This window comes from Enhydra lutris, unplaced genomic scaffold (genome assembly GCF_002288905.1).
Source record: "Enhydra lutris kenyoni isolate GAN:26980312 unplaced genomic scaffold, ASM228890v2 scaffoldscaffold19, whole genome shotgun sequence".
NCBI lineage: Eukaryota > Metazoa > Chordata > Mammalia > Carnivora > Mustelidae > Enhydra > Enhydra lutris.
Window position 1 is genome coordinate 25,346,523 of NW_019154103.1, and position 125,962 is coordinate 25,472,484.

Genomic DNA, 125,962 nt, shown 5'->3' on the forward strand with positions numbered 1-125,962 from the left:
AAAAAAAAAAAAAAAAGAATGTAACATTTGACCTTAACTTTATACGCACAAGAATAGTTATCCCAAACTATGATTAAGCTAACTTTAAATTGAATAGCAAAAGCTAGAAGTATTTGTATGAATGGAAAAGCGTGTAACTTACTGTCCTATCAAAATATCAAATATCTCTGAATGAAACAATGAAAGATCTATAAGACCTCTACAAATAAGTTACAAATCATCACTGAGTAGAATTAGAACACAAATAAATGGAGAGATAGAACACTTTTGATACTGTGAATACATTATGTCTCTGTTAATTGATTTGTAGATTTGGTGGCACACCAATCCAAATCCAAGCAGTTCTTTTCATGGACATTGACAGGCCGATTCTCAGATTTCTATAAAAAGGCAGAGAGGCGTGGACATGTAAGACAACATTGAAGAACATATACTTGTAGGACTGTAGTAATTAAGACCATGTGGTACGGTGCAATTAGGGCAATAGGAAAGAGTATGGCATCCAGAAAGAGAACCACATAGAGATAGAACGTGATTTATGACAAAGTTTGCTTGGAAAAAAAAAAAAAAGACACATTTCTACTAAGTTTTCCTGACTTTATTAGATATGCGTGAAGAAAAAATGGGTTGCTCACTATCTTACAACTTACACATGCCTTCCCACACAAATCATACTGTTCTCTAATTCATCTTGGTGGTTATTTCATGAGGTTCATTTTGGAAAAAAAGAATCACCAGACTTTACACTCATGATTTATCCACTTTTCTCCATGTGTGTTATACTTCATGTTATACTAAAAAGTATATTCAAAAAAAATGCTTATAAAATTCTTCTGTAAGTTAGCGACATTAATAGCCTCCCTGTGTCCATATATTTGCTCTGAAATTTTGTAGATCTCATATTATTCTGCTACGGGTGGTTTTAATAACCGAAGTTTATCTCTCACAATTCTGGAGGCTGGAAGTCCATGATCAAGGTGTTGGCAAATTTGGTTTCTCCTGAGTACTCTTTCCAGAGTGTACACTAGAACTCAAACTGAAACTTTTTAACTCACTGTGTCCTGAAAAGGCTTTTTCTCTGTGCATGTTCATCTCTGGTGTTTCTTTCTCTTCTTGTAAGAGCACTGGTCATATTGGATTAGGGCCCCACCCTTATGACCTCATTTATCCGTAATTAACTCCATAAAGGCCCTGTCTTCAGATACAGTCCCATTGGGGATAAAGGCTTCAACATCTGAATTTTGAGGGGACACAATTAAGTCTGCAATATTACCCATTTTGATTTTGGGGCCCAGATGTGTGACTTGCTTTGCCAAACTGGATGTGAAAAATACAATGCAGGGCCATGAGCCCAGATTCAGGATAAGCATGCAACAGTGAGGAAGTAGCCAGCCATAAACACACATTTCCAAGAATATAATAAGAAGTCTTAATGACTCAATAAAAACAAAACAGGAAAGAAGGAAAGAAAGAAGGAAGAAAGGGAGGGAAAGAAAGAAAGAGAAAAAAAAGAAAAAAAGGGAAGGAGGAAGGAAAAGCCACAAAATATGACCTTACAAACAACAACAAAAATGAGATGGAAGGAGAAAGGACAGATAGTGACCTATACTTATAGACTGTGACTTATGCCCTCCTCAAGACTTTGGCCCAGGGGACAGTATACTGGATAGTTTGAAAGGAATGTTAAGGACAGATGGGTTTAAAAAAAAAAAAATCAGTTTGTAGGCTGACCCACATGATCTTCTGGCAGCTATATTAAGGCAAGGTGAACTACATCAAGTCAGTATATATGAATTAAGCACCACCATTTGCTTAGATCTGTGCTAAATATTTTTTTAAAGTATATGGAAAATTTAAAAAGAAATATGTAGAAGATAAAATATTCTCCCTGCTTTCAAGGAGTACACAATCATTTTGGAGAAAGAAGACAATACCATCAGTCCTACAAATAATGTGCACAAGTTGTCAGATGTAGGAATTGTATAATCAACTATAGGGAAACAGCTTTTGCTAGAGTGCTGCGATGCATACCTAGTTGTAAAATTAAGATTGGTATTTAAAGGAACACCCTGCCCAAAATCTTACTGCAATATGTTTCAAAATACATTTATACATAAATATTTCATTGTCAGGGGCGCCTGGGTGGCTCAGTGGGTTGGGCCCCTGCCTTTGGCTCAGGTCATGATCTCAGAGTCCCAGATCAAGTCCCTGGGATCCAGAGCATCAGGCTCTCTGCTCAGCAGGGAGCCTGCTTCCCCCTCCTTCTCTGCTGCCTCTCTGCCTACTTTTGATCTCTCTCTCTCTCTCTCTCTGTCAAATAAACAAACAAACAAATAATCTTAAAAAAAATGTCATTGTCAGTATGTCAATAAAGCCAAATGCCACACGGATTCCCAGTCTCCCTTCTATAAGGCCGCACATTTTTAGTTAAAGAAACTGAGCTCGTATTAACCTCTAAATAAGTGTGTATTGACTAGCTTCTTGAGAAACCCATTGACAGGTGGAAATGAAGTCAATTAAGAGATGCCTGATCTCAACCCCTTTGGATGGCTTTGTTGATTTTATACTCGTTTTAAATTTGAGATAAATAACTGGTTTATATGTTGTTGTGTTTCTACATGGCCTTAGGCAAAGAATTAGAATCTGCAGACCCTCTTTTGTGTGTAGTTTTAAAGCCAAGAGTACAAAATACACTTGGTATTTGCTTTTCACAATGCAGAGAAGTATGGCCTGTGCTGAAGGGGTCAAGTTCAGAGTACATTTTCACTACACATTATAAAACACTTATAGGATAATAACCATTTTCAATTATATCCAGTCAGTCAGCAATACTCAAAGATTATTTTAGTAAAATCTCATTCCCATTCTTTCAAATAAGCAAGTCTTTCCATCCAAAGCCATGCTTTTTAAAGTGGAGTCAAAACTTTCCACGAACATATAAGCTTTTGCCAACGCACAGAACTCTGAGGCAGTTCTGTATCCTCAATTTATCCACGATTTGTATTTTTTCTGTCCTCCTCACGTCTTTCATTGCTCCCACAGAGATCTTTATTGCTTTGCTGTTTTTCAGTTTCTCCTCTCTTCTTTTATTGGTGTTGCCTTACTATCTTTTCTCCCTGACTTCCTTCTTGTCCTCCTCTCTGCTTCCCTCTCTCCTTAACACATACCCACAAGCATTGTTTTCTTCCCCTCTCTTTAAACTGTAGCACATAAAGAAACCAGAGCCAGATTTCAGTGTGATACGGTGTGACCTTCGAGGCAAAAGGAAGCTACTCATGAACAGATAATGATACTTCGGCAGCAAAAACTGTTCTTATTATCCAGATAATTTGTGGCAAACAGATATGGGCCTATATGCACACAGTGGGGGCCAATAAGAACACCTCACTCTGCAGTCCAAACAGAGCCCAGTGTTGGGCAAGGTGTGCAGACCAGGCTATATGGAATCCTTCCCTGGTGAATTTTCTGTTACTATTGATGGAAAAGGCCTTCTACCTCTCAGGATGTTCACTAAATGGACAAAACTTCCGGGATGCTCAGGACCATGCAGTCTTGAGGCTCTTAGTGTCTTCAACTGATTGGATGAGGCTCACCTACATGATGGAGGGTGTTCTGCTTTACTTAACGCCAATCGACTATAAATACTAATCATATGTAAAAAATACTTTCCCAACAACATCTGGACTATGGTTTGACCGTAAAACTGGGCACCATAGCATAGTCGGGTTGACGAATACTATTAACCATTGGTGAAAGTATGTGAACGACTAATTGTGTACAGATGATTTTAGGTAAGACATTGATAAACTTTTTGAAATAGCTACATGTGATATCTGTTTTCATGTGATTTGAAAAAGCATAATTAAAATACTCAAGCTATGATATGAAGCAGATTATTGCAAAGAATAATTCCCCAACTATTTAAGATCAAGTAAATGTATTAATTAATAGTACAAGGTGTATGTGTCAAAAATTTGAATGTAGGACTAAAATGACTAAAGTTTGGAAAATCCTAGCCTAAGACCTGTACCATTACAGATGAAAATTTCCTTCAATGTTAATAAAACTAGTAGATATTTTCCAAGGAGTAGATTTTGATGAACGGAAGCCATATGCTAAGGATAGCATAGGATATACATTCTTTGTAGTTAGAAATGACCAATGAGGTAAAGGCAGAGATTGGGGAGGGCTTTGGGAAATACTTTGTCCTTTGCCCTTCCTCTTTCCTACAGCTTAGGAAGAGGTTCTAACTTCACAGCCATACTGGACCACAAGGCAAGCTTAGGTTGAAAGCCACATGCTACGGGTGGCAGAATAGAAAGACAGAAGTAGCTGGTGGCCCTGTTGTTCATGACACCAATATACTATTCCTTGGCTGCCCACCTCTAATTTCTTCTACATGAAGAAAGAAATAAACCATTCCTTTATTAAAGCCACATGAAGTAGATTGCAGCTTCTGGTAGCTGAATGCCATCCTGGATGCTACGGGATGGAAATTTAAGAAGGACAAACATTTCACTGGCTGGAAAGTTAGGAGGAGATGTTAGAGACAGGACATGAAAACAAACTGCTAAAATCAATTCTAAAACAGACAATAACCCCAGTAAGAAACTGACGATTTTTGAAATATTTAAGACTAGTGAATAATGTTATCATAGTATTTTTTTCCATTTTAACATTTAATCCTTCTTGAGTCTTGTTTCTGTTGAAATGGGATATAGAAATGTGAGTATACTCAATAAGCTTTGACCTTGCACAGTTCAGGGTAGGGACAAGCCAAGACTGGAAAGTTGTAAAAGGAAATATGAGAGGGTCTATATGAGCTAAAGGATTAAAAATGCAAAGTATGAGGACACACGCACACACCTAAAGAAAAAGATCACTAAAGAAAAATTAATACTATTCTTCCATTTTATGGTTAATTTAATGATTGTTAGCTTTTCATGGTCTCTACCACTACATTAAATTCAGAATAATAAAATCTGAATTTACCAAATAGGCTTATTTATATTTTTCTAGTGACTTCCTCACTTTCTGTAAGAAATTATTATGATTACTTAAATAGTGAAATTTTCTTATGTGTGAAATGATATCAAGTAACATATCAACATAAAATGAAACAATTTTTAAATAAGTACTCACTGGACAGTTGAAGAGTACAGTACTTTACTACGCAGAGAATGATTATAAGTAGTTTCTTAATTCAGAATAAGATATGAGGTTAAGATAATGACTATTTGTACACATGGTACATAACCATGAGGACAAGCTATTTCAATAATGCAATTTCCTCCTTTTTAGTTCTTAAAGCAAAATATGTCTTCATTTTTTTAAGATTTTATTTATTTATTTAAGAGAGAGAGAGAGAGAGCACAAACAGTGGGGAGGTGCAGAGGGAGAGGGAGAAGCAGACTCCTTTCTGGACGGGGAGCCTGATGCAGGGCTCCATCCTAGGACCCTGGGATTGTAAACTGAGGTTAAGGCAGATGCTTAACTGACGGTGGCACCCAAGTGCCCCTGTCCTTATTTGTTATAATATTTAAGATACTATATTGTTACCTGGGATTCAGTTCTTATCATACACTTTGTTTCTTAGTTTTACTTCTTTCTTGTCTGCTTGCTTCCCATGTTCTAATCTAAGGATTTGAAGGAAAAATACATGAAAAGCAAAGGAGTTTTAAATGAGATGTATTATTAAAAATTATAGGAAGAAAGAAAGTCAGAGTTCTTAGCTCCGCTCTCAAATAGGACTATATACCTGGAAGAAACCGAGAATAGTCGAGACATTTTGAGAAGCTTACTTTCATGGATTTCTTCACCAGTGCCTGCGGCCAAACATTAGAATGATTCACCCCAGTGATACAAAACCTCATCACAGATCTAGAAAAAAAGAACTTTGTATTGTCTACTATCCTAATTTGTTTGCAGTGGAGAAACAGATCATTTAGGATGAACGGGAATGTGTGAAAGTACAAGCAAGTGAGTACATTGGGTCAGAATCATTATTGCCATCAGAGGGAGCCTGGTACATCAGAGCTTTCATGAAATGCAGACATCACATCCTGCCTGTAATTGGGTGAAGAATGAGTCCTTATCGTGAGAAAGTTATCCTAGAGAAGTAGACATTTATTAATTAAATATATGTGTTGATTGCTCACACTTCATATACACTTTAAAGTGATGTCCCACTTTTGCATCTTGTCATATTTAAGTACAGAGACTTGCTTTCTTAAATGTAATGTAAACAAAGTAATATTTTCCCCCTTAAACCTATAAGTTAAATCACTTGGAACACTGAAAATTCTCATGGAATAGGGTTTTTGTCTTAAATCCTACCAGGCAGAATTAATTGACGTTTTTGTGGCATATTAACTGAATTTGGCTGAAGCTACTGCAGTGCCCAGGTGAAAGGCTATGTGGCTTGGGCCAGTGTGGCCGCAGTGGAAGGAGAATTAAGAATTAATCCAGTTCAGGGTATCATTTTGAAGACTGAGATGATTTCATTGCTCATGGTTTGGTCATGGTTTGGTTGTGAAATGGAAAGTATCACTGATGGAGACTGAGGGACTCTCGGGTTTGTCGGGTGGAGGAGGAAGGTTTGGATAATGAAGTTTAATAAAGAAATCTATTACACATTCAAGTATGAAAGTCAAGCAAGCATTTATAGTTACTGAAATCTGAGTTCAGGAACACAATTAGGGCTTGAGATATGAAGTGGGGAATTACAGGTATTGAAGATGGTATTTGAAGCTTTGAGATTAGATCAGATCCCAGATGTGAGTCTAAATAGAAAAAAAAAGAAAGTTGCACAGATACACAGATAAGAGCCAGGTTTCTCAAGATTTAGTGATTCAAAGAGAAGAAAGTGTAGGTAGTATGCCACACGATGGGTAAGTCTTTCCGAACACCACAAGGGTCTCTGGCCCGATGAGTGGAGCTTGACAGTAATTCCTGCTACAAGTAAAGGGAAAAAAAAAATAAATAAATACAATGAGAAGAAACCAGAGAAGGAGTCTGAAAAGGAGTCGCCAGTGAAGTAGGAGGAAAAGTGTCCAGTGTTCTGAAGAGTGTTGTAGCCCAGAGGTCAAGTAAAGAAAGCATTTCAGAAAGGTAAGATAAATCAATGGTGTTAAGGGGCACCTGGGTGACTCAGTGGGTTAAAGCCTCTGCCTTTGGCTCAGGTCATGATCCCAGGGTCCTGGGATCGAGCCCCGTGTCGGGCTCTCTGCTCAGCAGGAAGCCTGCTTCCCCCCCTCTCTCTGTCTGCCTCTCTGCCTACTTGTCATCTCTGTCTGTCAAATAAATAAATAAAATCTTAAAAAAAAATCAATGATGTTAAACATTAAGAGCTCCAGCAAGCATATTCTGTGGATTACCCAGGAGATAGAGATCACAAAGCCCTTATGCAAGAGTAATTTCAGTGAAGTGGTAGAAATGAAACTGTTTAGAGTGGATTGGAGAGAGAATAGGAAGTGAGTAAACAGAGAGAATGACTATAAAAAATAGTTCTAGACCTAATATCTGTAGATACCGATTTTGATCCTCACTACAGCATAAAATTCTAAATTATAGTGAAAAGTAAGTACATTGGGGTGCCTGGGTGGCTCACTCAGTTAAAAGCCTGTCTTCGGCTCAGGTCATGACCTCAGGGTCCTGGGATCAAGCCTCACATCAGGCTCTCTGCTCAGCGGGGAACCTGCTTCTCCCTCTCTCTCTGCCTGCCTCCCTGCCTGCTTGTGATCTCTGTCAAATAAATAAATAAAATAAAATAAAATAAAATAAAAAGCAAGTACATATTGTGGCTACTAGGAAAACCTCATTCAGATCTTTCCTAAATGTTCTGAGTCACAAACAGGCATGAATAAAGATATTTACTATCCTCTCAGCACTGAAGTCTGTTATAGTATTCTATATAAATCACCCGAGATGTAATTGAATGTCTATTCCCAAATTGTGTGGTACTATACAATTTAGAGTTGAGAGAGAGAAATAGAGATAGAATAGATATATTTCCAAAAGTGTGAAGAATGGTAAGAAAGGAGCTGAAGGAACTCCATGTGTGGCAGAAGCAAGGTTTGAGCACTCCTTATGGTTGCTCATATCACGGTATCATTCATAGTGTCTCTTATTTTTCACTTACCTAGATCATTCGGACTCAGGATGTTTCACTTAATTTATCTGAGCAAAAGAGAAAGAATAACTACGTGAATATTTTAACATTACTAGAAAACACAAAGTGACAATCTGCTCTTTCAAGTGCCTTATAGGAAAATAAAAATAGGGAAATAAAAGCAGGCCATGTGTAATGAGTACTATATTTGGGGGCACCTGGGTGGCTCAGTGGGTTAAAGCCTCTGCCTTCGGCTCGGGTCATGATCCCACTGGGATCGAGCCCCGCATCGGACTCTCTGCTCAGCGGGGAGACTGCTTCCTCCTCTCTCTCTGCCTGCCTCTCTGCCTACTTGTGATTTCTGTCTGTCAAATAAATTAAAAAAAAAAAATAAGTACTATATTTGTTGAGTATCTCCTGATTTATAGTCTTCTCTTCATAAGCTTCTTTCTCCTCCCAACCCCCACCTACCACCTCAAGAAAGGAAATAGGGTAAATATCATTACAGAAAGGAAACACTGATTTAAGGGAAATCATGGCAGAAGGCATTTTGGCAAACAGCTGGGAATGATAATAAAAAATAAATTAATAAGATGTTGAATCATTCCAAAAAAGAATACATTACCAGGTTATAAAAATAAAAATTGTTTGAATTGTTGAATTTGAATGAGTTTACTGTATTATAAATTAATATAGTGAGGTGGGCGTGGGAGGACATGAGAACTATTGTAGTCTACAAGGTCAAGGCATCATAAGAAAAATCAAACAAATTATAGGAAGTAAAGAAATACCTTCATTTGAATACATAAATATCAAAAAATATTCAACCCTCAAACATGATTTCATGTAGTGGATTTCTTATTCCTAGAACATTTATTTTATGAAGAAAGGATGCCAGTCCAATGCCTACCCTCACAATTCTTCACCCTTTCTACACATTATGGTGGGGGTGGGGGGAATGCAACTTTTCAGCTTTAAAACAAAGGTTGACACAAGGCTTTGACTCCAACAGGAAGAGAAAAGGTGAACAAATTATGCAGTCCTGCAGAATAAGATGAAAGTAGCCAAATAGCCAGAATTTACTTCACTTTCGCAAGATATTAGCTTCTCTACTTGCAAATTTCAAACAATAAGATGCAAATTTGGGAATACCAGGAATGAGCAAAAGGTTCTTTTTAAGCACATGACTTCAATTAAAGCTAGGTGGTATGTTATGCTGAGAGAGAAAATTTGATTTGGTGGGAACATCTTCTCCACCCCCAGTAGGCTTGTCCCTGGTTTTAGAACACTCACATATTGCCTGTTGCACTAAGAAGGTACTTTGCCCTAGTTTTTAGATGACTTGCAACTTGTCCATGCTCCTGATGGCTCTCCCATGTCACCTTGGCACTGTGGCGAGATTATAGCAGAAAACACACGGCTGAGCCATATTATTTTGAAGCTGTCTTTTTCTAACTAGTCACTTGTGGGCCAGTCTCTAAGATATTATCACTAAGAATGAAAATTAAGCTCCATTTTTCCAGATGACTCTCATAAAATATCAATGACAGAGACAAACAGCAAGAATCTGGAAGTAGGGCAGTACTCTACAACTAGAAATCTGTTTTTCAGTTAATTCCAAAGCTTTCCTATTATGAAGTTCCCTTAGAGGTTGAATCAATGATGTCAAGAACTTTCCAGAAACCCCGTGTTCTGTTATTTTGTGATTATAAGAAAACTTTTGCAAAGATCCTGCTATTTATTTACTTATTTGTTTTGCTACACAAAGAAAATCTCATTCCTGAAAGCAGAGATGCTGACTTGATTTCTCTAAGCTTAAAGATTTAGAATATTGTGAAAAATGGGAAGAAAGGATCCCTGGATCCCCAGTTACAGTTAATTAACAGTGTATGAAAGGACAGGGACAAATAGTCAAAACAAAGAATGAATACCATATTATTATGGTAGTTATCATTACAAAGAAAGTAGCATATTATTATGATAATTATTAATACCATGTTTAATTACATAAATCCATTTTTTCTCATAATTTCATTCTAATTGACGGAAAGACAAGTGGTATACAAGCATCCAGGTTCTGATCTACTGATGCTCTTTTTTAAAAGATTTTATTTATTTGAGAGAGAGAGAGAGAGAGAGACAAGTAAAGCAAGAGAGAGCATGAGCAAGGAATAGAGGGAGAAGCAGGCTCTCCGCTGAGTAGGGAGCCTGATGTGGAATCCCATCCCAGGACCCTGGGATAGTGACCTAAGCCAAAGGCAGACACTTAACCTACTGAGCCACCCAGGCATCCCAAGATCTACGGATACTCTTAACAAATCCTTTAAATCTCACCATTAAATAAATAATAATAACTGCATTTAAGAGTTCCTTTTATTTATGGATATAGTTAATTAAAAATAAAAGAGTACCCTTAATTGAGAACTCCATTTCCTAATATCTATTCCTTTGAACTACCTAATTCCACTGAGCAAAATATGTCTAATCATGAGGGAAAAAAGACAAATCAGCAAAACTTTCTTCCTCAGTTCGAATTTCACACTTTCAAATAACTTTGTTCACAGGCATAAGGAAACACAGGTGAGAATATTTGTGTTGTCTATAGTTTACCCTTTTCCAATTTCAAGACTTTAACGAGGTCTTTAGTATTTCCTTGATAAAAGAGTTTTGCAGGGTAAACAAAATCTTCTTGAAGCCAGTCTTTGCTCTGTCCTTTGAAAAATGTTAGTCTAGGGGCGCCTGGGTGGCTCAGTGGGTTAAAGCCTCTGCCTTCAGCTCAGGCCATGATCCCAGGGTCCTGGGATTGAGCCCCATATCAGGCTCTCTGCTCCACAGGGAGCCTGCTTCCTCCTCTCTCTGCCTGTCTCTCTGCCTACTTGTGATCTCTGTCTGTCAAATAAATAAATAAATCTTTAATAATAAATAATAATATTTATTTATTTATTTAATATTTATTTCATATTATTTAATAATATTTATTTAAAAATAAATAAAAATAAAATCTTTAAAAAAAAAAGAAAGAAAAATGTTAGTCTAATGAAAAGATTATTTTAAGTGTGATGGGGGTTGAGGGGAGAGGAAGAGCCAAATCTTCCAGAAGGTTAAGACCCCTCATATCAGGAAATAAACCAAAGAAAAAAAGAGTCAAATTAATGCAATATTCTTCCCTCTGAGAGGGCAGCAATCCTGAAGAGTATTTTAAGCATTTTTCAACATTTCCCACCTCGTCATATTCACCAGCAGTGATAAAAGCCAAGAGAATGGATTGAGAGATGGTAAAAAGGTCAATTGGAGATTAGAGGAAGATGAAGAGGTATCTAGGGGGGAAAGTAGCATTTCTATTTCCATTCTAAATTCCCTGATAGGGGCAACACTGGCTTACTAATCTTTGATGTGCTATAACTTCATCTCTGATTTATTTTGTGAAGAGAAGTAAAAGTTATAAAAGGTAAATAGTGATTACACTTGATTTATTTATACTTCTGTTTCTTTCATTTTATTTATCAGGGAAAAAGTCAAATGTCAAACAGTCTAGATGATTGCCTAGGGTCCTCTACTTACCCAGGGTTTCTGTTAGTATTCAGGAAATCTTACAATGTTTGCTATTATTTCTAAGTATTGAAACTCATTTCCTGGACTATGTTTACTTATAGGCTGGTCAGAAGGATTATTTACTTAATCCAAGTCTGCCTCATAAACATATTTTAAATGTGTGCTGTGTACAAGGAATAGAGTGAGGTTTCATGTTACTGTGTCTAAAGTGTCTCCTTTCATCATTTTATAGTGGTTAATTTGAATAACTGTCATTTAACCTTCTCAACTATCCATCTATTAAACCTACCTGAAAAGGTTGTGTGGTCTCAAGAGTTTAACATATGTGATGACATTTGGACTGGTTTTAGGAACATAGAAGTTTCTGACTATATCTGAAGTGTCTTGATTTCATTAAGTGCCAAGTAGGAGATAAATGATTTGCATGCATGTAATGACATATATGGCCTGTCCTGTACTCTAAATTTCTGAGCCACATTCATGCTTAGGTCAGTAGCAGACCGATAAAGCACAACCAATAAAGTTTTTGCATATTAGCATTCTGTCCCTGACAATGATTTAGGAGAGGTCCCTTATGTTCTTTCTGTCTGGGCCATCGGGAGCCTTTCTACCAGGAGCGTAGAGTTATTTCAGCACTGATTGGTCAGCAACACCAGCACTGGTGACAATATAGGAAGAACTCAAGGTTCACTGGGTTAGACGTCTGTGTAGACAACAGTGGATCAGTTTCCCCCTGCTCTCCTCTCCCCAGTTGTGGTACCTCATCCTCATTTAGTTGTGACCTTGCTTTATTGCTTAGGGAGAAATTAGCAACATGTCATAGATAGGCCACTTAGACAATAGCAAGCTCATAATAAATACACCATGGGAAAAAAATGACTGGCAGATAATGCCTTGCTGTGAGAACCAGGTGGATAGGGGACACATTCACTAGATTTGTGTGACAAGGAATGTAATTTTTATGATTTGTTTAAGGCAGAGATTTCCACATCTTCCTTAAAAGAATAGGCAAAATGATAAAAGAAATGTACGTTTTATGCTAGCACTATGAGGACACTTTGACATTTCTTTCCATTTTCTGACAGCTGTTTTTGCAAGGTTCTCTGTAACATTTCCATAAATCAGTAGTTGAGTATATAAAATTATGCAGTTTCTGTAAAATCACAGAAGACCTTTAAGTGACTAACTTCAATATTTTCAAAGTCTTTGTTTTCTGTATTACAAATGTTAGTTTAGAATATCGGTTTACAGGGCACCTGGCTGGCTCAGTGGGTTAAAGCCTCTGCCTTCGGCTCAAGTCATGATCCCAGAGTCCTGGGATCGAGCCCCGCGTCGGGCTCTCTGCTCAGTGGGGAGCCTGCTTCCTCCTCTCTCTCTCTGCCCGCCTCTCTGCCTACTTGTGATCTGTCTGTCAAATAAATAAATAAAAATCTTAAAAAAAAATAAAATAAAATAAAGAATATCGGTTTACATTATAAGCAGTCAACTTCCTGGTACTTTTGGCCTACTCCCTACATGGGTCAAACCTGCTCCCATGACCCCATCCCTGAGGATGCCAGGAAGTAGGACAAAGATCTGCAAATCAGCTCCTTAGAATGTGCTGAGGGAATGTGGCTGGGCATTGAAGTAGCTTGGTACAGTAAGAAGTGCTCGCATCCAAAAGATTTAAGAGGATTTGAATCCGTGTGATTTAGAGTCAAAGAACAGAGTAAGTTTAGTCAGCAAGAAGAGCAATGTGTAGACTCTAAATCCAGTTTTGCCAGCACTGAGTATGTGATTTTAACAGGAAAATCAGAAATGCATGCCTGGGACTTGAGAACTGATTCAGGCAACTCATATACAACATAAGCAAGAGGACAAGTTGGGAACAGGAAAAAAAGCGATATGCATGAGGCAAGAAGAAAAGCCAAAAAAAAAAAAAAAAAAAAGAATAAGCTTAAAGTTTGAACAAGAACCAGATGTTTAATGAAATGTTGTATTTATTGGCATTAAACAACAGTATTGGGATGCCTGGGTGGCTCAGTTGGTTAAGCGTCTGCTCAGCTCATGATCCTGAGGTCCTAGGACCAAGTCCTACATCTGGCTCCCTGCTCAGTAAAGAGTCTGCTTCTCCCTCTAATTCTGCCTCTGACCCCTGCTTGTGCTCTCTTTCTCAAATAAATAAAAATATTTAAAAACTTGATGTTAGCATGATGTAAGTTTTACAATATTAGAATTTTTTATCCAAGGCAATTTGCTTCTCACATTAATTTGGAGATGTACCAAAAGCTAATGGAATATTTGGTTTTCCAATAGTAAGTTTCATCCATGACTGATTTAGGGATGGCCAAATGAAGAAATGTACATGTTAATATTTGCAAAAATAGATATACTTTCCCAAGACCTTAGTTTTCAAATATTGCTGAATAAATTCTTTGAACTTACAGGAACAACACCCTCAGGAAAACCTGAGAACAAATATCAAAAAACTTACATTAAAACTAGGCTTTATTTTGGCTAATTCCTAGTGATTGAAAGCAAGATATTTCATTGAAAAATAGTTCGTAACCTTTGTTATTTGTATCCACCATCCTATACCCCACTCTAGTCACTGGGTCCAAATGACTTTCCTTGCCTTTGTTCAATAGAAATGCTATTTCAATATTCAGAATATTAATTCAGAAATATCCTGAAATCATACTGCCACTGAAAAGTTAGCCATTGATGGGATTGCAGGTGTTGCTCTTCTAAATAGTGTCATACTTAAGGTCTGGGAGTCTCACATTTGTGACTAGAGAAAATATGACGCAGTAGAAGCCTGTCAGAAATGTCCTAGCAGGAGGAAAGGGAAAAAAGACTGGAAGGTCCTTTTGGGGAGATTCTTCAGGCTTGTTAACTCTCATAGTGAACTGTTTTTCTTTTATTAGTTTAATGTTAAAGCTTCTGAAATCTAGATGTTAAATGAATTCAGTAGATGGTTTCTCATTTTCTCAATCTTAAAGCTTAAGACTTAATAAAGTGAAGGAGAGTTTCAGCTTTTAATGTTTGTGAGCCCTGTGTATGGGGTCTCAGAGAAACCATACTTCTACATTTACCAGAGTCAGCGAAACCTCAAAGCATGGCTCAGTTTCTGGCCAGAGTACACATTGTACATTTGCTTCATTAACAAATAACCTACAAAGAAACATTCCAAACACAAAGATAAGAGCCAAACCTCCTTAGTTCCTCTAAGATTGGAATCAAGCAGTCCTACACATACTACAAGCTTTAAGATAAGGTCTGTAACTTTCTGCAAGGTCTTCGGTCATGACGATTTGTAACTCTTCATGTAAAAACCGCGTATAACCCTGTACTAAGTGGTCGTTCCCCATAGCACTCTTCTTTGTGAAGACTGTGTGTCCTGGGGAGCTCTCCTAATGTGGGCGTGAATAAAACTCTTTTCCTTCTTCTTTAAAAAATTTTAAAGACGTGTGCTCATTTGCATTGAGAGACTACTTATCAGTAATGGAGAAAGAAATATTACTTTGATTTTCAGAGCTTTACTATTACTTACACTCATTTTTTAATTCAAAGAGCTATGTGGAGCATGTAACTTTTAAGGCACACATTGACATAAAATTTATTCCATGGGAGCAAATCACAGAGTCTGCCTTTCTGACCAACTCCTGATCATTTTCATGCCATAAAACTGGCAGAACACTTCATTACTTGGTCAAAAAACTTCTTAAAACTCAAGATTTGATTTCTTTTATGAGAAAAAAAAAAAGAATATGCATGTGTGTGCACCCACACAAAAACTAGGAGTTATATCTAACCATTCCATAGCAAATGTATCTAAAACACTTCCTTATAAATGCTAGAAGGCACTGAGTTTGTATCTATACAAGACTGAGAAACTTGGCAATGAATCAAAAGACTTTTCATTGCCTTGACTGACTGCATTCTTCACTTTTTAGCTAATTATTCAGGCATCATGAGCAGACATAGAGTCAGTATATACTCCATATTTATGGGCAAATCCCAAATCTCAGAAATCAGGACTTCGAACAATGTCTTCAAACAATGTGCTTCCCCCTGAGATATATAAATTCCCAGGCAACTTTTTCATAAGTACATGGGTGGAGTAGAGTGAAACAGAGTATGCTATAAACTAAATTTTAGCTAAATTAAAAGTAAAGGAAATTTTTAAGCATTGAACTAAAACACCCACAAAACCCTTTGTAAGTCAATGTTTTTTTTCCCTTGGGAAAAAAAGAAAGTTTCCCTGCATAAGTAAAGAGGCTTTTTAACTTTAATCTAATCTATATATAAGTAATATATACATAAAGTTTGAAATGTGAAATAGTTCCAAGAGCTTAATAAAAACATGAGTTTCTGCTAACACAGACATCTTTCCTCTACTCCTCGGACCCATGTACCAAGCTACTGACCAGAGGTAACTATTCCAAGTCTGTTTTCTATACCTTCTTATTTATTTACTTCTTTGTTACTAAATAATATTATTCGTTGTTAATTTGGTGTCAATTTTTGATGGTATCCATTAATTTCTTATTTAGACAGGTAAAAATATTTTTAATTGAGGTAACATTGAAACACAATGTTACATTAGTTTCAGGTGTACAACATAGTGATTCAACAAGTCTGTTTGTTACACCATGCTCATCACAAGTGTGGCTACCATCTGTCACCATACAACACTATTCCAACACCATTGGCTATATTCTCTATGCTGTGCCTTTCATCCTCATGACTTAATTATTCCATAACTGGAAGCCTGTCCCTCCCACTCCCCTTCACCCATCCCCCACCCAAACATATTATATTTCTTAAAATGTATCTTGCCTTCCACTTATTACCCACTATAATAACTTTTCAGCCTCTATTCAGTCATTCATTGTTTGTATTAGCACATGCTTCTAAATCAAATATTGTAATTGTGTTTCTATTCTGTCAATATTGGTGGTGGTGATGCTTTCCTGGCAGTTCTTTCCTCTTTACTTTCCTTTCCCTTCCTTTTTATTTGTATATTGCTTATTTTTTAAAAAGATTTTATTTATTTATTTGACACAGAGAGAGATCACAAGTAGGCAGAGAGGCAGGCAGAGATAGAGGGGTAAGCAGGCTCCCCGCCGAGAAGAGAGCCTGATGCGGGGCTCGATCCCAGGACTCTGGGATCATGACCTGAGCTGAAGGCAGAGGCTTTAACCTACTGAGCCACCCAGGTGCCCCTGTATATTGCTTATTTTTTAATCTTAGGCTGTTTTATCATCACCGTGTCCATCAGGGTCTAAAACACATTATTAGATTATATTTTCTGGACTTATGTTTTCAGTCCCAGTCTCACAAGTAACTATGCTGAATTTTGTTATGTCTGTTTCTTATTTTCAGCTCAGTTCCTCATCTCCGTACTCCTTTTTGACCAGTTAGGATCTTTTCTGGTTAAATTTCTCTGGAGAATATACTCCCTTATTCTGATCATTTTTGAAATATCTAGTTGAGACTATTAGAACCTATTGTAAGAGAATTTTGAAACAAGTCAAGAAATGTAAATAATTCAATTAATCAATTTAGATGAATCAATTTCTCAAAAACCTGCTTGATATTCTGTGGGAGAAAATGGGAGGAATTTGTTGGACATGCTCAGCTGTATAAAATCATAACAACAATGATAGTATCTTTCTATTTTGTTCTAAAATGTACTACCAGGCTTCAAGCTATACTATGAAGCTGTTATCATGAAGACAGTATGGTACTGGCCTAAAAATAGAAACATAGCTCAATGGAACAGAATAGCCAGAAATGGACCCTCAACTCTGTGGTCAACTAATCTGACAAAGCAGAAAAGAATGTGCAATGGAAATAAGACAGTCTCTTCAACAAATGGTGTTGGGAAAATTGGACAGCCACATGCAGAGGAATGAAACTGAACCATTTCCTTACACCAGACACAAAAACAGACTTAAAAGGGATGAAAGACCTCAGTGTGAGACAGGAATCCAACAAAATCCTAGAGTAGAACACAGGCAACAACCTCTGTGACCTTGGCTGCAGTAACTTCTCACTAGACACATCTCCAAAGGCAAGGGAAACAAAGGCAAAAATGAATTATTGGGACTTCATCAAGGTAAAAAGCTTTTGCACAGCAAAGGAAACAGACAACAGAACCAAAAGACAACTGACAGAATGGGAGAAGATATTTGCAAATGGCATATCAAGTAAAGGGCTAGTGTCCAAAATCTGTAATGAACTTACCAAACTCAATATGCAAAGAACGAATCCAATCAAGAAATGGGCAGAAGACATGAACAGACATTTCTTCAAAGAAGACGTACAAATGGCCAACAGACACATGAAAAAGTGCTCCACATCACTCAGCATCAGGGAAATACAAATCAAAACCACAATGAGATGCCACCTCACACCAGTCAGAATGGCTAGAATTAATAAGTCGGGAAACGACTGATGTTGGCGAGGATGTGGAGAAAGGGGAATCCTCTTACATAGTTGGTGGGAACAGATATTTTACCTCTTTTGTTAGATTTATTACTAGGTATTTTATGGTTTCTTGTGTGATTGTAAATGGAACCGATTCCTTGATTTCTCTTTCTTCTGCTTCATTATTGGTGTATAAACATGCAACAGATTTCTGTACGTTGATTTTGTAACCTGCAACTTTGCTGAGCTCATGTATCAGTTCTAGCAAACTTTTGGTACAGTGTTTGGGTTTTCTACATAGAGTATCATGTCGTCTGCAAACAGTGAAAGTTTTACTTCTTCCTGTCAATCGGGATGCCTTTTATTTTATTTCTTTTTATTGTCTGATTGCTGACGTTAGTACTTCCAGCACTGAGTGGGCATCCCTGGCTTGTTCCTGGCCTTAGAGGAACAGCTCTCAGTTTGTCCCCATTGAGGATGATATTAGTTGTGAGTCTTTCATATATGGTCTTTATGATTTTGAGGTATGTTTCCTCTATCTCTAGTTTTTGAGGATTTTTATCAAGAATGGATCCTGTACTTTGCCAAATACTTTTTCTGTACCTATTGAGAGGATCATATGATTCTTACCCTTTCTTTTATTAATGTGGTGTATTTTGTTGACACAGACAGGGGAAAGCGGGGATCTGACAGACACCCAGGACAAAGGAAGGGAGATAGTTCGCTCTTCTGTGAGGGATTTCCAGACAGTAGCAGGTGCAAACTCCCCTCTCCAGGGATGAGGGAAAGGGCTGGCCCCATTTTTCTCTGACCCCTTCCTTCCATCAGCACAGACTGACTTGAGCAGAACAGTACCAGCAGGGGAGGCCTCAGCTTCTTACCTCAAGCCCCACTCCACTGTGCTCTGCAGGTGTTTATTAAATATTGATGAATACCCAACTTTTGTAGCAACATGGACGGGACTGGAAGAGATTGTGCTGAGTGAAATAAGTCAAGCAGAGAGAGTCGATTATCATATGGTTTCACTGATTTGTGGAGCGTAACAAATAACACGGAGGACAAGGGGAGATGGAGAGGAGAAGGGAGTTGAGGGAAATTGGAAGGGGAGGTGAACCATGAGAGACTGTGGACTCTGAAAAAGAACCTGAGGAGTTTTGAAGGGGCAGGGGGTGGGAGGTTGGGGGAACCAGGTGGTGGGTATTGGAGAGGGCACGGATTGCATGGAGCACTGGGAGTGGTGCATAAACAATGAATACTGTTACGCTGAAAAGAAATAAAAAATTAAAAAAAAATATTGTGTGCCTGAGAATCAGTGGGGTCTTTGTCTGGTTTTGGTCAAGATAATGCTAGCCTCATAGAATGAGTCTGGAAGTTGTCCTTCCATTTCTATTGTTTGGAACCGTTTGAGAAGACTAGGTATTAACTCTTTAAATGTTTGGTAGAATTGCCCTGGGAAGCTTTCTGGCCCTGGACTTTCGTTTGTTGGGAGATTTTTAATTACTGATTCCATGTCTTCACTGCTTATGGGTCATTCAAATTTTCTATTTCTTCCTTTTTCTGTTTTGGTAGTTTGTATGTTTCTAGGAATTTATCCATTCCTTCCAGATTCCTCAATTTGTTGGCCTACACTTTTTCATAATATTCTCTTATCACTGTTTGTATTTCTGTGGTGCTGGTTGTGATCTCTCCTCTCTGATTCATGACTTTACTCACTTGGGTGCTTTCTCTTTTCTTTTTAATAACTCTGGTTAGCGGTTTTCAATATTATTAATTCTTGCAAAGAATCTACTCCTAGTCTTACTGATCTGGTCTGGTTTCTTTTCTGACAATATAAACATGATCTTGTCCTCTTCATGCTCTGCTCAAAATGTGTTACTCCTTTGAAATTTTTCTAAGATACCAATCTCAGATCTATGAAGTTGAGTGACATGGTTTCAAAAATATTGACAAAGAAAACTGTTTATCTATTCTTTCAATTTCCTTCTAAAACCACTTTATGTCCTCAATTATCAAATCTACCAGAAAGACTATATTATAGACAACCGGGTAAGGTTGATTAGTCATCAGGTAACTGATAAACTCATCAAATTCATCTCCTATCTGATCAGAACTGCATTCAAACCTAATTAAAGGTATTGGCCTGCCATATTATTCTTTTAAAATATGAAAATGAAGAGTAAACTAATCATCATATTCATACTTTGGAAATCTATGAGGTTGCCTAAACACCAGGTTAGATATACCCAGGGAGACATTGGCTATGCCTATGACATAATAAATGAAAGGGGAGAAAGGTAGTATTAAGTTCTGTGTAACACAATTATGTTTTCTAGTTTTATAAAATTAAATAAACAAAAATTGAGAAAGGACTAAAGGGATGGTGGGATTATTTTATTTGTATCAATAGTAATATAACAATGTTATAATTTTAACTAATATGGAAAAATATCAATAAAGTAAAATCTTCTGAAAGGAAGTTCCAGAACCTTACTTGAACATAATTACTTATGTCCTACAACTTTTAACACCTTAATTATGAGGGTTTTTTTCCTCCTAATTTAACCACATTTCTTCTTTAGCAATCTCTAAAAAAAATCTTCTTGTATAGGCTATGGAAAGTAGAAGGAGATATTGAAATTTAGGTGCTTAATTTGACTCTCTGGCAAGCCACATATTCTAAATTTGTTAAAGCAATGAAAAAAGAAAGTATCATACTTACCCTAGGTACTCACCTTGTCATTTTTCTGGCACGTCACATAATCCCTGTTAGATCACTCTTCTCTAAAATCAATTTTTAAAAATGAGTGTGATACTTGCCTTCTAACTTTTAGAAAGTTGTGGTAATGTTATGGAATACAAATCATTTCTTCAATATACAAAAAATGAAACTGTCTAGATGTATAAATCTATAACGATAATTTGTAATGTTTGAATAGGTCAAAACTTGGAGAAAACTTGTGTCTAGCATCATTCTGAAACAAAGGCCAAAGCCTCAGGAAATATAATTAAAAACAGAATCACTGAGGGGACAGAAAGAAACTACACTTACAAGTTCTCTAAAGTAACTTCTCTAAGAAAACGGAGAGAGAAGAAATCTTTTCCCTTATTTTCCACAGGGAGAATTAAACCTCTTATCTTCAATATGTATTTACCTTCATACATCCCACAAGGCCATAACAAATTCACAAAGATCCTGTGGAATATTTAACAGGCTTTTTTTAAGTTTATTTTTTAGTAATCTCTAAAAGTGGGGCATGAACTTGCGACCCCAAGGTCAAGAGCCAAACACAGCAATACTCAATATCCATTGTAATCTATACAAACTACTAACGTGAGGTTATCAAAATCTTAACAGTTGACTGCACTATATTCCTTGAGATGATGTCATATATTTGCAAAAGTATGTTTTCAGCAACCACTATGATAAAAAGCAAGTACCTATGAAAATCAACGTAGGATAGGAAAAAGGGATGACCATGTCCAATATGATTCAAAGATTTGAGAAGTTTTGCAGTGTTCAAAAGTTGTACACATTAATAATTGTGATTAACAATGAAACAAAAATATGTTTTCTTTCAATTTATATGTTTCAATTTATGTGTTTCAATTATGTGTTGTTTCTTTCAAGTAACTATTAAACTTTTAAGAAATAAATATTTTTTAAATTCTTGGACCTATGTAGTTAACCCCCATTGCTAGCCACTTCTTTGGATCTAGATGTGCCAGGAAAAAAATTACCGAGACACTTAAGTTTGTTGTAAACTAAGAAAGTATGGGAACCCCTGGACCAATATTTAATTTCTGAAAAACTACTGTGCAATATAGGAATGTGGTAAACTCACCTCAGGCTGTATCCCATATTTTCATAACTTTAATGATAGAAAGATATTTGCTCCCTCCCACCCACTGAAGGTTAAGGGCATACTCATTAAAATGAAAATGATTCTAAGACAGACTTGTTATCTAGGACAGTTCTGAGATGGCACTAGATTTAGGTTTTGTTTCCTCTCCCCATCCCCAGAATCCAGTGATGTCATGTCATAGGAATTATAGGAATTATTATTATAATGGGAATAAATGTATTATTCACAGTTATGTGAGCATGAGAATGAATTAATGAAAAAATTGCTTTCCACCAAAATGGAAGCATTCATTCAACAGAGGGCCAGACTTTCTGGGCCTAGCAAGTCCCTGAAAACTGGGAAAATGGTGACAATATATCCTTCATCAGTTAAAAATTATTAATATGTAAGTCCAGCAGGTGTGTGACTGGAGAAGATAAGACATTGTCTTCAACTAGATAAGCATAGCCTATTGCATCTCTATTCTACAAGGTTTCACATGTGTAGATTGTGTATTTGCAGTGTAGCTCATTATCTAGGCATTAAAGAGAAAAGAAGAAAAAGGCAAAAAGAAGTTAACCTGTATGCCACTGTATGCATCTGTGTTCTCTTATAAATACTGGATTCGTGAACCATTGCCAATGAAGGTCATTCACTTTAACTGGAATGAAGCTCAATAGCAATGTAATTTTCTTAATCTCCTGTATGACTTTCCTTCCATGCATTACATTTCCATCCCTCATTTCTTTTGTCTCGTTTCATGTCTTCTATTATAGTGGCTTTAATATGCTTACTCCCCAATCTCTTATTGGCCCACATTCAAACCATTTACTGTAGGTAATTAGCTTTAGTGTGTCTGAGCCTCTGTTATCTCTGCCTGCTCTGTTCACAGCAGCCTTTTATGAGAATTCTTCTTATATCAGAATTTAAGAGTCAAAGCAGGATCAATGTCTGTTGAGGACACTGTGGCTTACTTTTTCACAGTTTCTAACAACTGATTGCTCTGTTATAATCTTTTGAGTAAGAACACAAATCATTGACAGACGTGCTAATTAAAAAAAAATAATGGGTTAAAGTCAGACCAAATTTAAGAAATGCTACTTTATTACAGAGTCTCTAAATCCAAAATCAAATACCAAGCAACCACAGGGATATGTTATATAAAAATGTGCTCAGAGAGATGCCAGGGCAAATTGAAATGAAATCAAAGAATTTGTATCCCCTTGACCATGACAGCGTTAACATTTTTTTCTCAGCTTAACTAAACCTTAGAAAATCTTCCTGACTCTAGGCCCCTGCTCTTAACTTTCCTGAAAACATTAGAATGCTGGTCACTAAATTTTCTCTTGGCCCTTTTGAAATGTAAATATTTTTAAAAGCTTGCCTGTTTTACAACCTAGGAATGTCTTTCTCAAGACTTGGGAGCCATGCCTTTGAAATGTAATTATCAAGAAAGATAGAACCCCTATCCCCATCTCCCCTCACCCCCATTTTTGCAGGATAGAAGTCTAACTTCAGTGCGTTCCTTAATCTGAGTTGTAAAACTTCCTCCTGGCATGAAGATACGATTTCATTTACATGTGAAATCCATAAAAGAAAACAAATGAACAAACAACAAAAACCCAGAAGCAGAAGCATAAATACAGAGAATAAACTAGGGGTTGCCAGAGGTTGGGGGGAGGGGCATAGCAAAATCAGTGAAGGGGATTAAGAAGTGCAAACTTCCAGTCATAAAATAAATTATAGAGATGAAAAGTACAACATGGAGAATACAGTCAATACTGTCTTAACACACATGGTGACAGATGATGACTACACTTATCCCAGTGAGCATAACTTCATAGATAGAATTGTCCAATCAGTATGTTAAAATAAGAAACTAGCTAACAGTGTCAGTCAACTATAATTCAATTTAGAAAAAGAGAAAGTTTACTTTTCCTTTGGTGAAAACCAGTTGGCAAACCACAGATGGCCTATGCTCTTTCTCTCACCCCATCTTTTGAAAACCATACCACCTTTTGTTTCTGCAGAGCTCATTCAGACTGAGTTCTGGTCTCTCAACCTGAATAAAGTCTTCCTTTCCTGTTTAAATTTGCCCAGTGCCATTTTTGCTTTGCCACACTAATGCTTGATAAAATTATTTTTTGAAATATTCAAAACCATCAAATTTATCTCATAGCTTTTCCCCAGGGCTCACTCTGGTCAGTGAGCTCATGTTATAAAAATGGAAAAGAAGAATTCAACAAAATGAGCATTTCCATTTCCAGTTTTTATCAGCAAGTTAATCATGTCAGATTATTAAGTTATCATAGATTCAAGAAAGAAATAATGTTTGAAAATAAAAATTAAGCCAGGAAATAAAATTTAATATTTTGTCATTCTTGATTTTTCCTCAGTTCAGTTGTTTCTTGACAATATACACAAAGGTAATGGAGAAATTAAAACGTCATCTATATCTAGACATGGCATTATGTTTATTCTGCTCTCATCTAATACAACCCAATACATTTTTACTGAAGATATTTAAAACTGTTTATATGTTATCTTTTCCTTGAAATTATAACCATCGTCTGTAATACTTGTTGCTTGTTTATAGTCAATTGTCAACATGGGGATTGCTTATGGGTTTGGAGTAGGATAGCCGATAGGGTTAGAACACAAAGGCAGGGGAGGCTGGGAGTCAGGGGGGTACAGCCATTCATCAAAATGGAAAAAACTAGAGGGGAAGAAAGGAGGTAGAGGAGGGGTGGGGCAGCAGAGTACACAGTGAGTTCAGTTACTGACAAACTGAATTTTGACACCCTGTGATTTAGTCCCAGAAAGATGTCCTCTATAAACCTGAATATGGAAAGGCAGATCAGCGCTGGTGTTGGGCATTTTGAACATTTGAGGGGAGAGAAAGAATTTTCTACGGAAGGGAGAACCTTGAACTCTTTAGATGTGCAAGGAATGAAAGAGAGCAGAGACTAATATATTCTACAGAACAGAGGGAAATTGATTGCACGAGGTCCTCAGAAAGAAGATCAGGGGAATTCGGAATGGATGAAGAAACCAGGTTTGTAGTTTACCTTGAGAAATGGAAATGTCTTTTCCACTAAGTTGAGATGAAAGACAGATACATGTTAATTTGTAAGCAGGATGTAAAGAGAGGTGAATAGAACCCGAGAATAGTCCTATTTAATAGTCTCTCTCTTCTCTGTAAAGAAAAAAGCAGTATTACCTGTGGAAAATGAGGTTAGATGCATAATCGGGGCTTCTAAATGTCTGCTCCATTACAGAGATAGCTCTACCTAAACCAGCCTGAGCAGAGAGCTGTGCAAGTCATTTGTGATCAGGCATTGCTTTGTAACATCACATCAATTCATCACTTTCTAAGCCACTAACACAACTGTCACCTTCCTGCATTAAAATCCCAAATAGAGTTGTTGAGTCACTTCCATTGTGTGTTCTGGAAACAATTTGAACTCTCCACATTATATTTCTTTGTAGATTTACTGACTGTAAGCACTGACTTGAGAAGGGGACAGAAAGGGAGGGACTACATTTCTGTACTAATTATCAGTGCTATGCTTGACACTAACTCCTCTACAAAGAAAAAAAAGAAAAAGAAAAAAAAAAAAGACCTGGGGATAAAGCTGAACTGTATTTTTATGTAACTAATTAAATACAGTTCTATTTACAAAAGCCCATGACCCTCTGCAGATATAGACAGAGTGCCTCTCTGTCTCTATCTCTTTCTCCCCTCTTTGTTCCCCAATTTTTAGAGTTTAAAACAGCCTGGCATTAAGTAAAAGATCAGTAAATGTTTCTGGAGGTCAAATATTTTAACTTTTTGTTTAAATCTTGAATTGCTTTATTTGTTAACATTTCATATACTTATGCTTTACTTTGCCAATTAGATGCTTTTTTTTTTCATTTTATTTTCTTTTCAGTGTTCCAAAATTCCTTGTTTATGCACCACATCCAGTGCTCCATAAGTTTTTGAGGAGAATAACTCTAGTCACAACATTACATATTAAAACCCCAACCGGCTTAAAAAGAAAATACTAAGGCAGTTTTGTAAGAAAACTACATATTTCCTGGCTAACCAAAAGGTTTTGAGAATTATAAGTACAGCTGATGTCCCTTTTAATAGTAAATAATAAGTATAAGAACATATTACCTATGTTTTCAGATTCATTTTTTAAAATTCTGTTTTGAGGAGGTCTTATAGAGACCGATGGGAGGAAAACCCAGTATAATAGTGAATAATGTTAATATGTAAAAAATTCATGCTTAATAATAGAAAGACAAACCTGGTCAAAATTTTAAGATTTTTTTTTTTGGTCATTTCTTTTCTATGGTTTTAAAGGATCAATTCTTTTTTATGGAAGGTAATTTAAATGGCTTTTTGCTATTTAAAAATAAAATATAGATTAATATCAAAATTCATTCTTGGTCAGTATCTAGAGAGAAAACCCGTGAAATCAGAAGTACGTATCATCCTATTTCTAAATGAGAAAAGAAGTCGAAGTAGCAAAAGATGAATCCGCCAAATGATTCTCATTAGTTATCAGTTTTCCTTCTAACAAGAAAGCTTTCCAGTGATCTGCAATGAGAAAATAATTCTGGAAAAATTACAAAAGGGATATGAACAACGATAATGAAAAAAATGCAAATGAAATTTTTACTGAGGAGCTAGAAATCCTCCTCCAACAAAAAATTAGGCTCCTAAAGCAACACTTTTACTAAAAACAATACCGCCACCTGCTGGTAAAAATGTAAATTGTAACCCTGGAAAGACTAGGAAAGGATTTAATTGAAGCACTTTTTTTTTAACAGAGCACATTTTTGTCTAGTGCCTCAAATTTGCTAACTTATTATTCATAACTTCAGAAAATATAATTTTTTAAAGATTTTATTTATTTATTTGACAGAGAGAGAGACAGAGAGAGAGGGAATACAAGCAGGGGGAGCTGGAGAGAAAGAAGCAGGCTTCCTGCTGAGCAGGGAGCCCGATGTGGGCCTCGATCCCAGGACCCTGTGATCATGACCTGAGCTGAAGGCAGCCGCTTAAAGGCTGAGCCACCCAGGCGCCCCCATAAAATATAATTTTTAGAATTGAAAGAAATATAGGATAATCCTCATAAATAAAAGTTGTGCTTTGGGTTTAAAAAAATGTATCTATGTAGTTAACCTCAGTAAATTCTGGTGAAAAAAAGGATAAGCATGAATTTTGGAGTCACAGACACCCATACTCAAGTTCTCCTTTGATACTTATTAGACTTTTGGCTTTGAAAATTTATCTCCCTGGGTTTTATTTGTCTCACATAAGAAACAGTTGATAAGACTGTAATGAGTATAAACATATAACTAGCACATTTCCCCATACCCAACAGATTAGCAATAAGTAATATTTTCCACTAGAATTATCTGGTCTTTTCTATTTTTTTTTTTTTATTTTGAAGTGTTTTTCAAGCAGTATTACCCAACTGGTTTTGCTGCTTTTAATTTTCAGATTTTTAAATTACCTGTCAAAGACATATGATAATATCATTACACCACTTATTCATATAAAAAGGAAAGCCAGAAATAGAATGACTTAATGAAACCAATGCAAAAGCAGCATGTATATAAGACAAAGAAAAGAAAGAGAAGGGGAAAAAAGAGAGTACGCATTTGATAGAGTGATTTACTTTTTTTCTTTCCTTGGGTAAGCTTCTGTCTTGCTGACAATTAGAGAGACAACTTAAGGTATTCTGTCACTGGGAAGCCAGGTGCTCAGCTGTTTCCACATTCTTTGGAATATCTCAAGAACATAGCAGAGAAGCATGTACATCCTGTCTTTGATGTCTATAGCCTTAGAATCTCCATGAAGCTACGTCAATGCCGTTCTATTTCCCTTATCAGAACTTCTCACATTACAGTATGGCATGCATTCAACCCAACTACTCTTCTATCTCTCCATGAAATAATAGTGGGTATTATGTCCACATCATTACCAAAGTAACTCATTAATGCATGAAAAGAAGGAATCTAACGGTATTCTCTGAGGCTTTATTTCTGAAATCCAGAGCCTTGAGAAAAATTTAAAAACAATTACTCCCCATTGCTTTCTGCACCCTTTTCTCTCCCAACTCACTCTGTCCCATCCCAGAGACATGCTTCTAAGAAGAAGCCCCAGTAGTATCTCAACCCTCAAAAGGACCCCATTACTCTTTGTCTCACCTTTACTTTCAAGCCAAAATCTCCCTCCCTTAGAGATCAAAGTTGGAAATCAGGAAACATAATTATATCACTGGCAACAAAATGTGATTCGTGCTCTTTACCCCACTTTTTCAATGTGTCAGTTTTTCACAAAGCAAATTTACTGGTCCCGGATAGGGCTTTAACACTGCTCATTTTGAAAGCTCCACAGGCAACTTCTATTTTAGTCATTGGCGACCACTCAACCCAAACTCTAGTTGATGGATTTCAAAATATTAAGGAATATTTTCAAGGGTTAGAGAGGAAGAAATACAATAAAATTATGTTTATTTCCTCTGAATAAGTAAAAAGATACAAAAATAGTAAAGTAACTCAAAAGAGGTGGGACTTGTAAAAAAAAAATTACTTGTTAAGTGTCTTATTCTTATCCCGTTGCCACCTTCAAATATATTTTGTAGGAACTACTAACTCTACCCCTTTGACAACATTCTTGGATCAATTCCATAGCTCTATGGCCATTTTTAGGTATTACAAAGGTCTAATTTCTCTCACGCCCCCATCTAAGAACTGACTTGTGGAAAAGGGTCATACTAGGGGAGAGAGGAAAAATCCCTAAGCCCTTTCCATCTTCTCTATTCTTTTGCACCAGCATAGGCACGAGGAGTGAAGGAGAAGAGGAAACGAGACAAAACCCCTGTACTACCAGAACCTACAAATTTTTTTTTTCTTGACTGATACTGACTGACTTCCATGCCATCCATTATGGCAGGACTCCAAAAGCCAGCTTAATTATGGGGTGCAATTGTAGGTTCATATTGACTTCTGAAATGATCAATTCCCAGAGAGATTGATGCTCCCACACACCTTAGTTGCTGACACTGTCTAGTAGGACCTCAGCAGCTGTTATGGACAGAATCCCTTCACCACTGCTCTAGAATGTCACTTTTCATGGAATGAGAAGTTCTTATCTTCAGATGTTATGAATGAAGTTATTCCTCCGAGGCTTCCTTTCTGGGAATTTGGTCCCTAGGCTTAGGCCTGGAACCTAATTCTGTGTTCCTTTCCTCCCTTACCATATTGGGGTACATGCTCCAATCTGATGGGAATGAACTAAGAAAACATCCAATTAGGAAGGAGACACCAGCATACTTTCTTAGAAATATCCTCAACACCAGCAAGATCTTTTTAGGGCATTCTCATTAGACTTGGAAAGAACCAGCAATAGTTGTTCTTAAACACTGTTTCTTCTAATAATGGATTGGAAGAACAAATATTGTTAATATGTCTATGCTCCTAGAGCAATCTACACATTCAATGCAATCTCTATTAAGATACCATCAACTTTTCTTCATAGAGCTTTAACAAATAATCCTAAATTTTTATGCTACCAGAATAGACCCCGAATGCCAAAGGAATATTGAAAAAGAAAACCAAAACTGGTGGCATCACAATGCCAGACTTCAAAGTGTATTATGAAGCTGTTATCACGAAGACAGTATGGTACTGGCACAACAACAGACACATAGATCAATGGAACAGAATAGAGAACGCAGGAATGGACCCTCAACTCTTTGGTCAACTCATCTTTGATAAAGCAGGAAAGAATGTCCAATGAAAAAAAGTCTCTTCAACAAATGGCATTGGGAAAATTGGACAGCCACATGCAGAAGAATGAAACTGGACTATTTCCTTATAAAAATAGACTCAAAGGGGAAGAAAGACCTCAATGTGAGACAGGGATCCATCAAAATCCTAGAGGAGAACATAGACAGCAACCTCTGTGACCTGGGCTGCAGCAACTTCTCACCAGACATGCCTCCAAAGGCAAGGGAAACAAAAGCAAAAATGAACTATTGGGAGTTCATCAAGATAAAAAGCTTTTGCACAGCAAAGTAAACAGACAAAACCAAAAGACGACAGAATGAGAGAAGATATTTGCAAATGACATATCAGATAAAGGGTTAATATCCAAAATCTATAAAGAACTTATCAAACTAAAAAAAAAAAAAAAAAGAAGAACTTATCAAACTCAATACACAAAGAACAAGTAATCCAATCAAGAAACAGGCAGAAGTCATGAACAGACCTATCTCCAAAGAAGACATACAAATGGCCAACAGACACCTGAAAATTGTTCAAAATCACTCAGCATCAGGGAAATACAAGTCAAAACCACAATGAGATACCACCTCACATCAGTCAGAATGGCTAAAATTAACAAGTCAGGAAACGACTTGTTAATGTCACTTGTTAACTCACTTGTTGGTGAGGATGTGAAGAAAGGGGAACCCTCTTACACTGCTGGTGGGAATGTAAGTTTATGCAGCCATTCTGGAAAACAGTATGGAGGCTTCTCAAAAAGTTGAATACAGAGCGACCCTATGACCTAGCAATTACACTACAGATATTTACTCAAAGGATATAAATGTAGTGATCCAAAGGGGCACATGCATCCCAATGTTTTTAGCAGCAATGTCCACAATAGCCAAACTATGGAAAGAGCCGAGATGTCCATTGACAGATGAATGGATAAAGAAGATGTGGTGTATATATATAACAGAATATTACGCAGCCATCAAAAATTGAAATCTTTCCATTTGTAACAGCATGGATGGAACTAGAGGCTATTATGCTAAGCAAAACAAGTCAGAGAACAATAATTATCATATGATCCCACTGATGAGCAGAATTTAAGAAACAAGGTAGAGGATCACAGGGGAAAGGAGGAAAGATGAAACAAGATGAAACCAGAGAGAGAGACAAACAATAAGAGACTCTTAATCTTGGGAAACAAACTGAGGGTTGCTGAGGAGTGGGTTGGGTAGGGCGGGGATAGGGTGACTGGGTGATGGACATTGGGAAGGGTACGTGTTGTGGTGGACACAGTGTGTTGTGTAAGACTGATAAATCACAGACTTGCACCCCTGAAACAAATAATACATTATATGTTAATAACAAATAAACAAAAATAAACACTGTTTCTAATATCAGTTCTTTCTGCAAATCAACTATATTGGGGCCTAAATTATATATAGTAAAATGTACCATTCTAATACGTACAATTCAACAATTACAAAAAGATATACTGACATCACAGAAAGTGGTTCTACCATGTCCTCTTGCCAATGTGGTATTAACTATTTCTTTAATGCTAATTTGCTGGTTTAGATAATTTTTCTATGGATATTTGATATATCAACATTTGGGAAGCTGGGTAAAGCTTACAGAATTGTGTGTACTATTTTTACAATTTTTTAAAAGTCTAAAATTGTTACAAAGTAGAGTTTAAAAAGGAAAGTCAAACTAAATCTAAAAAGAAAAAATTAAAATGCCAATTGAGGATGATTTTTATAAACTGTTAATTTTGTAAAAAACAGTAAAATGTTTTGATCCAATTTACCTTACAGTTTTGTTTTTTTTTTAAGATTTTATTTATTTGACAGAGAGATCACAAGCAGGCAGAGAGGCAGGCAGAGAGAGAGAGGAGGAAGCAGGCTCCCTGCCGAGCAGAGAGCCCGATGTGGGGCTCCATCCCAAGACCCTGGGATCATGACCTGAGCTGAAGGCAGAGGCTTAACCCACTGAGCCACCCAGGCGCCCCTACCTTACAGTTTTTAAAAATAGACTGTCTTTTATTTATTTTTGGTCACTCATATATAATGTGTAAGTTAATGTTCCCTGCATTAGGTACAAAAAATGCTGCAGAAGCCTGGAATGTGTTGTAGTGGGGAAAAGGACATTACCTCTAAAATTAAAGTCCAATCTGATTTCTTTAAAAATATTGTAGAGTGTTTTGCTAACCCAAGATGATTTAAATATAACCTTTCCAAAACATTACTTTTGCAATATCAGGCCATCTGCAACTGTATCCTACTCATATAAATCCTACATACCCCTCTGTCATAAATGAAAACTACTGTATGGAATAATTTTAGTATATGTTTCATAATGAATGTGGTTTATATTGAATTAAATACATCTGCTGAGATACCAGAAATCACTGAATTAAAATACTTTCACCAAGTTCAAAAGTACACTGATTTTCCCTTTCCCAACCATCAAATGTGTGTGTATTCATAAACAGATACAAACCCCATTTTCAAAATCTGTGCCATTTAATAAGATTAAACGCTTAACAATCTGGTACAAATATTCTCATTTTTAAAAAGATACATATATACATTTTACATAATTGCTTAAAGACAATACTAAAAGAAAACAGCTAAAATTTTACTTATATTTTCTCCAATTTACATAGCTAAATCAATCGTATATAGTTCTTTCATGTATAAGAGTTTTAGATTTTTATGTCCTACAATTCAGGAAATCTAAATATTAAAAATAAGTTTTAAGATATGTATCTAATTATGTACAAAAATCACCACAGGTCGATTCATAGATTCAAGCTTAATATAAAATTAATCATATAAATTGTCAAAAAATATACTATGAAAAATTTTGTTCTTAAGGTAGCATACCAACACATATAACCTATTTGATCCAAAAGTATAAATAATATGTAGTGTCTACACTGCCCTGTCATGAAAGGAGGTATTCTTTGTAAATATGTATAAAGAGTCTGACTTCTTTCAACGATCAAAATTACTTTCATTTTACCCATTTTCATTAAAAATTTGTAAAAATGTATCATCTTACAAAATTGAGTACACTGAATAAAGCAAAACCCTTGAGAACTAAAAACCATTACAAATGCCCATTATAAGCATCTTGTTCAAACTATTTGTATAGATAGGGTGACTTTTTTTTTCTTCTTTCTAATTTAAGTATGAACTTCAATGCTTTTCTTGATCAGTAAAATTCTTGACCAGGTAGAATTATTTGTTATTGTTCACTGATCTTTTTCCTCTACATTCTGAGTAGAAAAAGTTGGCTTAAATCTGAGCTGAAGATATGGAATGTTATAATGTTATCAGATATGTGAAATAGTTTATCTTTCAAATAAATGGATCAGTTAAAGAGTCAAGCAATCCTAATACATGCCTACTATGAGCAAAGCACTATTTAAGGTGCTATAAATAATATACTAGGTAACAAGTTTTTTAAAATGAGAAAAGTTAAATTACTGAGTTATATAAACACTGATCAACAGTTCATTAAGAAATCTTTTCATATATAATTGGCACTTTTCTTTATTGAATCTGGTACTTTCTCCTGGAGGACATATAACTGAATAATACTGTTTTGGAATCACTAAAGGAAAATGCTAAAAATAGGCAAGATTATCAAATTACTTCCTGGAATTCTTGAGTTAAAGTGACAATATGTATATATAATGCTATTTCTGAACTCACTATATACTGGGACACAAAGACAATCAACCTATATTTTAGTAGTTCAGTAACCTTCTGGGTAAAGGACAGACCAGTGTATAAAACTTAAAAACAAAATAGCTGGTTTCAAATTCCTGAGTTTTCAGTAATAGTTCTTAAAAATCATCACATATATTTGATTAGTTTACATTTTTATACCACAAATTTTCTAAATAAGCCCAAACTCCTGACAATGATAATTAAACAAATTGCAAGAAGAAAAGAAATGTCATTTTGTTTCTAAAATGTAAACTTTTAGTTAATAATTGGCTTTTTTTTTTCTAATTTAGTTTATTAGCTTGTTATTTCACACCTGGACAGTGGGAAGAGTGTGGGTGTGGGTGTGGGTGTGGGTGTGTGTGTGTGTGTATTCTGAGGCATTTGGTGGGCTCTGAAGGCACAGGTCTGTTTCTTACATTAAAACAAAAATAAACAAGTTCATAAATGTACAGAAAACACATTTAATTATAAATACCAACTTTTAAAATGGGATTGTCCATACTGGGTAGATAATGTTGCAATGGCAATGTGCACTCTCACAAATGACGGCCAATTTTCCAGCTGTAAACTGGTCTCCATTTTCTACTTCACCCCTCATGTCCTATATGGCTGAGGTCACATTCTACTGAAACCGTACTCACAACTGGATTCTGATTTTCAAATGATGCGTCTGTGTCTAATGGTGGCGGCTTATACAAGAAGACTGCAAACCCGTTGAAGAAAATGGTGATAATTTTACAAGTAACACCTAAATATAAAACAAAAATTAATCATGCATTTGGGCCTTTAAGTATTAACAAATGAATTGTTTTATTCAGTTTCTCTTTTTTTTTTTTTGGCTTTCTTCGATTCCATTTATAAAGTGAAGACATATTATTTGTCCTTCTCTATCTGACCTACGTCATTTGGCATAATACTATCTAGGTCCATTTATGCTGTCACACAGTAAGATTTCATTCTTTTTATTGCTGGATAATATTCCACTGTATATATAAACCATATTTTCTTTATCCATTCACCTACCAATTGACACTTAGGCTACTTTCATAACTTATTATAAATAATGCTGCAATAAACATAGGGGTACATACATCTTTTTGGATTGCTGTTTTTGTTTTCTTCATATAAATACCCAGAAATACCCAGAGGTAGAATTACTAGATCACATGGTAGTTTTCTTTTTAATTTTTTGAGGAAACTCCATACTGTTTTCCATCGTGGCTGCACCGGTTTGTATTCCGACCAACAGTGCATGAGAGTTCCCTTTTCTCCACATCCTCACCAATACTTGTTACTTCTTCTTTTTGATAATAGCCATTCTGACAGGTGCGAGCTGGTATCTCATTGTGGTTTTGATCTGCATCTCCCTGATGATGGGTGATGGTGAGCATCTTTTCATGTGCCTGTTGGCCAACTGGACGTCTTCTTTGCAGAAATGTCTATGTGATCCTCTGCCTAGCTTTTAATTCAGGCCGTTCGCTTTTGTTGTTGTTGTTGTTGTTGTTACTGAGTTGTATAAGTTCTTTTTATAGTTTGGATATTGACCCCTTATTGGCCATCTCATGTCCATGTATCTTCTTCCGTCCAGTAGTTTGCCTTTTCATTTGTTAATGGTTTCCTTCACTGTACAAAAAGCTTTTCAGTTTGTTGTAGTCCCTTTGTCTATTTTTGCTTTTGTTTCCCTGGCTTGAAGAGATAGATCCAAAAAAATATTATGAAGGCTGCTGTCAAAGAGCTTACTATTTTTTTTCTTCTAGGAATTTTATGGTTTCTGGCCTTGCGTTTAAGTCTTTAATACATTTTGAGTTCATGGCTGTGTATGGTGTAAGAAAGTGGTCCAATTTCATTCTTTTGGATGTAGTCCAGTTTTCCCAGTGTGATTTATTGAAGAGACTGTCTTTTCTCCATTGAATGTTCTTGCCCCCTTAACTGTAGATTAATTGAGCATATAAATGTGGGTTTACTTCTGGGCTCTCTGGTGCAACTGTAAAAGGATTGTCTTAATTTTCCTTTCTCATAGTTTACTGTTAGTACAGAGAAATACAAAAGATTTCTGTATATTAATTTTGTATCCTGAAACTTTTGAATTTGTTTATTAGTTCCAATAGGTTTTTTTGGGGGGGGGGATTCTAATACTATGCAAAATAAAAGTGGTAAGTGAATATCAGTGTCATGTTCCTGATCTTAGAAGAAAAGCTTTTAAATTTTTACTGTTGAATATTATTTAGCTGTGGGTTTGTCATATTTGGCCTTTATTATGTTGAGGTATATTCCCTTTATACCTACTTTGGTTAGCTTTTATCATAAATGGATGTTGAATATTTTTCCTACTTTTGAGACAATCATATATGTTTTTATCCTTCATTTTGGTAAAGTCATGTGTCACGCTGATTTTTTTGTGGGTGTTGAACAAACATTATATCCCTGGAATGAACCTCACTTAGTCAGCTTGTGTGATCCTTTTAATATATTGCTGAATTAAGTTTGATATTTTGTTGAGGACTTTTGCATCTATGTTCATTAGGAATATTGGCTTGTAATTTTCCTTTTTGTAGTGTCTTTGTCTGGTTTTAAATGCTGGGCTCATAAAATGAGTTCCTTCCTCTTCTATTTTTTGGAATAATTTGAGAAGGATAAGTACTAACTCTTAAAATATTTGGTAAAATTTGGGGCGCCTGGGTGGCTCAGTGGGTTAAAGTCTCTGCCTTCGGCTCAAGTCATGATCCCAGGGTCCTGGGATTGAGCCCCGCATCTGGCTCTCTGCTCCACAGGGAGCTGCTTCCTCCTCTCTCTCTCTGCCTACCTGCGATCTCTCTCTGTCAAATAAATAAATAAAATCTCAAAAAAAAAAAATTGGTAAAATTCACCTACAAAGCCATCTGGACCTGGACCCGGACCTTTGAGGGGAGTGGTTTTTTTTGTTTTGTTTAGTTGTATTACTGGTATAATCTCATTACTACCAACTGGTCTATTTTCTATTCAGATTTTCAATTTCTTTAAGATTTAGCGCTTTTTTTTCTATAGCTTTATTATAAAAGTCTTTAAGTCAGGTAGTATAAGTCCTTTCCTGCTCAGTTTTTTTTAATTTTTTTTATAAACATATAATGTATTTTCATCCCCAGGGGTATGGGTCTATGAATTGCCAGGTTTACACACTTCACAGCACTCACCATAGCACACCCCCCACCCAATGTCCATATTTAAGATTCAGTCTTGAAGATTATATGTTTCTAGGAATATACCCATCACTTCTAGATTGTCTAATTTGATGGTATATAATTGTTCATAATATTCTTTTATGATCTTTTGCATTTCTATGTTGTCCATTGCAATTTCTCTTCTATCATTTCTGATCTTATTTTTGGGCTCCCTTTTTTTCTTGATTAGTCTAGTTAAAAGCCTGTTGATTTTGTTGATTTTTTCAAGGAATCAGCTCTCAGTTTCACTGATCATTTCTATTGCTTTTTTAATCTCTATTCCACTTATTTTTGTCTGGATCTTATTACCATCTTCCGTATAAGAACTTTGGGCTTTGTTTTTTTCTTCTTTTTCTAGTTCCCTTAAATATAAAGTTAGATTGTTTGAGATTTTTATTGTTTCTTAAGGTAGACCTGTATCTGTATAACTATGAATTTCCCTTTTACAACTGTTTTTTGCAGCATTCAAAAAATTTTGGAACATTGTGTTTCCACTTTTATTTATCTCATGGTATTTTTAAAATTTCTCTTTTGGGTTTCTTCTTTGATCACTGGTTGTTCAGTAGGATGTTTTTACATCTTCATATATTTTTGAATTTTCCACTCTTCTTCTTATAACTGATTTCTAGTTTCATATTTTTTGTCAGAAAAGATCCTTGATTTAATTTCAATCTTCTAAAACTTATTAAGACTTGTTTTGTGACCTTGCATGTGATCTATTCTGGAGAATGCCCCATGTGCACTTGAATGTGTATTGTGCTGTTTTGGGAGGGAATCTTCTTTATATATCTATTAGGTCCATCTAATCTATTTAATGTCATAGTTACCTTATTGATTTTCTATCTGAATCATCTATCCATTGATCTAAGCGAGGTATTAAAGTTCCCCACGAATATTGTATTACTGTTTATTTCTCCCTTTACTATTAATATTTGCTTTATAAATTTAGGTGCTATGTTTGGTTTACAAATGCTGTTGTGTTGATTCCTTTATTGTTATGGAATGCCCTTTTCTGTCTTTCATTACAGTCTTTGTTTTAAAGTTTATTTTGTCTGAGATAACTATCACTATTTCAACTTTCTTTCCATTTTCATATAATGTCTATTTCTATCCCTTCATTTTCAGTCTGTGAGCATCTTTAGACTGTAAGTGACCTCGTACAGGTAGCAGATGTAAGGGTCTTATTTTTTATCCAGACCTTTTGATCATATACCTTTTGATTATAGAATTTAATTCATTTACATTTACAGAAATTATTGATAGGTATGTACTTCTTACCATTTTGTTAACTGTTTTCTGGCTGTTTTTGTAATTCCTCTCTGATCCTTTTTTATTCTCTTTCTCTCTACTCCTGTGGTTTATTTTCTTTAGTGTTCTGTTTAGATTCCTTTTTCTTTTCCTTTCTGTATTTACCATAATTTTTTAATGTGTGTGATTACTGTGAAGTTCACATATAACATGTATATAACAGTCTCTCTTAAGTTGATGTTAACTTAATTTTGAACGCATTTCAAAACTTGATACTTTTATTCACACCCTCTATGTTTTAGATTTTTGATGATACATTTCATAACTTTCTTATATTCCCCTAATTATTGTATTTTCAATTACAATTTTGTCTTTAACCCTTAACACTTGCTTTTTAAGAGGCTTATCTACTACCTTTATTATTTATTTACCTTTACTGCTGAGATTTTTGTTTTCATGTTGTATTAATTAGTGCCTTTCTTTTTTAGCTTAGAGAAGTCCCTTTAGCCTTTCTCGTAAGCCCAGTTTAGTGGAGATGAGCTTCCTTAGATTTTGCTTACTTCGAAAACTCTTCATCTTTCCTTCAACTCTGAATGATAACTTTGTTGGGAAAAGTATTCTTGGTCGGCAGTTTTTTCCTTTCAGTGTTTTGAATATTATTCCACAACTTTCTGGTCTGTGTAATTTCTGCTGAAAAATCTGCTAATAGCCTTATTTGGTTTCCCTTATATATAATTTTTTTTCTCTTGCTGCTTTTAAGATTCTCTATTTGTCTTTATCTTTATCATTTTAATGATAATTGGTTTTGGTGTATTTATTTTCAGGTTCATTTTATTTGGAACTCTCTGGGATTTCTGGACCTGCATGTCTGTTTCCTTCTCTAGATTAGGGAAGTTTTTAGCCATTATTTCTTCAACTGATTTTTCTAGCCCTTTTCTCCCTCTTCTCCTTCTGAGGCTCTTAGAATTCAAATGTTATTCCACTCGATGCTCTCCCAGAGGTCCCTCAAAGTATCTTGTCTTTTAATTCTATTTTCATTTTGCTGCTTGAGTGTTTTCCATTGCTGTCTTCAGCTTTTGCTGCTTCATGCCTCGAATTCATGCATTCTGCTGTTGAACCCCCTATTTTTTAGTGCAGTTATAACTTAGCTTTGGTACTTTCTTATATTTCCTACCTTTTTGTTGAAGCTCTTGCTGTGTTCACCCATTTTTTCGCCCACAACTGGTGAGCAACTTTACAACCATTGCCTTGAACTCTTTATCAGGTAGACGGCTTCTCTCCATTTTCTTAAGGTCTTTTTTCTGCGATTTACTATGGTTTTTGGTTTAGAATCTTTCTTCTCATTTTGCCTGTCTCTCTGTGTTTATCTCTATTCAGTAGGTATAAAGGTTACCTCTTTCAGTCTTGAGGTAGTGGGCTTGTGTAAGAGTGTTTCATGTGGCCCCAAAACACAGTCTTCTCTGGCTACAGACCCAAAACCTCTATGGACATCCCTCATGGGGGCTGCATGTCTTCACTGTCTATAAGAGGGACACACCTGCTGTGTGAGATAGATAAGGCTCGAGGTACCCAGCCAGCCCAGATTTAGGTTGGTGGGCTGAGTGCGTAAGGCAGGGGTTGGGATGTTCACCTGATTCAGGTGCGGCTTGTCTGCTACATTGGGAGGGTGGATCTCAGGGAACCTGCCCTCCTGTCTGCATCTTGGCTGCTGAATGGGAAGGATGGGGCTCAGAAAGCTTGCCTATCCTAGTTGGGGTCAGATCTCCGCACAGGGTAAGTGGGGTGCAGAGTACTTGTCCAGCCTGGTTACAGTGCAAGGTGGACAGAGCATGCCCTTTGGTGCTAGCAGGCTAGAGAAAGAGCATGGAAAATGGCACTCACTGATTCTGTCACCAGCAAGTTAGGATGAGAGTACAAAAATGGTGCCCACCAGAGCTTGTGTTTCTGGATAAAGTCCCTGCAGGTTCCTACCTCTCCAGAAGCCATTTTAAACTTACAAAGTGGGTCTTCTGTGCTTATATTCCGGGTGCTCTTCATTCTGTTGCTTTTGTGCTGGATCTCAGGACACGTGGGTTTGCACACAAGCCCTATAAGAGTGGGATCTCCGTTCCCTACAGTTCCGTGTTTCTCTTGGTCTTAATCCCTATTGGTTTTCAAAACCAGATGCTTAGAGATCTTGTCTTCCCAGTGCCAGTCCTCTGGGTCAGCATGCCTGTTCTGGGACTCAATCCCTTCACTCGTTAAGGATGTGCTCTTCATTTTTGGGATCTCTCTCAATTGTGGAATTAACATGTCTGGGGTAAGGCATGTCTCTGCCTTTCCTACCTTACTCAATGTGTCTCTTTTGTCCTTTGTTATGTGGTGCTGTGTCCAGTGCTAAGATCCTTTTCTTTAGAAATTATTCTATACGTAGCTATAAATTTATTGTATCCATGGGAGGAGAGGAGTTCAGGGTCCTCCTGTGACCAACTTGAAACCTCTAACTCTATTTTTAATTTAAATATATAATTTTTAGGTTGATTTTAAATTTTTAAATATTAACTCCTACAAAACAGGTACACTGGTCTACTTTCTCAGTCTTCATTGTCATATATTGCTTAACCAAGACTATCCAAGGTAGACTACCAAAAGCAAAAAGGGTTAAACATCACAGCTAACCTTTTAAACTATAAAAACATTTCTTACAACATGCTTTAGAGCCAAAGTATATTTCCTTACCTCAGTTCTAAGTGCTTTCCAAAGCCCAGGTACCTAGATAACAATCATTCCAGAGAGTTTCTCAGAATTGTCTTTTAGCTTTTTGTTAGATGTTCAAAAAATTTTTTGAAAGAAGTTGTTTAAAAGAAGTGTATGTGATTTTATAAAAGCTAAAATGTTATTCTCTTCAATTTTAGACTGAGTCTTACAACTCATTAAAGCCTTTCATAACTTGCTAAGATAACTGATGTCTGCTTCAGAATTTCAGGGTAGCTCAACAGCATGGACTGAGCATTACAAAACTTAAATAAGTAACAATAAGACCTTTTTCTCTTGACATCATCAATTTAATCTAAAGTTATCAAGAAATTATCACTTACTTATGGCTACTAGCATATGGGCCATCTTGATGTTATTATAAATCCAGCAAGCTCCTCTAGCTCCACATTCATTAATATCCCACAGAATACATGTGCTGTCAATTGTGAAACCAAATATAATTGGTCCAGGTATTGTGCCTAGAAGAATTTTATGTGAAATATACAATCAGTCTCTGATTAATAGGTAATTAATTAATATTAGTTAATTAATTAATATTACAGTCTCTAATTAATAGGTTTTTATTATAAATGGTTATAAATATATTTTATATAAACAACAATACAAACTAATCTGCCCATATACAAATCAATCAGGTCATGTACAAGTAAAAGGGATGGAAAGAAATACAGATAAAACATTCTGAAATAATTATATAATTATTATATACTTCCAATCAATTCAGAAAGTAATTATTTACATTAAAAAAATCTGGTATTTATTGGGTTAACACTTAGCTAGATATTTTAATCCACAGCCTTCCTAATTTAATGAATGTGCCTCTGAAATTAGTTATTCTACTTCTTTTTAAGATTTACTTATTTATTTTAGAGAAATTGAGAGGGTGAGCACAGGGAAGCAGAGAGGAGGAGAAACTTTAGCGGACTCCTGGCTGTGCTCAGAGCCCGACACAGGGCTTGATCTCATGATGCTGAAATTATGACCCGAGCCAAAATCAAGAGTCAGATGCTTAGGGGCGCCTGGGTGGCTCAGTGGGTTAAAGCCTCTGCCTTTGGCTCAGGTCATGATCTCAGGGTCCTGGGATCAAGGCCCCGCATTGGGCTCTCTGCTCCACAGGGAGCCTGCTTCCTCCTCTCTCTATCTGCCTCTCTGCCTACTCCTGATCTCTGTCTCTCAAATAAATAAATAAAATCTTTAAAAAAAAAAAAAAAAGAGTCAGATGCTTAACCAACTGCACTACCCAGGGACCCTAGCTATTCTACTTTTTAAAAATCAAAATTATTTGTACGTGTTATGTGCATGTGTATGTGCGTGCAGGACAGTGCAACTGTGTATGTGTACACACACACACACACACACATCAACATGCCTGGGAATACTATCTCAAACACACCCCCTCCCTTGCATGAAGTCATGAGGTACTAAATTTTCATATATTTAAGGAGTTTCCAACTGATACAAAATCAAATACATTTCTCAGACAAAGATTTCAGCTACATCCACCTTGTTCTTTCATGACCTGCAACATGGCAGAGTCAAAGGAGCACTGGACTGAGAGTAAGGATACCATTCTTCTAGTCTCATTTTCACCACAAATCGTATAATTATGGACAAATTCTTAAATGTCTCAGAGCCTTAATTTATTCATCTGAAAAGGGGAAAGTTGGTCTATGTGATCTCTATTGTCCCTGCTTTAGTTTTTGTTTTTATAAATGATCTCAGTATTATGTGTATAATATTGTGGGTATAATCATATACACATATAATTATATGTATAACACAATATTTCTGTCCTTCTACATCTTGCTACATATTCTTTCTACAATACTTTCCATAAAATCTTCCAACAATTCTCAATTACCCACAATACTATGTCATACTTTCATTTAAGTGTTTTAACTCATTATTTTTCATTGTTGATGCAACATAATTATTTCCCAAATGGAAATAAATGCTGGGAGAAAAGGAACTACCAGAGTTATAAGTATGATTTCATCATAATTTATGTTGGTAATAGGCTTTACATGGATAGAAAAAAAATTTATGTATTTTACTATACTCTATTAAACATACGTTCATGATCCTATGCTGTATTTTAAATAAATAAGACATACTCCTGAAAGTTATATTTGGGTTTTTTGCGTGTGTTTTTTTAAAGATTTTATTTATTTATTTGACACAGAGAGAGAGATCTCAAGTAGGTAGAGAGGCAGGTAGAGAGAGAGGGGGAAGCAGGCTTCCCATTAGCAGAGAACCCAATGTGGGGCTCAATCCCAGGAACTCTGAGATCACGACCTGAGCCGAAGGCAGAGCTTAAGCCACTGAGCCACCCAGGCACCCTAAAGTTATATTTGTAGTAGAATATAGAATAGAATTGGAAACAACCGTTAACCAATCAGGTAAGTGAAAAGAAAGCCATTATTTTCTTACGTGATATAAAAACAATACAACATATTAAATATTAGAAAACAGCTTTTTTCAATGACAATTATAAAGTTTTCCATGACATTTAAATTACTTATTTTCTACGTACATACTGTGAGGACACCAATAGCACTAATGAACAAAAATAACCAACAGTCACCAATGAATTAAGAAAAACGGCATACCTAATAATCGAAGCAGCATAAACTGTATTCCCAATGCTAGGGACCGCTGCCTGTGATGAACACACCTGGAGATATCAAATACATGTTAAACCAAAAGTGGCTGCATAGTATATTTACTCTTTGAGCAAATTTATTTTTATACTAGCTTAGCATTTCTAGATTAAAGTAAATGTTATATGCATGAAATAAACTATTTGTAACAGCTCATATACAGTTCAAACTTTTGGAACTATAAAAGAAGAAAAATGACATGTGAACTAAAATACTACAAATACAAGTAACACCAAAAGGGTCAAATAAAGTTTAACAAATATATTGAATATGTATGAATTGTAACAAATGTAAAAAAGAAAGGATATTTATTAGTAAGACTTATTTTTAACTATCCCCTTAAGTCACAAGCAAATAATTCCTACTCTAACTTACTAACTTTGAGATAGAAGTCATACCTACAGGATAAGGTACAAATGTGGGTCAATGTAAAACAGTTGCTGAGGCTCAATCTTATTTTAAGTAAGATTATCAAAGATGAATGAAATGTGATGCTGGCACATAAGAGTTAGATAGGAGAAAAGAGATCAACATGCAGTTGAAAGGTAATGCAGATAATTTTTAAAAGTGAAGTTTTAAAAAAACATTTTCTCAATTCTCTAAATAACTCCAAAGTCCACATAAGATAATCTTAACAGACAACTTAATAGTTTTAGACTGAATCTCTAAAATTTCCAATTGACAAAAAATTTTGTGAAAAGGTAGTATCGGGGAACAAAAACTGAAGAGTAAAAAAGCTAGAGTTTGTTAGGAAAGACATAGAAAGGCTGATGAACTTAAGAAAGGGCAGACAGAAAATATTTTTATCAAGTGATGTAGAAGGAGAAAGAGCAACTTGAATGAAGCTCAGAAACTACTAAGAGCCGGGGGGCGGTTAGCTTCTCATCCAGCAGAGCACTGTTGACAGGATGGCTGAATATCACGACACCTACTACGTAAGGTAGGATTCTGTCATTCTGATTCTGACATAGGTGTAATGCACTGTATTTCCATCACACTCAAACACAGTCCAACAGCTTCAACTGAAGCCTCACGAAAGAAGCAGAGAAACAAAAGTATATTCCAGCTAGGTAAGATTAAGACATTTTCACATACATGATCATATTTAAACCTCATTCCTCTGGGGTTTGATGAAGTAGCTTTTCCAGGCCATGGAACTAACAATTTTACGCGAACCAAATTAATATTGGAACCAATGGTCAAGAGACGCCCAATTGAACACTTGAGTCCATATTCTTTTCAACGACCACGTCTTAGGGATGGCAAATTTCACAACATAATACATACCTTAGGATGGACACAGTTATAGGAGTACCAGCCAAAAATGTAAAGATAATTGTAGCAAAGAAAATGCCAAGGAAAATGGGCAACTTTGCACATCGGTTTTCACATTTTCCAGCTTTAGCTTCTAAATCAATATTTGCCAGAGTAGGTGTCATTTCTGTATTCTTTGCAATACAGGAACAGTTGTAATATACCTAGAAACATTAGACAAGAAAATATTGAAAGTACTTATCTTGAAAACATATTTTTAAAGATCTATTTATTTGAGAGAGAGAGAGAGAGAGAGAGAGAGTACAACGGGGGAAGGGACAAAAGAAGAGGGAGAGAGAGAAAATCCTCAAACAGTCTCCGACTGACCACAGATCCCAACATAGGGCTCCATCCTAGAACCCTGGAATCACGACCTGGGCCCAAATCCAGAGTCAGCCACTTAATCGACTAGGCCATCCAGGTGCCCCTCTCAAAAACATATTTTATAATTTTTAAGTTGGGTGCTCTCTAGAGATGGCAAACATTTTACATAGTCTTAACCTGTACACAACAAATAATGCTGAGAAAGAGTAATTAACTCTTGGTCATATTTATGGTCTGTATTTGAGTTTTGTGTTCATTGATTCAAATCATAACCTACTATTGACTATGACTTATAAAATAAATTGACAAGAATATAACAATTACCAGATCTCATATTCTAGACTACTTTTAATGGATCGTAATTGTTCAAATAGTTTTCTAATATAGAAGGCAAAGAAGCATGTAGGGTGACAATCTCACTCTCTGCATTAGTTGGAAAGGACAAACACTGTAATTTCAACAAGCCCCACAGTAAAATCAAGTAATATATTACAAGTCTCTAGGCGGAAAAAAATGCTACTTTCAACTAAACTACTACAACTTTTCTAAACTTTTTGTAATTGCTTTACTGAAAGGAAACTATATGCCTTCTAAGATTACATAAGTATGACAATAAAAAACTAGAAGTTATTACTTCATTATCCTGAAGCCTATTTTATATGTAAATATAAAATATTAACTGTTTAATATAAATATACATATAAATTAATAATATAAAGTATTAAAAGGTAACATGTTAAAAGATCACAAGTATCACTTTTATAGGAAGAGAACTGAGAGTTTAAAAAGTTTGTAAGGCATAATTATTTTTTAAAGGTTTTTTACACCTCAATTCTTATCCTTACTATAAATCTTTTTACAAGTTTAGAGCCCCAATAAAGTCAGAGTAAAGCCAAAGAAATCAAAGGGAAATGGTTCCTTTACTATTCTGAAGGCCAGAGAAACCTTTTCTCAGTGCTAAAGGCAATCTAAAGCCACTGGCACTGATTCAGGATGTCCAAATATGCAAATGACACTCCCAAAATGGAATTTTACATATTCAGCAACTGGATATATAAAATAATAAAGAAATACAGCCTTTTAAAATTTTAAGAGAAAAGTATTTTCTATCTCAAAGTAAATTTACACCTCTCTTACATAAAAATATATACAATTTTGTTTGCACTATAACTATACCTAGCTGTCAGTCAATATCTGTTTTGGTGTTTGGGTCACTAGTTTAAAATATAAGACTAATATTTTTGTGAACAAATGTACATAGGTATTTACTGTATTATTAACAATGTATTTTGCCTATTTGAAACATGACATTAAGAAAAAAAAAATCCTGTGAAAAAATGAGTTGTTACATGGACTAAATGGACATGAGAAAGCCAGAATGAATAGAAAATATGGAAGTCAAAATAATCTGTTTTTCCTAAATAATCCCTAGAAGATTAATTTGCTAGTTAAGATGGTAATTACAGTATTTGGAGAAAAATATAAATATCAAATTAATCATATCAAAATAACCCATTCCAATTAAAATGTGCTCTGGCTATTAGATTTTTTTTCTTTTTTGTGGGGGGTGGTTTCTGTATGCAGGGTAGTATTTGTGTCTAACATTTTTAGTTATGTGAGTAAAACCCTACAAATATCTCCTTGTTGTAATCTTTTTCTAAGTAGAGTTAGTCAATAACACTTCTTAATCATATTTTAGATACAAGAAAACAATACCTATATATCTGCCTCTGAAAGAACATTTAGCTACCTTACACTTATTTCTGACTCTGTAATATGCATCATGCTCACTGGTGGAATTCAATTCCTTGTAACTGACACAAACACGTAATTTTCTCAATCTGTTTTGAAACTAAAGCAATCCCAGAGGTCTACTGGTTTGAAGATGTCTACTGTTGAAGTCAACAGACTTGAGACCTCAAAAATCTTCCTAATCCCTTTTATTTTTCAGAGACACCTAATAGTAATGATCTAATTAGTTTAACCCAAGGATTAAAACTGCACATATGGCATCCACGTCTATTAGGTCTACCATGAGTCACCACAGACGTTTCTTCCACCATATTTTTCAATGTTCTTAGATGATCATTTAAAAAATCTATAAGCTAGGTAATATGAAAAAAATGTACCTTGTTTCTCATACTCTTAAGTTCCTTCAGGAAGATCAAATCCTAGTATGTTCAGACAAACTTCTACTGTATTTATTACACATAAGACCATTAAAGCTATGTATGTATATGTACATGAACATACATAGATTTGTGTATGTATTTATGAACATAAAAATGTGTTCAAACACACACACACACACACATCCATGTTGGTCTTAGAAGAAATCTAAAGTAATTTTATGGGTCATTTCAATTATCTATTTCTACTTATTTATATAGAAATCTTTTTTTGCAATCTTAAACTTCTCTTTATATGGAAAAACGAATGCCATTTCATTACTCTCCATTTCAAATATTCAAGACTGTGCTGTTTTATCATATAATTCTTACATATCTTATTCATTGTGATGTCTTATATAATAGTATATATTTCCCTTAGGTCTTCTTAAAGTTATCACATTATCTATTAATGCATAACTTATGTACTATAAATAATCTGAATGTTATTTTTGCCCCCAACGCTTAAATTTAGCTAAGATGAAATCCAATAAAATTGGGGAAATTGGAGGGGGAGATGAACCATGAAAGACTGTGGACTCTGAGAAAAAAAACTGAGAGTTTTATAGGGGAGGAGGATGGGGGGTTGGGTGAGCCTGGTGGTGGGTATTAAGGAGGACACTATTGCATGGAGCACTGGGTGTGATGCATAAACAATGAATCTTGGAACACTGAAAAAAAATAAAATAAAATTACAAAAAAATATAAATAAATAAAACAGCTCACCAACCATAAAAAAAAATTCTATTGGATTCTCTTAAACCATTTAACTGTTAAAAAAGTCCTATCTAGGTAAACTAATATGAATTTTAATCTAGAATTAAAAATAAATTTGTATTTGAGAATTAATGATATGAGTATTTTAAAATGAATCCATGGTACGTCAAATAAAAGCCACAAATATTTATTATGCTTCTATTATTATATACATGGTATTTAGTAAGAATTGACATTCTCTAACTTCTAGGAGCATAAAGTATGGCTGAGAAAAAAAAAAACTATAAAAATGTAAATATTTCACTATTATCAGAAATAATGTTACAAAGATGAATGTGAATAACTGAAAAATTGATTTTTTTCACATTTAGTGTGTCTGAGATATAAAGGAAGAAGAGTCTTTTTCAGCTGGTGTGCTCAGGGACTTAAAATAATAAATTTAAAGCGTACATTATTATTGATAATAGGTGCAATGTTGTACAGCAGATCTCTAGAGTTATTCATCTATCTAGACTGAAACTTTATGTCTGTCTTCTGAATGAAGGAGTAGCGCGAGCAAGGGAAGATCAAGCCCTACATAATTCCACTAGAGGGAGAAAGATGGCTATCCCTACATATACAAACACACAGCCTCATTAAAGCAAAGTAGAAGACACAAGTTACCTTTAGATGTCTTTTTGAAATATAATTTTTACAACCTGCAAAGCAGGGAGAAAAATACTGGATTCCATCTCCTCCACAGATGGGATAATAATACGATCGCAGGCAGTTACAATTGCTATTACAAGGAGCAGTCAAGTTTCCCAGCTTTCCTGTCCTGCCGACAAGAAATGAAATAAGGGCAAATTACCTATGTTATAACTTAATGAACAGTTCAGAAGCATTGCTATATCTTGCCATTCCACCAATTATTTACTTGCTCAACACATATTTAATTACTTAATAAATAAAACAAACAAAATATCTGCCTTTTCACATAGAATTTAATTTCTTATGGGAGAGAGAGAGGCAGTATAAACAATACTTATATAATGTATGTCCGTGATAAGAAAAATAGGCAGGGTAAGCAAATAAAACAAAGTTTCTCCTTTGGCACAAGATTATTTTTTCAAGAAGTGGCAGGGAAGGGAGGGATGATTTTGTGGATTGTAAGATGTTTAGCAGCATCTCTGGTCCCTACAGACTAGATGCCAGTAGCACCCCTCAGTTACGACAACCAAAAGGTCTACAGACACTACCAAATTCCTCTGGGGTGCTGGCAAAATTTTAAAACTAGAAGGATGAATAAAATAATGGCATTCAACATAGTCATTTTATCAGTGGGAAAACTAGGTCCCCAAGAGATTATGTTACTTTTCTGTCTTTGCCAAAATCCTGGTTCCCAGGCTCAGTTGTGCTCCATGCTGCTTCTTAATAGGATGCAATATCTTTGGTAAGGTAAAGGGTTACTTTAAGCAAAGACATTTCTCCAGTTCTTACTTATTCATTCACTCAACCAATAAACACTGAGCAAATGCTGGGCCCTATGTTAGGTATCAGGAATACAAAGCTGAGTAAGGTCCTCAAAGATCTCACAGTCTAGGAGCAGAGATGGACACAGATAATTAGACACTAACATGGTTGAGTAGTTACAGGTATTTACAAAGCGTACTTTAGAAGCACTGAAGAAGGTCAAGGCAAAGTCTGGGTGAGTGTCTTTAGGAGCTTCTCTCTGACCGAGTCTTAAATGATGAGTAACAGTTGGATAAGTGGGGAATGTGTAGGGTACTTCAGAGAAGCTGGTACAAAGGCGTAAAGGGGAGAAATAGCATCCTCTACGGACAAATATGAATGATGCCTGAGGCAGTGAATGATCGGAAATGTAGCTGGAGGGGTCAGAGACCAGATTATTGGGGGCTTTAACCTATTTCTGAAAAGTAATCAAAGTAGTTTTACACTGGGAAGTGAGACCGTCAAAAGCACATGTTAAAGAAAGAACGCCAGTAGTGATACGGGGTAATGAATTTAAAGGAAGGAGACAAATTACAATATCCCAGGCAGTAAGTTATGACAATAGACATTGTCTATATGTAGGAGAACCAAAATAGAACATTTGATTAAAGGAGACAGATTTGAAAAACATCCTGGATGTAGAATCATCCAAAAGATGGGATGCGCAATTTGGTATTTTAAGATGGGAACAGGATAAACAGTTGAGAGTGACTTCTACGGTCTAACTTGGTGTTTTGCAGTTTTATATACATTGACGTTAAGAGTCTTAAAATTTGGTGAAGAAATCTGGCCTGCAGCTGGATATTTTAATATCGTTTGCATAGAGATGTGGCTGATGCCGTGATAATGATAAGATCAGCCATATGAGGAGCATAGAGTGAGAGGAGTACAGAGGTCTCAGGAGTCCGCTTATTTCATGAATACATAGTGAGCTCCAAGTATGTGCTAGACTCTACTTTAAGTGATGGAAACAAACCTAAAAGAAATAAAGAGAGACAAAGAGAGAGATAGAGAAAGGGAGGGAGGAAGAAAGGGAAAAGGCAGGCGGGGGTGGACAGAAGGAAAGGGATAATAAAACCCCTCTTCATAGACACCGTGAAGCTAACTTCCTTGCACTGGAGGTCAGAATCGGTAAATGAGGGCTTCATCTAAAGATCAGAAGGTTAAAAACTGCTCTATTAGAAAGCTAGGGTATGTAAGGGGTAGGTGGAGAATAAGGAGCTCATGAAAGAAAGAGACTGAAGGACACAAAACACATTGGAAGCAAATCAGGGGAAGTTTGAAGGAAAGGTGATCAAACAGTAAACTCTAAATAATTTGTCACTCTGCCTGGAGTCTCTTCTCCTAATTGATTTCACAGGCTGCTGCTAAATTTCTTTATCAAGCACTCTTTTACTCACAAGAAAAAGCATTCTGGTATTCCTACAACTAGCTTACCGTATAGGCACACAAGTACAGCGACGAGAAAAATACTATCCCTTCAATCCTAGAAACAGCCTCTATACATTTTTTTTTTAAATTTTTTAAATTTATTTATTTATTTATTTGTCAGAGAGAGAGAGAGAGAGAGAAAGAGCGAGCGCACAAGCAGGCAGAGTGGCAGGCAGAGGCGGAGAGAGAAGCAGGCTGCCCGCCGAGCAAGGAGCCCGATGTGGGGCTCGAGCCCAGCACCCTGGGATCATGACCTGAGCCAAAGGCAGAGGCTTAACCGACGGAGCCATCCAGGTGTCCCGAGCTGCTATACATTTTTAAATTTAAATTTTCCAATATATAATTCTCACACTACCAATAACTACTGAGAACATGAAAATATAAAACTGTATGATGAGAACTTCAGTAGAAACAGAGAAATGCAGCATATATTCCTTACTTTCAAGGTTATATAAGCCACTGAAGTCTACATATTTTATAAAGATGTACTGCCCGAGATAAAGGGGAAACTATTATTAGGAAAATAACCAATGCTTGCAAAGTTTATTAAAGGGTCTTAATATTACACATAGTATTTTTTTAAAATATAAAATATTTTAAATTATATTTTTGAGTATTTAAATCATATATGCATGTGTATAAATGCACACATCCATATATATGAGTAACACGTTTGTCACAAATAGAATTTAAATGTTAATTTCTTATTCAAATCCAAACTATTCTATAATTAGGCCTCTCCCATAAGCAAAGATTTCCCTAAACCTATTACAACATCCTAATAGGTATGCTTCTTTAAGGTGCTGTTTCATATAAGCAAAGAAATTCTAGCTAGAGACCAGATATATAAAAAATACTATGTGTACTTACTACAGTATTTCATATTTTATGAGGTTCTAAGTATAAAGTAAAACAAAAATCACCACCACCAACACTTATTGCCAAAACAGACCCAAACTGCCTGTAGATTGTCAAGGCAGTAAGAGAATTATGGGAAGTTTTAATAATTAACAGATTCTAGAAATGACAGTCTCCTTCAATTGCTGTGCCCATATTAAACATTTAAAAATGAATTTATGTAGAATATTATAAATACTAATAATATCCCCTGAAATAATCAGTATTGTTGATTTTAAGTTATATATATATATATATTTATCTGTTTGACGGGGTTTTAAATGAACTTACCGATAAGCCTAACTCATTAATTCAGTCAAAAAAGCAGTTTTTAACCAGCTGTGATTACAAGGCAAGGGCAAAAACTCGCATTGCCTCACTCTACTAGAAACTCTACATTTTCATTACTTCTTTCTTCCACTAAGCTTCTTAGTCTATTCTTCTTTCCAAATATACTTTTTCATATACATGTGTTTCTTGGATGAGACTATACTGACTAGCTGCCTATGCCATGTACATTTTAATACGCAGCACACAGAGCTAAAACTGAGAATTTGGGACCACAGAGACAAAACAATCTGACAATGTCTCACCTCTTTTGTGACATTAAACTCTGTCTCTATCTATATTTATATCTAAACACACACACACCCCTCCAAGCTGACACCTTCTCACTTGTCTTCCTTCCTGTCCATAGGCTAAGGACAACTTGACTGGTAGTAACTCATGCTTAAGGTTGAAAAATATCAAATAGATTCACATCTACGTCATTTATTTTTCAAGGTGATTAACTACTGTTAAACTTTCTAGAACTTTCTGTTCTTCTAAAAGGAACATACAAAAAAACAAGTGGTTTCTCAGGATATGCTTGGGCAAAGTTTGTAGGTGTGAAAGGTCTGCAGAGCTCACCTCTATCCACCTTTTGACATTTCCAGGTACTTTTTTATTTATAGGTACATGACTTAAGTCCCATTCAAACTGGTAACTGAACCTAGCCTTTACTTTCTAGCATTCATCGCTAACATATTTCCTTTGCCTCTCTCTCTTCTCAAAGCTCTTTTTATCCTTAAAGAATATTTAAGTCCATACCCTTCCTGAATCTTATTAAATGAAACTGAAAAGCTCTCTTTCTTTTGAATTTCATAGCCCTTTCTATGTCTCCCATTACCTAATACATTGTTCATTTACCATTTTGTTTCCCAATCTCTCCGGCTACATTGTAAACTCCTTTAGAATACAGATTCTGTCATAAAGGTCAGCTAGAGGATGTAGTCAACAAATGTTGAATAAATGTAGTGGAACTGAACTTAACATTCATTGCTCAGCAATGAACAGCAGCTACAAATCTTAATCGCTACTGGCAAACTCATCCAAACAAACTACATTCTGTTTAGGTTATCGGAATGCCATATTCTACAAAACTGTGGAGTCCTTGACCTGGATGGAGTAACAGTTCCTTCATCAGCCTCAAACACATGCAATGAAACAAAGCACCAGGGTTTAAATGCACCACTTGCAATGCCCTCCTGCCTGATCCCCTAACTCACGGTTTAGGATTTCAAAATCAAACAAACAAGGCAAAGAAAGATAAAATGATCACACCACTTATAAGTAAAAACATATTTACAGGTAAGAACAATAAGAAGTCATTTATTTCTCTATGATAAACATGAACTCCTATAGGAGAAACATACATACATACGTAAGAAACAGTAATCATTACTATAACCTCGGACTACCTCCTTTTTAATTTCTCTCCTAGACTATCTTCAACCTACCTAATACATGAATTTCATCATAGGGAGTCACCTCTATTTTTAAAGACTTAAATCAATAGCAACATAAAATGTGAAATTCTCCCTAGGATGTGAATCCCTTCAGGAGACTCAAGATTCTGTTATATTCATCTCTGTATCCTTGAACATAGTACCCAGGATAGAATAGATGCTCCTTAAAATTGCTCTCCAAATAAATACCCAAAGTTTAGTAAGATGTCAATTATCTAAATGAAACAAAACAAACCTACATTTTTTTTTATAGGAGAAAGTCTTCCAATTTAAAAAAAACACAATCTTTCATTATTTGATTCAAGAAAGCATAAACTTAGAAATATGCACATTGTGTAGGTAGGAGTGATTCCATCATAGTAAATGAGAAGAGGAAGTAAAAAGGACATGCTGATGAAAGAATTGGGCAAGAGTGCCAGGGTGACTCAGTTGGTTGGGCGACTGCCCTTGGCTCAGGTCATGATCCCAGAGTCCCAGGATCGAGTCTTGCGCGGGGCTCCCAGCTCCATGGGGAGTCTGTTTTTTCCTCTGACCTTCTCTCCTCATGCTCTCTCTCACTCTCTCTCTCTCAAATAAATAAATAAAATCTTAAAAAAAAAAAAAGAACTGGACTAGCTCCAGTTATATTTCAATAAAGAACAGATGTAATTATTATTTAAAAAAAAGAAACACGCACACTTTTTATTACCCTGATATTAATACCAAAAACACTGAAATATATTTACCCATTATATAATTCAGACACACCAGCAAATGGCTCATTTTCACAGTTGGCATAAACAAATACAAAACTCAGTGCAAATGCAACTAAAGATGTGAGCAAAGCAAACTTCATTGAGTTTTTACATGTCATTTTGAGCTTTGAAACAAGGATACCACCTAAAATCTGACCAAGAGCAGCTCCAGGAATTACAACAGCCCCTGATGAGAAAAAAAACAAAACACAGAAAGTAAGAACACATACAAGAGTACTCAGTTACTCAGATGACAACTAGAAAACAAGCAAACATCAAAAACAAATAGTTTTAACATATGACTTACTATCACGTGATTTAGAAACCTATGAATAAAATAATGGTTATGTCAAGAGATTAATAAAATTAATATACTGAATATTAAGATCAGCAAATATTCTCTTTAGCTACACAGCCTCTGTATTTCTCATTCATACAACAGACTAATATCAGAAAATCAGAAACTTGTATCTAACTCAGTAGAGTTTAAATTTTAAAAAGTGGGGCTATCCAGAGTATACACTATTCTAACAAGCACTTAATGTGGTAAAGTAAAATTATTTAGATTAAACTCGAATAAAGAGGAAAATGGTTTACCTGCAAGGGTGGCTGCAAAGCTGGAAGACAATCCAAACTGATTTTCTATAAATTTAGGTAAAAATGTAGCAAACCCAGTAGTAATTAAGGCTTCCGAAGAAGTTGAAATAACTAAACACATAAAGACAGCATTCCCCATCAAATTCTAAGGAAAAAAATATAGTTCATCAAATGAGTAACTATGATTATACTGCAAAATGAAGCATTAGAATAGCAGCATGATAAAATGACAAAATTTTAATAAATACAGCATATTTATAAAACTTCAGCATTTTCTCCAGTATAAAGGCATAAATATGGAATATTAATAGCTTTACATATATTACATTGAGAACACTGATATGTGCAGGACCTAGAGAACTGACCGGTGATTCATTAAGAGGGTGACTGTGCCTTATCATATACAGAGACTGAGTAAAGCAGGTAAAAGCAGGCATGGAAAGGTTCCCTTCCCCTGTCTACTATAAATCTCCATATATTAAATCTACCCCTTGTCTGATTTATTTCACTGTGTTTTGAATTTCCATGTCTAATAAATGAACTCGACTACAAGCACAGATGAGAATGGTCTCACCAAATTTGTACTGTTCCATGAGTAAAGGACTCATTACCGAAGAACCTTGGGTAGTTATAGAGTAATTTTAAATGTGGATTGCTAGACTTCTCAGAATCTTTTCCATCTATCAGGGGAGAGTATAGAGATTAATAAAGCCAATTTATCTAGTTATAAGGTGAAACCAAATTATAGTTCTAGAATATTAAATGCAAAAAAAATTTCAATCAAACAAAATACACACAAGCACACACCCACACACAGGAGTAACAAAGGGGCAAGATAAGAGAGTTAGAAGTCAGATCCAGATGATCTAACATAAGAATAACAATAATGACAAAAGGAGAAAAAGTATCTGAATGAAAACATTCACTATTTTTAAAAAACAGTAATAGCAGAGAATATTCAAATCCTCAGATTAAAAAAGATAATGGATTCCTGGCAAGGATTAATGAAAAAACACATATAATTGAGGCATAACCTAACAAACTGCCTGAAATTGTGGAGGGCACGTATTGCATGGAGCACTGGATGTGGTGCATAAACAATGAATTCTAGTACACTGAAAAGTAATTAAAAAAATAAAAAAGAATTGGGGGCACCTGGGTGGCTCAGTGGGTTAAAGCCTCTGCCTTCGGCTCGGGTCATGATCCCAGGGTCCCGGGATGGAGCCCCACATTGGGCTCTCTGCTCAGCAGGAAGCCTGCTTACTCCTCTCTCTCTGCCTGCCTCTCTGTCTACTTGTGATCTCTGTCAAATAAATAAAATCTTTTTAAAAAAATAAATAAAAATAAATTTTAAAAAAATTTTTTAAAAAGATACATGAAAAAATGTATAAATTTGTAAATGGAGATACGCAAGAATCACACTAACATGGAACTTCTCATTTACAACACATTTAAGTAGAAAAGTGCAAGATAACACCCACAAACTTCTAGGACTAAAAGAATGTGATCCGAAAGTGTCCATCCTGTCAGAAATATCATTTAATAATCAAGGATACTTAGATGGTATTCTGCCTGAGGAAAACTAGAAATCAAATATAATACCCAGAGAGATCTGAATCAGAATTTAGACCTCGAGGCATGAAACAGTAAGGATTAAAAAAAAAAGCAGCAGGGAGTAATAACCCTTGATGGCATAAGAATTTATAAAATAAATAAAGTTAGTATAAAATACAACAGTAGTTGGAATTAAAAATCATGAACAGTCTCAGGAAAACACAAGAATTTGCCTGCATGGGAGAGAACAGAGTTGAAAGGTGGGATAAATGGAGTAAGAACATTTTAGGCTTTCATTTGAGGGGGGAGATGAAAATAATTGAAAAGTATGTAATTTCAGATCTTGAAAAGGTAAAATTATAAACTCCTGCATGTATAATAACTTTAATGATGATAAATGGAAAGAATGCAGCAGACCATAACACTTGTTTCTTTAACCTCAAATCAAACCAAGTAACCACCAACTGCCACTTCTTTCACAAGGCAAAAATACTGGTTTGACATTCTCAAATATAGCGCTCGCTTTGGCAGCACATATACTAAAATTGGAACGACATTCTCAAATATATATTTACAATTCAGTGATAACTGATTGATCCATTCATTACATGAGGAAAATGAGAAGGAATAATGATTGGCTATAGCGTTAATGAGGGACCACTGAATATTAATATTGCCAATAAGAGAACTCATGTTCTTTCAACCGTTCTACCCTGGAGTAGTTCTCATTTACTCAAAGCATAATAAAAATAAATCTGAAATTATTTATTTATAAGAGCTATAACTATAGTAAATAGGCAAACAAAACTGCATCATGAAAATATCTGTGTATATATAAATGCATATATTTATTCATGTGTATATGTAATATATACATACGTAGCCATTTATATGTGGAGGAAGGTATGTGTGTGTGTACAGTGTTACTTTACCTTTAGAGCAGCTGGAAAATCTTTCCAACTTGTTCCAATATTCTCCTCTGTGTGTTTTAAGGAACTATGCTTTTCCTGATGAGTCTGGCAAGTTCTTTCACTATGAATTTTTGCTGTACCTAAAAAAATAGTAAAGGTACTTGCTCCATCACTTCATTCTTCATTTTTTTAAATGCCTACTTTTTAACTGACACACAGTTCTACAAATATATAAATTCTGTAACATAAGAAGCCAGTTCCTCTATTTGTCAATCAAAATTGTACAAATTATTATGCATGTAATTTGCCTGGAGAGCTAGTATTATTCCTATTAGCTAAGGCAGTTCCAATTAGTCTAGAAATTAAACTGAGATGATTTTGTTCCAATGACATATTTATTCCATTTACAAGTATCTCTTAAATTCTTTTCTTCCTTTAAAGTGGATCTCTTTTTCATCCATTATATATTAAACGAAGTATATTTTCCCTTAGTCTCTTTAATCCTAACATGCTTTGCAGATGAAGTATTTACCATGTATTACCATGTCCCTTTGATTTTTAATAATGGCGCTGTGAATAAATCTGAGAAAACAGTCAATGTATGGAATTATTAGTTTGATGGTCCAGGGTAGAAAGAAATCAATGAGTCCATCTATTTCTACTCTGTCAACTTCTTCTGCTCACTCTGAAAAGTTAATCATCTATCCTGTTACACGTGACAGTAGAAAAAACTATTTACCTAATTTCTGCCTATAGAAAAATACTTCAACAGATAATGTATTTGAACTACATGACTATATACAAGCAAAATTTTACAGAGAAAGGAATGGATATTCTTTTCTATTAATCTTTTCTTTTCAGGCAAACTAATATTGAAATATGGTAAAAATGAGTATACTACAGTATTACTTTAGTGAAACTGAAAAAAGTAACTGTAACTCTCATCAACAAATAACATCAATGATTTACGGCAGATTGATTTTTGGTTAGTGAGGAACTGAATGCAAACTAACAGTTTGAAAGATCCTATACCTTGCATATACATAAAGCAAGATTCCAGATAACACAAAGGAAACAAATTTATTATTAAGTATATACACAATAATATGTTATTAACATGTTATATATTATTATAGTATTCTATAGTACATATAATGATTAACATAGTTATTAATAATATATTATTAAGTGTATATATATATATATATATATATATATATATAGTAAAAAAGTGAATACATACAGTTTTACTGCTTTTGTTAATTGGAAATAAAGGAAAAACATGAGTAGTAAGAAAGCTACCCAAAATTGTCTTTTCAAAAAGACAAATATTCAAAAGCTTGCGTAGACGGACAACTGAAATTCTATAAAACAATGAATTTTCTAGGGTTCTTAGAAATTATAAGCAAAGTTTGGCCTAGAATTGGAATAAAGCTCCTTGATTTTAAATAAAAATATGTTTACCTGGTAAGTGTTTTGGAAAGCATAAGAAAGGTATTATCAAAGACCAAGCAAAGAGCCAACACAGCAGAAATCCAATCCACCATGCCCCCAGCCATCGTGGATCATCTTCAGTGATAGCTATGCTATAGGACAGAAAAACAAAATATAAAAGTCAACTCTACCTTGTTCATTAAAATGCAGTTATGGTAAGTATACACTTTGTAATTCAAGTGCATATATAAGGGAATAGTATTATAATACCCAACATTTTAAGTTGAGTCATTGTGATGAATCAGACAACAGAGAGCAGGCATAAATGAGATCTGTAAGAATAATGGTTTACAAAGTATTTCAAATGGCAATATGACACAGAAGTGCAAAATATTTAATAGTAAATACAGGTATGCTGAATATCTGAAAGCATACGTAGAATTTCTGAACATTGTTTATCTAACTTTGGCTAAGTTTTTCTTCTCTACTAACTGAATACCTCTTACAGCAAATAACTGATCTGTGTTAAATGCCCATATACTGTACTTCAATTAAGGCATACTTTTAAATGTAAAATTCATTTATTTTATTTATTTACTCATTTACTGAGGCATAATTGACATACAGTATTATGTTTCACGTATACAATATGATGATGTAATATTTCTATATACTACAAAATGATCACCACATTAAATCTATTTAACATTGGTTACCATATAGTACGGAATTTTTTTTCTTGTTTTGAGAACTTAGATTTACTCTCTTAGCAACTTTCAAATATACAATCCAATATTACTAACTGCAGTTGCCATGTTGTATATTATATCCCATGACTTAATTTTTACAAGCAGAAGTTTGTACCTTTTGACTCCTTTTATGTATTTCACCCATTCCCCACCTATGGTAACCACAAATTTGTTCTCTGTATCTATAAGCTTGTTTTTTTGTTTGTATGTTTTTTTTAGATTCTACATACACATGAAATCATATAGTATTTGTTTTTCTCTATCTGACTATAAAGTTCTTCGTAATTTATTAACAGTATTTTATAATGATTCTCATAGTTTTATATCAATAGTTTTTCCCCCAAACACACCATTCCTACAACTCATGTAATTCTCCACTGAAATTAAAAACCTTCTCAAAAACTCAGCTCTCTGCTTCAAGAACTTTCTCTGCACGTATTTTACATAGTCTCTAAAATATAACCTGGGACTAACAGCTCAAAGAACAAATCAGCTATCTAACACCACATTTTCTTATTCGTTACTCAGAGTCAAACAGAAGACTATGCAGTTTTGATTCCTAGTGGTAAAATGAGAAAATATGGCCTCACCAAAATTTACCAACTTCTCTACATTTAGGAAAAAGAGAAGGTAACTTAGCAGTTAAAAGAAGAATTTGGGGGTCAAAAAGATCAACTTGAATTCATGCCTCAGCCACTTACCAATCTCTGTGTATCAATTACTTAATTGGATTATTAAAAGGATTAAATTAAGTGGTATGTAAAATAAAGTAACACACAAAACCTATGACATATAGAAAATAGTATGGGATAAATAAACATTACCTATTATTATCCTCTATAGCCACATTTAAAATCACACAACTGTGACTCCCATGACCATACCAGAACTACTACAGAACTTAGTCTGAGGATCATAAACTCTTGAGGCTTTTCAGCTTATCTATATCCAACTAAACCTACAAATAGCACAACCAGTTGTGATTAAATTCTATTTTCTGAATAATGTATGGGGTCCTAGATGTGTATTTTGAAAATTTCACAGGTAACTTTTAAGCATCCCTATTTATGAATAAATGCATTATACTAGGAGGTGGTACAGCATTAATTCAGGAAGTAATGCAGCTAAAACATTATGGAAAAATTGTGTGTATTCAGGTTTTTTTCCTGAAAAAAATCCCTCCCTCTATCTGAGGAAATACTTTGGAAATGTTCTATGATGTTAACATTATTAAAATAAAATACATTTAAATTTAAAAAATAGATATTGCCTTGCCTTTGTCCCATACCCACATCAATGTACAAGGATAGCAGCTGTCCTCCCAACACATAGCCAACAGCAGGGCCTAATATTGACATAGAATAGCCAATTCCTAGAAGAACAAAGACATTGAAAATAGTCAACTGTACATGCTATGAATGTCTTACAGTAGTACAGAAAAATATATTTTATTGTAGAAAAATTGAAATGATTAGAATTACAACAAAATTACACATAATTTCAGTAAAAAAGAATACAATCCGAATGATACCACTTGTTAAGTCAAGGAGCTTAAAAATATTTTTAAAATAAATATAACTATAAAATACATTTTAAATATAAATATATATGTAATTCAGTGTAAAAGTTGTTAGACTATAATAATTGCAATAAACCCAACAACTATAAATTCAAGGAAAATTACATTATGTTAAATGGCAGCAAGAGGTAGTACATCTACTTTATGAATGATGATAATTTTACAATTCTTATGGAAGAAAATACTGTGAAATGAGAAGCCTTCTCTACTGTGTACACACTCTAAAAGCAATACGTATTTTGCACTCCAACAGCTGATTTTAAAACCTGGACCTGGTGATTAGCCTGTTTCATAAAAGTAAGCCACTAATTTAAACTCCCGCACTTAGGGAATCTTCCATTTCTACTTGTAGCAGAATTAAATTGACCTTATTTCTCTCAGATATTTAAAACTTTGCCATATGTAACATTTAAATTTCTGCAAAAAATTATGCATACATTAATATCTTTATATATTACCACCTTCTGGATTTTTTATTAACTGTTAAGATTCTCACTCACATACACAAAAGACCAGAATCTATCATACCCAAAGCTAAGCATACATCAATGATAAAAATGACTTATGTACTTGACCAAGTTTCCAAAGTAGAGGTCATGCAAGATGATCTTTTGAAGGACCACTGAGCCAAGATTCTGGAAAGGTCCAAAAAACTGGGACTGATTATTTCCTGGGCATATTTGCTGATTCCACAAAAGGCACTGGAAAGGTTAGCAATCCTTGCTAGTCTCTAGGAAGTAGGGACACCAAAGTTGCAGTTCAGTGCTGCTAACTTGGGAGTTATACCTTATAAACTGTCCCCATCCTACATTTTATAATGGCACCTAGGAAGCTATACTGTAAAAGTAAGGGTGAGTTAGAAGTAGACTTGCCCACTAAGTAAGTACAGCTTTGCTTCAAATAAACTAATTCTGTGAAGTTACATAGAGAGGACCCCAAATCATGTTCCCAAATATATCAGAGATTGGTAATTTATTAAAAAAACACACAGAGTGGGGTTTGGAGAAAAACTGTAGTATAAAACACCTTTGTCAGAGTTAAAATGAAAGAGATACACAGCAGATTACTCAAAACTAAACTGAGGATTACCAAACTGGACAAATCAATTAGGTCAGTAAAAACTTATCGAGAAACACAAAAAATAAAAACAGAAGATAAAAAATACAGAAAATAAGATAAGAAGAATACATTTTTTTAAAGTTTTAGCATACATGTAATTGGAGTCCTAAGAGAGAAGATAATAGGTTAGAAGTCATATTTAAATGAATAATCATAGGAAATATCCTAAAGCCAATAACAAATACCAAACAACATATTTATGAAGTCATAAGAATCCACACAATGGGTTAAATAAAAGGAATTTTGTACCTATACACATCATATAAATAAAACCAATGAAAATCAAATGCAAAGAGAAAAATCTTCAAATAGCAAACCTATATGAAACAGTGGAAATGAAAAGACAAAGGAACGGTATTTTTAAAGTACTGAAAAAAAAAAAATCAATGGCCAACTAGTCATCTATTCCTAGTGAAAATATTCATCAGGAAAAAGGGTTAAAAAGACTATTTTTAGTTAAAGGATTCTAGGATATCTATGATGAGCAGGTATGTGGTAAAAGTATCAATTAACATTAGAATTTCATAAAATCAAGTTTACATATAAGGTCATTAGTAGATGAATAATAAAATAACATATAGCCAGGAAGTTGAGAGGGAAGAAATCAAATAATATTAGATTATCCAAAAGAAAGAAAAAAAGGGCAAGAAATAAGAAGATAGAGCAATTAGGAAGCACAGGTTAAAATGAAAGATTTAAACACAAAATAACATTAAATGAATTAAAATGTTCAATGAAAGAACAAAGGGAAACCCAGGGAAAGCATCAAAGAAATAAAGGAATAAAGGGTGAATGACCTGGAAAAGTTCGTGAAGATAGATATGTCACAAATTCATTCTAAAAAGAAGCAGATTGTGACCATTTTCATTTTGCCCGTTTTTGCCTTGTTAGCATAAAATGTGTCTCATAGAAGAATGTATGCTATCAGTAATAGATGTTGTTTTAAAAGAAAGAATGGTGGACGATTTTGAAAGTGGGGAAATTAAAAGTTATAAAAAAGGAAGGATTTCATGCAAAAAAACCTAAGTATCTAGTGAAAAATATGGTTATCTGAAAGTGAAAAGAACAGTATATAAGATACTGTGATTAAGCGTTTATATCTTCCATAACAGAAAAATAAGAGATAAAATTAAAATGAGTGTTGCAGTTTTGTTACTTTTGTTTTTTTTCCTTTACTCAAAAAAAAACCTGCCATTTGATGAGTTCCTATAGTACAGGAAAGACTTAACATAGAGGCCTGTGACTGTTAACTTTAGAAAGCCATGTTGGCAAGGTTGGCCCTTGACTGGCGTTTGGGATTTATTTAACTGTCCAGAGGGATGTCACCGTTCCACAACTAATAAGGGTTGCTCACTGTGTGGACTTTGCATAAACAATGTGGTTTTGCTGACCACCTGTATTCCTTTTGAGAGTCTAGAACTTTGATAGATGCAAGGCAGAGTGTCTCGATAGGATCAACCCCCAATAAAATCCCTGGGCACTGAATCTCTAGTGAACTTGTGGTAAAAAATAAATAAATCAAATTCACTGCCGGCAGGATTAATTGCAAGCTGTATGGCTCCACTAGGGGGAGCTAAATCTTGGCAGGCTGCACCCAGTTTTTGTCTGTACTTTGCCTCCTGCATCTTCTCCCCTTGCTGATTTTGCTTGGTTTCCTTATGCTGTAATAAACCATAGCTACGAGTATGATTTTATGCTGAGTCAGTCTTCCTACAGATTTATGGAGTCTGGGATGGTCCTGTGGGCCTCTACGCCACCGACCATGTTTAAATAATTTTTGAAAAACTTCCTATTTTGTGTGTTATCAAAACATAAAGATTAAAATTGTCTTATCAGATATATTGATCAGAAGAGCACATCAGAAAGGAAATTTATTGAACTGGGAGACTGGAAAGCATCATCACTAGCTAATTGAAATAAATCATTGTTAATTTAGCAAATGCAAGAAAAGCTGTACAGATCAGCTGGGAGATCAGAGAGAGAGAGAGAATCAGAGCTTGCTGAGAGACCAAGGCAAACAAGTAGAGAAAATAAACAGAAGTGTAGTCATTTTCATATTATGGAAGAGCCTAAGTAGATTTAATGGTCTGTGTCAGGGCTACGTTGAATGTATTTGACTTCCAGGGACGATGGCAATAGGTTCTTGCTATAGACTGAATGTTTGTGTCCCCCGCCCCCGACAAAAGACTCCTGTTGAAACCTAATCCCTAATATGGTGTGAGAAGGTGGGACCTTTGGAACAGATTACATCATGAGACTGGAGACTTCATAAATGAGATTAGTGCCCTTATAAGAAGATACCCCAGAAAGCCCTGTCCTCCCATGTGTCATGTGAGGACACAGGAAAAAGATGAAATGTCTATAAGGTAGGAAGGGGCCTCACCAGACACTGAATCTGTGGGTACCCTGATCTTAGACTTTTCAGCTTCCAGGGCTGTGAAAAATAAAATTTCTGTTGTTTATAAGTCAACTAGTCTAGGATATTCTGTTTTGGCAGACTGAAAGAACTAAGTCCCTTTATTAGAATAATAAACTGATAAAATGAAATGTGAAACACAGTCATTTAAGACAAGGCCATGAATAGCCTAGTAAGCTCTACCTTGCAAGAGTATCACAGAAGGAATTAAGAAAAATTTACGCTACCAAAAATTAGATTCCCTGCCCCCCAAGAATTGAGCCACATATAAAAAGGATTGATCAGAAATTAAAAATTCCACAGAATTTCTGAGTACTATCTTGTCATTTCTTTTGTGGACTCTAGTCAGGTCCATGTAGGATGTAGTAAACAGGTAGAATGGGAGAGCTCCATCCCCCACCCTGTGTAAATTAGCCAGAACTCAAGTAATCCAGACAGCCTACTGCTTGGATGGCACTTCTAGGAAGGCTGGCGTGCCCAGAACAGGAAACAGAGCAGGAAGTCAACAAAACTCATAACTGCATTCAACCAAAGGACATATGTCAGTAAATAATGAAACAAAAACAGTAATATTGCTATATCTGTCATCTATTGGGAATCTAATGGAAATACCCATGAAATTACAACTTTTTTTTTATTTTATTTTTTATAAACATATATTTTTATCCCCAGGGGTACAGGTCTGTGAATCGCCAGGTTTACACACTTCACAGCACTCACCAGAGCACATACCCTCCCCCCAATGTCCATAATCCCACCCCCTCCAGCCCCCCTCCCCCCATCAACCCTCAGTTTGTTTTGTGAGATTAAGAGTCACTTATGGTTTGTCTCCCTCCCAATCCCATCTTGTTTCATTTACTCTTCTCCTACCCCCTTAACCCCCCATGCTGCATCTCCTCTCCCTCATATCAGGGAGATCATATGATAGTTGTCTTTCTCTGATTGACTTATTTCGCTTAGCATGATACCCTCTAGTTCCATCCACATTGTCGCAAATGGCAAGATTTCATTTCTTTTGATGGCTGCATAGTATTCCATTGTGTATATATACCACTTCTTCTTTATCCATTCATCTGTTGATGGACATCTAGGTTCTTTCCATAGTTTGGCTATTGTGGACATTGCTGCTATAAACATTCGGGTGCACGTGCCCCTTCGGATCACTACGTTTGTATCTTTAGGGTAAACACCCAGTAGTGCAATTGCTGGGTCACAGGGTAGTTCTATTTTCAACATTTTGAGGAACCTCCATGCTGTTTTCCAGAGTGGTTGCACCAGCTTGCATTCCCACCAACAGTGTAGGAGGGTTCCCCTTTTTCCACATCCTCGCCAGCATCTGTCATTTTCTGACTTGTTAATTTTAGCCATTCTGACTGGTGTGAGGTGGTATCTCATTGTGGTTTTGATTTGTATTTCCCTGATGCCGAGTGATATGGAGCACTTCTTCATGTGTCTGTAAAACTAACTTTTTAATAAGCTTCTATTATGTTTTTACTTATAAATTAAACAAGCAATAAAATGAAGTGATACTGAAACAATATTACAGAGAAAACTTACCAATGTAGAGAGAAGATTTGTGTGTGGGCACAGACTCATCAATAAAGGCTGTTCCTAGGGTATAGAGAGGAGTTCCTCCTGTTCCCAGCAACAGTTGTCCCAAGATGAAGACATACAAGTAGTTAGAAAGTGAAGAATTTGAAGAGTTACAATTGGTTCTATTCCTTGTTGTTATGCAAGTACCTTTGAGGGGGAAAAAATTAAATTGTGAATTTATGGAAATTTAGCTAAAAATTGAAATATCTATTTTTATCAATTATACTTGCCTAACAGAACCATCTTTATTTCCTTCAATCACTTCATTTTGATTAAACTGTTCTTAAAATATATACATTACTTAAGAAAATTTAAGAATTATCATGTTAAAATTTAGACAATGTAGAATAAAACTGAGAAATGTTACTTTAACAATCAAAATTAACAAATTTGGGGGTAAGTTAAAATAAACACAACTGAAGCAAGCTGTGCCTGGGAAGGAATTTTCAGATAATAGGAAAAACAAAACACAAAAAAACGAGCTTTTATTTTTCTTTCCAAGTCATAAATACAGTATGACCAGCATACTGAATTATCAATCAATACCCTGAACACATATGAAAAGCGTACTTAGGTTATATGACATTTTGGTCAAAATAGTAATTTCTTAATATTCACTACAAAGCCATAATACTTGAAGTTATGTCTAGTTCTTTCTTATAGCTCAAACTAGTTTACTAAATTTATTTTTTGAAGCAACCTTCGGCCCTAAAAAATATTCTTCTGAATATCATCAAAGAAAAAATTGTTATTTTTAAGATTTCATTAAAATCTTAAAAATCACAAAGTCAGGATATTATAGTAAACCCATATTTCCTAAACTCACCTGATAATATTAATGAATAAAAATGTTTGATAAAATATATTCCCAGCACCTTCTTTCCCTTTGAAGCTGGTAGTATCCAGGAAACTGCATTTTAACAACAGCCTTAGATCATTCTATTTTCATTTCCTTAATATCAGATCAAGATGTATTACTTCCTGAAGAGTGAGATGAGTAAGACCCCCAAAGCACCAATCTTGAAGACTCTTTAACTGGTCCATGGTCATCAGATTTTCAGATGTAAATTTTACGTGTAAAAAACTTACTTTAACTTAAAATGTAAAATATACCCTATAATTTAAAATATACCCTATAGGGGCGCCTGGGTGGCTCAGTGGGTTGGGGCCTCTGCCTTCGGCTCGGGTCATGATCCCAGGGTCCTGGGATCGAGCCCCGCGTTGGGCTCTCTGCTCAGCGGGGAGCCTGCTTCCCTTCCTCTCTCTCTGCCTGCCTCTCTGCCTACTTGTGATCTCTGTCAAATAAATAAAAAAATCTTTAAAAAAAAAATAAAAATAAAATAAAATAAAATATACCTTATAATTTAAAATATACCCTATAATATACCCTTTTATAATCTGACTATTATAAGAGGTTGATGAATATTTCAGCAGATATTTTGTATTCATAACCGGGCCAAGTCTGCATTATTTGTCTTACCTCCCTGGCCATGTCAGACATTTGACCTGTGACTTCTGGTTTCAATATTCACTTTTCTGGAGATAGCAGATTGGACTAAGAATGATCTCTTATTATTTGATACCCTGCACAACTAAATATACTTACACGTATTTCTTGGTTTATTATTTTTTCCCATTTCTTTTTATAGTAGAGAAATATCTCTTTGTAGTAATCTACTTGATATTTTGACCATGTGAGTATGCTGTGGGGTTTGGTGTTTGTTTTTTCCCCAGAGGAAGTAGTCCATGAGGTTTCAACATGTTTAAGTAAATTTTAAATAGCACAGAAAAAGACCAAGAGAAATACAAAACTCTCCCTTCCCCCTGCCTGCCTCTACTTGATACTCTCCCATGTAACTCAGATGGAGGTAATGACCACTGTCAACAGTTCCTTTTATTTTTTTTTAGGTATTTTCTCACACATTCACACATCTTATATCCATTTACTTTTTTTACACAAGTATTGTCATACTAACCATCCTATTCTCATGCTTAACAACTTCCAGATTTCACTCTTGTGCTGACATCCTTGATGTTGGAATTTAACTGTATTTAAATTTCTTTGTGGGCTGCCATAACATCCCACAGCATAAATGTAGTATATCTTAATTCACAACTTACACTTAATAATTAGTAACATAACATTTATTATTATTATATTGTACATATATTTAGGTCATTACAAACATGTTGTGACAAGCATTTTAAGAATTTCCTTGGCATATTTATGCAAGCCTAACTGTAGTACAGTTTCTAAAAAGTGGAAGGTCAAAGTGTGTAAATACTTGTATTTTGATATTGCCAAATGCCTTATCAAAAAGTTAAACAAATACGCAATCACACCAGCAATGCAGCAACACTTTGCATAATAAAATTAAACTACTTCCAATCTCTCTGGTTAAACAAATACATGCACATGTGTGTGTGTACGTATTTTTTAATTCAATTTTTTAGGATCATCAATACAATGAAGCATTTCTTATATGTCTATTGGCCACTTGCATATATTTTCTATGAATTTTTCAAATTTACTTCATAGGTTCCAAGTTTGATATCTGACTTAATGAAAGTCTTCCCTTCTCCAAGAGTACATATAAATTAACATGATTTTACCATAGAATTTTTCTTACTTTACAGTTGACCCCAGAACAATGCAGGAGTTGGGGCACCAGTCCCTGCACAGTCAGAAATCCATGTATAACTTTTGACTCCCCCCAAAACTGAACTACTAACGGCCTGCTGTTGAAAAGAATCCTTACTGATAAATAGTTGATTAGCACATATTTTGTATGTTTCATGTATTAGGTACTAAAGTTTTACAATAAAGTAAGCTAGAGAAAAGAAAATGTTAAGAAAGTCATAAGGAAAATACATTTACAGTAAGTACTGTACTATATCAACAAAAAAAACAACAACCCTGTGTACAAGTGGACCCAACACAATTCAAACTCAGGTTTTTGTGTTTCTCAACAGTATTTTTAATTCATATGTAATACAGTTTAGTGGGAAAAAAATTGGAATGTAGTATTCTGTCTGATTAACCAAATTTAACCAAATTAAATTTCTTAGGTGTGGGTTTATTTTTGGATACTGTTTTATGTAACTGATCTCTGCAGTCTTTTTCTGGACCAAATCCCTTGTAATTACTTCAGTTGTCTAGGCTTTGAGATATCAACATGTTATCCCAGTTATGACCTATTTCACAGTACTACATGAAAAGCTTGGTAACAATTAACATCATCTTGTATCGTTTTTCCCAAGTAAACAAGGCCTAAGATCTACTTATGAAAACTACTATACCCAATATATTACTCTCTATATTATTTCTGAATAATTTCTATTGCTTTTCTTAGAATTGATAAAAAGAAATGACATATCAAGCCACAGAAAGGCTTGGATGAATCTTAAATACATATTGCTAAGTGAAAGAATCCAACCTGGGGAGGTGGGGTTAAGATCACATAGTAGTAGGAAGATCCTATGCTTGCCTCCTCCCTCCAAAACAGCTAGATAAAAATCAAATCATTCTAAACACCCAAGAAATCAGAGAACTGAGAGATCGAAATGCACAACTAAAGGGAGAAAAGCCACAACATGGAAGGTGGTTAGCATGGAGATGAGACGTGACTTTGGGGAGGGGGGAAGGAGCCCTGATGATGGAGAGTGGAGACAGAGAGAGAGGGAAAGATTGAGAGAAAGAGAAAGGGAGTAAGCGCACACAGCATGCAGGGGATCTCACATGAAAAATACTTCCCCCAAACTAATACCAGGGAAAATAAGAGGCACTGATTATTTTTAGTTTTCACAACCAGTGTAACTCAAAAACTGGAGTTTTAGAAATCCGTGCCACTGTCAGTGTGGAGCCCAGCCAGCAGATAGTGCTTCTGGGTTGCGGCGGGGGGGGGGGGGGGGGGGGGGGGGGGGGGGGGGGGGGGGGGGGGAAGGAAGATGGGGGAGGGCAGAGACCTGGAAGCAGATATCGCAATATGAGGATCCCCTGGGACAAACCGGGGGAGACAGTTATTCCTTCTTGGAGTCCATGTGGGAGAAGTGGCATTACATCTCAGGGGACAAATGTGACAGAGGGCACCACTGTGCTGCCCAGTCCCTTAGCACAGACACACCCACTGAAAGCAGCTACCCTGGACACCAGCTTTTTGCTCTGCTTTTCTCTGAACTCCAAGCTCCTGTGAATTGGTCTGGGACAAACTGGCACCAGCCACAGCGTAGGAAGACCCTCCTTCAGAAGACCAAATATAGTCTGTGTTGAGCTGGGTCCCTAAAGTTTAGAGTTTTGAAAGTCAGCTGGCATGCCTAAGATAAAACACAGTGCAGTACACTGCTGGGAAGGCAGACAGTCTGGACACAGACAGGATGAAGGTAGGGACCTGAGGAATGCCTGGGACACATAAGGAGAGAGTGACCCCTCTTCTGCGAGGGCTTCCCAAATAGCATCAGGCACAAACTGTGGAGACCAGACCCCCTGGCTGACACTATTTTTCTCTGCCCCACATCAGCATGGACTGACTTAAGTAAGCAGAACAGCACCAACAGTGAAGGCCTCAGCCGCTTACACAAAGCCCCACCAACCTGCGCTCTGCAGGTGATTCTTTACAAGGGCAAGTGTGCCTGAGAACCAGAGCACCAGAAACCCAGCACTCCTCCCCCAGGAGACCGGGATGAACCTCCTACAGACACCAAGTCCACTGACCACAGAATGCTGCAAAGCTTCAGCCCTAGTGGAAACAGGATCCGGTCCCTTTTAACAAGCAGCCCATAACACACCTAGTTAAAACTCTCCACACTTTGGACAAGGATCAAACATTCCCACTGCTGGCAGGGACAAACTCTGCAGAATGACTTGAGGGAAAGAGCAGCCAAAACACAGGAACAGAGTACACACAACATACACCAGAAACACTGCCTAAAGTTCCAGGTCCTAGAGGTTACAGGCCCTCTTCTTCATAAAGCTATTACTCTCGGGAGCAGGAAACATAGCAGGCTTTCTTAACACAGAAAAGAAGACAGACTCCTAGATAAAATGCCAAGGAAGAGGAATTCATCCCGAAAGAAATAACAATAAAAGGTCATGGCCAGGGATCCAATCGGAACAGATAAAAGTAATATGACTGACCAAGAATTTAAAACAACAATCATAAGGATACTAGCTGGGCTTCAGAAAAGTAAAGAAGACACCAGGGAGTCCCTTACCACAAAGATAAAAGACCCCAAACTAGTCAGGCTGAAATAAAAATGCTATAACCAAGATGCAAAGCCAAATTTATGTAATGAGCACAAGGATGCAAGAAGCAGAGAAACAAATCAGTGATACAGGAAACTCAGTGACTACATAAAACATAGTAACATTCATATCATAGGAGTCCCAGAAGAAGATGGGGAAAAAGGGGCAGGAGGTTTATTTGAGGAAATGATATCTGAAAACTTCCTTAATCTGGGAAGGAAACAAACATCCAAATCCAGGAGGCACAGAGAACTCCCACAAAAATCAACAAAAGCTGGCCAATACCAAGATACATAATAGTAAAATTTGCCAAACACAGAAAAAAGGAAAAAATCCTAAAAGCAGCAAGGCAAAAGAAATCCCTAACTTCCAAGGGAAGACGTATAAGGTTTGCAGCAGACCTATCAACAGAAACCTGACAGGCCAGAAGAGAATAGCATGATATACTCAACATACAGAATGGGAAAAAAATATGAAGTCAAGAATACTTTATCAAGCAAGGTTGTCATTCAGAATGTGAAGGAGAGATAAAGAATTTTCCAGACAAATAAAACTAAAGGAATTCATGACTACTAAACCACCCTGCAAGAAATATTAAAGGGGACTCATTGAGTTGGAAAGAAAGACCAAAAGCAACAAGCACTAGAAAGGAACAGAGAAAATCTCCAGAAACAATGACCTGATAGATAACACAAAGGCACTAAATTCAAATCTATCAATAATCACTCTCAATGTAAACGGACTAAATGCTCCAAAAAAAGACAGTGGGTAACAGGATTTAAAAAAAAAAAAAAAGACCCATCTATATGCTTCCCATATAAGAGACTCTTTCAGACCTAAAGACACCTGCAGATTCAAAGTGAAGAGATGGAGAATGAACATCAAAAGAAAGCTGGAGGGGTACCTGGGTGGCTCAGTTGTTAATCGTCTGCCTTTGGCTCAGGTCATGATCCCAGGGTCCTGGGATAGAGCCCCAAGTCTGCTCCCTGCTCACGAGGAAGCCTGTTTCTCTCTCTCACACTCCCCTGCTTATGTTCCCTCTCTCACTGTCATTATCGCTGTCAAATAAATAAATCTTTTAAAAAAAAGAAAGAAAGCTGGAGTAGACATACTTGTGTCAAACAAACTAGATTTTAAACCAAAGACTGTAACAAGACATGAAGAAGGGCACAATATCAAAATAAAGGGATCTATCCAACAAGATCTAACAACTGTACATATTTATGCCCCCACCTAGGAAGCATCCAAATATATGAAACAATAACAAACATAAAGAAACTCATTGATAATAACACAATAATAGTAAGAAACTTTAACACCTCACTTACAACAATGAACAGATCATCTCAGCAGAAAATCAACCAGGAAACAATGGCTTTGAATGACACACTGGACCAGGTGCACTTAACAGATGTATTCAAAACATCTCATCCTAAAGCAGCAGAATAAACATTCTTTTCGAGTGCATATGGGGCATCCTCCAGAACGGACCACATACTGGGTCACAAAGAGGCTTCAACCAGTATAAAAAGACTGAGATCAGACCATGCACATTTTCCAACTGCAGCTTTATGAAACTTGAAGTCAACCATGAGAGGAAAAATTGGGAAGATCACAAATACATGGAGGTTAAAGAACATCCTACTAAAGAATGAGTGGGTCAACCAGGAAATTAAAGAAGAAATAGAAGAAATACATGGAAACAAATGAAAATGAAAACATGATGGTCTAAAACCTCTAAGATACAGCAAAAGCAGACATAAGAGGGGAGGATATACCAATACAGGGCTACCTCAAGAAGCAAGAAAAATCTCGACTATACAACCTAACCTTACACCCAACAGAGCTGCAAAAGGAACTGTAAATGAACCCTAAAGCTAGCAGAAGAAAGGAAAGAATAAAGATTATAGCAGAAATAAATGATACAGGGAAAAAAATGATAGAAAAGATCAATGAAACTAGGAGCTGGTTCTTTAAAGGAATTAATAAAATTGATAAACCCCTAGCCAGACGTATCAAAAAGAAAAAAGAAATCACCAGTGAGAGAGGAGAGACCACAACCAACACTAGAGAAATACAAACAATGACAAGATTTCATTGAATCATCAAGAATACTGGGGAAAATTATATGCCAACAAATGGGGCAGTCTGGAAGAAAAGGGATGAAAAGTCTGAAGTCAAGGAGGGGTTCTCTGAGCTACTGCTGGCTTTAAAGATGGAGATGACCACATGCCAAGGAATGCAGAGAGCTTCTAGAAGCTGACAGCAACAACCAGTGATGACTGTCAAGGAAATGGAGATCTCAGTTAAACAATCCCCCAAAAGCATTACTTCCAACAGTTTAATGAGCCTGGAAAAGGAGCTTCTGAAGAGCTGCAAATGAGAATGTAGCCAGCTGACACCCTGAGTTTCAGACTCTGAGCAGAGAACCCAGCTGAGCTGTGCCAGACTCTTGACCCACAGAGATAGTAAGATAGAATTACTGTGCTGTTTCAAATTCAGTTTGCATAATATGTTATGCAGCAATAAAAAACTAATACGAACATCTTACAAAAAGTTAACCAAGGAAGAATTTGCTTCCTTGAAGGGTGAATAATAACCAAAAAGGAAAGGCAAAACACATGGCAGAAGAGTCTCCACAAAAACATCACTATGATGTAGATTTTTAAATTACCGTAGTTCCATGCTTTAAAAGTGATGACAACAATTGCTTCTTAAAATCAAAAACTGAAAATGAGGATTAAATAAGTTCATAAATGTGATGAATAAGAGAAGAAAAAAATAGATGGAAAAAATTCAAGGCAAGACATGAAATAAAATGAAAACTACCATAGAAATGAAAGTCACATCAAAATGGGCAAAAGAAAACAGGACTCTGAGAATTACAAGGAGAGAGAATACATATCCGTGACTTGAGAAATACGAACAAAATTAAATAAACCAAAACTAAGACTTAAAAGATTTGAGAGAAAATTATAGAAATGAGATCCAGACAAAGAAAATCAAATATGTGCACAATCAACCAGAATAGGAAAAAGTATATACTTTGAGGTAAAACTTAGGAAACTTTTCTGAAATAAATGATGACCGATCTATAATTTAAAAGGGCATAAGGCATCCCAGGAAATTTGATGCAGGGCTTTCAAGACTATTCCCTTATAAAGTTATCAGATTTTTTTTTTAAGACATAGTAAGTTTGCAATTTTTTTTTTAAGATTTTATTTATTTATTTGACAGAAAGAGATCACAAGTAGACAGGCAGACAGAGAGAGAGAGAGAGAGGGAAGCAGGCTCCCTGCTGAGCAGAGAGCCCGATGCGGGACTCGATCCCAGGACCCTGAGATCACGACCTGAGCTGAAAGCAGCGGCTTAACCCACTAAGCCACCCAGGTGCCCAAGTTATCAGATTTTAAAGATGAAGAAACACTTGTGCCATCAAGAAAAAAGATAATAACTTATGTAGAAGGAAATAAAAAACACTTAACTGGCATCAGACTTCTCTAGAGCAGCATTAATCTCATAAAGCAAAGGAAATTATTTTTAAAAAGTAATCAGTGAAAGAAAAGGTAACTCATAAATCTTAAAACTATCATTCAAGTATAAAGGCAAAAGACAAATATTTAAACACATTATAAATCTCACGGAATTACCCTTTCCTGAAAAAAAAAACAAAAACAGCAACTACTAGAGGGTTCCGTTCAGCCTACCAAGAAATACTTCATTCTGAGATGCCACGGAGACATGAAGATTATCCATCCTAAGTAATATTAAATAATTTATTACATTGCACCTGTTATAAAACAGATTTTTCAAATAGCTAGGTTTACCTATTATGTGAATTATGCAGTATTATTAGCTGAAGAAAGTGCCTGAACCCAGAATTTCAACATCTAATGAGAAATAAAACAATTCCTGGCAAAATACATTCAACACTAATTTAAAAACATTGTTTTGACAGTACGCCACAAGAGGGAGCGCCTGCGCTCTTCATGAACAGAGGGAATGTTGCCAATAAAACTAAGGCTTAGAACTTTGCTTAAGCGACAAACCAGTGTTCAGTCCTACCCACTAATCTGTGCAGCTACTAAAGGTAAAGGAGAAAATGAAAATCTACATACCTGGACATTTATAAGTTAAATATCAAACTTTGTCCAATCCGCATCCCCACTCAGAGGCTCACAGCCTGTTTCTCCGCAGGCACTGACCTTCAAAACCTGGACGTCTTATAAGAAATCACGTTTTCCTCTGGGCCCATCCTGCGGCCAAGGGTAGGGCAGGATGCTACAGGCTGAGATGGGATTTCACTCCCCCACTCACAGGGGGAGTGGCAGGCAGAGGGAGAAACAGGCTCCCCACTGAGCAGGGAGCCCAATGCAGGACTCTATCCCAGGACCCTGAGATCATGACCCAAGCCGAAGGCAGCCACTTAACCGACTGAGCCACCCAGGCATCCCTAGAACCACATTTCTAATGCCAAATTTCTACCTCAAATGTCTGTTTACAGAACTCATCATTCTCAAAAAACCATCTTCTCTGCCTCATTTCCTTATATCTGTTTATGTTTTTTAGTTATCAAGCTTAAAACATGAGAATCACTCAACATTATATTCCTTGCCTAAAATGACCACACCATATGCTTTTCCCGCTGTAATCATACCCATTGCTCAAGTCCGGCTCAATTTCCACGTCTCCCAAATTGCCCAAAGGAAACGCTATCTTTATTTACTATTCTCTTTCTCCATTCAGTGACAATGAACCCTGAAGTTTTAACTGTCTATTTTACTCACCAGGTTCTTGCTTATCATGCCTTACTTACATTCGATCCTCACTTATGTTATTAGCCATAACCGTGATCATCTTATGCAAGATCCTTCCCTATCATGTATTATCTAATTCCCAGAAACAACTTATGAAGGAGGTACCATTACTGTCCACATTTTACAGATAGGCAAAATCAAGATTAGATTATCTACTACCAAAATCTCTACGACTAAAGAGCCTAAGTATTTAACAGATTCATCGCATGGTTAATGGTAACATAAAGTAAAATTACTTGGTTATTTAAATAGCTTGGGATATAATTCAAGACATTTCTATAAGGGTTTCTATCAACATAAAATAAGGAGAAAAACTTAATATAATTTCTAACAGCCAATCTACTTTTTTAAAGTAAGTGGCCATAACTCACTACAAGATAAGAAAAGTAGAATCCTGGGGTGCCTGGGTGGCTCAGTCAGTTAAGTGGCTGCCTTTGGCTCAGGTCATGATCCCAGGGTCCCGGGATAGAGCCCCACATCAGGCTCCCTGCTCAGCAGAGAGCCTGCTTCTCCCTCTCCCTCTGTCTGCCACTCTTCCTACTTGTGCTCTCTCTCAAACTCTCTGTCAAATAAATAAATAAAATCTTAAAAAAAAAAAAAAAGGAGGAAAGAAAAGTAGAATCCAACACACCATGAATCTCATAGGAATGACCACAAAGGCATAAAACCCTTTTTTAAAACAGTAGAAAATTCTATGTATAATCTTACACCAAGAAATTTGAAAATGTCTTAAAATTAAAATATTGACTTTATATAAAATTTGTACATATCTATGATTCTGGAATAAATTGAAATGGGAATCAGAAGTCTACCTCTAAATATTTTTTTTCTGGAGAATTTATATCAAAACTCAACCAAAAACAATCAACCCTTGTATGTTATTTAAACTATTCCTATATAGAGAAGAAAATACAAAGTTTCCCAATTTGTTATAAAGTATTAGCACTACTCCATTTCAAAACAGCAGTCATTTGGGGGGTGCCTGTGTGGCTTAGTCAGTAGGGCTTCTGACTCTTGGTTTGGGCTTGGGTGTTGTTCTTAGAGTCATAGGATTGAGCCCCGCGATGGGCTTGTGCTTGGCTCAAGGGTCTACCTCGGATTCTCTCCCTCTGCCCCTCCCCCTACTCACTCTCTCTCTCTCTTTCTCTCCCTCAAATAAATAATGAAATCTTAAAAAAAAAAAGTCACTTGTAAAGAGGAACGTTAAATCGAAATGTTTTTTGAAAGACCATAAAGCTAGAAAATATGTATGCATTTTTTTGTTGTTTTTTGGGGGGTTTTTTTGGGTTTTTTGGGGGGTTTTTTTGGTTTTAAAGATTTTATTTATTTATTTGACAGAGAGAGATCACAAGTAGGCAGAGAGGCAGGCAGAGAGAGAGGGGGAAGCAGGCTCCCTGCTGAGCTGAGAGCCCGATGTGGGGCTTGATCCCAGGACCCTGGGATCATGACCTGAGCCGAAGGCAGAGGCTTTAACCCACTGAGCCACCCAGGTGCCCCATGTATGCATTTTTTTTTTTATGTATCACAGAAGATTGTAGTAGAATACAGACAGAAAGGATAACTGAGGGAAATTTAACATTTTTTATGGGTATGGATTTTTTACAAAGACAGAGTTAAAGGGAACAAATAGTAAGTGCCAGTACCACTAGGCAGCTGCCAAAACACTACAAAAACTGTAGCTTAGTTCTATAAAGGCACACAGTAACTTATGCACCAACTCTGGTGGGGAACATACCAGGAAAATAAGTACTACGACCTCTTTCTTTCCAATATGCAAACTCCCATTGGCTAAACCCAACAAGAATCCTGGTAGCAAAGTATTGAGGCAACATAGTCCATGGGCCTTATTCTATTAAACTGGGTGATAAAATGAATGACAGATATGGAAAGACAAATAGAGGATATCCATCCAGGACTATCCATTTTTTGTGGGGTATTTTTGGTATCTTAGCATCCATTTTTATCCTTGTCCAGATGAGAAACACTATCTGCAACCAAGAAATCCACAAGAATCTATCACTAAAACATCATCATGGGGTAACGTCAATCCAGTTATTATCCTACCTGAAACCAACACTGAAATGTTGGTCCTCATCAGTGGTCTTCATGTAACAGGCAGAGGAAAATAACAGTAGGACAATTAACAAGCTCCACAGTTCTTCCTTCTAGAGTTGGTCGGAAAGACCGAGTTGACAAACATTGCTTCCTTTCCTATCATCCAGGTTTTGTTCCCTTTACTTCCTGCCTGTACCTCAGCTGGTCTAGGATTTTACAGAGCATTTGTAAGTCTTCAGCTTTTATCTCTGGTTGCCATAGTTATCCTTTAACAAGTACTATTGAGTGTGGGAGTGTTAAGAGGCACCCAAGTAAATTCCCTCAGTCCAAAATATATTTTTTGGAGACACTGTGTAGAAACAACACAATTTCCCCTGAGTAACTAGGACCTATCACTTCTGCCAGTTCAGTGACCATCTTCTCTTCCTGTTGATTATTTAATATAAATATATATACACACACACACACACACACACACACACACACACATATAAAATTAGGGTACAGTCTAGGCTTTGACTTTAAGGGAATAATGAATGGGTTATCTGATGAAAGCTTTTTATCTCCTGGGGACTAGGACTCAACAAGACCAAGGCAGAAAGCAAAAATTCCATAAATGGAATTTTAGATACAGTAGGAAGAGGCACTAGTCCTTTGGCACTCCCTAGCTCCTTACCCTATACATTCTGTCTATAAAGGATCCGGCAAAACAGAGTGGTTTCTGCCTTATTTAACACATGTATCATGTTCTAAGAAAATTCTGTTCTACGAATTACAACACAATGAACACCATCCCCACAAGTCAGTTGTTTCTGGGTTTAGGGTACAGAGTAAGACACGCAGGTGAATTTCATGCGCAGGACTTTGTTACTATATCTCTTTTGCTGCAAATAAGTTTCTTGGTCAGAAGTGGTGTTGTATAGAATATAATTATAATGAATAAGGCATTCTGTAAGTCAAACAATGTTGAGTGTTGGCAGAGGCATGGAGAGCAGTGAGAAGAAATTCCTATCTAGAATATATAGTTAAGTTAGGAGGATAATTTGCAACTAGTAGAGACATATTTTAACTGCCTTTGGGTATATTGGTTGCCCTGGGGAAAGTTGGCATATCAGAAGCTCTCAGAACACACCCCTAGAGTTAATAAATCCATCTGCAGTGAGGGTAAACAGACCAGTCTTGATGAGGGAAAGTCCATCTGCAGTGAGGGTAAACAGACCAGTCTTGATGAGGGAAAGGCATCTTTGTGGATCCATGCTTATGTCATTATGGCCACTCTTTACATGGTACTATTCCACAAGACACTGAATGACATTCCCTGCACAGACCATCTTTTATTCCTCATTGAGAACCTCTTCCACAAAGGATATGCCCAAATGAGCATTAACAAGTGGCAAAAATATCTTTACATCCATCTACAAGGCAATAAAAACAAGCAGCTTGCAAATGTGAGATGCTTGGCTATATAGTTACTTGTGCTTTCCAAACCTACTTGTATCTACCATTTCATTTAATAAGAAATACTGTTTCACAAGTCTAATTTTATTATTTGTTATAGTAAATAACAATACTTCATCATGAGGAGTTCAGATCATGATCATGTTTACATCTAACATACCAACATCTAGTAGCAAACCAAGAGCCACTTTTCAAATGGAGAATACTGTAAGCAGAAGAAAGCATGGTCTTACTACAAAAACCTGGGGTGTTCACAGTAATTTCCCTGTGAAGACTTGTCAGAGGCTTCTGACATCCTCCCTCTCTGCCAAAAATACTGTCTATACCTGCTGTAAGAAATTTACCTTATTTCAGTTCCTACTCAATTCTGGCAATCTTAGGCATTACCTAATAAATATGTTAGATTAATGTATCCAATGAGGTAGGTGAGGCTTCCCAAATCCCAAAAGATACACCAAGAGCTATGCAAGTGCAGAATGTGGAATGTGCAAAGAGGGTACTATAACATGGCCTTGGCCATACTGTTATGGTAGGGTCTTGATGTTTTTGTGGTTTTTCTCTAGCATGCATATATTTTACTGAGGCTTCTAAAATACAATAAGTAAATAAATAAATACTTAACTGGCCAAGTCCAATTAGCTTAATACCATCAATATAAGGTCCAGCAAGACATTCTGTGGGATAGTAAGATGATCATGGTACCTCTAGACTAGATTATCACAAATGTCGATTTGGGGCAAGATAATTCCTTGTTGTGGAAGGGCCTCTCCTGTAGGCCTTGTAGAATGTCTACCAGTGTCCCTGACCTCTACCCACTAGGTGCCAGTAGCACCCTCCAATACAGTCATAACAATCAAAAAGTTCTCCAGAAAGAAAAATTGGCCTCAGTTGAGAACCACTGCTCTAGACCATATTATACCAAAGAGCAAAACGAGTGTGCAGTACTGATAGAAGAGAATAGTGATGTAATCCTGTTCTTCCATAGAAAAGCAAGTCATCTTGATTATTTTGTAGTTGAAAAATGAAACAAAACATGTGCCAGATCAGTAACTATATATTAGGTATCAGGGTCTATGTCGATTTGCTCTAGAAAAGGTACCAAATCTGGAAACATGGCTCTAATTAGTATTATGTATACTCTATGATTATAAAGTAATAAAAAAATAAAGTTATAGTTTTAATTATGTTTACAATGGTCTAAAGTCATTTTCTATGATTTTATCATGCATTTACACCAAATTCATTAAAAAAAGTGAGAATGTAGTAGGACTTACCACCCTAATATCTTTCAAATCTTGATGGCATCACTAAACTCCACAATCCTCTTAAGAATACCATATTATTTCCAGTTTACTATTTCATTCAGGGGTTTTTAATTATTTCTTCCTACAATAATGTCTCTCAATCCACAGGTCAGGTAACCAGTGTGGAGATTCTTCAAGCTAGTATATCTATCCCCTTTCTATATCCTAAGACTAAGAAAAATTACAGGATGGGTTCTTACTGTGATATAGAGCAGCTTGGGGCCAAGTCTATTATTGGACCTCTCTATGTCCCTTTCTTATCAGTGGACCATGGCACTACTCTAGAACTCCAGAGATCAGATGAGTTCAGAGCTATTATCTAATCATCTCCAATGAATATGAATACTACCCTTCCCCCTCAACACTGGATAAAATGTTTTAGGGTAGGTTTAGGGAAAGAGAAGCATCATATACTCCTGGCTTTGTTGTAAAGCTCTTCAAAGATATCTAGCCTTCTTATCAATAATGAATTCTATCTATGAACTAGCGTAGGTCTGGGAATTGGTAAAAGGATTGTGAAACCCTATAATATTGATTCAGATTGGGTTTCTGCCCATAAAACTTAGAATTTTCCCACTTAAATATGTCAATTTGGTCTCTAAAATTCATTCAGTAATGGAGCCGACCTTGCCTCTGAAGGTTAGCATAGCCCCAGGATCTGGATAGACAAATGAGAAATATCCAATACAACTTATATTCTACAGGTCTTTTTGAATTTTCAAAAAACAAGGGTTACCACAAGAATATAAGATTTGGGGTGCCTAGATGACTCAGTCGGTTAAGCATCTGACTCTTGTTTTCTGCTGAGGTCACCATTTTGGAATTAAGAGATCAAGCCCCGCATCCAGCTCTGTGCTCAGCACAGACTCCACTGGGGATTCTCTCCCCTCCCCTTGTCCCTCCCCCACTTACCTGTTCTGTCTCTCTCAAATAAATAAATAAAATCTTTTTTAAAAAGAATATAAGATCAATTAACTTTCATAGCAAAAAGCCCTGGGTGTTAATTCAATGTATTAAAAATTGACATTTTAAAAATATATTAAAAATTAAATACTGAAAATGATGAACAAATTATAACTCCTACATTCCCCCAAAATTCTATCTGATGTAGCAATAACAGTAATGGATACTATAAAAATTAAAACCTGACAAATACAAAATTTATAGCCTCTAAGTATTATAGTAATAAAGTAAACAAAAGGAAAATAAGAATAAATACCAAAAAATGAACTGGAAATGTCAGAATATAACAGATTAATATGAAAAAGGACAGAAATCATAGATTAATAATAGTAATAAATGAAATTTATATGCTACATTAGGACTAGAGAATATATTTCAGTTTGAAGTAATCAGCATTCGGTCACAGAAACTGTATCCTAGAAAATGTCATATTTAGCAAAACCAAAAGGACCAATATTTTATATTTTATACTTAGTTATTATGATCACTTCTTAATACCACTGAGTCTATCTTAAAAACTCAGACATAAGGTAAAATATTTTGTATTATAGCAATTATTTGCTCTTATAAAACTGAAATTGGAAACATGACCACGTTGATAACAAAATGGAGATAATAGGAAGTACAATCTATGAAAAGAAAATGGCATGGTTACAGATAATTTTTCAAGAAAGAGGTGTTTTTCACATTATCCCAGGGACCACATGAACAATTTAGTATTACTCAAGATCCTCAGAATCATTTCAATAAAGAAATCCTGTAATTTATTTATTCACTAACTTTCTGAAACAGTTCCTTCCTCTCTTCTGCTCTTTTTCAATGTGGCAGGCTTTTCTGTGCATTACAGGGGGTCCTCATTCAACAAATACCTACTATCGACCCTTTGCCTGATAATATGCTAAAAAACAGTGCAAGCTTGTGCTGAAACTTTTTTTTTTTTTTAAGTAACATATTTTAACATCCTACAGAGATTTATGGGTCATTGCCTTTCTGACCTCTTCCAATAACCCAAATAACTGACAGTAATGGCACGGTGGGTGATCAGTGGATCTGTGCCAAGCATTCTGCATGGAATGAAAGAGAATAGGATTAGACTTCAGAGTTGGAAGAGACAACTGCTTCTCATCCAAATCCTATAAAAGATAAAATTCAGAAGTCCTTTGTGAGTAACAAAGGTCAATTAAAACAGACCATGTCAAGGATAAAAACAAGGCCACACTCACTGTTAATACCATTAAATGGATTAAGATGGTGCCAAGCAAGTACTTTTAATTGGAAAATACAGCTTAGAGAAAAGGACCTAAGGGTATTACTCTCCCATTAGTCTGATATGCTTAATTAAGTCCAGAGAGAGACATGAGGTTAAGAAAGATAAGACATACAACAAAACTATAAGTATGGCTATTGGCACATATACCCAAATCAATTAGATAACAAATTGGTTTCTGAAACTGTTGCATCACCAAATGAACCACCAGCCTCTTCTCAACAGATTATAACTGAATGAGTATGAAAATAACCCTTAGTTCCCAAATTTCTACAGGTAAGAAACAGGCTGATAGAGATTCTAACTATCCAAGGAGTATACCCTCCATCTGCCCTCTCAAATATAGCCAAAGATGATTAAAAAACCAACAGAGAACAATAAACACCTTCCAAGAGGCAGCTTTACTCAAGGAATAAGCATACCATCTTCCCAGTGGGATTTCAGGATTTCTCTGAACTAGTGACTGCTATGTATTTTCCTCTTTCCAACCAGATGATTATCGTGACAAATATGTTTCTTACATGTTTGGTATATTAAAGGAAAAAACAGAGAATGCTAGTGCTAATGGGAAGACAAAGAGAGTCAAGATTCAAAATGTATCACAGACAAAAATGGAAAACTAGAACTTTAAAAAAAAAATAGAAACTCTCTAGGATCTAGGACTAGGTAAAGAATTCTTAGACTTGACAACAAAAATATAATCCATAAAAGGAAAAACTGGTAAACTGAACTTTATCAAAATTAAATCTTTTGCTCTTATGAAAAACCCTGTTAAAAATATGAAAAGATATGCTATACACTGGATGAAAATATGTGCAAATCACCTATGTGACAAAGATCTAGGACTTAGGATACATAAGCAACTTTCAAAATTCAACAGTACAAATTAAACAATCCAGTTAGAAAATGGGCAAAAATCATGGACAGACATTACACCAAGGTTAAACAGATGGCAAATCAACACGAGCAAAGACGCTCAACATCATTAGCCATTAGGAACATGTAAGTTGCAGCCACAGTGAGATTTCACTGAAACCTATCAGAATGGCTAATATAAAAAATAAAGACAGCACCAAATGATAGGGCCACTCATACTTTGCTGATGGGCTATAAAATGGTACACTCCCTCTGGAAAATAGTTTAGCAGTTCTCAAAAAAATAAACATAAAACTATCACATGACCCAGTTGTTTCACTCCTGGGCATCTATCCTACAGAAATGAGAACTATGTTTACACAAAAATCCATACAAATGTTCATAACTTTATTTGTAACAACCAAAAAACAGATCAACTCAGATGTCCTTTAGTAGGTGAATGGTTAAATAAACCATCTCTGATACATTCATTACATGAACAACTTAGTAATTAGCAATAAAAAGGAATGAACATTGGATAAACCACCATTCTGGTGAGTTTTTAGAGAATTATCCTGAGTGAAAAAAGACAATTCTGCAATGTTAAATACTGTATAATTACCAAAATATAGTAAAATCTTTAAACATAATCAATGTTAGCATGAGGTAATTTACAATAGAAAACTTTTAAATATAAATATTCAACTTCATGAGAATAGTTAAAAAGGAATGTTATATAAGAAAAGAATGTTCAAAGTTTGCAAACTATACAAAATATTATATTAACTCTATAAGAAATAGGCATATCATGGGGCACCTGGGTGGCTCAGTGGGTTGAGCCTCTGCCTTTGGCTCAGGTCATGATCTCAGGGTCCTGGGATCGAGCCCTGCACCGGGCTCTCTGCTCGGCAGGGAACCTGCTTTCCTCTCTCTCTGCCTGCCTCTCTGCCTATTTGCAATCTCTATCTCTCTGTCAAATAAATAAATAAATAAATCTTTAAGAAAAAAAAAAAAAAAAGAAATAGGCACATTAAAAACATTAACACAGTCCCAAATTTCTTTTCCTTGAGAAAAAACAATGAATTTTTTTTTTTCTCTTCCTATTCCTTAGTATTGTCCAAATTGTCTGCAATGACCCATAGGACTTCTCTAACCAGAAAAATGTACTAATAAAAAAACACAACAAAAGAGGGCTGATTAAATAGGTTATCTATAAAATGAATATAAAGACATAAATAATTTGCAACTCTGTTTTAACATATAACAATGACCAATATATGTTCTTTTTTTTTTTTTAAGATTTTATTTATTTATTTGACAGAGAGAGATCACAAATAGGCAGAGAGGCAGGCAGAGGGAGAGGAGGAAGCAGGCTCCCCCCTGAGCATAGAGCCGGACGCAGGACTCAATTCCAGGACCCTGGGATCACGACCCGAGCCGAAGGCAAAGGCTCGATCCCAGGACCCTGGGATCACTACCCAATCGAAGGCAGAGGCTTTAAACCACTGAGCCACCCAGGCGCCCCACCAATATATATTCTTAAAGAAAAAGTGATTATCTATAAATTCAAAATGTTGTTTCCTTTAAATGTACATTTGAATGCATATGTGTAAATGTGATCCAAGATGTATGAATATGTAAGAATGTTAGAGTGTGTGGATGTGAGTGAACATGACTGTGTTAATGACTGTACTGTAAATGTGTGTATTATGTGTGACTATTTGTGATACACATACAAACGTATATATACATAAAGAAAACTGAACAATATTAGCAGTGGATAATCTAAGATATGGTATAAAAATGTCTTATTTCCTTCCTTTTTGTTTCATTTATTCCATTTTTTCCCTTTTATTCCATTTCTTTCAGGTTTTTTTTTTTAAATCTTCTGAATGGCTTGCAAAGGATGTATCATGTTTATTATTTTTTTTTTTAAAGATTTTATTTATTTGACAGAGAGAAATCACAAGTAGGCAGAGAGGCAGGCAGAGAGAGAGGAGGAAGCAGGCTCCCCACGGAGCAGAGAGCCCGATGCGGGGCTCGATCCCAGGACCCTGAGATCATGACCCGAGCCGAAGGCAGAGGCTTTAACCCACTGAGCCACCCAGGCGCCCCGGATGTATCATGTTTAAAATTAGATAAAAAATTAAAGATATTTAAACAGGCATTTTGACTATTTAAAAGGTAGTATTTTAGTGTACTATTTTGAGTGGATCCATTTAAGCTGAACTACACCAAACAAAGTTATCTTCTTATCTCCTAAGAATAAAATCCTGGAAACATAGCTAATTAAAATCCTCTCTAATATATTACTTTGGAAGTGTTTAGCCAGACTTTTGAGATAAACTAAGAAAGGTAGTTTTTTTTTGGGGGGGGGGTGTTGTTTGTTTGTTCCTTCTTTTGAGAGAGAGAGAAAGAGAGAACAAGGAGGGAAAGCTGAGGAGGGAGAGGGAGAAGTAGGCTCCCAGCTGAGCAGAGAGCCCCTCACTCCATCCCAGGGATCTGGGATCATCACCTGAACTGAAGGCAGAAGCTTAACCAACTGAACCACCCAGGCGTCCTAAGAAAGGTAGTTTTTTAACATTAGTATAGCTGTTACTAAATTATCATGAACATCACTATTATTCATTGCTACTATTTAATGAGCACTTACCATGCACCAGGCACTGCCTTATCATTATGGTATAGTACAGTATACAGTATCATACAGTCTCCAGTGAGGAAGGGGTTATTATCATCATCGTAATTTATAGTAAAGCTTGTCCAGGCCCACACAGTTCTATCACACAGCATTTGAGCAAAAATTTAAATTCAGTTTTGTCTGACCCTAATATCCCTGCTATATTGCTGCATAATTTCTCTCAATGTAATGTGCTAATAGTAATTAACTGGGGAAAAAATACATTAAAACACACAGTACCTCTTTGGGCATTTTTTTTAAGAACAGTGACTTAGAAAATAGAATTTCCTCATTTCTTTCTTGCTACAAACCACATTTTTACCAACCTTTCTGAGGAAGCAACAAAAGCATTGCTTAATTATCACCTCCCGTACACTATACCAGTAAGACACAACTATGCCTTTGGTCAACTTGAATGCCTTATCAGAACATTTCCTTTTATTTTATACATGAAAACAAATAAGGATAATCACTACTAATAGTCTATCAAGAAAAAATCCTGGCATTTCAGCATCACCTTAGAAGCATGGTAGCTACACAGGGAAATCAACAGTTTAGCAAGTAATTAAGACAAAAAACAAAAGTAGAACATCAAAACATTGTGTTACTATTCCTGAATATGCTTCTTGTTTTAGCTTCCTTTTTTGCACTGTAAATTTTTCAGATCCCAAATCTTACCCATAAAGATCATCTATGCTCTGCCTCTGATAACACAGTTCCTCCCAAAACTCCCCTCGGTGGCGAAGAAAAAAAAAAAAATGCCCCATTACTCTTTAGGCCAAGTTTATGGAAAATGTGAACAGAGCATCCCAAACTGCCTCTATCTGACATTAACTGCTCTTACTGCCTTTCTACGGAGGGGAAGTCATTAGACTCGTAATATGCCTCCACTGAAAGGATCCATTCATTCATTAAAATATCTGACAACTCAACAAACGTTTCTTGAACACCTACTATCCATCACAGGCTGTTCTAATGCTGGCCATAATCAAGATTCTAAATTGAACAAGGGCTTTCAAAATGATGTAAGACAGCACAGAACAGATGTCCCCAAAGCCTGCTCACCAAAACACTTATCTGGGGGAGAAAACATGAAGTGAGCAGCAGAAGCAGAGTAAAGGGGCCAAGCAGTGGAGTCCTTTGGTACATATCACATCCTCTTAACTACAGATTCAAAACTGCATTAACTTACAGGGATGTAACAGAGACAGCCCTTAACTTTGTTTTTCCCAACCTCATTGAACCATGAAACATATTTTTTTTAAAATATTTTATTTATTTATTTGATAGAGAGAGATCACAAGTAGGCAGAGAGGCAGGCAGAGAGAGGGGGAAGAAGCAGGCTCCCTACTGAGCAGAGAGCCCCATGCGGGGCTCGATCCCAGGACCCTGAGATCATGACCTGAGCCGAAGGCAGAGGCTTTAACCCACTGAGCCACCCAGGTGCCCCATGAAACATATTTTTAAGATACTCTTAATATCTTCAGAAGCTGGACTCTGCAGATCATACTTTGAGAAACACCGGGACATTATATTCTTTTGGTCAAGGGCATGTGTTTTTAAATCTCTATTTACAAATTATAGCTGTGAGCAGAAATAAGTTTGTGCTAACAACTCACTGACACATGCCTCCTATTTAATTTTCTCTGTTTCCTTTTTTTCAGAAGCTTGGTCATGTGAATTTCAACAAAACTGGCTACATTAAAGTATCTAGTATTTCATGACAGTTGTGAAACTTCTATTTTAAAGGAATTTATAAAGCAATAATCCTGAAATCAAAAAGAAACCTCTGTGCCCACAGCTGAAACTGTACAAAATAATTAAGCACCAAGCTGGACATATGTTTCCCCAAATGGACTGATAAGATAACCTGGTTAGTTTTAAAAAATATAAATTCCTGAGTCTTACTACAGACTTGCTGAGTCAGGGTCCTCAAGGGGCAGTGAGTGATGGCAGCAAGCATCTAGGGTAACTCACATAATCTGGGAAGTTTGTGGAAGACTGAAGTGCCTTGGATATTAAAAACTATGCTAGTTTCATCTGGAGCACTGACTACCCCTAAAAGTTAGTTCTAGCTCTTTTACCCTATGTATGGAATTTTAAAATCTTTTGAATCATTTGTTTTATTACATCATTACATAGTCTAAGATACTACCTTTCCTTTTTTATTCATTTGTTGCAATTAAATTGAAATATAAGAAAAATAAAACTGATTCTTTATAAGGAAGAAGAAATATCAAGGAAGAAGAACATTCAGAGGCCCAGAGAAATTATACTGTATTAAATTAGCAACTGTAAAACTGTAAGATCCTTGGCCCTATGTCTTCTCCAATCTAGACAGGTATTCCATGTTTAAAAAAAAAAAATCTTTATGAATACAAGATAAAAGGCAAAACAGTAACTAAAATTAAATCACACATTTGAGTCTCACATTAATCATTTTCCCAGTTCAAAATTTTAAATAGTCACTTTGCATAACCAACATCTTTCGGTACAGAATTCTTCCTGAAATACCAATCTAAAACATTAGAAATTTAATGCTGAAGTAAATGTAAAGTGTTGAGAGCTATCTTTTCCTGAGAAAGGAATGGAAAAGAGAAACATGAAAATAATATGACTTAAGAAAAGTTATCCAACTATTGGTCAGTAAAGAAAAAGAGCTTCACTGGATTTAGTAATTACTTACCTATAATTTCTAAGTATTTAATAAGGATCCCCTTCCCAAAAATCTCAAAGAGACAAAGAGATTATTTTCCTTAGCGCCATTAAATTAACACTCATCCACAAGGAATTAAAAAGTGCTTGGAGGAAAACAAAATGTTATGTGGTAAAGAATTACTTATTATATTTTTATAATATTTGAAAGATATTAAAATATGTAATAACAAGTTAAAATATATCAAAAGTGAAAGTCAAATATTATTTACTTAGAAGTATTTTATGACAGTATTCTATTTTCAGGCTAACATATATAAAAATTAGTTCTGAGAAGCATTTCTCTCAATTTTAATCTTCCCTTTTTTTGTATCCAATAACAACCAAAACTTCCCTTTGATAAATATCTCTGAAATTAGATAATCACCTCTAACCCTTAGGTCTTCATAAAAGTTTCCCTTTAAAAAATATTTTCCCAGGGGCGCCTGGGTGGCTCAGTGGGTTAGGTCTCTGCCTTCGGCTCAGGTCATGATCTCAGGGTCCTGGGATCGAGTCTCGCATCTGGCTCTCTGCTCCGCAGGGAGTCTGCTTCCTCCTCTCTCTCTCTCTCTCTCTCTCTCTCTCTCTGCCTGCCTCTCTGCCTACTTGTGATCTCTGTCTGTCAAATAAATAAATAAAAAAATCTTTAAAAAAAAATTTTTTTTCCCAAATTTTATTTTTACAGAATAGAAAATTCAAGCTGTTTTCAAACACCCTTTTCTACCTTTTTGCTAACTCTTTACCTCATTTGTGTTTTTCTATCACCTATGGAAATTATACAGGCTTATCATATTTCACATTTTGTTTTCCTCTAATTACCAACTATATTATATTACATTAATCTCCTCTTATAGAATGATTTCGTCCTGAGCCCTAACTTTTCTCAAGCTCAAAAAACAACAAAAAGGCACCCAAAGGAAAATGCTAATTCTCTCAATGTCATTTTCAAATTAAATTATACTATAATTTCAATTAATAAAATGATTTCTTAGTGAAAGGCTCTTTAGGTTACTTATGTTATATTACCTAACAAGATTGTACATGCCCTTGTTTCTAATCTATTTACAGAGAGTTTTCAACTCTTTTGTTTCTTTTCCCACTCATATTGTTTTCTTGTATATTCTCCTTAGACTTGGACAAATCATGAAAGAGTCCAAATTTATAGAGTCCAAAATTTGCAAAAGTGGATTAACTTACTTGAAAAGACCAGTTATTATGTTTTTAAGAACGAACAGACCATTATAACCGGCTATTCGAAATTGGAGAAAAATGGTTTAAATTCACAAAAGTAATTATATAATATGTAAACACGTAAGAAATAAATTCATAAAAATATTAAAACTATTCAATATAGTTAATAAACCTATGAGAAATTTAAAAAATTAAAAACATTAAACAAAGCACAAAAACTAGTATTAGTTTTAGCTGTTATTGACTGCTTTATGAAATCACTATGAAGCCATTTCACCTCTTGTCCTAGAGGTGTAAAAGAAGGAATTTATGATTTCTAACATTCCTTCTGTTTCTAAATGCCTGGATCCCTTTCCTTTAGATATGTAATACAGTTTCAGTCCTGAGTTCTGTATCTGTTATATTTGAATACCTACACAAACATACCACAAAGACACATTCCTATTAAAGAACACTTTCAGGGAAAAAAAACGCAAAAATTCAAGATAGCAACTAGGCATTTTCATGTATTGGCTGTGAGAGAGTAACTGGTACATCCCTTCCTAAAAGTCAGTGTGGCATTACCTATCAAAAATTAGAATGAGGAAGACCTTCAAATCTACTATGAGCCCTTCTAGGAATGAAGACTAAATAGTAACTTGCACATTCATACAAACATGTATGTTCAAAGATATGTATTACAACACTATCGAGATACATAATATTCAGCTCCCACTAATTCCAAACCTGATTTCTTGATTTCCACTCTCAATGCTATTCTGCATTGGGAGTGAATGGCTCCAGTTGGCCAAGCCAGGTATCAAGGAGTCATTTTTCACTCCTCTTTCGTAATCAATCTACCAAAGAGTACTCTTTTTCCTTGAAAATACATTGAGAATCATTCACTCCTTTAAATCTCTACTAATACAAACCCAGTCCAACCACCTTTATCTCTTACCTGGACTCTAATAAAAAACCCCTAGGTGATTCTCTCCTATTTACTCTCATCCTTCAGAACAGAAGCCAAAATGATCATATCAGAATATAAGGTCACACACGTCCCTTTGGAAAACTTTCTCGGGGCACCTGGGTGGCTCAGTCAGTTAAGCATCTGCCTTCTGTTTAGGTGATGATCTTGGGGTCCTGGGATCAAGCACTGCATAGTCAGGTTCCCTGTTCAGTGGGGAATCTGCTTCTCCGTCTCCCTCTGCCCATCCTCACCCCTACTCGCTCTTGTGCTTCCTGCTCTCTCTCAACTAAAATCTTTAAAAAAGGGTGGGGGAGGGGGAACTTCCTCATGACTTCCCACAGCACTTAAAGGAAGATCTAAATGCCTCATGTTGGCATCTACCGGTCTCTCCAAGTTCATGTCATGCCATGTTCTCCCTTGCCTTGATCATGCTGGCCAAAGTGAAAATTCCTAAAACCTGCCAAACTTTTTCCCCCTCCAAGGCCATTTATCATGTTTTTCTCCAGCCAGGAAAGCATCTTTTAAAGCTGGTTCCTCATTATCCAGTTATTGTCAAAATGGCCTTCCCTTGACCACATATTTTCTCTTTTATGCACTATTACTTCATACTATTTGTTCTTTCATAAAATCACTTTAATCTTCAATTATTTCATTTGTTTATGAACTTTGTATTTCTTCCCACTACCACAGAAAATCCTGATGGCATGAAACTGTTTCGCTGTTTATCGCAGCACCATGTAGAGTCCAAAGCAATATTCATTGTATAAATGACAGAACACAAGGGCAACCTGAGATTTTGTTTCCATTTGCCAGTGATAAGCTATGATTTAAATTATGCATCTAATTTAGACTAAAAACCTCACAATCAGCCAATTCCTCAAATCTACTTCAACTAAAATAATAAAAATATCAGTAAGACATATCAAAAAGAACTTGGTAAAAACTTACATAGTACAGTATAATGTGACCTGGTTTTAACAATCTTCTTGGCTTTATCTCTGTCCCCAATGACACACACCTTAATTTGCGGCCATTTCCCCTGGCGAATTATAAATTGTTCAGATCAGCTACAGTTCAAAGTGTGTCTGGCAGGAGATGAAGCTAAGAAGATTACTGAAGAGATGTTGAAGAGAGATCAGGCTTTGGTACTGCAACAGGTGTTGTGTTTTAGTTTAGAGAGTCAGAGATATTATCAGAGCTCATATACTTTAAAACAAATAGGGCATCTGATCAACTGGAAGACTGGGGAATTTGATTTAGTACAAAGATTACCATGTAAATGCTATGAACAGTATTTTTGCTATCACAGAATCAGTATCATGTTTCCTATGTGAAAGACTCAAGGTTAGACTTTAGTGTTACGATTTCAAAAGTGTCATACTAAAGCTTAGTGTGCCTTGTTCCTAAAACTATCTCCAGGGAAATCATGTGACATTGGCCTTACAGAATCTTGTCCAATCTAGAATCAACAAAAGTGATCTTTTCACTGATAACATACGTTCCTTATCTCATTTATTCCAAACTCTACCAAAACTCTTTAAAAACACCTTCTATTGGTCCTATATGCTTGCATATTCTATTTTTATTTCCAAAATGAAGACTGCTTACCTAAGTATACTCCTAAAACCATGCTGCATAATTGTTAAAAATATTATTGTTAAACTGTTAAAAATATTTTCCTATTGGTTGTCATTCTATAATTTGGAAGTTGGTCTTAGGAATGTTAACACTTTAATATTAATTTTCAATATTGAAACTCCACAAATGTAAGAACCTTAACTTTTTAAAAATAATGCCTATATTGCAACAGGCCCCAGTTCTCCTTTCTTCTTACTCTAAGCCTTTTCCTCACTTATCTAACTCCTGAAAGTTAATTTTATAACCCTCTTTTTCTCAATATTTCCTATTAAAAATCCCAGGAAAGACAATAAAAATGTTAAGGTCTTCGTTAGAACATCCCTCTGGCTCTACCATAATTGTTTTCTTCATTGAAAAGGATTCTTTGGGAGAACAAAAAAAAAAAAAAAACCATAGAAATATAGTCAAATTTCCTTTTGAGTCTTTGAATAATGTACTTTTTCAACTAACCAGAGCAACACGTTAGATAACTCATAAAGTTCTATGTCTCTAATACAGTCATAAGTACAGCTAGCTTCAGTTCTTAGGAAAGGCTTCAGTTCTATAAATTTCATCTCTCTTTTCTCAGGAATCAGGAAATCAACATGTCCAGAGTGCAGAGCTGTAAGCACAGCAAATAAAACCAGAAACCGGGGGTTGGGGGATGCCTGGGTGGCTCAATTGTTTAAGTGTCTGCCTTCGGGCTCAGGTCATGATCTCAGAGTCCAGGGAATCCCGACATCCGGCTCCCTGCTTAGTGGGGAGTCTGCTTCTCCCTCTGACCCTCCCTTCTCTCATGCTGTCTTTCATTCTCTTTCTTTTTTTTTTTTTAAAGATTTTTTTTTTATTTTATTTATTTGACAGAGAGAGATCACAAGCAGTCAGAGAGGCAGGCAGAGAGAGGAGGAAGCAGGCTCCCTGCCAAGCAGAGAGCCCGATGCAGGGCTCGATCCCAGCACCCCGAGACCACAACCTGAGCCGAAGGCAGCGGCCCAACCCACTGAGCCACCCAGGCGCCCTCTTTCATTCTCTTTCTTTCAAATAAATAGTAACTTAAAACATACACACACACACACACACACAGGAAAACTATAGCTCTTAGAACTCCAACGACGTTACAAATGCAAAGGAAAACTGATCATTGCTTTTTGAGCAATGAGTAATTTGGGGAATGAGATTCAGAGGATTAATAACGTGAACAACCACTGAAGCAATGAATAATGCACTAATCTACTTCACACAATTCACATCAAAACAAAGCAGTAAATAGTGAAGGAGACTAAGTCCTTACCCTTCTCACCTGTACAAGTAAGTTGCAATATAGAATTAAGGGCCTTGTTTTAAAGTACTTCTTAAATTAAAACAAACAAAAACATAACAGAAACTTACCTTCAAAAAAGGACCCCAGTTGGTATCTTCCACTAAAAAATTTTGGCATTGAAAACACAAGTGCTCCCAGTCCTATCATAAAGGATGAAAATGCAAGCCATCTTGGTTTGTGTCCTCTTTCACCAAAGAATGACACAAATAAAGACAACAAACAGAATGAGATATCATAGCTTGATGATATCAGGCCCGTCAGAGAACTCTTCATTTCATAGCGCTTCTCAATAGTGGAAATGCTAATATTTACAAGGCCATTTACGATAATACCTAAAAGAGAGAAAAGAAAATGTATGTACATGATTTTTATTAACTTCCCCATATGGATTATGAGTTTTAAAACAACATACTAAAGTTTGGTTATGACTGAAGTTTGAGTGTTCATTTATATTGATTTTTTTTAATGTGCCAAGTTTAAAAGTCCCAAAGTTTCAAAGCTAGCAACTCAAACAAACTTCCTTAAAAATCAGTTTGCTTTTAAATGGTACACTTGTGAATTTTCAGGTGTTAAATAAAATCGATGCTTACCATAAACAAAATTGTAGATAACTTCATTTTTCTCTATATAACAAACAAAAAATCAGACTGGTAAATTCTCATGAAGCCAGTCCGTGAGAGAGACTCCAAGAGTAACATACTCTCTTAGACCTCACTCACAAGAATACAAAAAAGTACAGGTGACTCAGAGGTCATTAAAGTAATGCCCAATTGCTTCCCAGGTTGTTCAATTATTAAACGTATTTATATATAACTAGAGATCCTTGACTTAGTCTTATGAAAGGTGAGATTTAGCTTCAAACATCTTTTCCTCTAAAACTTTTATAGACATGAAAGTTGTAACTTAAGAGATCCTAGAACAAAAATAAACACACACTAAGAGTCATTTCAACTACTGGCATTCTAAATCATATGCAAAGTAAACGAAAAACTATACACTTTATCTGTTAATTACAACTGTGATGGAAGACTATAATGTAAACAACGAAAAGCTGGAAATCTAATTGTGACTGACTTAACAAAAAGGTTTTGTCCAGATACAGATTAAATTTACAGGAGTTTAAACGTTAGTATAAATTGAAAATAAAAAGCATCTGATCAAATTATACAGTTTTTTTTTTAAAAGATTTTATTTATTTGACAGAGAGAAATCACAAGTAGGCAGAGAGGCAGGCAGAAAGAGAGGAGGAAGCAGGCTCCCCGCGGAGCAGAGAGCCCGATGCGGGCCTCGATCCCAGGACCCTGAGATCATGACCCGAGCCGAAGGCAGAGGCTTTAACCCACTGCGCCACCCAGGCGCCCCAAATTATACAGTTTTTAACTAGTTACTCCCTTTACTTAAGAGGATACCATGACTCATCTTCACTCATTAGTTAACAGAATATACACAAGTCATGATTTCTACAACTTCTTTAAATTTTGCTTTCTCAAGACTGCAACTTAAATATATTTGAAGAAAACCAATATGACAAGTTTTAAAAGTCTTAACATGATTTTATTTTTATGCCAATTTAATAAGTCAAAAGCCAATTTACAGTTCTTAAAATTTAAAGGTATAGTGTCTAATGTACCTAGGAATGACATGCTTATGAGATAAACTTATCTGAGAATATGAAACTTTCCCCATCCAAAGATCAACTCCCTCACCCCGCAAAAAACCAACTTCCCAACACACTTGTCATACTGATTAAAAGTTAGTCATGAAAACTCAACTGTCTTCATGGTACAACTTCTCTGAGAAAGTAAATTTATAAACTCTTATGGAGATTTAGCACTTAAAGCCTATGAATACCACTCTGAATTCAATGCTATAGAAGTTCTAAGAACTCTGCTTTAATAAAGGAAATTTCAGGAAATATTGCACACTACATGTCTCTATTATACATACATGAGAATAGGAGGCACATTAGAAGGTTAAGTGCTAAGAGAAACCCTGTTTATCTTTGAGAAATTCTGGGTTAAGTAAACTAACCTGACAAGATAGGGTTTTTGTTTTTCCCAAACACTACTTAATATACCATGGAAATGGACCTCCCAGGGATCATGTCTGAGAAATATGATTAAGTAATAATTCAAACTTAAATGGTAATAATTCAGATTTAAACTGAAACGAGAATTTATTGGGTCACTTTCATCTAGGATTATGCTTGTTAAATTGGGGGCCTCTAGATAGATATAACTCTAGGCTAAAGCTGACCCATCTTTCTAGGGCTGTCAATAGTATTTGTTAATAATTTTAAATAACAATTTACTGGAGACTTCCTTTGGGAATTCAAGAATGTGTTCCTGAATACAGAAATTTCTGAATAGGTTTCAAGATAAAACAAGAAATTTTAATTGTGTCTAACTTCTTTGAACTTTGCATTCCTATGGCACTGAAATATTTGGTCACAGATTTTGGACAACTAAGACCAAGACGTTGAGAGAAGGTGAAATTGGGTGGGGGCAAGAAAGGTGGAAATGGAAATAACTTTTTGGCACAAAACAACCTTTGGCAGAAAAGCTGCAGTTGACCTGCAATCAATGCTTGCTTACTGAACACCTATTATGTGCAAAAGTAAAGGGCACTGAGTTCCTTTCAGATAGGGGAGCAGGAATAAGAATAGAAAGAGTGGAGTGGGGAGGGAGGGAAAAAATGAAACAAGACGGGAAGGGGAGGGAGACAGACCATAAGAGACTCTTAACCCCAGAGGGTTGCTGGGGGGTGGGAGGGAGGAAGAGGGTAGCTGGGTAATGGACATGGGGGGGGGGTGCTACGGTGAGTGCTGTGAATTGTGTAAGGCTGATAATTCACAGACCTGTACCCCTGGGGCAAATAACACATTATATGTTAATTAAAGACAAGAAAAGAACGAATATATTTAGATTTACTCTTCTGTTAATCTTAAAAAAGAGCAATTTCCTTCCAACTCCTCCCCCTCCTCAAAAATATTTCTTGGATTACACTTCTTCCAATCGGCCCTGGTTGGCCTTTTTACAAAATACTTTGGAAATAAGGCTCAAGTGACCAAAAAATATCTACATACCATCAAATTCTAACTAACCTTCAGCATTTCCTTTAGGATGCTCCATCTTAATGCCCACCTCTCCTCAATGAGTCTGTCACCTTAGTGTAACTTGCCTTCCCGTTTCTTTCACCCCCTGCATTGGGCAACACAGCAACAGCTTTTACCTTCTCCATGCTTTCTTTCCTGGGACCCATTCTTCCTCTATTCTACCACTCACTCTTCCAAACCAGGTCTAGACTGCAAACTCCTAAGGGTATAAACGTGGACTTTATCAGTAACTCCCAAGAGACCCTAAAAGAGATCCTGGAGCAAAACACACTGCACAACTCCTTTGCGTTTCAAAAGCCTCGCCCTTCAACAACGCCTTGGGCCTTTGCTAACATTCACTGGGTTCCACCTGTGCCCACACACAACTCAAACTAAATGTACTCACAATACATGAATGCTGCTACCTAACCTATCCACAAATTTCTCCTTTGAGAACTACCTTACCCTCACCTGTAAATTAACCCTTCCTTTCCAGAAACAATGTAAAAAATAAAATAAAATAAAATCCCTTTAATAAGGAGTTTCGCAAGATACATGCTTTTGTAGCACAGAATGGATACCCCCGGTGTAAACTCTTCCCAAAGGCAGGCTCCAGTAATTTCCACTTCCTTTAAGGAATCGGAAACGGCTAAACTGAGATAGAACACAAAAAGGGGGAGAAAAAGCTCACAGGGCAAGTTTTAAAAGTTGGTACAAAGGAAAAGCTCGAATGCGGATGCCTGAGCCTGCGGACGTCTGTGGGAGCGCTTGCAAGTCCCCAGGCCCGGGGCTGCCTCGCCCAGCGCGTGGACCATGCGGGCTCCGCCGCACACACCTGCCCTCTCCGCCCCACCAGCTCCGCGCGCCCCTCCTCGCCCTCGCTGGGCCCCTGCCCTCTCCAGCGGGCGCTGGCCATTACCTTGCGCGAGGGCCAAGAGGCAGTAGTAAAGCAGAAAGCCCTGGGGCGTGTTGCAGCGCTGGAGACTCTGCGGTTTTAAGTTCCCACACCCGCAGGGTCCCTCCTCAAACTCGGACAGCGACTCTGGAACGGACAGCTCTTGGGAGACAGCGGGATCCGCAGGGGGCCGGGGTGGCTCCGGTGACTTCTGGGGCTCCGGAGGCTCCCGCGGCTGCGAATTCTGTCGCTGGGTATTGATGGACAAGTCAGAGACCTCGACATGAGAGGGCGATACAAACAAACGGTGCGGGGTGTCTGGGCTGGAGGCGACGAAAGCCGGGTTCTCGATGCCTTTGCTGCCCTTCATGGTCAGGATGGGTTCTCCCAACTCCAGTGCGTTCGAGCGGCAGAAAAACTCGGTTCCTCTTTGGCTCCTCCCCCGCGCAGGTGGCAGCGCCCCCGTGCGGGAGCACTTCCCGCCTCCGTGCCGTCGCTCCTGCAGGGCTAAGCCGCAGCCGCCGCCGCCGCCGCCGCGCCGCCGCGGGGATCCTCCTCCTCGAGCTCGCCGCTGCCTAGAGCTCGGAGCGCGGACGCCGGGCGGGCTGGCTGTGTGATTGGCGCTCGACCCGGCCTCACCTGTTGCCGCAGGGGACCAACTGGAATGCCGGGCGCGGCCATGCGGCCCGGATGCCGCCTGGTGACCCCGCGAAAGCCCCTCAGGCCTCCGCGCTGCTTCCTGGAGCCCAGGGACTGGGAACGAACCAGACGTTGTGAGTCTAGTGGCCATAAAGCTCCCTCTGGGTCTTGACAGGAAAGCTGCAAACGCAGTTGCATCGGGAGATCATTCCAGAAAATATCCTGCCGGTTTTCTTCCTTTGCTGGCTACCAAACCGGACTAGGTCTGAAATGCCAAGAATCGGGTAGCCCAAAAGACAATACTTGGGATTTTGAGCATCATGGTGAGACTTTTACCTGTCATCCTCCCTAGAAACGGATATCCCCACCGGCCTACTCCCCATGACCGCGGCCATCAACGTGGCAACATAACCACCTGCTTGGTTCGACTACCCCAAAACTGAAGATACAGAAATTAGAAATCTTTAAAAGCCTATATATGATATTCTTTCTGCTGTATATTGCATAGCTAAGATCAGCAATACTAATATTCATGTAATAACTTCTACCTGTGGAATAAATTTTAAAACACACACTCTGAAGAACCGAACATTACGCCATAGTTAAAAATTCCTTCATTCTTTTCGTTCATTCATCAAAAAGTGGTGGACAGGAAAGGCCTCACTGAGTCTGAGCAAAGACCTGAAGAAGATAAGGGACTCGAGAGTCTCATGTGCAGAAAAGAATGGCTGGGGTGAATGAAATGGTTGGAGAACAGTAGGAGTTGAAAGCAGGTGAAGGGGTGCAAATGGGGGGGGGAGGGGGGGGAGAAGTGATTGGGGCTAAACCTTAAAGGCCATAATAAGGACTTTGGCTTCCATTGTGAGTAAATTGGAAGGTATGGAACCAAGGAGTGACATGATCGTGACATGATTAGGTTTTCAAAGGATCCAACCTCTTTGCCTTCTGAAGATAGACTAATGCATACTAAATTTTAAATGAAGACATTTTTAAAGCTGTATCAACATCTCAAGATGTTTATTTTTCCATAAATGTGTATTGTGATAAGGAACAGAATATAAATCACATATATTTCCTTTTTGCTGTGTAATGGGCCTATATACACAAAGCTGTTACGTTTCATAAGACTTCAGAGTATTAAGGAACCTACTTCCTCAAATCTAATTGTTGATTATAAAACTTCAAAATAATGTGTCTGGACTACCTTTAGCAGTTAATATAGGTCTCAGATGTCCAAATACTATACCCACTATATTATATTGTTGTCAATACACTAGTACTATTATTTATTTATAAGGGTCCTTTCATTAAAAGATTACTTCACTAAAAATTAATCATAATCTGGAGAGAGTTTCCACATTTTGCTGTCTTCATTAAACATCTGGCTGATTGCCTGTCCAAGAAGCTACTTCTAGATTGAGTGCTAATACCTCCTGAATAGCAATGATTTGGTAGTATATAATGATCATATCCAAGCTTAGCCTTAATCCTAGAGAAGAGAATATAGTGATGGAAAAGTTACCCCCATCCCAAAACAAGATGTGTTTATTTCTTCTAACTATAGTTGCTAAGCTCATTTAAAATGTCTAGAGGAATGTTTTCAAACACTTTTACTTCTTAATGAGATAAACTAGAATTCAGAAGAAAATGCACAGTGCATGACACATGATAGCTATTATTTTGCGAAAATTTTGTTTCAATTATATCTGCTTTATTTACTGAGCTGGGGATTGAGATAAAAAATACATATATTTTACTTTGAATAAACATACATCTTGTTCCTTCTTCCCTGGAAGTCTAGACTGATCAAGAACATAGGGAAAGAGTAGAAGTAGGAACTATCTTTTTTTTTTAATCTCTCCTATATATTTCATTATTAACCCTTACTAGAACAGTAGCTATTATTATCTACCTTTTACATATTAAAGAATCTGTATTCTAGAAAGGATTAGTAACTCTCCTAAAGCCATATAGCTAATAAGTGGCCTGGCACTTATTTAAGATTTGAACTCCAAGTTCTCTCTGTCAGATATCGTCCCTGGACCTTGCATTTTCTCTCTTTGAATTGCTACAGCCTATCACTGTCGGTTAGAATTTTTGCTAGCAATTCTAAGAGATCGACAGTCATGTGATCTGATGTTGATAAGTTTGGAGATTAATTCTGCTCTGAAGTGCAGATATTCAGATTTTGCAGATATCCAAATTAGGCTTGGTATGGAATTCCCCCTAGGCCTTCTATTGTAAAAAGTTTCCATAGAAATGAACTTAGAATGATGTCTAAAGGTGTAAATATACACTTTGTCTATGAAATATGAACTAATTTGAACAACCAGCAAATTTTGCTTTGATGAAATTATATGATAAACACAGTCATGGCTTAAGACTCTTTTGCACAAGCTTTGAATTAGCAAATTCAAATTATACTATCAAAATCAAAGTAGCATACTCATCGTGCACTTAAGTCCATACTGTGTAAGGAGAAATCTCCACTGCTGCAGTGCATGAGAAGAGATGATATCTTTTTAAAGATTAGTGAAAGTGCTATTGCTTCATCTTAAATACATCTTGCTCTTGCTGAAAGTGTTATCAACACCACTTTCCTGTTCCCTTACATACTTTGTGATGCAATGTTGGAAGGAAGGGGGTTCAGGTTTGCAACAAAAAACAAAAAAACAAAAAAAAAGCAAAACCAAAAAATTTTGATAGATTTTTTTTTCTAATTCTGTGGAAAGTCGTCATTTTTTAATTCTTTGGTCAATGTAGGGTAAATCTAGTGAGCATAGTCAAAATATACCATGTTAAATTTGAGAAGGGAATTAATGAATTGCTATTCTTTTAATAGATTTCATTTGATGTATTTTTAAAGGGTAGAAAATGGGATAAAGAATAGTATTCAAATTTTGTAGTAAAGCTCCAACAGCATACACAGGAGCAGATGTCCCTGCCTATGGATCATTCTCTGGAATGTGCAGTAGGTCTTTCCCTTCAGGAACTGGATAAGTCAAGATAAAGTGGCTTAATGACAGGAGCTATCAAGATGATCACACCAACTCCCCTTGCTTTGATTCCATGCTTTAAAGAAATCTCATCGTTATATGTTGGCCTTCCATGTAGGTATACCTACTGGATGGAAATATACTTATATGCCTATCTTGGTACTTTATCATTTTTCTTTCTGTGTGCTTTTAATAGTGTATTAGTTCCCTTTCAGTTGTACAGTGGATGTAAATCCTTTAGTAATATAACACGATGATGCTCACAGAATATTAAAATTACAGGATCTTGAGAGAGCCTGAATACAAAGATGGTCAAGTGCTGATATTGTTGTGGTAACTAAAAATCCCACTATTAAGGACTTATTAATACTCTTGGATCTTATATTTATTAAATAAAAGCAATGGCACAATCTAAGTGATCTTAGTATTCTTCATTTATCTTTTCTATTTTAAACACTCTACAAAATGTATAATTAAAAATAAATTATATTTAAGAAAAAATGTAATGCTGAACTAGATTATTTTTAGTACTTTTTGGTTGCAGTTGCACAGATACATTTATGTTTAGAAGAAATAGCAGTTATATTTTCTTTAGAAATCATTAATCATTAAGTAACCATAAATCATTAAGAAAGACATGTATCTATGAACATGGATGATTATAATTTTTAAAAAACAAAACATGTAAACATTTAATACTATAGTTCCCATAAGAAAGCTAACCCGGTAGGCAGTGAAAAAATGTATTCTAGCATAAAATTTGCTGTATGATCAAGTTAAGTTTTTCACTGATAAGTAATTACTATTATAATTTACTCAAAATACTGTGAACTCTATAGGAAGATATTTATTATACAAATATAACATTAGGTATAGTGAAGATAGCACAGTTGGATTTATATATATATATATATATATATATATATATATATATCTCAAGAAATGCTTTAAGCAAGAAGAAATTCTACAGAAAATGAATAGTGTATTTCTAAAACATATTCTTTTCTACTCAAAATCTGATTTTGATGCCAGGAAACGGTCTTCAATGTTATCGTTTTATAGAATATATAATCACAATGTCATCCTCATGACAAAATGCCAGCTTTATTGACTAGAGAAACAGCCATGCTTCCATTCTTGATAGTTCCGTCATTCCCACAATTTAACCACTACCATTTCTTAACAAAGTGGATGATGACAGTTATTAAAATTTAGACTTACAGAACTACAAGAGACATCAAGATGTCATTTGTTCCAGCAGCCTGTTTCCAGGCAGATTGATGTCAAATGCACCCAAAAGCTCAATGCAATCAGAAGCGGGAAATAGGCCAGTAACAGGAGGAGTGTTAGTGGTGAGTGAGGAATTATCATATATTTCACAGTAATCTTTTTACAATTTATTGGGAGTTGGTAGAAGTCTAGTGTGAGGTTGAGGGAGCTAACAGGCTAATATTACTTAGTAAAATAATTTACTTGTAAATACAAATAAGAGCTTTCATGAACAGTGCTCAAGTCAGTAGACATAAATAAAAAAAAAAAAACAAACTTAAAAAAACCCTTATATTTCCACTTTATAACTTGTGAAAGTTCTCAGAGCATGTTCCTAAAGGACAGGGATGAAGATTTTATACTCTACAAAAGAGATAAGAAAACAGAGAATTTCTTAAGTGAGTATGAGAGAAAATCCACAGAATTAAAGTGTCTTCTTTGATTGAAGAGAAGATACAAAGATTACCATACTTCTGCTTATCAGGGGAGAGGAAAATTTGCTAGACTAGACAGAGAAAAGAATACCAAAGAACGATAAGAAGTAAAACTTCTGAGGCAGTGATGAAACAAAGGCAAACTTTTTAAAATACATTTTAAAAATGGGCATTAAAAGTAGAGCCAAATGGAGGGACTTCTGCTTCGAGACAAGATGGATAATGGCAAAGACCAGATTTAACTTCTTGGAACACTCAAAAGAAACAAAGAAGAAGAAAAAAATACATAAGGAAAAAAAAAGTTTCAAGGCACTGGATTTCACGCCTGGGTGGCTCAGTCAGTTGGGCATCTGCCTTGGGTTCAGGTCATGATTCTGGGGTCCTGAGATGAGTCCCGCATTGGGCTCCTTGATCAGCAGGGACCCTGCTTTTTCCTCTGCCTGCCATTCCCCCTGCTTGTGCTCTCAATCTTTCTCTGACAAATAAATAAATAAAATCTTTAAAAAAAAATGTCTTTAAGAGATGGGAAGTAAACTAGATGAGCAATCTACTGCCTTGAGAGAGTTTTTAAGTGATGGTGTGGGAAGGGTGGGGCAAGATGTGAAAGGCACAGAAAACCCAGCAGACTCTGAGTTCATGGAAACAAAACAAGGTCCAAGGACACCAAGATGCTTGGAATATATAGAGCAGAATACTAGAGAGGAGATAGCTGCACAGAGTTGATGTCAGAGGGATCCCGCAAGTATCCAGCAGAGTACAGATGGCATGTTCATACGAAGAAACCACCCTTGACAACAGATAGAGTCATATGAAGGGATTAAAGAGACAGCGGCCAATATTCAGAAAAAAGCATAAAATAACAAAAGTTTTCAGGCATTAAAAAAAAAAGTAAAATAAAACAGATATAACTGAATATCCAGAACCCTACATACATGTTAAAAGAAGTCCTTCAGGCAGATGGAAATTGACACCATGTGGAAATAATGCATTATTTATACAAAGGAATAAAGAGAAACAAAAATGAGGAGATGTAGTTTAAGACTGATAAAGAAATATATGTGATTTTTAAAAATTTCTGTCTCTCCAAAAGATAAACTACTTAAACAAAAATTTAAAAGTATTGTGATATTCATATGTTATGTAAAGGTAAAATGTATGGCAATAGTGCAAAGGCCAGGTAAAGAGAAATGGAAATAAGTAAGTAAATGGAAGTATATTATTGTAAGTATTTTATATCTGAAACGATATACTTGCCTTACATGTGAAGTGATATGTGAAAGGTAGAATATTATGGGGCACCTGAGTGGCTCACTGGGTTAAGCCTCTGCCTTTGGCACAGGTCATGATCCCAGGGTCCTGGGATCAAGCCCCACATCAGGCTCTATGCTCAGCAAGGAGCCTGCTTCTCCCTTTCTCTCTGCCAGCTGCTCAGCCTACTTGTGATCTCTCTCTCTGTCAAATAAATAAATAAAATCTTTTAAAAAAAAGGTAGAATATTATAATGACTTGTAAGTCCTACAGCAAGCTCTAAAATAGCAACAATAGAAGAGCCAATAAACGAGAAAAAGTGGAATCCTAAAAAAATATTCCATTAATCCAAAAGAAGGCAGAAAAGGGAAGAAAAATGGAGAAGACAGAAAGAAAACATGTAACGAGGTAATGATTGAGACCAAACTATATTAATAGTTACATTAAATGGAGATAGAGTAAATGTTCTAATTAAAAGGAAAAGATCAGATGGGATATTAAAAAGCAAGAACCAATTAAATACTGCCAATAAGAAAAACAATTCAAATATAAATGCTAATTGGCTGAAAGTAAAAAGTTGAAACGATATATTTACATTAATCTTCAGAAAGCTGGAAAGACTACATTAATAACAGTCTAAGTGGACTTCAGGGCAAAGAATATTACCTGAGATAAAGAAGGTTATTTCCTAATGATAAAGAGGTGAATTGGTGAATTCACCAAGAGGATTGAAGAGTCTTAAAAATTAGGCACTTAAAAACAATGTAAAATGCATGAAACAAAAACTGATATAACTGCAAGGAAAACTAGGCATAACAACAATTATACTCAGATTTTAATATCGGTCTCTCAATAACTCAAAGAATAGATAGAAAATCAAAGTGATATGGTATACTCGAACAACACTATGGTATGGTATACTCGAACAACACTATCAACAAATTTGACCTAACTGACATTGACAGAAATTTCCACCACCAACAGAAGACTACACATCTTTCAGGGTGCACATGGAACACTTATCAAGAAAGACCAGATCCTGAGCCATGGAAAAAGTCTCAATTTTAAAGGGATTCAAGTCATACAAAGTACATTCTCTGATCACAAGGGAATCAAAAATCATTAAAAAAGATAACTGGAAAATCTCCAAATATGTAAAGAAAAAAAAAAAACACATCTCAAATAACCCATGGGTCAAAGATAAAATCAAAAGGAAAATTAGAAAGTAGTGTAAACTGAATGAAAATAAAAACAAAACATCAGAATTTATAGGATGCTACTAAAAAGCACCACTTGGGGAAAACTTATAACCAGCCCATATTAAAAAGAAGAAAAGTTTCAAATCAGTGACTTCAATTTCTACCATAAGAAATTAAAAAGTGAAGAACACATTAAATCCAAAGTAAAGAGGCTAAAGGAGATAATAAAGACCAGGAAGGAAATTAATGAAATAGAAATCAGGAAAACAAAAAACAAACAAACAAACAAAAAGATTACAGGAAAACAATAGAGAAAATTAATGAAACCAAAATGGAGTTCTTTGAGGAGATAAAGTTGGTAAACCTCTAGTGAGACCAGAATAGAAACAGATAAAACACATATTTCCAATATCTGAAATGTGAAAGTTAATAACACTACAAATTCTACAGATATTTAAAGTATAAAGTTATACCTAACTCTACACTAATAAGTTTGGCCATATGGATAAAAAGGACAAAAAAATCCCTCTAAAACAAATTACAAAAGATCTTTCTAGAGGTAATAGGTAACCTAAACAACCTATGTCTATTAAAGAAATTGAATTTGTAGTTAAGAATGTTCTCACATGGGGCGCTGGGTGGCTCAGAGGGTTAATCCTCTGCCTTAGGCTCAGGTCATGAACTCAGGGTCCTGGGATCCAGCCCTGCATTGGGCAGGCTCCCTGCTCAGCAGGAAGCCTGCTTCCCTGTCTCTCTCTGCCTGCCTGCTTCTGATCTCTCTCTCTCTCTCTCTCTCTTTCTCTCTCTCTCTCTCTCTCTGTCAAGTAAATAAATAAAATCTTTAAAAAAAAGTTATTGGAAGAACAAATATTGTGAAAATGTCTATGCTACCCAAAGCAATCTACACATTTAATGCAATTCCTATCAAAATACCATCCATTTTTTTTTCAAAGAAATGGAACAAATAATCCTAAAATTTATATGGAACCAAAAAAGACCTCGAATAGCCAAAGGAATATTGAAAAAGAAAGCCAAAGTTGGTAGCATCACAATTCCGGACTTCAAGCTCTATTACAAAGCTGTCATCATCAAGACAGCATGGTACTGGCACAAAAACAGACACATAGATCAATGGAACAGAATAGAGAGCCCAGAAATAGACCCTCAACTCTATGGTCAACTAATCTTCGACAAAGCAGGAAAGAATGTCCAATGGAAAGAAGACAGCCTCTTCAATAAATAGTGTTGGAAAAATTGGGCAGCCACATGCAGAAAAATGAAATTGGACCATTTCCTTACACCACACACAAAAATAGACTCAAAATGGATGAAGGACCTCAATGTGAGAAAGGAATCCATCAAAATCCTTGAGGAGAACACAGGCAGAACCTCTTTGACCTCAACCACAGCAACTTCTTCCTAGGAACATCACCAAAGACAACAGAAGCAAGGGCAAAAATGAACTATTGGGATTTCATCAAGATCAAAAGCTTTTGCACAGCAAAGGAAACAGTTAACAAAACCAAAGACAACTGACAGAATGGGAGAAGATATTTGCAAACAACATATCAGATAAAGGGCTAGAGTCCAAAATCTATAAAGAACTTAGCAAACTTAACACCCAAAGAAGAAATAACCCAATCAAGAAATGGGCAGAAGACATGAACAGACATTTCTGCAAAGAAGACATCCAGATGGCCAACAGACACATGAAAAAGTGCTCCATATCACTCAGCATCAGGGAAATACAAATCAAAACCACAATGAGATATCACCTCACACCAGTTAGAATGGCTAAAATTAACAAGTCAGGAAATGACAGATGCTGGCGAGGATGTGGAAAAAGGGGAACCCTCCTACACTGTTGGTGGGAATGCAAGCTGGTGCAACCACTCTGGAAAACAGCATGGAGGTTCCTCAAAATGTTGAAAATAGAACTACCCTATGACCCAGCAATTGCACTACTGAGTATTTACCCTAAAGATACAAACGTAGTGATCCGAAGGGGCACGTGCACCCGAATGTTTATAGCAGCAATGTCCACAATAGCCAAACTATGGAAAGAACCTAGATGTCCCTCAACAGATGAATGGATAAAGAAGAAGTGGTATATATACACAATGGAATACTATGCAGCCATCAAAAGAAATAAAATCTTGCCATTTGCGACAATGTGGATGGAACAAGAGGGTATCATGCTTAGCGAAATAAGTCAATCGGAGAAAGACAACTATCATGATCTCCCTGATATGAGGAAGTGGAGATGCAACATGGGGGGTTAAGGGGGTAGGAGAAGAATAAATGAAACAAGATGGGATTGGGAGGGAGACAAACCATAAGTGACTCTTAATCTTACAAAACAAACTGAGGGTTGCTGGGGGGAGGGGGGTTGGGAGGGGGGGGTGGGGTTATGGACATTGGAGGGAGGGTATGTGCTCTGGTGAGTGCTGTGAAGTGTGTAAACCTGGCGATTCACAGACCTGTACCCCTGGGGATAAAAATATACTATTTGTTTATAAAAAATAAAAAATTAAAAAAAAAATGTTCCCACAACCTCACGAGCAATGAGTTCAGTAGTGAATTCTACTGAGCATATAAGGGAGAACTAATACCAGTTCTACACAAATTCTTTCACAAAATTAAAGATAAGGGAACACAGGGAAGTCTGGGTGTCTCAGCTGTTTAAGCATCTGCCTTCAGCTCAGGTTATAATGCCAGAGTCCTGGGATCCAGCCCTGCATCAGGCTCCTTGCTCCGTAGGGAGCCTTCTTCTCCCTCCCCTCTGCCTGCTGCTTCCCTGCTTGTGCTCTCTGTGTCTGTTAAATAAATAAATAAAATCTTTTTAAAAATAAATAAATAAATAAATAAAGAGATCACATCCCCAGCTCATTGTGATGACAGCATTGCTCATCATTTATCCAAATTTCACCATAGCATCTATCAAAAGTTATCTTGTATTCTTGTGGGTAAGATAAGTATGGGATAAATGACAGCAGGGTTAGTACAATTAGTACGGCTGAAGTAGTATGGTCTTTTTTGATTGAATGACTATAGAAAAATAGTGACTGAATAACAGATTAATGTCAACATAGAGTGTTTTAATAAAGCTGAGAACATTTAGTGGCATAGGCTATCAAAAATCCCATGAGCTTCAAGCAACATATAACACTTTCTAGCTCATAGAAGAATCAAGATGGATTTCCCCTTCCGGAAGCCTCTGTGGAAAGGTTTCCTTCAAATAGTGAACTCAGATCCAAGTTCCTTCCACTTTTTAGTTCTCTCAGAGTTCTTCACTTGCAGCAAGTCAATTGTGGGGAGACTACAAATATTTATACTGCATGTTTCTGGCCGGCACTGAACTGTACACCCCGCTGACAAGAACTCAGTCCTAGGCTCTACCTGGATACAAGGAGGGCTCAGTATATGGTCGTGCTGCATGTCCAGGAGGAAGATGAAAAAGTTTGGTGAATACTATCTGCCATAAATATTATGATATACTTCATATACCATCAAGATCCACAAGCTAAAATGATGATCCATCTTCTAATAAGATGACAGATTTTTTTAAAAAAATTCTATGTATCAATTAAAAACTGTAAAATAGGAAAGACTTAATATTAGCAAGTTAAAATCTGGATCAAATTGTATAGAACTTAAGAGACGTGGAATCCAGGTTAAGATTTTTTTTTTCTCAACTTCCCAACATTCAGACTATCTTGAAATATTGTACTCAACCCTAATTGTTACACCAAAAGAACAAATGACTAATGAGCGCAGGCCCAAGGATAATATAACTAAGATAGAAAGAAAAATTGAGATTTGTCACATGAACATTAGTTGAAAGAACTATGAAGGTTGATCCTGAAGGAAAGATACAAGGTTAACAACAGAGTTGTCATAAAATATTTGAGTGGTGATACCGTTTGAGACAGATCAGACTTACTCTTTATGGTTCTTGAGATTAGTACAAGGACCTTGAAAGTAGAAGAAAAATATGGGCTCCAAATAAAGAAAATCTTTATAATTAGAGCAGTGATTCTCAAAATGTTATCCAGGATACCCAGGGGAAATCTGAAATATTTTCAAGGGCTCTTCCAATTCACAATTATATTCAAAATGATACTGGGGTGTTATTTGCCTTTTAGATTCTCATTTTCTCATGAGCCTACGGTGATGTTTTCCAGAGACCACTAGACATGTATATCACAAAAAGAAGACATAAGAACCTCTTAAGCCAGACATAAAATAGATTTGAAAAAAGGCAAAACCATTCATTCTTCTCACCATAATTTTTGAAAATATATTTTTCCAACTTTATTGAGGTATGATTGACAAACAAAAATTGTGTATATTTATGGTATACAACATGATATTTTGATATATGTATATATTGTGAAATAATTACCACAGTCAATTAACATATCTATCAATTTTCACATAGGTATCTGTGTGTGTGCGTGTGTGTGTAAAATACTTGAGATCTACTCTCTTAGCAAATTTCTAGTCTACATTAACTATAGTCACTGTGCTGTATATTAGATCTCCATAACTTTCTCATCTTACAACTGAAAGTATATAATCTTTGACTAACATATCCCTTTCCCCCCACACCTCCCATGTCCTGGTAACATCCAGTCTGCTTTCTGTTACATGAATGCAAATGTTTGTTTTGTTTTGGGACTTCACATACAAGTGAGGTCATGAGATAGTTGTCTTTCTGTGTCTGGCTTGTAATTATTGAATCTTAAAAATATTTGTTAATATATAAATATATAGCTATTTAAAATGAATCATTAAAATTGTTCATTTTAATTTCCAATATGATAAACATCAATAGGTATATCCCACAAAAACAAAAGCTCTTTGCAATTTTAGTAAGTGCTAAAAGTATAAATGGGTCCTGAGACAAAATAATTTAAGGCCTGTAGAATTAGAGCTTTACAAAATGAGATCAAGTAGATTGAAGCCTTTGAAGCCCATTCTAAATCTGAAATACAATGATGCTAAAAATCTGTAATCACCTGTTAATACAATATTGGCATGAACATAAATTTAGTTAAATTTGTTTCATCAAACATCTATTTACTGTCAGAACCATACTTAGAACTCCTTTATCTTCTTACTAGACCACTTTTATTCCTTTGCCCTATCCTATTCCCATAGTTTAGCTTACGTTAATCTCCAAACTTTGGCCAAACGAATAAATGGACCGTGATATATTTTAACTGGAAGCTTTCATGAGTTCATTGCCTAAGATGTTTGTTGGTTTTAACTACCTTCCTTTCCTATTGCTCTTTCACTGAATAAACAAAAGATTTCTCAGCCTTCTGATACACTGTTTGCCTAGACTCTTGTTTTCTTTATGTGTCCAAGGCATTCGAAGTACGTATTAGCAAAGAAAGATTCAGTCCTGGGATGTGGGTGGAAAGTAAGAAAACAAGAATGAAGCCAGATGAGGTTACTACCTGCTTTTGAGTTTATTCATGAAGTGGAATGAGTCATAAAACAATAAGCCATACACAATTGTACACTAACAAAGAATTTCTCAAATAATGTACTTGAATATAAGAGGTATATTGAACTAATGCCACATGAGACTTACTGAAGTATGATAAGTCAGTAAGTATGGTATGCTATAATCATGATGATACTGTAAGCATAAACAATAATTGGTTATTATGATGTAGGTGTCATAATATTCAAACATCATAGATGGTCAAAACTTTGGAATCATTTATACATTCTTTCATAATGTCCATGGTCGAGAAACTTATACCTAATATTTCCTGGTCAAAAAAGAAAAAAAAAAAAAGTCAAGGGGAAAGGCAAACATCCTAAGGTAAAATTCAACCAGTAAAATAAAATTGCCATGGGATACCTGGAATGACACAAGACAATAGAGGGTGATCTGGAAAATAGTTTCCCATTAACCAATAGGCACTAATCTGTGGATCTCCTAAACATAAACACTACAGATAATCTTAATAGTCCTCCCAACATTGTTGCAGTTATTATCCAAATATTTGAAGAGAAAGGAACCTAATTATTATGATTTCTGGTTCTTAGTATGTACAGATACGTCTTTCTTTGAATCTTAGAAAAGTAAAGGCCAGTATACCATTTAGATGTTTTAAATAGAATAAATTTGATCAGAATAATACAAAGCTGGCATTGTCATATAATTTTCAATTCACATGAAGGATGTATAGAACTTCCTTGCACTCTTCTTGTAAGTTTTCTTTATGATTTTGCAATGAGACCAAAATTTGTAAAAGTAAGATCTTGTTATTACCTTTCATAAAACTCTCCAATGCTTTCCATTATACTTAGAATAAAATACTGTTCTTCCCACGACCTACAAGGTCATATATATTTTAACCCCTATCTACCTTCAACATTAGTTCATAACACTTTACCCTTTGCTAAATATGTTTTAGTCCTAAGGTTCTCCTACTTCCTTCACATAACAAATTCTTCTCTGCCTTGTGGCCCTTGAGCTTGCTATTCTATCTATAAAGCTGATATTTTCACATCATTCAATCTCAGCATAAATGTCATCTCAGGAAGGCTTTTCTGTTTGATTTAAATAATCATCATACATGCACACAAATACACATTCTGTATCACCTTGTCCTGATTACTTTCCTTATATTACATATCGCAATTCACAAATACTTCCTTTAAACTTTATTATTATCTTCCTAAACCAGAGGAGTTTCGTATTTCCACTTCTGACAAATAAGGGGTCTACAAATATTTGTTTAATGAATCAATTTGAAAGAATGCCACAAAATAGTTATCATTATAATAATCATCATAGTAGCTGCCTTTCATCTTGACAGCGACATAGTAAGTCATTTATATGCATTATTGTATCCTTACCTTATCTGCATATACATCTTTACTGTACCTACCACTGAATCCCTACATTTCCTTTCATAGTATGATGTGCAGTTTCTGCCATGACTCTCCATGAACCCTATCTTCTGTTATTTATGACATTCTTTCATTCCCTTCTCTTGTATGTACTGGTTAGAACAATGACTTGTCACCAACAAACGAGAGAGGCCAAAAGTGGTGCGGGTAGGATGATAAAAAAGGAACTTTGCTGGAGTGAAACCTGGTGTATACAAACTTGACCAAATGATCAAGGTTAACAATACTGGCAATACATGACATCAGGTGTCCATGAACAGATGCAATGGGAAGGGCAAATCACTTCTGTATTATCTTTCCCATAAGGCAAAGCTTCAGTGTAATCATGAAAAAATATCGAGCAAACCCAAATTTAGGGGCATTCCACAAAACCCACGAGCATGTGAAGGAAAGTGATCCCACAATGTAGGAGGCCAAAGAGAAAGGTATTTGGGTTCAACAGAAGGGCCAAGGGGCTGCACCCAGAGGAGCACACTTGGTGAGAACCAATAGAAAGGAGCCTGAGCTGCTGGAATCCATTTCCTGTGAGTTCATGGCATACTAAGTGTAAGAAAATAAAAGATCTCAAGGCTATAAAAAAATTTTTGATGCTATGTCAATTCTGAGACTAGTCTACAGAAGGCAATTTTGCTTGTGCTTACTCTCTGGCTCTTCTAGCTTGCTGCTCTGATGACATAAGGTCTATGATGTGAGCCCACAGGGAAAGGCCCACATGACAAGGAACTGAGAGTTGCCTCTGGGCAAAAGCTAGTGAGTCACTGAGGCCATTGGTCCAAAATACCTTGAAAAAACTGAATCCTACCAACAAACGTGATGACCATTAGGCGATACCACTCAACAGCTGAAAGCAGGGGATCTGGGTCACAGAGTTCCAAAGGGCAGCAGCAGCTCAGGAAGTTTTATAGCTACAGGAGTTATTTTATCCCTGGCTGGCAGTTGCTGGGCACTGTTTTCCGTGATACGCAAAGCAAGCCAGCTCCGAATGAACAAAAATTTGGGCTATGCTAAAAATATAACATCAGTTTGTAAAAATTTTAATTTGGCACCCATGGTCTTTGGGCTAATAAGTCCCAGAACTCTATGACAAAATAAACAACTCAGGGGCCGCCTTTGGTTAATTTAGTAACAGATTCACACTAAAGTTCTTCTATAATTGACTGGATAAAATGTCAACAACTTGCCTTTAAAAACTTCTAGGTGGAGATAAAATCTTAACTTTTAGTTCTTAAAGAACTCTCAACTGCTAAAGAAATATTTGTTCAGGCATATGAGAGGCTCAAAGCTCTTTGAGAAATGTCTTGCCAGGCATTACTATAGACCCTGCCCCAGCCACTTTCATGAAAATGTGGAATTATCTCTAAAAGAAAAATTTTTTAAAAATCTTTAATGTTAATAACTATATCTTATTCTGCTACTGATCATTTTTCATAAAGAGGTATGGCTTTTTTTCAATAAGATACACAGTCTTCCTTTTAATCACTGGCCAGAGAGCATAATTTCGAATTGGAAATCTGTGTGCTGAAACTGTAGACAGTCTAAGTGAATGTTAACCATGAAGTCTTCTAAATTTTCTGAACTCTTAAAAATAAAGCCAGAATTCTAGAAATCAGAGAAACTTAATCCCTGATCTTTACTAAGCTATAACTTGGTATCTGTATTTTTTTTTTTAGGATAAACTACATCATATTACAGTACAAATTACCACTCAAATTGTGGTGGCTCAACATAGTAAAGCATTTTTGTCTAGTTTCATGACATGTTCAACAAGTATTTGAGTGTGTCTACTCTGCTATACATACACAGTCTGTGGCCCAGGGTGACTGAGGACCTACCACCTTGTAGTTGTACCATCTGAATCACACAAACAGAAGAAAAGAATCTGAAAGAGATCCATTCCACTTCTGTTCATATTTCATTGGCCAAAATGAGTAACGTCCAGCTTCAAGGAGACTGGAAAATGTGAGTGTAGAAAATAGAATATTTGATGAATATCATCTCTATGACAGTGCCATTCTTGTAAGCTTTTGAGGGCTAATATAATGGGTGTTATTCATTTCCTATAGCTGCTTTAACAAAGTACCACAAACAAGTGACTTCAAAACAACAAAAATTTATCATTTTATAATATGAAAGTCAGAATTCCAAAAGGGGCCTTGCTGGATTATAATCAAGGTGTTTTTGTCTCATAGTTCCCTTTCCTTCTCTCTTCAAAGAAAGAAATGGGCTTTTGAGTCCTTCTCACATCACATCACTCTGACACTGACTCTCCTGCTTCCCTCTTCCACATTTCAGGATCCCTGTGATTACATGTAACCTAGAAAATCCAGGAAAATCTCTCCATTTTAAGGTTACCTGATTAGAAACTTAATTCCATCTCCAACCTCCAGAGATCGGGAGATAGATGTTTTTGAGAAGCCGTCATTTTGCCTACCACAATAGAACATGAAAAACATTTGCATAGCTTTAACATACCTGCCATAAAGAGAATTCTTATTATGTCATGCAATAACTTTTATATAAAATTCACATTTAAAAACTTTAAGAATAAGCCTCCTTTTATTAGTTCATGGGAATGGAGTAATACAATATGTTTTCCTTTCGGTCTTAGAGACAGGGAAGAAGAAAAGTGAATTCAGTAATACATTGCCATATTTATATAAGTTCCAGAACAAGTTAATCCTGTTTTCCTAGGTAGTCCTGTAACTTTATTTCTCCTTAAAAAAAAATACTACCTGCTGCCTCCAACACTTTTAGAAGCAAAAAATATTAAAAATCACATTAATAGGGAAAATGTCAGCTTTGTTGAATTGAAAATTATAGAATATGGATTACAGATTGAAAGGAAAATAAATATTAAGCATTATTCTGCAGAATAAACATTTTCTTATGTCTTATTTACAAATATACAGAGAGCAAGACATATATATACTTGGAAGAAAGAAAATTTAGGGACACCTGGTTGGTGCAGTAGATTAAGCATCTGTCTTCAGTCCAGGTCATGATCTCAGGGTCCTAGGATACAGCCCCAAATCAGGCTCCCTGTTCAGCCCCTCTTCCTGTTCCTGCTCTCTCTTGTTCTCTCCCTCTCTCTCTCCCAAATAAATAATATCTTTAAGAAAAAATTTAGAGGAATAAAACAGAATCCCTTCCCTTAAGGAGCATAACATTTATTTAGAATGGCAAAATCATACACATAAAAGGCATAACTAGCTACACCTAGTATGATATAAGCAGAGTAGTGTCTTATAGATAAATACTATAAGTTATATCAGGAAGAAAAGAAGGGGAAAATGAGTAATTATATGGAAAAAATCATCTGATAAGTCAGGAGTAAATTTTTTTATAATAGATTTTATTTTTTTAGGGCTGAGTTATAGGTTTATAGCAGAAATGAGAGGAGGCACAGAGATTTTCCATACAAACCCTAGCCCCTGTCCCACCCATGGATAGCCTCCTCCACTATCAACATCCTTCACCAGAGTAGTACATTTGTTACAATTGATGAAACTACACCAACAAATTATTATCACTCAAATAATTATACTTTAGGTTTACTCTTGATATACATTTCATGGGTTTGGACAATTTCCTAATGATATGTATCCACCATTATAATATCATACAGGGTAGTTTGATTGCCCTAAGGATTATCTGTGCTCTCCCTATGCACGCCTCCCTGCCCATTAACCCCTGGTAACTGTTCACCTTTTTACTGTTTCCACAGCTTTGCCTTTTCTGAAATGTCATATAGTTGGAATCATACGGTTTATAGTCTTTTCAGATTGGCTTCTTTCATTTAATATACATTTAATTTCCTCCATATCTTTTCACGGCGTGAGAGCTCATTGTTTCAGCACTGAATCATACAGCATTATCTAGATGTACCAGTTTATCCATTAGCTACTGAAGGACAGCTTGTTTGCTTCCAAGTTTTAGTAATTATGAATAACCTGAGGTAAAAATCCATGTATAGGTTTTTGTGTGGATATAAAGTTTCAACTCCTTTGAGTAAATGCCAGTAAGTGTGATTGCTGAGTCTCATGGTAAGAGTTTGATTACTCTTCTAAGAAACTGCCAAACTATCTTGCAATGTGGCTGTCCAATTTGGAATTCCCAGCAGTCATGAATGAGAATTCCTTTTGCTCCACATTCTCACAAGGATTTGGTGTTGTCAGTACTCCAAATGTTGGCCATTCTAATAGATGTATAGTGGTATTTCACTTTAATTTACATTTTCACGATGACAAATGATGTGGAGCCTCTTTTCATATGCTTATTTGCCATCTGTATATCCTCTTCCATGAGATATCTGTTAAGGTCTTTGGCTCATTTTTTAAACCAACTTGTTTGTTCCCTATTGTTGAGTTTTAAGAGTTCTTTTATGTTTTGGTTATCAGTCTTTTTGCAAATATTTTCTTTCAGTCTGTGGTTCATCTTCTCATTGTCTTTTAAAGAGCAGAAGTTTTTAATTTTAATTAAATCCAGCTTATCAATCATTTTTTTCATGGATTGTACCTTTGATATTTAATCTAAAAAGTCATCAATATGCCCAAGATTATGTAGTTTTTTCCTATGTTATCCTCTATGAGTTTTGTAGTTTTGCATTTTACATTTAGGTCTGTGATTCATTTAAAGTTAATTTTTGTGAAGGATATAAAATCTGTGTCTAGATTCATTTCTTTGACAGAATGCCCAGTTGTTCCAGCACCATTAATTGAAAAGATTATCTTTGCTCCATTATATTTGCTCCTTTGTCAAAGATAAATTGAATATATTTATGTAGATCTATTTCTGAGCTATTACGTTCCATTGATCTACTTGTCTATTCTTTTACCAGTAGTAAATTATCTTGATTACTATAGCTTTATATTATCTGGAAATCAGATAATTTGGTCCTCCAACATTGTTTTTCTCCTTCAATATTTTGTTGCCTCGTCTGAGTCTTTTTGCTCTCTGTATAAACTTTAGATTCAGTCTGTCATATCTATAAAATAGTTTGTTGGAATCATATTGAATCTAAGGATTGATTTGGGAAGAACTGACATCTTGATAATATTGAGTCTTCCTATTCATGAACATGGAATAACTCTCAATTTATTTAGTTCTTCTTTAATTTCTTTCATCACAGTTTTGCAGTTTTCCACATTATACATCTCTTGTTAGCTTTATGCCATAGAATTTTTTTTTTCTCTTGGTAATGTAAATGGTATTGTGTTTTCAATTTCCAATTCCACTTGTTCATTTTTGGTATATAGAAAAGTGACAGACTTTTGCATATTAAACACGTATTCTGTAACCTTGCTATAATTGCTTACTAGTTCAGGAGTTTGTCCTTTCTTTTGGATTGTCTACATAAATGAATATATCATCTGTGAATAAAAACAACTTTATTTCTTCCTTCCCAATCTGTATACCTTTGTATTTCCTTTTCTTGTCTTATTATATTAGCTAGAGCTTCTAGTATAATGTTGAAAAGCAGTGGTGAGGCTTTCCAATTTGTGAGAAAAATATATCCCTAGTTGGCATCGTGGTTGTTATAGTCACCATTCTTAATTTAACTCTTTCATTTCATGATCATATTCATCCTGTGATCTCTGTAGTGAATGAAATTCCACGCATAGAAAATGGGCTCCAGGCTTTACTTCCAGCTAAATCAGAAGTTTTCAATTAGTTCATAGAATAACCTACATATATTTAGTAGTTGTCCTAAATCAGGTTCCCAAATTCACTGTTCCCAAATTCTTGTTTGAGACTGATACTCCCAAGAACATCCATAACCTTTAAGAGATTACAAAATGTTTTAGAGACTGTTTAATAAACTGTAGTCCTTTTTCTCTCACCTATTCTTTGCCAGTTCAAACTCTCATCTAACTTTCTTGATTCAAATCCCTGGGATAAAATATGTTTAATTGTCTTAAATATAAAACCTAGAAGAAAACATAGGGAAAAACCTCTTTGACATTGATCTTACAGATTTTATGGATATGACATCAAAAGCATAAGCAACAAGAATAAAATAAACAAATGTCACCACATCAAACTAAAAAGCTCTGCACAGCTAAAGAAGTAATCAAGAAAATGAAAAGCTTACCTACAAACTAACAATAATATTTGCAAACCATAACCTGATAAGAGAATACACAAAATATGTAAGAAACTTGGGGACCCTGGGTGGCTCAATCATTAAGCATCTGCCTTCAGCTCAGGTCATGATCACAGGGTCCTGGGATCGAGCCCTGCTGGGATCTAGCCCCGCTTAGGGCTCCCTGCTCAGCCCTTAGAAGCCCTTAGAAGCCCTTAGAAGCCTGCTTCTCCCTCTCCCTCTCCCACTCCCCCTGCTTGTATTCCCTCTCTCATTGTCTCTCTGTCAAATAAATAAATAAAACCTTTTTAAAAAAGTGTAAGAAACTCATACAATTTAAGAGCAAAACACCCCAAATAATCTGATTTTAAAATGGGCAAGAGACCTAAATAGGCATTTTTCCAGAGAAGATATTTAAATGACCAAGAAGTACATGAAAAGATGCTATTACTAATTGTCAGGAAATGCAGATCAAAACCACAATGAGTTATCTCTATCTCAAACTTGTTAGAATATCTATTATAAAAGAGACAAAAGATTAGAGGATGTGGAGAACCTCATACACTGTTGGCAGGAATGTAAATTGGTGCAGCTACTATGGAAAATAGTACAGAGGTTCCTCAAAAAATTAAAAAAGAACTACTATATGATCTAGCAATCCCACTTCTGTGTATATATCCAAAGAAAATGAAATCACAACAGATCTTCCGCAATTTAGGGTGATATTACCTCCAAATAAGCCCATTATAAGTTGAAAACATCCTAAGTCAAAAGTGCATTTACTACATCTAGCTTACCAAACATTATATCTTAGTCTGGCCTACTTTAAATGTGCTTAGAACACTTATATTGGTTATATTAGAACCACATTTAGGCAAAATTATCTAAAACAAAGTCTATTTTATAATAATGTGCTGAAAGCTCATTAAATTTTTTGAATACTGTTCTGAAGTAAAAAGCAGAATGGTTGTCAGTGAATGTGTTATTTAACCTCATGATTGCATGGCTTTCTGGGAGCTGCTGCTCACTGCCACAGCCCAGCAGCATAAGTGAGTATCATACCATATATCCTAGCCAGAAAAGATCAAAATCTGAAGTACATATATATTTTTTAATAGTTTCAAGTTTTTATTTAAATTCCAGTTAGTTAATATATGGAGTAATATTAGTAGTAGGAGTAGAATTTAGTAATTCTGCACAGTGAAGGAAATAATCAGCGTAACTAAAAAGTAACCTTCAGAATGGGAGAAAATATTTGCAAATGATATATCTGATAAAAATATTTGCAAATAATATATCTGATAAAGTATCCCAAATCTTTGAAGTGTGTTTTTTATTGCTTGTTTACTTTTACACCATTGTAAGTAGAAAAATTGTAAGTCAAACCACTGTAAGTCGGAAACTATATATCCAAGAGATATCTGCATTTCCATGCTTATTGTATCATTATTTACAAAAGCCAAGATATGAAAACAACCAAGTTTTCGCAGATGGAAAATAAACAAAGAAAATGTGTATATATGTAATATTATTTTATATATTTATATGTGTATCTACTAACTCATAAATATTAATTTTTATATATAAAGGAACCTTAATTTACTCACAAAAATGAAGGAAATTCTGTCATTTGTGAAAACATGGATGAATCTTGATGGGAATACACTAAGTGAAAAAAATCAGAGAAAAAACAATACTGTATGATCTCACTTACATCTGGAATCTAAAACAGGAAAACTCAGAGAAGTGGAGAACAGATTCTATACCTACTTTAAGATGATAAAATATGTTGAAGATGATAAGATATGTTTAAATACGTTTAAAGAATGCATTAAGGAGGGCATGTGTTGTTATGAGCACTGGGTGTTATATGCAACTAATGAATCATTGAATACTACATCAAAAACTAATGATGTACTATATGCTGGCTAACTGAGCATAATAAAGAAAAAAGAATGCTAATCCTTTATTCACACCTCTTAATCTCCTTCTCTCTCCTTGAGCTAAACAAAAAGCTATTTTTCCTAAATAATACTGGCAATCCCTGGATCTAGACTTGATGACACAAAGCAAAATTGCATATTAAAAATATGACAATAATCACTTTATATAACTCATCACCAATATACCTATCTCTGATAAAAAGATGAATTAACTTATAATACTTTATAGTAAGTGAAAACCAGAAACTCTCTTATTTTTATTATCCTTAATTGCCTTGGTTCATATTACATGACTAAATTAAACAGTAGTTTCATTTGTCAGCTCATGACACAAAAGTTCAATTTATAACTCTCTTTAGCAACATTTTGCATAAATTGAGATAAATATACCCATTATAACCTAGTTAAAAGATTATGTTTGTTCTAATACAGTCCTAAATGTTTACTACTGAAAAAAGATAACATTTTTACATATTTTAAGTTGATAAAATATGTTTTAAAGAAATGCTAACTTGCCCTTTTGTAATCTCCAGGTTAAATAAGAGTAAGGCAGATATATCTTGGTATTTTGGAAACAAACTCTCATGTAAGATTTTTTTTTTCTTTTTCTTTTGTCAATAGTGAAGTAGTTTTAGAGTCAGAAGTGCCACAGTTTTTATTATTTTTATGATTCTCCTGAAATCATTTAACATGGAGACTTTCCTTTTGTAAAATTTCTTTGTGAAGTCCATGACCGGTGTCAAAAATTTCCCACCACCTACGTGGATTCCTAAGTGTCACACATAGCCATTTAAACAGATTAATGCCATTTAAAATCTTTCTTCCTCATCAAACAACAACATTGAAATTAAAAGAGTCATAGAGGAAATTTTTAAAAAAGAAAACAAACTCATGGTATTAGTACATTTTTGTTCTAAAGATAATAAAGTTATTGCAGTGTTGTTGTTTGAATTTTATGTTGTAATGGGAAAGAATAGCTCCCTGGATGGATGAGACCGAAAAACTTTCATTTAAGAAGTAAGAAGACTTATCTAGTTGGAAGTTTCGTAAGACTCCTGAAATAAATCTAATCAAGAACAAAGATATACATATATAAGGTGTATTAGATTCCTAGAGCTGTCATAACAAAGTACCACAAACTGGGTAGCTAAAACAACATAATTTGATTTTCTCACAGCTCTAGAGGCTACAAGTTCAAAATCAAGGTATTGGCAAGGTCAGGCTACCTTTGAATGCTCTAGGGAAGAAGTTTTCCTATCTTCTTCCTACCTATGCTTCTTGGTGTTCCTTGGCTTTTGGGTGTATCACTCCTATCTCTGCCTTATTCTTCATGTAGTGTTCTCCCCTGTGTGTTCTGTGTCCAAATCTCCCTCTTCTTAGATGGATTCCAGTCATTAGAGTAGGGCCCAGCTTAATCCAGTTCAACTTCATCTTAACTTGATTCCATCTTCAAAGATCCTGTCTTCCAGTGTGCCTACCTGGCTCAGTTGGAAGAGCATGTGACTTTTGATCACAGGGTCGTGAGTTTGAGGCCTATGTTGGATATAGAGATTACTTAAAATAAATGAAATTAAAAAAAAAAAAAGAATTAATAGATCCCATTTCCCAAGAAGTTCACATTTACAGGTACTAAAAGTTAGGACCCCAAAATATCTTTTATGGGGACATAGTTTAACCTACAATTGAACAAATTTGCTGAAATAGGCTTTTAAATAGCAAATGAGTGAGGTTTGAGCAAGCTGGGTTGTTCTTTGAAAAGAAGTCCTTAAGATCTTAATTGTGAATTCTCAAAGTCCCACAGAAGATTTTATACTTGTATTCAGCAATTTATCTTCTGATAATCTCAATAAAAAACAAATACTTTGGTGCCAATGACATTAAAGATAAAGTCACCAGCCATTTATTCATCCAACTAAAATTTTTTGAACATTACATAAAAAAAGAGAACAGAGTAATGAGCAACACAATACTTCCTTTCATAGTCTCCTTATCTAGAAAAGAGCGAGGCAAGTAAACAATTACAACTCATTTCATAACATGAGCAGACTGACATTTTAAAGATTCCTTTCACAACAGAGAAAGGAGTGGGTTGGAAGAAGAAAAAAGCCAAGAGTACAGTTATAGAGGTATCATGCTGTTTATGTAACAGAATATAGATTGCAAAGGTTAGATCATGAAGAAATGATTATAAGGAGAGGAGACACATTCAGAAGATTATGTGGGCTCAAGTTCCAACCACCAAACCTACAGAATTACCTGCGGTTGCACCCATCCCTTCCTTTGTGATCTATTGCAAAGGATGAAGTTCTCTCTCCTTATTAAAGCTAATCCTTCTCCCTGTGCTTTGGAACCCATTCTATCACCTTAGTCATGCTCTATTAAGTCTTGTTCTTAAACCCCAATCTCTTCCTACTTGTTTCTTCTTATCCGCTTTGAACATGCTCAAACCAGCCATCACAACACATAGCAACAATTACTTCATCTTTCTCAACAAACCTCAGCACTGCAGCCAACTAAGGACATATCTTCTATTCACAGCTACATTTTTTTTTTCACAGCTATACTTACAGAAGATCTTGTTTACATATGATGTGTCCAATGCTCATCTCCAACACATTTCTTGATCTGTTGTCATTTGGCTTCTGTTCTTAAAATTCTCTGAAATTTCTCTCATTCTAGTTTCCAACAAACTCTTTGTTACTAAATCCAGTAAACATTATCATTACTTCCCTTGAACTCTCAGCAACATGTGGCAATTTTGACTGCTCCCATCATCTTTATATAACCTCTTACCTTACTTTTATTATACTGATTTTAGCTCTAGTTTTCTCCTTGCTTTTCTTTCTTAGTTTCTTCCTCTAGGCATTTCTTACATGTTATATTCTTCAGAATTCCTCAGATTGTAGTAGACTCTTTTCCTTTCTTGAGAAAATTTATCTTTTCTCCATGGATCAAATAATTATTGTCATACTGGTGATCCCCAATTGTGACTCCAATTGAGATCTCTCTCCTCAGCTTTAGATCTTTATTTTCAGCTGCCAAATGGCACTTGGCTGCCTCATTGGTACCTCAAACTCAGCATGTTCAAAACTGAACTCATCTCCTCTTCTAAATCCTCTATTCCTCCTATGATTCACATATTAATAAATGGTTACACTCTACATAAAAGTCTACAAAACAACTACAAGGGTACCAAGTTGAATTACCTTCTCTCTCTCCATCTCCACCCACCCCAACTCTCTTTCTTCCTTCTCTCACTCCCTCACCTCTCATCCTTCACCATTCACATGCTACCCATAATTCCACTGTAACTACTCTACTGCTAAATCCTACAGATTTCTTCCTAAAAAAATTCCATTTTGTTGATTATATATACCTCTTCCAAACTGCTCATGGGACCTAGGGGAAACCGATTCCATGTTCAATTCTAGGGCTAGGGCCACATAAATCATCTAATTATGGCAATTATATTCCTCTTAAAAATTATTAATTTAGGAGCTCAAATTTAAGTCAATCGGGTTAGTATTACCTTTGCAACTGTTACTGTTCCAGGTTGGGCATGGAACGAAATTTGTCCAACCAGACAGAAGCAAAGGAGTGTGTTTTTTTGTTTTGTTTTTTTTTCTTTTCAAATTTGGGGAGAGAGTTTATTTCTCCCCCAGTGGATATAAGCAATGCAGCATGGTAACTTTGCTGCCACAACTGATGTTTTATCACTCCCTTAATTTTTTTTATAATTCTATTACAAATGTGTATGCCCATAAATAATATTGCATATTATAAACATAAACACACACATGCGCGCACACACACACACACACACACACACACACACATATATAGTCTACAATTTGGCATTTTTGTCAAAATTGTTTAAGATTTATTCGTTTTGATAGCAACACTTCAATTACATTCACTTTCATAGTAGTATGGTTTCCAATACAAAAATAGCACAATTTGTTTATGCATTCTTATTAATACTTGTATTTTTCCATCTTTGCTAATACATACCAATGCTTCTACAAATATTGTTGGGCATGTCTCTTTTAAAAAAAAATTATTTATTTGACACAGAAAGAGAGTGTGCATAGGCAGGGGGAGCAGCAGAGGGAGAAACAAACTCCCCACTGAGCAGGGAGCCTAATGTGGGACTAGATCCCAGGACCCTGAGTTCATGACCTCAACCAAAAGCAGGTACTTAACTGAGCCATCCAGGCACCCCTGAACATGTCTTTTTTTGACTATATAAAGGAATTTTCTAAAATATATATTCCCAGAGATGGAATTTCTGGGTTACAGTGTATACATTTTTAAGAAAAAAAACTAAATGGCTATCCACAATGCCATTTTACACTTTTTACATTTTACACTTCCACCAGCAGTCTAAGAGAGCTTCAGTTCATCCAAAGCTGCAGCAAGAGATTTTTGTCATGGTTTGTAAATTTTTGCAGTTCTAATGAGTATGAAATGGCATCTTGATGATGCATTTCAATTTGTGTTCTCATGATTACTAATTAAATCCTTAATCATATTTTTAATATGACTATTGGGCAGTTGTTTTTCCTCCTCTGTGAAATGCCCTTCTTTTTTTTTTAGAGGTTTGTATTTTGCTTAATGAATTTTAGAAGTTTCAGTATTTACTTGTATTAATATATTCACTATTGCCCTAGACTAGGCAAGACAATAGAAATAAATGGAAAATA

General features: G+C 35.8%; 1 protein-coding gene across 1 annotated transcript; it reads right to left on the reverse strand.

Moving 5' to 3' along the window:
- Positions 1-33,745: 33,745 nt before the first annotated feature.
- LOC111148408 (solute carrier organic anion transporter family member 4C1) lies at positions 33,746-98,987 on the reverse strand. Its single transcript, XM_022504930.1, has 13 exons — positions 98,538-98,987; positions 94,593-94,856; positions 66,076-66,258; positions 60,680-60,776; positions 58,686-58,807; positions 57,243-57,361; positions 54,757-54,901; positions 54,151-54,346; positions 48,483-48,636; positions 44,584-44,774; positions 43,246-43,310; positions 40,957-41,094; positions 33,746-34,182 (listed from the first exon to the last, which is right to left on the reverse strand). The coding sequence occupies exons 1-13, from the start codon at positions 98,881-98,883 to the stop codon at positions 34,022-34,024; spliced, it is 2,181 nt and encodes a 726-aa protein (XP_022360638.1). The 5' UTR covers positions 98,884-98,987; the 3' UTR covers positions 33,746-34,021.
- Between the last annotated feature and the right edge of the window lie 26,975 nt (positions 98,988-125,962).

What these genes read in the sequence shown, in the direction of transcription:
- LOC111148408 (XM_022504930.1), bottom strand. Translation starts at nt 98,883, where the DNA reads ATGAAGGGCAGCAAAGGCATCGAGAACCCGGCTTTCGTCGCCTCCAGC. An exon ending in CAAATCTTCTCTCTACATTG is followed by an intron (nt 60,777 to 66,075) that starts GTAAGTTTTCTC and finishes TTGTTCTTCTAG; the next exon opens with GAATTGGCTATTCTATGTCA. An exon ending in CCATATGCTAGTAGCCATAA is followed by an intron (nt 34,183 to 40,956) that starts GTAAGTGATAAT and finishes TTTTATATTTAG; the next exon opens with GTGTTACTTGTAAAATTATC.